The 144,179-nt window shown below is 46.4% G+C and overlaps 2 protein-coding genes across 3 annotated transcripts; one reads left to right on the top strand and one right to left on the bottom strand.

Moving 5' to 3' along the window:
- The first annotated feature begins 8,073 nt into the window (after positions 1–8,073).
- Positions 8,074–37,282, top strand: LOC8036863 (nudC domain-containing protein 3). Its single transcript, XM_002412043.4, has 8 exons — positions 8,074–8,232; positions 8,700–8,781; positions 8,843–8,921; positions 14,086–14,347; positions 15,332–15,434; positions 19,115–19,294; positions 33,750–33,938; positions 36,121–37,282. The coding sequence occupies exons 1-8, from the start codon at positions 8,123–8,125 to the stop codon at positions 36,226–36,228; spliced, it is 1,113 nt and encodes a 370-aa protein (XP_002412088.4). The 5' UTR covers positions 8,074–8,122; the 3' UTR covers positions 36,229–37,282.
- Positions 37,283–39,587: 2,305 nt separating this feature from the next.
- On the bottom strand, positions 39,588–95,584 carry LOC8036862. 2 transcript variants are annotated; one of them, XM_029994611.4, is made up of 7 exons: positions 95,233–95,584; positions 57,952–58,240; positions 54,183–54,256; positions 48,116–48,230; positions 44,193–44,245; positions 42,025–42,075; positions 39,638–40,461 (listed from the first exon to the last, which is right to left on the bottom strand). In XM_029994611.4, exons 1-7 carry the CDS (start codon positions 95,261–95,263, stop codon positions 40,277–40,279), a joined length of 798 nt encoding a protein of 265 aa, XP_029850471.1. In that variant the 5' UTR covers positions 95,264–95,584; the 3' UTR covers positions 39,638–40,276. The 2 variants fall into 2 exon arrangements, with proteins under 2 accessions (XP_040358179.1, XP_029850471.1); XM_040502245.2 differs by lacking the exon at positions 42,025–42,075 and having other exon boundaries at positions 39,588–40,461.
- Positions 95,585–144,179: the final 48,595 nt, after the last annotated feature.

Here is a 144,179-nt window from a genome sequence, read left to right on the forward strand (position 1 = left end):
CTCGATGTTTGAAGAGGCACGGTGATTATATGGCGCGGTGTTGATACGGACGCCCCCGCCGAGAAAGCACCAAGAGGACGGAAAACGACGCTTTTCTCCGAATTCACTTACAGGTTAAGAACGGTTGAATGTCTTTTTCGAAGGTATGGAAGCTCGCGCTGTGAGGGGGACATCTGAAAGACCACTCTCACCCTGCTTTGATCGGCGCGGCTGATCACGAGCGCGCGGGCACTCATATTTCAAAGGCCTTGATTGGTCATCTGCAAGCTTCCACACTGTATACTCTTTACACGCAGCATCGAATTTACCGTTCACAACCGATGATAGATAACCAGGATCGGAACTCTTTGGGCAAATCTCGATCGTGACGTCACGGGTAGGAATTTGCAGTCATATCTCTACGTAAGGTAAATTAAATGACAAAATCCACTACCTGTGTCAATGAATCTTCACCACCGAAATTTCTTGTCGCTGTGCAGACGCATTGTTAGTAAAAGAGTGAGTGAGTGAGTGAGCATGAGACCAACTAAACGTCACCGGTCCCGGACCTTACCAGAAGATTGTGTCAAAGCTAATTCTGTACAAAAACAACAACAAACAAAGAAACATTTCAATTGGCTTCTTTCAGCCCTTAAAGTCACCGTCATCAAAATATCTGACGAGCGGCGAATCGTTGCAGAGCCAAGATGGTGTTCGTTGAAGCTCCTCTTTTCAGGTCAACCACTCCAGGTACGGTTAATGCGAGGAGAAAATGGGGAGAGTGTGTGACGTCATGAAAGGAGTTCTCGCTGTCTCCCCATCTACTCCGAGCCTTTTCTGAGTGTTCAACATCCTGTTTGCCTTTGACTTTTTAGGTTCCGTTGTTGGCTCGTCTGATTGTTGCAGTAGTTCGTATTTGCGTTTGTTTTTTGCGTAGTCCAGTGTCCCCAATCGCCCAAGCGACGTGCTGTGTGAGCTTGAATGTAATTGCCAGGCCGGCCCACATAAGCGCCAAATTCTGTTGGAACTTTATTTATCGGTGACGTCACGGTCCACAACGGCTGACGATTTTTCTCTTCCCGCTTTTGGTGATAATTGGGGGGCAAATTGTAGTCATAATCAGAATCAAGACGCAGTAAGCGGATTTAACTCTAACTCATTGTACGATTAGAACCTCGTAACTACCCTTTGTGACACAAAAATGAATAACGTACTAAAACACACGCCAAGTTTTGCGGTACCCTTTAATTTCTGTGAGCTTCATAAGTTAAAAAAAAAAAAAAAAGGAGGTTCCGGTTTCGAATGAATGAATGAACGAAACTCTTGAGCATTACTTTTTACCCTGCCGCAGTTTTATACGCCACCGCCACCGCCATTTGACGCAACCATTAGCTGTGCTCGCTGCCGAGTATTCCTTTCACTATGAGAGAAAACGCACTTTATTGAACAACACAAATTGAAGATCATATTATTCATTTGGAGCGACTTTTTTTTATTTTTCATATCACACGGATCCTTCGCTATTCCTTTTTTGGGTATGCGCCAACATTTCAAGGACAACAATAACAACGACAACAACACACGTGTGTTTACCAAGTGAGACGGAAAAAGAAAACGATCTAATTCACATCGCTTTTACCGTTTCCGATCTAGGGACCCTGAGGGTCTGTGATGCAGCGATGTTATCGATGTAATGGTGATGTCACAAACCTGCAAACCGCTTCACAAAACGCTTTTGTTTTCGGGGGAGAATCATCATTCACACTGTTGGGTAAAGTACATACAAAAGTAATTGAAATGAAGTACGAAGTGAATGAGAGGTTATGTACTTCAAGTAAAGTAGTAAGCACACCAGGCGCAATGTCAAACACCTTTTAACACGATCTTTCATGACGTCCTTTCATTTCCCTGTGCACTTTTATTTAAAACTGGAATGCACTGCCGGATAATCGGGGGTGTAGAAGTTCTTTTCGGAAATGGCTGCAAAGATTGCAGGAAACAAAGTTGCCAGAGTAAGTTGTTTCAAAAATGACGCCAAATTCAGGGCTTCTGAATTTGGCGCCGTTTGCACTGGCTCGACAGAGCATGACGCCAGCCCCGTGGCTTCCGCTAGCAATCCTCTCGTGGAGGAGTGTCCTCTTCCTTTGCGCTGACCGAGCGAGTAGTAGCGAAAGTTTGAAATACTGCGGGAAAGCCGCCACCATAGAATATCCCTACCAGGATTTCTTCAGAACTGACAAAATATTATTTTGTGAAACAAATTTAACGATACCTGATTTGGGGAGTGTACACTCTAAGAAAAAAGGGAGCGCGACTTAGTCCCTCGGGGGACCAAATGCGCTGCCACAACCATTAGTCCCCTAGGGGAGCAACTGTAACGGGAGCAACTGTTGCGCCCCGTCAGTTAGTCCCTCGCACTAGCACCGTTGGGACTAACTGTTGCACCCTTTCAGTTACACCTCGAGGACCAACTGTTGGGCCCTTGCGCTTGGTCCTTTGGGACCAACTGTTACACCGTTTCAATTGAACCTCAAAGACCAACTGTTAGACTCTTGCGCTTGGACCCCTGGGACTAACTGTTACACCGGTTCAAATGAACCCCGAGGACTCACTGTTAGGCCCTTGCACTTGGACCCCTGGGTCTAAACGTTGCGCCCTTGGATTTAGGCTTCTGGGACTAAAGGTTTATCCTTTTCATTTGGTCCCGTGCCACAAATCTCCGAAACGAAATCGTGGAGTTCAGGTTAAAAGTAGTTTTATTGCCTCGTAGATACACATCGCATTCAAGGATGAATGAAGTCGAAGTTCCAGGGCGGTAGAATCCACGATAAGGCCAAATTCCGAAGAGCGCACTTGCGTCGACGATGGCTTGGACACTGGGACGTCTGCCCAAGTTGGTCGTGGTCCCAGCACCGCTTATTGGGGCTCCGGCAGCTTCTTGCCTGTTTGCGAGGAATTTGGATTATTAGTAACAGGGCAGCATAAATACCCAATCGCTTGACAAATATGAGATATAAGTTATAACACACGCATAATAAATTAACAAATAGGCTGCATAAGTGATACAATGGTTCACATCCAACATGCGGTCTGTTGACAGCATATCAGCGCAATATTAGATTTTAGTAGACCATTCGCTGCGAATTACAGACCCAGCGCGTGCGTGCTCAAACTATGCTTCAAAGTGACGGCACGATCTCCCGCCATCAACGCGAAAGTCTAGTGTACAATCGAATAAATGTCTCCATTAATGCCGGTTCTCACACGCAGCGAAGCGCTGATGTAACGCTGCTCACGTGTCATGAGCTACTTTTCGTCTGCCGTGAGCATGAGTTTTGTCGGTGCAATACAAAGCTTTTGACCGATCCCGTCAGCACGCGCTTAGCGCAAGGTCAGCGTTATGCCTGTAGCGCTCCGCTGCATGTGGACAGGCGTTTATGGTCAAGCGATCCTGCCAGGGTCTGCGAAACACACACACACACAAAAAAATAAGCCATCGGTAGAACTGGCGTTTCGCTCGATACGATAGAATATGAGGTCTCTGTGCTGCATAACAAAATCAGCAACCGTGGTGCCAAAAAGAATAGAGCATGGCGCGCGCTTTGCAAGCTAGAGAACGCGCTCAAAAGAAAACACTTTCTGAAGCCACAGTTAATAAATACACCATAAACAGAAGCACTTCGACATACCTTAATCGAGTTCCCTTGGCTTGTGACGTCAGAACAGATCAAGTGCAGTGCTTCAGCACCGCGAATCCAAACCCGATCCCGGCATGATCGGAGACGACACAAGGCGACCAGCCTCCGACGAAGGCTGTATTTCGACTTTCAACTTACTAAAAACAGGTTCTTTTCAAACAAAGGCACTTCCCGTTTTCCCCACGGACCCCATCTGACCAACGCCCAACCCCCCGCGTGTACAAGGAGCAAAGAATGCGGGGTAGGGGATTGGGGGGAGGGGGCAGTGCGCGCAGAAGATAATCTCTTTTCCCGCTCCCACTACACACGACACAAGGACACCGAAGAGCTCCAAGGACGGGAGACGGTCGCCACTTTCAACACGCCGGTCGAGTGACCTCAAGCAAACACTTTTTTCTTTCTTTCTTTTCTCTCTCTCTCTCTAAAGCATTTTCAACTTTCTCGGGTGGCTTTTTTTTTTTTTTTTTTTTTAGTTTGCGTTTGTTTTGTATTAGTAGGGTGCTGCCAGGTGTGACGTTCCGGGCGTGGTTCGTTCTTCGTTGTTCATCTGGATTGTTCTGGAAACAGCGACGACGATGGCATGAAGGCGTCTGGATACTGCCCCTGAATGTGCTCTTTAAGTGGAACGTGCCGTGCATCAAGTGTGTCGTTGCGGATTTTAGTTCGACATTGGACTACCCAGAAAGGTTTGTCACACAGAGACGGAGGCGCCTTCCCACCGGCGATGCGATCTAGCCGCGCGATAACTTTCATCGCAAAAGCGACCATCGCGGGCAAAAAGCGACGCGATTGGAGCAGTCGCTTCTCGACTCGACTTTTTTGCGATGCGATCTAGTCGCGGAGTGGCTGAGCAAATCAACGGCGTTCGGAGCGAGAGTTTTCGACAAACGACTCGCCAACGAAGGCGTTGGACTCGCTTATCGCACACGCCGGTGTGACCATCTATTTTTTTTTTTTTTTTGCGATGCGATGTAGTGGCATCGCGCGACTGCTTATATCGTTGGTGGGAATGCTCAGTTTTAGCGATTGAAGTGACCATTTATTCTGACTGCCAAACTTCGGTGTTAAAAGCGTGGCTTCTGCAAACTGTTAAGTTTCATTTTTAAAAGAAAAAAGTGTTAGTATTTGGAGGTGTTGCGTTTGGATAAATGCACATTTTTTGCGCGAAGGCAAATTACGTAAATGGGACTTGTGGAATGTCAACAGATCATTTTTGAGGAGGTAGTTGGGTGAAGTCGAGTCAACACATTCGTTCACTCGCTTTCACACAACGCGTGAAGCTCTACCATGTAATGTCTTAACGTTCGTGGCACATTAAACAAATTCGCCAGTTTCGTCCGAGTTTTGTCAACACTTTCAGCCGTGCTGGGCTGAGTCTCGCCGATCCCCAAGACAAGCGAAATAGCATCCGTCCTCCTGGCGAACATTCCGTTTGCATTCGGGGACTAAGTCATACAGATGCACCCTGTCTGAGGGGGACTAATGGATGCTTTTGCTCGCGCAGGCCTATCGGTTGGTCCCAGTCGAGCGCAGTTAGTCCCCAGCTTTTGCGCACGGTACCTAGCTTGAGCGAGATGGTCCTTTCGGGGAGCAACTGGGAGTTCAGAGGACCAAATGCTGCCGTTAGTCCCTTGAGGCCAACTTTTTTCTTAGAGTGTACTTTGAAGTCGGGAGTCGTACCTTCTTCGGAAAGTACAAAAAGATTATTTAAAAGTAGAAGTAGAGGGTGTCCCCCCCCCCCCCCCCCCCAACACACACACACACACTCACACACACACACAAAAGTGTTTTTTTATTGCAAAAGTAAATTCACATCCCTGAACGCTCCTTCTCCGCCCAAAGGTAGCGCTAGAGGTACGAACTAGGTGCCAAAGCTCGAGCCCGTATCCACATCTCATTCAAAATTTAGAAATGATTTTCTGAAAACTTGTATAAGAAAACGGCGGCCGATGGAGCTCTCGAATGCATGGTGGTCTATGTCGCCAGAAACGGAAAACGGGCGAAAATGGGCCCCATTTTCCTATTGAAATTTTCAGAAAATCACTAATAAGTTTTGAAGAAGATGTCGGTACGGGCTCAAACTTTGGCACCTGGTTCGTACCTCTAGCGCTACCTTTGGGCGGAGAATGAGCGTTCGGGAATGTGAAATTATTTTTGCAATAAAAAAAAAAATAAAAAAAAGAAAAGAAAAAAAGCTATTTTTTTAGGGGGGAGCGAGGGGGGGGGGGGGGGGACACTTCTACATACTCGGAGAATGTACTTTAAGTAAGGTACAAGTAAATACCCAGAGAATGTACTTCACGTAAAACACATGTTTTCAACCTACTTGAATATAAGTGTCGCAAACCGTTTCAATTATGTATGAAAGTAGATTTTGGTCAGTATTTTAGATCAGAAAAGAAACAAATGCAGTTTATAAAGTACGGAAACAAGAAATGACCCGTCGACATACCCGCCACCAAGCGGCGGAAAAAACGGCGCGTACTAGAAAGGGCGAGTGGGATGAGGCGCCGACGAACGGCGAGAGTAGAAAGGTCCCGGATGTAGACGGCGGCGCTGCGGTCGTATGCCGGCTCGAGGATGCGACCGGTTCCGAGCGTTCCGAAGGCCTTCGGCGCGGGCTTGGCTGGCGATTTTGCCATTTGGCGGTATGGAAGCGCGAGTGGCTCCCGTTCTGAACTGATATTTACCCCGTGTTTGCTGCCGTTTGTGGCCAATGGAGCGTTATGCCGAATTAGTCTTTAATCGTGTAGCAAATGCAATGCGAGCCGCCCTGGTCGTGCGCTTCATACAGCCTATCCAACACGTGCCTAATCGTGTAGCAAATGCAATGCGAGCCGCCCTGGTCGTGCGCTTCATACAGCCTATCCAACACGTGCCTCTCAAGCCGTCGACAGGGAGTGCGGCAGCTGTGAGCGCTCGATGAGCTCACTACCCCTCCTCTAGTTCATGGCCACTCGAGCCAGGACCTACGACGTCATGAGGGAGGTTATTTTTTGCTTCTTTTTGTAATTCTAATTTGCCTATAACTTTTAAAATAAAGCGAAATTTGAGAAAAGAGAGGTTTCATTAAGTTACTACATTCAGTTCGCTCAGGATCGGTGCAAATTAAAAACCAGTCAAAAAGTTCTTGCAGGGCCCCTTTAAACGAACACTGACGGGGTATTTATGCTCGCCAAGTTTTTAATTTCTACATGACGTATGAGAGTCCAACTACTCAGAACACAACTTGCGGCTCAAAATTCGTTTTCTTTCCACCCGAAAACCGCCGATCGAGAACTGGTCGGTCTGAGTCGCGCACACTCTCTTCTCTGTGGTCACGTGTCGTTTTCTATGGTTTAGACACACACACACACCAAATATAATCAAAGTCGCGGGTCATCAAAACACACACGGAATTAAAAAAAAAGTATGATACCAATTTTTTTTGTGGCTTCTAAATAATTGCAAATACACTGATTGAAAAAAAAAGTTGCACGGAGAACCGGAAGAACTCTTCATTCTCCGCGTAATTTTCAAAATGACATCGTAGCGCGGGCTGGACGGCTAAACGAAACGGACTAAGCAAATAAAAATTTTTTTTTTTTGGCGATCAAAAAAATTGGGATTTATTCTGTACGACGTCGCCGAGTCGTCGTCCCTTCTGGCTGAAGACATCGTTCGCCTTACGAACACGGATATGCGCAATTTTTAAAAGCTTGAAAACGCGCAAACGTCAACACGAAGTTCTCGACTTTTCCTTTTTTTTGTGCGAAATTGCGATTTTCGTCTGCATCGCATGGCCGGAAAAAAAAGAAAAAAAAAAAAAAAAAAAAAACGTAGTTGGGTGTATACACGGGACTTATGCAACTCTCCCATCTTCTACATTTCGTCTTCCTCCCCAGTTCAGTCTCAGTTTCGGTCTGAAGCACTTGCGTTTTTTCACTTTATTAAAAATATACGTGACCCTGTAGCAAAATACTTATTGTGCAGTCTTCTGGGACATACTAAATCGACTGGCAGAAAAGTACCCACCACTTACCTTTACTTAGACAAAACCGTAAAGCGGTACAAACACCATCCACCCTTTCTTTCATAAATGTTTCGCCAAAAATCTGATTTTTAAGAAACAATCAGCTGGTTATCGAGAATGACTTCTCTCTTTACGGGAAAATATCTTTAAAAAAATAAGTATTCTCCAACCTAGGGAATACTAATTAATAATAGTAATCAATAATAAATGTTAATTACTGTCTAGCAAAATTATGAACATTACGCTTTTATTGTGATCTGGCAAGGAGAACCTTTTTAAAAAGTTTAATTCAATATTCAGTTTAAAACGAAACCAGAACTAAACATTCTTGTGCTCGCAGCGCCGCTCCGGAAATGGCGGTGACCGGGACATTCCGAAGAGCGTTCTCTCACTTCCTGTGTAAAATGGCGTTCGATTGAAAAGCTGACGCGCGATGGATCGGTCGCATCGCGGCATTTACGACAGCACTCTGTTTGGAATTTTGTCGAATGAAGGCCAGATCTACCCGTTCCTGGATGCCATCTTCGACTTCCTGTATCGGCGGTGAGTGGTCTAGTAGCCGGGGACGATAACACTACGTGGGCCACACATTCGGGCGGGATTCTCACAGAAACGTATTTGCAACACCCCGGTAGATTGCCGTTTGCAGATCTGTGTTTATTGCTTCGTCTGGCAAAGACTCAATGCGTTTGTGTCGACGCCGTTGCGGCTTGTACGTCTGCTGGAAGACGACATCAGTGCCAATAAGTATCCCTGGAGAAGGGGAACAAAGGGGACAAGGGACAAACACAAATCTCCAAACACAGCTAGGTTTTTGGAGATTTGTCATTCTTGTCCAGCTCTGTGTCCAGCGAATTGTCATTCTTGTCCAGCTCGCTTGCACCCTTGCATTAATTGCATTATAATCAAAGACATCAGTCCGACGGTTTGCGAACGTGCCGTATACTGCAGCTTTCGCGTCAATGCGATTCTGTATGAACGGTAAAATATTCCTCGACTATTGTTTGCAGGACTGACTTCTACCACGTCAAGACCTCTCCTTCGGACAAGCTGGGCTTCCCGCCTGGAATAGCCAAACGTTTAGTGAGAATAGTAAGTTTGCCCAGTCTTTGTTTTGGTTTTACTTTCATAATTTCTTTTTTTCTTCCTCCAGGCTTTTCAGAAATACAACAACCTCGCTAACTCATCGAGTGAAGAAGTTGAAGAGAAGGTTTCGATCGCTCCAACGGAAGGTAACAGATTCCACCACTATGTTGTCACATTGCCGCATGAAATTGTACCTGAGCATAACATTGGAGTCAGTCCTCCACCCATCAATCATTACATATTATGTGTTGGGTGTGCATTTCCAATGTTTATTAATAGAAAAATCGACGGATGTTTTTCGGTGTTTATTTTTTAAACCTCATTGTATTTCGGTTTTGTCGGCTCGTGACAAGGCTGAGAACGGTGATTATCAGTAAAACAACAATTAGTCAACCGCAACAAATGCTGACACAGCAAAAGTAACTGAGGTTCATTATTTTTAAGGAACTCGATAAACACATAAAATGTTGAAGGTTTTCTTTTTTTTTTTTTTTTTGTAGCCGTAGCGGGAACTTTAGTTTCAGGATTGCCAAAAAGATGCACAGCTTCGTTTTGCGTCATAGTTCATTGTTTGTTATTCAAAACTTCAGAAAAGACGCACAGAATCCATGTTTTACGCATTTTCTGAGGTCAGTGGTCCCAGACCACAGAATAGGATATATACTGTAATATCCCAAGTTATTGCCTAATACCCTGTCCCCTGAAATTCATAAAAAGAAAAACGGAGTGGGCCAATGTCTCAGTGGGTAAGCACAAAAAGTTTAGAGAAAGCTGGAAAAATATGCCCATTTATTTGTTTGTATTTAGTGTGACTGAACAGGAAATACATGAAACTGAAAACTCGAATTAGCTTCATTGTTTAATGCAAGAAATGCTCATGAAAGGATGTTTTACTATTGCAAAGTTGGTTGCTTGCATACGCGCGATGACCACTGCCGATTGGCATACAGCACAAACATTCTGTGAAAGCACGTTTCTAGCACCACTCTATTCTCGTGAATACAAAAAATTCATAAAAGTCAACAAGGAAATAGAAAAACCAACCAGCTGCAACAAGCGAGCGAGTGGACGAAAGAAGCGATGAAGAGCGATACTGAAGAAGTGGGAAAGCCGATGATCGCATTGGGAAATACAGTAATCCCTTGTTATAACGAAGTCAACGGGACGGCAAAGAAGTTCAATAAAAGCGATAGAGCCAGAAAACAAGTGCCAACAGCCTTCCAGCTGGACGGAAATGCTAAGGAACACTCCGACCGTATGTTTGATCAAACAAGCCTTGGTTATGAACAACAGGTGGCAGCTTCACCAAATAAAAAAAAATAATTAAGTGGAGTTTGCCGATAATTTTATCCGGACATCAGTTCTCAAACTGCTCCAAGCATCGTAAGAACACTCTGACCGCCGCTGAATTCTACTTTGTTTCAAAGCAGCCGTAAGATGTTCTGTGTCTCCGTTGTCATCGGCGTTTTCCGAAGTGCCTTTCTGACGTCATTTCATGTTTACTCTGGCCGCACACAAGGTTTTTGATCATATCATCCGTGGCAGGAGCAACAGTGGGAACGCTTGCATCGACAGGCGCAAACGAATGAGTTATCCTCGCTTGCTTTGCCGACATATTTTCACACATTTCTGTAGAGACTACTGCCGCTCTGGATGTCGTGCGCCGGCTCAGCTGCTGTAGGGATGCCACAAATCCCCCCCTCGTTTAGACATGACAGCTCGTCAAGTCTACCCGACTTGACCTATCCATGAAGGGCGCCCCAGTGGCTCATCCCTTTCTTTTGGTGGCACCGTCCAGGGGGATTTACGGGAACGGGCTAACATGGCCGCGTGGGAAGCGAGCAGAGTAGCCGTTCCAAGAGTTGGGTTGGAGGCATCTTCGTGGTGGTAGGGTAGTAGTGAGACGTTGGCGAGTCCCCCTGTATGCGTGGAGAGGGTGCTGGCAATGGGGCCAATAGGAGTGTTTAATGTCCCTGATTGGACAGGCCCAGTGTCAGCACACTGGTTTTGAGGTTCAGGTGAGCCGGGACGAGTTGAGTTGAAACGGGTGTGTGGATCGTTCTGTTTGTCTCCCACGGTCCAAGGGCCGCGTAAGTTTGTCGTGTGTGACAAAAGAGTTTGCCCACACCGTGCGCAGTTGGGCACTTGGTGCCGAGGCACATCATTGTTGACGGAGGCTGTAACGAGCGGCAGTATACCGAAGCGCGACGCTTCCTTAATACGTCTTGTAAAATGTTGTTTGTCATCTGTAAATATATTCATATTTATTCAACCACCGAGCCTGAGCGTCAGTGAGGTCACTGGAAACGAGCCACCCTCCAGCCATGGCAGCACCCCACGATCGACTGGTCCAGATCGCGACTCTAAGGGAGGCGCCCATGGACCGGGAAAACAACCACCCTCAGGGGAGGAGGAAACCTTACTGCAGCCATGCTCGCGAGAGAAAATCCGACGTGCGCAAAACAGTTGGCGATCTTTCATCTTTGGGTGTCAAGCACGCTTTCTCTTGCATGAGAAACTTCTCGAACCCATCCAATATGATTTGCTTGTTCCATAAAACGGTGGGCAGTGTCTAATAGCCAATGCCAAAATGTTGAATTCTTTAGCAATTTCAGATTTGGGCTGGCCATTTTTCTCAACCTCGCAGATCTAAGCGACTTTTGGTGGACACTCCCACTTCCATTTGATGCACGTATGCATGTAGTGTGTGGTATGCTGCATGCGTGCCCGTGCAGGCGCACATGTTGGTGGCTTTCGAAGGGATGATCTTCGGGCTCTACCGCTCCCTTGACCCGATTCTGACAAAAGTTGGGCAGCATTGGCTGCGGGCGCCGCGAGTGGCATCGAAACGTGGACGCTGCTCCCGCTGCTACCTGCCTGTGTCGGCGCATCGGCATCGTAAGCGGTGCTCTGCCCTCCATCGCTTCGGTGGAGAAGGGGGAGGGAACGCAAAGGTCTCCATGCGCCTCTGTGTCGGCGCGGATGCTTTCGGCACTTTGGCCTTCGTAATAAGTGTGGTTGGCCGCCAATACACTTTGAATAATCAGGTTAAAAATGCGTGCATTTCGGTCGAACACCGCAATGAGCTTCAATAAACGTGGTAGTTCGAAAAAAGCAATTTCATTATAACGAGGGATTACTCTACTTTGGCGTTGGGCCAAGTCGGGCGCCTTGTCAGTTGCAAGGAAGGAGCAGGCTCTTGTGCAACTTTCTTGTTTAATGCATACATGCGTGCGCCCTTGCGCAGCGTGCTATAAACGCAGGTTAAGGCGGCGTTGCTGTGTGGTGTGGACGGCACTACGAACATGAAGCTCGAAATGGGATGCTCTACAAAACGTCTGTGTGCGGCGGTCCGAGCAAATCTTTATTTACCCGTTGGCGGTCGCGACGTTCCGGGAGAAAGAGCGGGTTTGTGGTGACCTTACGTCGGTGGAGACTGACTTGGACCTTTCACTCCGCAGTTACATTCCAAGATATGGGGGCGTTAGCTGACCTCGCAATCTCTGAATGGGTTACTGCTAGTGTTGCCTTTCCGACTTCGTATTTTTTGCCGAAACGAGCTTTTTTGTAAGCAAAACAATGTTTCATTCTGTTATCTCTATTGTTTTCCTTTTGCACACATGTGCTACGGCTTCGGGGTTGCGGAAATTGGGGAGGAAATGCGTAAACGAAGAGAAGTGCCTTTCTCTCCTTCGTTTTACTTTCTCACGGATGTCTTCCAACTGTGCAGTTTGCGGCTGCGCCATTCGGGTAGGATGAATGTTTGCGGATCATAGAGTCTGCGTCCTTGTATTTGTAGGGGTGGACGATCATTCAGTGTTTTTTTGGAAATCGGTATTCGGCCAAAAAGTGTGCTGGGCGAAGACTCGGGGACAGGCGATGACTCGAGATATTACAGTAGGTGGGAACACGCAACATGGCGAACGTGGTGCACGATCAAGCGAAAGCTCGCGCTGCAGAACCCAGGGATCCTGGGTTCGAGCCCCACCCCTGCCCGTTTCGATCTGGATGAGCATTGTACCGGCGTGCGGTCGTGTATCACTACTGCGTGATGCACGTTAAAGACCCCAGGCTAGCGGTTGTACCGCACTGGCTAAATTTCTCATCTACAGCTGGGAGACTCGTCGCCCCTGTGAGGCAGACCAAGTTCTAGGCTGTATAAACACACACACAACCCAATTTTTTTTGGTGCACGATCAACCAGATAAAGTCTCATTGGTGCGCGCCCCAGTTGCCTCAGTTGTGCGTAGCTCTGGGCTAGCCGCTCGTAATGTGGGAAGAAGCTGCCGACCACCGGGAGACCCAAAACACCAGAGACTTTTATGTCAGTCCAATGGCGACCCACACAAGCAATCAAATGTCCCCGCATGCGCTCCTGGCACGCGAGGCCTTCAGTGACGCATGGCCCATTGTCCCATGTCACGCCGCATGAGCACGTGCGCTCGCTACAACTTCAGCCGACGGTGTCTCAGCCATCCAGACAACACATAAAATAAAACAATAATGTACGCAGAAAAAAGTGTTTTGTGCCTATGGCCCCTGGCCGCACACTCTTTTCTTTGGAGCGTCTCGTCTTGTCTTGAAAGACGCCGGCTTAAACACCAGAGATCTCTTTGCTTTAACGCATTCATAAAACTGTTACTGCCGCCATTGAGGGACGAAACGAGAGGCAGTGTGACAAAGCAGTATCTAAGCAATACGCATAGCGCAAGCATCAAGTTCTACATTGCGTGGGGCACCGAGAAAATTGTGGGGCACCCTGAAAACAATGTTAAAAAGGAGCATGTCTCGTATAGAGAAGCATGGAAAACCGGGCCTGCAAGAGGCTACCACTAGCCGCGTGCCGAAGAGTCATCTGGTGGCGGCGCTTGCAACCGAGGCGAGAAGAGGAGTTTGTTGGCCAGCTGTGCGTGCTATGTCCAGACCTATACATGTCTTGCATCATGCCGTGGACAGCACTGATGTTGGCAGTAACTTCCAGAGACTACGGCGACCTCTGAATGGACACTGGAAGGATGCAGGATCCACGAGATGACACGTTTGACGAACCTCTACGGGGGAGCGGTTTTGAAGAAAATAACCTTCGCTTGGGGGGAAACATTCAACAACCAATGCTTTTCAGTCTTAATCGGGGCAAAAATGTTCAGCCACAGGTGTTTTTCGGCTTTATCAGATTTTATTATTTTCGTCACCGGTGGATGTTTATAGGTGTTTTTCAGTTAGTACCGGAATGAGCAGAGCCTAATTATCTGCATAACAAAAATGGACTCCTGAAATGACTTTTTTACGGTTCCATATTATTCTTTCCAGGTCCAGAGTTGACTGTACCATCTTCTGCTGGAGTGGTGGAAATAGAGACGACCGCGTCGTCCGACGACACCCTTGAGTCCGGCAACAATGACTTCTGCGAACTGCAGGAATCCGACACTGATGCGGAGGCCCAGGACACCAAACCGGACTCTAAAGGAAAAGCAGACGAAACGTTGGCAAACAACGGTACGGTGGGCAAGCTAGATACGGACGTCGGCAAAGCAAACGTCTCCGGAGCAGACGACGACCCTAACTATGATCCGTAAGAAGTGTCCCCTTGGTTTTCTGAAACTCTGACCTAGCTTTTTGTATTGATTTGGTGTACTGTCAGCACTTAAGGCATTAAAGGGGGGAGGAATTACAGTCAGTGTGTAAAAAAGCGGAGTGCAGTCTTAGGTTGTAGTATAATTAAAATGGCTCCTAGTTACAGAATGTCCCCCAGGAAATTCTAAAATTGTTGGCGTCATTCGTCCAATGCCGTCGGTGCAGGAAAGCGATTTCGCCCTCCAGACGCGTGCCGTAGAAACGATTCTGAGCATTACTTCCGCACCCTAGAATTTCAACCTTACAATCTAATTGAGGTGATATACACTGGGGAAGTAAAATAAGTTTGGTGCATACGCAAGACCAATAAAGTAACTTTCGAAAGATGCAGACAATAAAAGGAATTTTGCAAGATTCACACCCCAAACCGAGAAACGGCGGCGAAGAACCAAGGATTTATCCGGACCACCCGGGGACCTGAAGGCCGGCACCTTGCCTCGAAGCCACCAACGCTGCTACAAGCTTTTACTGGGAGGTCGTACGCTAGGAATGGCAAGTCGAGGCTAGATTTCATTGATGTCGTATCGGCAGTTCCGACCGTCTCGTTACATGGGGAGTGTTCACTGACCGTCGTAGCTGTACGTGTTGCCGATGAGTGCGAGCCGAAGGCGAGCTTTCACTGGAGGAGCTTCGGTCGACCCACCACCGGCGCAGCTTCTCGCCTTCGACAACGCTTCGACATCCAGTGCACTTCGAGCGTCCGCGTGGGCTCGAAGTGCAGCGGAAGGCGTGGAGCACATGCTCGAGGCCGCACCTTCGTAAAACGCTCCCCGTCGCTTGCGACTCCGTCAGTGACCGTAGCTAGATATATTAAAACGAGCGGAATTCTTTCAAACAGTTTCTGGCGAGCGTTTCGAGTTTTCTCGCTCGAGATTGCAAACCGCCGCCCGACCAACCTCCTCTCGCTTCCGTTTTCACACAGGGTTCAGGCCAGGTTTCAGAGTCACCCCGAGAGCTACAACGGCGCCATCAGGGACGGCTACTGCTGGAGCCAAAGCATCCACGATTTGGATGTGAGGGTCAAGGTAGGCTTCCTTTAACCCTCCGACGGTTGTCGCCGTACGGCACGGAGGTAGGAAGCTCCTGGAGGCGACACGAGGTTACCGGAGGTGAAGCCAGAAGTGGGGAGGGACACGCCCCCAACATTGACCAAAACCAGTAGGGTCTCTTGTAGCCCCTTCCTCTGGCAAATAGCGAGCGTTCGGCGCGCGCTCGCCGAGTGGATTCTTGTCTCCCTCGCGAGATGAGAGCAGTCTCTCCGTGTGCCGCTTGTAGATCTGGAGCCAGTGGGGCGCTCGCTGAGCGGCTCCAACCGCTCCGTGGAAAAGTGGCGGAGCACGTCGAGCGGTCCAGAGTAGTTCTCCGCGCAGCCTTTTTCGGAGGAGTATGATCTGTAGCCGTCTCTCGCAACGTTTCAGTTTCGTTATCGACATTCCTGCGGGGGAGTGAAGGAGTTTCGCGGCTTTTTTGTTTCGATTGCTGGGTGGGCTCTCTTGGTGTGCTTGTTTTCGTTCCCCTCGTCATGACCGACTCGCCCGAGCATACTGCGGCGATGACATCGTTGCAGTTAATTTCAGGAGGTCTAATAAAACGCAGTGACAGCTACGAAGATACCAGCTTAGCTCCAGCGCGAGTGACGACGAGGCAGCCGTTCTCGGCAAAGTGTTTGCCGAGTCGTTTGGCTAGCCAGCGAAGAGGCCCAAGATACCGCGTTACGTTGAAGGCGTTGTGCGCGCCTATTCGGATGAAGAGCTAGGTATGTCGTTTGTTTGTTTTGTAGTCTCTGTAATGTAATCGGAAGACAACACGCCAAATACTCCGCAGATGGAAGTCGCCTTCGGAGATGACAATCGCTTTACGGCATACGTGTTTGGTATTGAATAGCATCCTACGGCTCGTACAAGTACTTCTAGTTGTCTTCATTGGGCTTATATAACTGTAAGGAAAAATAAATTGTGTCTTAACGTCGGAGTCACCGTTAATCAAGTAGAAAACGATCAATCTTTTGTCAAAGCATAAAGTTACGATCACAACTTCAACTGTTCAAAAGCGAGAGCAGACGCTCTGGAAGCAGTGGCGCTGGGAGCGTTACGCTCGATTTGCTCCGCAGCGCGTGCCACTTGGATGGATCACGTGACCGATCGCTCACGGAGGCAGACCGCTCGACGACCGCTAGCGCGGAGCGCTCAGCATTTGCCAGGGGAAGGGGCTATTGGTTTTGGTCATCGTTGAGGGCGTGTCCTTCCACACTTCTGGCTTCACATCCAGTGAACTTGCGTCACCTCCAGGAGCCTCCTGCCTCTGTGCCGTTCACATACGGTGGTAATTGCGTGTCTGAAAGTGCCCAACTAAGCACGAAACTGCACGCACTGCTATTTGTTATGCATTTGGCGAACTATACACATTGTGTCAGCATGGTGTTTCGCTTTGCCAGGACTTCCCATAGTTTAGAAATTACCGCCCGCTCAAAATCTGAAGATAATTGCGAAAAATAGGGGATGGGCGCATGTGAGGTTGTCAATTTTACATTTATATCTATTGTGCATATTTTTTCAGAAGTTTCAGATTTTGGCGCTTTGTGTGGAATTAGCGGATGCGCGGTATTCTACGGTAGAAGCTCCGCGCACGTGATGCACGCAAGATGGTCGCTTGGCGTGTCTGCTGCTCCGGTGGCAGTAGGAGTCGGAGCGCCCTCTCTTCTGTTTCAGACTTTTTAACGCTTTTTGGAATTGAATTCGTAGAATGAGAGCTCGCCATCCAACTAAGAAGCTCTGTTAAGTACCTCCGGTTCGGAATCTGAAACCGCCACAACGTTGCGGAAGTGGATGCACCAAATAAAACTGAATGGGAGAGGTGACCACTTTTCGCCTTCGGTATTTCCATTCAGTGCTTTTAAACACCGCCTTTCTTTATACGATTCCCTTGCAAACAAAACTCGTTCGCTGGGAGGCGTCTTTTCGGGAAAGAAAACTCGACTGTAAAAGGACTAACGGTTACTTCCCGTACCAGTTCGTGGCGTAAGTTTACCTTATTAAATGTTTATTTACACCTATAAATTTGTCTTCTCATTTTCAATTGTGACAATATGGAGTGCAAGTTCGTATGCGTCTTGCGCAGTGGTTGCGATGATGTCAGAATGCCAAACTTTTATTGAAAAAAATAGTGGGTAGACCTCGAGGCCTCTGGCATTGAGGTCTACCCACTATCCTTCCAATCGAAGCTAGTCAAGCGTCCTTCTGACGTCCCCGCAACTCCTGTGCAAGAAGTAGACCAGCTTGCTCGCCGCATATTCTTGCACTTTGCTCGGAAACACAAACGACTCCAATGACGACGGCCGTTACGGCGAGGTTTCTTAGCGGATCCCCAAGTGGGTCGTCGTGACGGTCCTCCAAATTTAGCGAGGAACATTTTCCCGGTTACTTTAGCGGAGAAATGCTTGAATGTAGTCTGCAGGCTGCACTGTGTTCAATGCCTTGGCTCTTGCCGCAATTCTTTTGCGGGACAGCCACGAGGAATTGGGAATTTCTGGGGTGTGTCGGAGAAATACAAACCACCGGTCAAAAACGAAACCAAAATAAATGATTGGTATCGCTTTGGTGGCTTGAAATATAATCACAGCCGCAATATTACGTCGATGTGAAGCGGCGCACCCCACTTAAACCGATTTTGAAGATGTGACCACCTGCTTTTAGCGGGCGGCAAGTGGAGCTGCGGTTGATTGGTTGTACCATGTACCACGGCACCAGTGTGACGTCACGTCGCAGCCGTACAGCTGATCATAAGTGTTGCCATCCTTCTAACAGATAGTTTCGGTTTTACCGTGGGCACCCGAAACCAAACTTTGAGCCGTGATACTTATAAAAGTACACACAGTATCGAAAGAAAAAAAATTATATACCTCGTAATTCGGGGACAGTGGCTTTGCTGAAAATAGTCATAATCCCAAATTAAAAAAAAAATATTGACTGGAATCGCCCCTTTAATGCTTCTTATCTTTTATTTATCTTTTGCTTTACTTATTTTTTTATCTATTTTTCTTTGCATAACGTTTGTTCATAACGCTTGTTCGTGAATTGTTTCTCATAGAAAACGACTCGCGAAACACGATCCGCGTTAAAAGGAGTTGTGTGTCATGTCACTTGTAGTGGGTCCCCATCCGACCCCAGTTGGCAGGCGCACTGAAGCTCCAGAGGCTACAAGGAGAAGTAACCGATGTGCGCATTTCGTTCTTGCCGTGCTTCATGTGTCTTGTTTGTTGCGAGACGCTGCCATTGTGTCGGGGATGTGAGCTAGGAGGCACTGTGTGGATTCGGGAGTGACAATGTTAGTGGAGGGAAGGTGGCCGTTTTCTAGGTGGTGTAGACATTTTTCCGAATTACCCAAATACCAAGGAGAATGCTGGGAACATAGGTATGGCACGGTGCATGCTCGCGTGTGCAGCGGTAAACGTTCCAAAGCAAACATCCAGAAGAAATGACACTTAGGTTTTGGTTCTTTACTTTGAATCTTTAATACGAATAAAGCGGGCGTGTGCTGCACGCGTACCTAAATTCCCGGTGGTCTCCACGTTGCTCAAGTAATTTAGCGAAAGGTGCGTCATTTGGAGACACTTTGTGCCGAGGAACGACGGTTTGTGACTAGTGCGGTGGGGTCCCTCAAGTTCGGAACTTTAGGGACTTGCAATGCGTGCCGTGGCACCTCGCAGGTAGATGCGGAGGTGACCTCTCGGAATCAGGTGCGCGTGGATTTGAGCCACACCCACCTGAAGGTCCAGGTCCAGGACATCGGGACGGACACGTGGTCAACGCCCGTGGACGGGGACCTCCCCTGGCGGATCAAGCTGGACGACTCCATCTGGACCCTTGTGCCGGGAGACCACATCCTGGCAAGTCGCAACACGTTTCATACCCTTGCGCGTGTGGCCTGCGGCTTCCTTTGATCGGCTCGGTCAGCGAAATTCCGGTAAGAGACAAACTCTCCACCCTTTCTCACTCACTACGATGCCTAAAATGCGTCTCCGGCCAGCGTGCTTACTGCCTCCTCGTTTCTGGTCCCTCGATTTCCGCCTAAAGATGTTGCACTCGTGTCATACTCGCAAAATTACTCGCAAATATTAGAGCGCAGCTCTTAGGTGCCCGTTTCCGGCTTGAGCGGCGCCGCTGTCGGTGTCGCCGTCGCCTTCGGCGTGCGTCGGCATAATTGCGCGGTGCATTATGGGTAAATTTCCCCGCTAGATTTTTACTTGCCGAGGTCGGCGCCCGCCCCGATCTCGGCGATGAGACGAGAGCAAAGATGGGTGCAGGAGCCGCCCGTTCCGTTGCGGGTTTTTGTGCGGTCAGACGATTGACAGGAACTTGGGCACCCGGGATCTGGGACGCATCTTTTTTGCGGGGGCTGCTGTGACCGACCGCCGGGACGACGGCATCTAACGGCGTGGCACGTCGGCTCCGATGACGTCACTTGTTGCCGCTTCGGGAACACTTTCGACATACGGGCGGTGTGGGACGTTAAAAAGACAATGAAGACAATTTTATTTAATTTTTTTAAATGGTGTTTTTATGCTTCTTGGGAACATAGCATGCTGCCCAATTTTTGTAGACATTTGTGACGCGCATTTCTGTGATTACGAAAGAAGTAAAGAAACCAAGACTGAACAATCTCCATTCTTGGTAATGGGCCTCGAAAACGGAGGTGACGTAGGGAGTGACGTCAAGTGTGAAGTAGTCGGTATTGGTAGTATTTAGGAGATTGAGACTGGTTACCGCGGTGGGGTATAGCGGCGCGTTCTCGCGGTCTTTTCGCCAAATCTGTCAACATTGACAGCAATGCCGCTCTTGCGATCAAGTTCGAGCTTCTGTTCAGTGACCCAACACAAACGAAACGGGAGTATGTGTGTGGTAGCCTCCGCCATCACCCAACGGAGACCACCCATAGGAAGCGAGCAAGCCGGCCGTGTCGCGGCGGTCGCCTATTGTTCGCCGCGACCTAGCGGTAGCCGCTGCAGGAGCATTGGGGAGCAATGGCGACGAACAGCACGGCGGGCAGTGTCCCCGTCGGGATTACGAAGGAATTTAAGGCAGTTACGAATTCGGAAAGTTCCTTCGGTAGCCGGTGCCGTCGGCGCAGAATCATTGGGAAGTAATAGCAACAAACACCACAGAGGACAGTGGGCGATTACGAATCCAAAAAGCTTCTTTGGTAACCGATGCAGGATCATGGGGGGGAAGCAATGGCGATGGGCAGCACAGCGGACAGTGTTCCCGGGGTGATTACAACAGGGTTTAAGGCGGTTACGAATCCAGAAAGCTTCTTCCGTGGTGCCAATATGACGAAGGGAAGACTCCTTCGTGAATCTGGCTGCATGTACGACGTAAAGGAGGTCTGTTTCGACGGACTAGTAGATGTCACGGAGCGCCATACTTTGCTAGCAAAATTAGGCGCGCTCGAAAAAAATGTAGTTGGCGCTGAGTGGATTGTGGTAATTATGTATGTTTATTTCTGAATCAGCTTGACAATAACTGGGCGATTTTTTTTTCGCGCTGTTCCGCGATTCCCACTACTATCTTCCTGTAGGCTGATGGAAACATCCAAGGGTAGGCTTAGGTGGGCGACCGCATTCCGCTTCTCGATTCTGGTGAAGTATTTGCTGCATACTTTGGAGTTTGCCGTCGGTGTCGTTGCTGTTCCATCGTCGCTAGAATAGAAAAAAAGATAAAGATAAATTTTATTATTCGTCAGCAGCTTAAACAAAGCGCGAACTGGAAGGTAAGAAACGCCACTGACCTGTATGGTCGCACCCAGAGGGGCTATGTTGCACGTTTTGGACTCCCAGGAGACTAGGGAGAAGGAAGTGAAGTCAACGAAGCTCTTTGGACGTTGATTGGTGGAGTCGCTGATGACGCGTTGCGTGGTGCTGCTGAGATACGTTCATTCACACCTACGTCACTTCCTTCTCCCTAGTCTCCTGGAAGTCCAAAACGTGCAACATAGCCCCCCAGGGCCGCCTCGTAAGGCTTCGAAGAGACGATGTAGTACTTCGTGCCTTGCGCGATCTTCGATGTACTGTTGCAGTCGACCACGCAGCAATTGTTGTGGCTTTCTTGGTGCGGAATAGCCATCTCAGACATTACAGCGCTAACCCACTACAACGCACAACCAACGCAGCGACTGGCAGAAGCTCCCCGATGCAACGGACCCGTTTGCCGCTAGGGGCGCCCTGGTCGAGGCTTGAATTAGATCTGCACAGTTCCTATAATTGCTTGTTGGCCGTTTCGCGTCCAGCGTAGCAAAGAAAAAGAAACAATTATGCTGCTTTATTTACGGTTTAGTAATCATTTCCGGTTCGATTTATACTTTTCATGGTTATTAAAGCGGAAATTAGAACAGTATTTTTAAAAATCTCGAACCAAAACTTGACCGAGGGCACGTCTCTCGTTTCGACCAGTCGCTGACGTGTCTCTTGTGACATCGCGCTTCTTGGCCCCGCACCGGTCACGTGAGCTGCGCTTCTCCTGGCTTCTCCCGCAACTCTCGGGGCGTAGCCCCAGTCAGTCGATTCCGGTACAATTGTTACCGCGACTGTTTAACTGATTTGCGCGGCACACAAGCTCCGGTTTCGGCTGAAATTTGGGCAATGTGGCCTGAGACGTGCCTGGAACCCAGTTCAATCGCCAAAAAGATGTCCGAAATTGCCTTCATTGTCCCTTTAAACGCACCAGTCTGAGCCGCATTTGAGACGTCGTACTGCCGACGTCCATCACCAGCAGACACTCGCACGGAGAGGGTTTGGTAAGTGGGAAATGCCAGGTTGTGGGTATGGCAGAGGTGGCATCGCTGCTAAAGCTGCATTCATCCATGGTATGAACCACACGCAGTTCAAACATGCGATTGCTCGCATCTGCAACCAAGACAGGGAAATGTGCTCGCGTATCAATCTACAGTCGCCGACCAATTTTTCGGACCCTGATAATTTGGACTTGTTCGATATTTTGGACCTAAAGGAGGAACCATGACCTACCCAATAGAAATGGTGCATATTCACAACCAATGTTTCGGGCAGCTTAAAGTCCGAAAGTTAAATTCTTTGTACAAAATTGTCGCGAGCGATCAGCGGGAAACGCCAATGAGAAGTGGCCATTTTGGATTTTATGCTGCTTGCACATGGATTGGCTTGGTTTAACTGCACTACTTAAATACTGGTAAGTCCTACTGCTAGGTGACGCTGTACGGCTTTTTTTTTCTTCTTTAGCTGCACGTCATTATCACCATTATTGTTTCTATTTTGCTTTGTTCATTCGCCATTGCAGTCATGGACTTGCACCTCTCATTTCGATCTTGTCTCAGTGAATTATGTTTTCAGACTACGCTGGCTTAAACGTCATTGCCCCATCTGTTGGCTTTGCTGCTGTGATCTGTTGCTAAGAGGCGCAAAAAGTACTCAACCATAACACTAGAAAAGACGGCAGTGATTCTCAAGCTAACAGAAAGTTGCTGAACGCAAACTGAAGCTTAAGCTCAAACAAGGCGCACAGGCGTAACCTGAAGCAAGGCGCTATTTACGGCTTTTTAAAGTCTTTGTGGACTTAATAATGGCAAGTTTTTTAATCTGCTGATTTTTCAGACTGCTCTATTATTCTTACCTCATCTCGGTCCCTGCGAAGTCCGAAAAATCGGTTGGCGACTGTATTCACAGATGGCGCCAAACGAACAATGGGGTGATTGGCAATACACAGAATAGACGAGGCTTGCGGGGTACACATGCGCGGGAGATCGAACCAGGCGGAATGGTCCAAGATGCTGCTGAGTAAATGCTTGCTTTAACCTTTGGTTTCCTCAATTCCTGACCGGAAACACGACATGGTGGCAGCAGTGGTTTGAGCAGCAATCTGAGGGTCCAGTCTCTTTGGGAGTGACGGGATTTCGACAGCAACTAATTTCTTCAACCTGTTTGCAATTGAGCTTCCCAAGATGTTGGATTTTTGTGACCCAACTGACTGAAAACGTTGGATGTCATGTTGGGAACGCTACCGCTTAGTGTCAGGACTTCAGATCCATGACGCGGAAACAGAGGTGAATATTTTTCTGTACACGATAGGAAAAGGAGCCGAGGACATTTTGGCATCACTACAGTTGACAGATGGCGCGCTCAAAGTCTACGCTCGAACAACACTTCGTCCCCTGCATGAATACAATATTTGAAAGGGCGAAGTTCAGTCGTTGAAAGGAAGAAGTGAATGTGTCAGTCGAAATGTTTATAACAGAACTTCACAAACTCTCGGACACGTGTGAATACGGCCCGCTAAAAAAAGCTCGTTCGCGACCGCCTAGTTGTACTTTTTAGTCCTGGGACTTAGAGAGAAGTTGCAGTTGGATTCCAAGCTCACACTTCAGTGCGCCACAAAGAATGCAAGGAATTCCGAGATCGTCAAGCCACAGCACAAAGAGCTGCACGAGAAAACCGAGCAGAGTGCCACGGCCGACGTGCTTCGACGCCAAAAGGGACGTCAGAGCCATGGAAAAACACTGCGGAAAATGGGCAAGCTGCCGGTTGGACAACCGGCAGGGCACAACGTATGCAAGTGGTTCGACAGCCCACAGCAGCACTCTAAGAGACACTGTCCAGCGTTGGGAAAAGGGGCGATAATTGTGGAAAGACTGGTCATTATGCAACTGTTTATTCGTCTGCACGTTGACAATACACCTCAAAGAAGGAAATGGCAGACACAGAAGAAGTCCTCGGGGAAGTCCGCAAGGGAGACAATCAAGAGCCGTGGTTCATCACAGGAACCGTGGATGGATGCCCCGTCCATTTCATGGTCGACACAGGAGCGGATTTGAGCATCATTCCGGTTTCACTATATGACAGCTACCACATGAAGCGGTCCAGAAAATAAGACAAGAGACTCTTTGCACCTGACAGAACTCCTATCAAGACAAGAGGGATGTTTGACGCAACCATTTCATGGCAAAAGAAGTCTGCTCGCCAGCGGGTTTTTGTTGTGGAAAACTTCCAAACACCCCTGCTGGGACAGCCAGCCCTACATGCTCTTGGTGTACTGGCATACCTGGAGGCAGTGGAGATTCAAACACAAGACCCAGCAATCAAAGGCAAGTCTCCAGAGGCGAGACCAGAGTTTAGCACATTATTCACATGACTCAGGGTCATGAAGACAATCTACAATGTGACGCTTCAGCCAAACGATACATCTTATGCAGTAGGTGCTCCTCGACAAGTACCTGATCCTCTCCTGCCTAAAGTGGAACATGAACTCGAGAAAATGAAGAAGCTAGGAGCCATCAAGCAAGTTGAACATGCAACGCCTTGGTGTGAACCTATGGTCATCGCCAAGAAAAAGGATGACGAGGTCAGAATCTGCATGAACTATATGCAACTAAAGCAGAAGGTAATCTGGGAAAAAGTCATCATGTCAACAGTTGAAGAAAACTTGGCAAGGGTGGGAGACACCAAACTGTTCAGTAAGCTGGATGCCAACGCTGCCTACTGGCAGACACCGCTTGCTGACGAATCCCAAGACCTGACTACATTCATCACGCCATTTGGGAGATTTCAATTCCTACAGCTACCCTTCAGCATCGCACCAGAGGCAGAGTTCTTCCAGAGAGAAATGCTTCGTATCTTGGAGAGTCTGCCTAAACAAACTTGCGACCAAGATGACATAGTCGTGCTTGGAAAGGACAAAGTGGATCACGACGCTAAGCCCGTTCCTGTGTTCCAGTGTCTCAAGGAAGCTCGAAGGACTCTCAATCCACGCAAGTGCGAATTTCGGAAGACAAGTGTCAAGTTTCTTGGACACATCTTGAACAGTGATGGCATTGCTGCCAATCCTGAAAAAACTGAAGCCATCAGGAAGGTGCCACCCCCAGGGAACATGACCGAGTTTAGATCATTCCTGGGTATGGTAAATCAGATGGCAAAGTTTCTTCCGAGGGTGGCTGAAAAGACAAAACCACCTAGAGAGCTGCTTCTCAATGAAACAAGTTGGTGTTGGCACAGACCTCAACAGAGAGCGTTTGAGGACATCAAGGGAGACTTGACGACAACTCCCGTTTTCTGCTGTTAGATCCTCGGAAACCTCTGCCAACAGCAGTGGATGCGTCATCGTATGGCTTAGGTGTCGTCCTCCTCCAGACAGATGATGAAAGGAAGGGCCAGCCAGCTGCATATGCCTGTCGCCTGCAGAGCAAAAGTATGCTCAGGTTGAAAAAGAAGCACTCGCTGCAACATGGGCATGCAAACATTACAGAATGTACATGTTCGGATTAAGTTTCCACATAGAGTATCATAAGCCATTGGTGTCTTTGTTCTCGATGAAGCGGATTGACAAAAAGACACTGAGACTCCAGCGTTTTCGCATGCGAGTACTTGAGTACGATTACACAATTTCGCACTTACCCGGTAAGGACATGCACACTGCTGGCATGCTGTCACGGAAACCACTACAGTGTTCTGGGGAGAACCTTGTTTCATTCATCGAAGAGTATGAATTTTTGACAACCCAGCAGCTGCCAGCCTTGACAGAGATGCTGAACAAGACCAGAGCCAAACTACAAAAAGACACAACGACTTCGCTCGTCGTGCACTACTGAGCAGCAAAATGACCAAAAGCAGAGAGATTAACGCAGGAAATATGCGAGCATGGCCGACAAACTGTCAGCAGTAAAGGGGCTCCCGCTGAGAGGTACGAGACTCGTCTTTCCTCCCCTCCACTACGCCAGGAAGTGCTGAAACATCTTCACACAGGACATCAGGGGAGCGTTGGATGTCGATCAAGGGCGAGAGTGTCTGCATGCTGGCTCGCAATCAGCCAGGAAATTGAGGTATTTGTGAGCAGATACCCTACCTGTGAGAGACACCGCCAAGTACCAACCGAAGGGTTGTTGCAGGTTCCTCTTCCTAGTGGCGTAGCCAGAAGATGTTTTTGGGGGGTGTTTCAAGGTGCTGGTGTAATCACACACACAATAAAAAAAAAAAAAAAAGAATATATATATATATATATATATATATATATATATATATATATATATATATATATATATATATATATCAGGGTGTCGAACCGGAACCAAACCGAACCGAAAACCGGAACCGAACCGGTATTTTTTCCGGAACTGAACCCGAACCCAAACCGTTATATTGGTATCGCGATAAACCCGAACCGGAACTGAACCGGAAAAAAAATAACGGTTACCGGCTCATGTCAAAACGGTTCGGCCACGCGCTGTCGACAATGAATGTGCTATCAATGCCATTTGTTTTTTAAGTGCCGTCAACTGAAACACACCTCGCTTACATATTTTTCTCCTCCACTCAGTCTTAGGAATATAAACGCTGCATCCATGAATCTTGACAAACGCTGCATCCATGAATCTTGACATAGGAACCAGTATTGCGCTGGTCGCGGCTTGCACGGAAAAAAAAGAATTGGAAGGCTGTGAAAAAAAAAAAAAATCTCGTCACGGGATTTCATTTTTTTACAATCTCGTAAATCCTAAATGCTGCTGTGTGCTCATTTCATAACACGTTTCTAGAACGCGCGAGTTCTTGAAGCTTGCTTCCATCGGAATGAGAAAAGAAAAGGCTGTGGAGTTTGATAATAATGCATCCGGGTGTGTATAGGCACTTAGAAGCTAACATATTTGTGAGACAGCGAACTCTTCTATTTTAATATTTATCCTATTACGTCCTTCTGGCGTTGCGTTCGGTGAAGTGTTTTTCATATTCCGTATCTTGTTTAATGAAAACTTCTTTAAGGGTCTAATTTGAGTTACCGAAGGCTAGTTCAAATAAAGAAAGCTGTATTTTCTCCCCACTGTTCCTTCAATTGCTTACACGCCGAGGTGGCGGGATAGTTAGCGAGTTCTACTTGTAAGTGGGTTTGTAAGGAGGGGGCGGATTTTACAGCTACTTCGCCGGACCCAGTTAGATGAAGTCCGAATGCGTAAACGTCGGTGAGGTAACCTTTGAGTGCACATAAAGAAACCATTCCTGGTAGAAATCCCTGAGCCTTACACTACGATGTATCCCGGTTCGTATGTGCTGATTTCAGATGTTTTATTTGTAATTTATTTTGATGTTGCAATTTGTTATTTATAATTTTCGAACCTGTTCGCAAACCGGTTCAGCGCCCCGAACCGGTTTGCGAACCGGTTTGCGGATTGAATTAATCGAACCGGAACTGAACCGGAACAAAATAAATTTACCTGAACCTGAACCGTAACCGAACCCGTATTTTTTTCGGTTTGACACACTGATATATATAGACCTTTTCCACAAGGGCGCCGCCATCTTGAATTGTCGTCACTTCCAGTATGGGCGAAAACATTACTTTGCCGTCGCCACGCCAATAGAACACATTTAGGATATAAGCCTAACCGTCACACATTCTCGTTTTGGCTCCGCTCTATTTTTTTACTGGTTACAGGTTGAAACGTTTTACTATTTTGTCGTCGCCCATACTGGAAGTGACGACAATTCAAGATGGCGGCGCCCCTGTGGAAAAGGTCTATATATATATATGGGTGATTTCATCTCAAATCGGGCAGGCTAAAAGTGTCTAATTTTTAATTTTCACGAAAAAAATTATGTTATGGGGGCATTTCTCAAATGAAGGAGGGCGCAAACCGCATGTTCTCCCGATTTTTTGTTCTCGAGTTACGAGCCGTAGAAGCCGCAGTGGCAGAAACTAGTGTTTTTGCCTGCCGTCGCAGGTCGCGTGTTTGACACCCTCTGCTGACGCTATTGTTTTCTCTACACCCTTTTAAATTTTCCCCCTCATTTAATAGGTACTATAAAAATACCTTGATGTATTCAAATATTTTTAGAAATTTGATTGTTTTCTAGAACATGTCAAACTCGTCACTCCGGTCGCTTTTTGGTCAAATTTGACAGGTCATTACTTTGTCTGTACTTAAGGTAAATTTTCTTTCTTTGGCTCTACAGAAAGCCCAAAGCAAGCCTATTATAGATATAATAATATCATTATGATCTGTCGACTAGCTGCTCCGCTACCTTCACGTAAACGTTGCAAGAAATAACAAATGTTGAAAGTTTGAGGTCGATTTTCTCAAAAACCCCATTTTTGTAAATTTTTATTTTTAAAATTTTTTTAGACATATTAATTGACTACAAGAAAAAACAGTCTAGGAATGTAATATTTCGGTTGTATGTCCTCTGTTTGAGCCGCAATCGCGTGAAATGTGTGAACATTTGTTATTTTTCACAATGTTTACGTGAAGGTAGCGCAGCGGCTACTCGGCAGATAATAATGATATTATTATATCTATAATGGGCTTGCTTTGGGCTTTCTGTAGAGCCAAAAAAAGAAAATTTACCTTAAGTACAGACAAAGTAACGACCTGTCATATTTGACCTAAAAGCGACCGGAGTGACGAGTTTGACATGTTTTTTTAGAAAACAATCAAATACCTAAAACTATATGAATACATCAAGGTATCTTTATAATACCTATTAAATGAGGGGGAAAAGTTAAAAGGGGGTAGAGAAAAAAATAGCGCCAGGAGAGGGTGTCAAACACGCAACCTGCGACGGCAGGCAAAAACACTAGTTTCTGCCACTGCGGCTTCTACGCTTCGTAACTCGAGAACAAAAAATCTGGGGAACTTGCGGTTTGCGCTCTCATTCATTTGAGAAATGCCCCTAAAAGATATATTTTTTTTGTGACAATTAAGAGCTGGACCCTTTCAGCCTGCCCGATATGGGAAATTTCATCTCAAATCGGGCAGAATAAAAAAGTCTGATTTTTAATTTTCACGAAAAAAATATATGTTTTGGGGGCATTTATCAAATAAATGAGGGCGCAAACTGCATGTTCGCCAGATTTTTTGTTCTTCAGTTACGAAGCGTAGAAGCCGCAGTGGCAGAGACTAGAGTTTTTGGCTGCCGTCGGAGGTCGCGTGTTTGACACCCTCTGCTGGCGCTGTTGTTTTCTCTACACTCTTTTAACTTTTCCCCTTCATTTAATAGGTATTATAAAGATACCTTGATGTATTTAAATAGTTTTAGGAATTTGATTGTTTTCTAAAAAAACATGTCAAACTCGTCACTCCGGTCGCTTTAAGTCAAATCTGACAGGTCGTTACTTTGTCTATACTTAAGGTAAATTTTCTTTTTTTTGGCTCTACAGAAAGCCCAAAGCAAGCCCATTATAGATATAATAATATCATTATTATCTGCCGAGTAGCCGCTCCGCTACCTTCACGTAAACATTGTGAAAAATAACAAATGTTCACACATCTCACGCGATTACGGCTCAAACAGAGGACATACAACCGAAATATTACATTCCTAGACTGTTTTTTTCTTGTAGTCGACTAATATGTCTAAAAGAATTTAAAAAATAAAAATTTACAAAAATGGGGTTTTTGAGAAAATCGACCTCAAACTTTCAACATTTGTTATTTCTTACAACGTTTACGTGAAGGTAGCGGAGCGGCTAGTCGACAGATCATAATGATATTATTATATCTATAATAGGCTTGCTTTGGGCTTTCTGTAGAGCAAAGGAAAGAAAATTTACCTTAAGTACAGACAAACTAATGACCTGTCAAATTTGACCGAAAAGCGACCGGAGTGACGAACTTGACATGTGTTTTAGAAAACAATCAAATTTCTAAAAATATTTGAATACATCAAGGTATCTTTATAGTACCTATTAAATGAGAGGGAAAATTTAAAAGGGTGTAGAGAAAACAATAGCGTCAGCAGAGGGTGTCAAACATGCGACCTGCGACGGCAGGCAAAAACACTAGTTTCTGCTCCTGCGGCTTCTACGGCTCGTAACTCGAGAACAAAAAATCGGGAGAACATGCGGTTTGCGCCTTCCTTCATTTGAGAAATACCCCCCAAACATATATTTTTTTAGTGAAAATTTAAAATTAGACACTTTTAGCCTGCCCGATTTGAGATGAAATCACCCATATATATATAATAAAGTAAAAAATTGGGGGGTGTTTTCACACCTGAACACTCCCCCTGGCACGTGCCTGCTTCTCCAGGAACGTCCATGGCAAGCAGCTGGCACTGATCTGTTCCGCCTTGCGGGAAGGAATCACATCATAGCTGTTGACTTTTACTCCAAGTTTTTTGAACTCGAAGAACTTCATGGGACACAAACGAAGCATGTCACCCATTTTCTCGATCACCTGTTCTCTCGTTACGCTGTCCCGGATTTGATTCAGTCGGACAACGGCCCACAGTACAATACACTTGAATTTAAGCGATTTCTGAGTGACTGGGGAGGAGAGCAAATGACATCTAGCCCACATTATGCACAAAGCAAGGGCGAGGCGGAGAGAGCTGTTCAAACTGCCAAAAACATCCTCAGGAAATCCAACAACGTTGCTGAAGGACTTCTGGCACACAGAGCAACGCAGGGTCCCGAGGGTTACTCACCTGCGGAACTTCTCATGGGCTGAAGATTAAAAACGAATGTTCCGACCATACCCGACAACCTTGAACCAAAATGGAGATACAGATCCAGGTACCGACAATGGAACAAAGCTCTCCGAGAAAAAGAAGCAGCCTACAATGTTCGACACCGAGTGAAAGAGAGATCACCTTTGCAGCCAGAGGCAATAGTTTGCATGAGACAAGGGATCCAACAACTAGGGACCGTTGTGGGACCCGCAGATACTCTGAGATCTTATATAGTGCAGACAGCTGAGGAAGTTTGCGTTGCACGAGAGCGCACCTACATATAGAGACTCGGGGAAACTTCCCCAGCAATGCGAAAGTAGGCAGTTCTGGAGAAGCCTGCTTAACCACACGCAGTGGCCGAGCAGCGAGACCACCTCAGCGCCTCAACTTGTAAGCGAACGACTCGTTTCTCAAGGAAGGGAAGTATCGTTCTCTTCACAGATGGTGCCAAGTGAACAATGGGGCGATCGGCAACGCATGGGATACACGAGGCACACGGGGCACACACGCGCGGGAGATCGAACCAGGCGGAACGGTCTGAGATGCTGCTGAGTAAAAGCTTGCTTTAACCTTCGAGCTCCTCAATTTCTGATTGGAAACATGCCAATCAGGAGGGTGAAAACCACGCAGAAAAAGGTTTTGAACTGACTCAGTGAACTGGCTAGTGGGCGCACTCTGCATTAATTCGTTTCTCGATAGAATACATTGGTTTAAAGAAACACTGACACCCCCCAAAAAATTTTTTTATATTTTTTGCCAGGCGATTTATTATACTGTAGGGAGGCAACCCAATCAATATTTTGTTACAGATCCACAAATATTTTTAATAAAGCTAAAACACTCAACGGTTTGAAACCAGAACATGTACACAGAGGATCAGAGGAGGGAGTTGCTGGAAGTTACGTGGCCATCGCTCCCTACCCAGTTTTTTTCCGTTCCTCCCCTTCTCGAGCGTGTGAAGCAGACGACAACGATGAGGACGTTGCGTGAACCGTTTGTCGTGCAATTGTTTCGCGTTTTTGTCCCTTCCCCTCGCTGTTCTGCACTCGAAGATTGATTGATTGGTCGGTTATACAAACTTACGGTTCCGAAGTAGCGGTACCATGTCCGTTGCAACGTGGGTCCATTGTGCGCAGCCATTGCGTCGTCCAGCCCTGGGTACATCGCCATATTGAGAACGACGTGTACGTGTACTTCCGGTGATCTGTGCAGCAATTCTTTTCAATCAACGTATTTGCAGTTTCTTGGAAGTCACAAAAAACGGGATTCGTATTCTTTTCTATTTACAGTATTGAATGTGTGCCTTAGGTGACCCACGACTTTGAATATATTTGGTGCGCATCAGTTTGGACGGCACGTGTCCATGAAAGAGAGTGAATGCGCCTGTAACCAACCAATTCTCTGCCGTTTTTTTGGGCAGAAAGAATACGGATTTCGAGCCGTAAATTGTGCTCTGGGCAGTTAAGCTCTCATCGGTCATGTTCAAATGAAAACATTGGTGTGCATAAATACCCTCTCAGTGTACCTTTAAAGGAACTTTGAACACACAGTACAGTCAAACTTTGTTTATTCGGATCTCATGGGACCGGCAAAAATGTCTGAATTATCTGAAAGTCGAAATATCGAAAAGACAAAGAAAACAGCGCGAAAACTTTTCCCTGCGACATACCTTTATTTTGAGAAGAAATCTGTTATTGCCACCTGCTTTCTGGACGACATTTGGGCGGAGACGGCAACTTTCCTTTGTGCGGTCAAGTGCTCCACTGCACTCGCACTGTCAGAGCTATGCATCCCGTGCGCTGACGATATAGCGCCGCAACGCCTCACCTAGTTTTGGGTAAACCACCTTACACAGCTGCTTTCTTTTCACGTTGAACTTCTCGCTGTCGAAAGCCTGTAGGATCTCGGCCTCAATTTTCACGTACGTGGCCAAAGTGCTTCTCTTGACGTCGTAACTTTCCATCACTTGTTGTCGAGAGACGCCGTCCTTTAAGGCCCCCAGTATTTCCACTTTCGTCGCTAAATTTATGGCCTGGTACAGCTGCAACGGAAAACGAGTTGCACAACTGACCGATGATCGGAGTGGAGAAATCGCGACACCCGGCGCTATTTTTCGCGGGATAGCTGTTAAAATGGCGGGCTTTAGGATGGGCTGCTTTCTGCCGGCCACCCCGCGTTGAGGCATGAACGTGACTGTGACTCTCGCTATCGGTGCACTCGGGAACAATAGCACCGCGTGTCGCGATTTTGCCGCTCCGGTCGTCGGTCACTTGTGCTACTTTTTTTTGCAGCCATGCTTCTGCCATTTCTATGCCAGGAGAGTAGCGCGCTAATGCACGGCAATCCAGAGCCAAACTGGTGCGAAACACGGAGAACCGGAAGAGCGAAGAACCATGGGAAAACCGGAAAAAACACGTATGCACCTCGGATTCATATACCCTTTGGAACGGACGGTAGCTTGCACCACCTGCCGAATTCGTCTGAATTAACCGTAGCGCGCTACGTTCCCTCCGAAATAATGAGCGTATGGTGCCATTGACTAATACACACGTTTGACGGGACCGGATCGTCAGTACAAATTATCAGAATTTCCGAATTAGCGGGTGTTGAATTAACGAGGTTTTACTGTACCAGTGGTTTAAACTACCCAAGTGGCTTGAGAGGCTTCAACTTCACGTTCCTCCGCTCTCGTCCTCCCATTTCGGTTCGACTTCATCTTTCTCAGCAAATAAGTGACTCTGTAGTAAAAAATATTTTGGGTGGTTTCTTGACATCATTACCTAATGCTTTCTTTGAAAGTATGGGCATCAAAGGTGTGGGACTCGAGCATTCCCAGCAGGCGGGCATTACATGACTCCATTGTTCCACGACGTTCATCGTGCAGGTGAACATGGAGAAGGCGGAGGAGCGCTGGTGGGACCAGCTGCTGGTCTCGGAGGCCAAGATCAATGTGCGGGCCATAGACCCCAGCAAGCCCTTTGAGGACCTGGACGAGGAATCCCAGGCCAAGATCCAGGAGCTGACCTACAACAACATCCAACGCCAGATGGGACGCAAGACGCCCAAGCAGGAGGTGGGGCATACTGCCTTTCCTCATTTATTTATTTATTTAGAGATTACTCTATTGCAGATCTTGTGACACATTAGGCTATACATGGCCTGCCCCGACGCCCCATCAGCGGCCATTGTACTGGCCTTTGCTGCCAAGCACATAAATTTATGTTTCACACCACTGAATTTGCTTTATGCAAGAATATCTAGGAAGGGCCATCAGCATGGTGACTTTATGTGCAAGCCATGCGTGGCTGCGACAGTTTGTGCAGGGCTTGTTTCAGGAAGCCGCCTTCCCGAATCGAGCACCGAGTTAATTGTAGTACAGAGATGGGTTGCATGCGCTCACATTCCTTTCCAAGCACCATTTGATGCATTGGCAGTTTGCATCCTCCTCGGCAATCTGTGTCATTGCATGTCCTTGAATTGGGACGTGCAAGTCTGACAGCAAACTTCTCGTTGTCAAGTACTTGGACTAAGGGAGGGCTGCTTCTTTTGAAAGATTGTCGTCCTATATTGCCGTCCTATAGTGCCACTTAAGAGTTGGCCATTTCCGATAGACTCGCTCTGTGGTGACAATGTTAAACTTTGTGATACCCGTGGGAGGAGGCTGATTGTCTTGCATACTTTGTGGCACTGCAGATTTTTAGATAACCGTGCCATTCATGCTTTGCAGAACTTCATGAAGATCAATGAATGTTCAATACTACAGTCGAACCTCATTATAACGAACTAGACTCGGGAGCGGAAATTTGTTCGCTAAATGCGATATTCATTCTCGCAATCGAGCCTGTGCAAGAATGTGCACAGTACTAAGATATAAAAACTCGCTATCGCAGACTAGGAGATCCTTACCTGTCACTAAGCACCATTAAAAAAACAGATCGGAGCACGAGGATATCAATCTGCCACACGAGAAACGACAAAAGCTGGATCTATTATTCCATTTATTTGAAGACGTGATTTTGGGCTGGTGCCTCTTCCATTTTGGGCTGGTGTCTCAACCGCTGCTGGCGCTGAAATCATCATGCCCTAACAGACACGCCAGACTGGTTGCTTTCGTTTGAAGACGCTGACCCGACACCGGCAAATTTCGCACCGTTACGTCCTTAAACCATCAGAGCAGAGCCTCTTCCATTTCCGGGTAGAGGCAAGCCTAAGACTTTTTCGGTCAGTCTTGACGGTGTTGTTTGCATAGCAGACTTCAATCTTCTTCCTTGCACTCATGATGGTAAATATCATGCTTGGTGCAAGCTCGAAGTCCGCAGTGATATCTTTTTTCTTCCGACCACCGGCCACTGCCCTCAAAACCTTAACTTTTGTCTCCAGAGAAACAGCTTTTCATTTCGTCGCCATTTGCAGCTCCCGCTACGAGTGGTTTGGTTGGCAGTTGGCTTTAGTCTGCACTGGTTCTTGATGCCTTGCATAGAGGCCAGATGCGGCGCAACCGCCGTTATTCACTCGGTTCATAGGTGGCGCTACCTCGCGAAACGCGCATTTTTGCACATTGGGCGATCTAAACTTCTGGAATTTTTCGTTTAGAAATTACTTTTTGTATTTTTTCTACTTTTTAATAACCTTCATAGTATTTTGTGGCACAAGGAAAGCAGGAATCGCTTTGCTATAACCGATATCGCATCAGGTTTCACGGTTTCGTTATATAACTAGAACACCCATCCAAATAAAGCATGACCGACCAAACTTTGTGATTAGTTCGATATACGATAATTCGCTACATCAGTGTTCGTTATAAAGAGGTTCAACTGTATTCAGTTGTATGTTAGAATTCTTGTATAAACTTGGCTGTTTACACCTGTTCTAACTGGTAACTAATTAAAGCTTGAGGCTCTTTTTCTTTTTTGTGCAATATGGACTAAGTTCTCGCACGAGTTAACCCTTAGTAGTCATCATAATCAGGGCTCGTTTGATTTCTTGCTGCTTTTCAGCATGGTTGCATGCTTCACTTCAAGTTCTTTTCATTTTGCTGCTAACTGTGCTACTATGAATTTCGCATATCTTGTTATCACATGACTACAACAAAGCTGCATGCAGTCTCGTATGCTAGTCCCGTGCCTTTGTTACAACAGAATTAGTCTGTTGTTACATACCTTGTAGCAACATTTCTCACACATCCCATAACCTTGATGCCACCACTCGGCAATTACGTGACTGCTAACTTGATGCATTACGGCTGCACATTTCAGAAGGTGGAGAATCTTTTGCGAGAGGCCTGGGACAAGGACGGCTCGCCATTCAAGGGCCAACCCTTTGACCCCAGCATCGTTAATGTCAGCAACTACGACGACCTCTGACGTCCGTGCAATGTCTAAACTACGTCGGCTTCGTGAGCGCAAAGAAAACCTGCCATAACCCACCGTCCCCGAAAGAAAGTGCAAGCATTTAGATCTCTTCTTCCACTCATCGCAAACCATCGGGCATTCCTCTTAAAAATAAATTTACGCATTGAGTGACCATTTTAAATTTCCTGCATGTCATTGTCACACGCTTTGGGGCACGAATGCAGGAGGAGGAAGCGAATACCGATGCTCGCACATTCGTGTTTGATCAGCTGTCTGCGTTCGGTTGGCTTTTGCTGTGTAAATATGTTTTTAATATCCAATATGACATTAGTGTCTGCATCACTGGATTACATGCTCAGGTGAAGATTTATAAAGTACACCGAACAACACTGTTAGTGCAAACAAGGGATCGTCGGTTTTGTCTGCTATTTTCTTAGATATGAAAGGCTGTCATCAAAACTCGTACTGTGGTGGAATATGCTCACTTGAGGTGCTATCCTAAACAGGAAAGTTTAGTGTCCACCAGTGCTCCTTTGAAGTCAAGTGTGAAAGGCATCAATGTTGTGTTTACACCAACAGTGCCACACAGTGAACTTGATCTTCACACAGCTAAAAAAAACAAAAATTGCAATCACGATGAGCATTTTGTATTGGTTCAATGGCACTGTTGCACGACATAAAGGAAGCGGAAATCAATTAGAAAAGTTGTTGCACCCATTCCTGGGGCTTTGCCTCTTTTTTATTGCCTTGTTGATCAGCTTTCAAGCCAGGAAAGCATTTGAAGGTTGAAAGCAACTTCCGGGGGCAGTGATAAAATATTTTTTAATGCATTCGACGTCTAGGTCATGATTGACGTTGGCGATGCGGCAACGTCAAGATGATCTCCGTGGCAGTCGTGAAATTGTCCTCAACTCTGTTCCTTTTACAGACACACTATGTACACAAAACATCAGAACAGCCTCTGTACAGTTTTCTGTCAACACCAATCTTATCTGTCAATGCCAATCTTATTTCTTGTATATATTTTAGACTTAAATTTTGTAATAAAGAAAGATTCTTACGTGAAGGTTATTGGCTATTTCTTTTTGCAACAAAGGAAGCAATCTAAGTTCTTTTAACATGCGCCAGTGGGTAATATTTGATACCCTCTAAGGTTGTTAATATTCTTGAGTGGCTTCTGGGCTAAGTTTGCTTGCTTGATGTACAGTCATAGTCACATTTAACTGAAGCATCGAAGTGGTCCTTTGCTGGAGCAAAAGTAATGTGTGATGTTTGCCGAGACATCTATGTGCATTCAAAGGGGTTGGGTGAATGTAGAGGGGTACATAGAAGCCATACATCTGTAGAAAAAGACCAGGTCAGTTATATGAAGAGCTAGCTCGTGTTCCAGCTAAGTGCGATTTGGACTGCACACGCTGTCTCAGCTGAAATTCGCAAAAGATTACATGAAGTAGCTCATGAAGTAGTCTAGCCAAATACTATTCTCACATGAGAAATGATATAATTTAATGGACCAACCTTAGTGTCCCTCAAATTGATGCCAATTCCACATAATTACTTTCACTGTTTCTAAATATAATCCACTTAGCTCTCAGTTTTTTTTTTAAGAAGAGAGAGAGAAAGAATAACATATTTAATAATGTTTTTTTTCTTGAAGAATCGTTAAGGCCCGCTTCAGACGGGGCAACTTTTCCAGCAATTTTGAGGTTGCTGGCGGGTTGTTCCCCAGCTTTCCCTAGATCGACGCGAATTGCTGAGATCGGGTCCGGCTCGAACAAGCGAGCAACTCGGAGCAATTCGAAGACGGTTGAAGCGGCTGCAGCCAATCAAAGACGCGATATTTTCACGTGACAGCCCTGTGGTGGTGATGATGACTGCTAAAGACTTAGTTCTGGTTTGAAATGGTTCGTTTTCGGAAGTAAACAGTTTCAGAAAAATTAGTTAGTATTCTCAACGCCGTTCAAAGATATAAGAACGCGTTTTTAGCGCGTAGCTGGGCGTCTAAATAGTGAAAAAAAAAATCAAATTTAATGATGATGATGGCAAGTCGGAGCAATTCGGTTGCTGCGTGTGAACGCGGGCGGCCCGTGTTGCTGGTGTTGCGACGTCAAGTTGCTGGATGAAATTGCTCCGTCTGAAGCGGGAGAGGAGTCAACTGGAGCAGTGCTGCCAACTTGGGGATGTGTCCCTAGCTCTAGGGACTTCTACATTTTATGTTTTGGTCTAGGTACGGTGGCTGGAAGGGGAGGCGTGCAGAGCGCCATATGCGCGCAATAATGACGGGCGCGAGACGCGGTGACAATTTTTAGAGCCTAGATCGTGGAGGGGGCTCATCTCAAACCACGGGGAACGCTTGCAATTAAATGGCGGACGCCACCGGCGAAGATTGGTCGCAAGTGCGCATGCGCTGCGTTTCTGCGTGGCGAGGAGGAACGTAGGCGGAGATGCTGAGACGCTCGCAGACAAACAACGCGTTCCTCACCACCTCGCAGTTGGTATTGCAAATTTTGTCGCGGAATTTTCATCGCGGAATTTAGACGCACAACCTATTTGACGGGTGAAACGTGCGCAATTCATGTAGCTACAGAAATACGAGTCAAAATATAAAGAAGCTACGTGACCTTAGAACACACGCGCTGAGGGCAGCGCGTGTGTTGCGGTCGCTACCGCGGGCGCAGCAGTCTGCCGACAATCGTTTTCATGGCAACTCTGTGCAGCCCTAAGCTCCCGGCCGGCACACTTCCCCTTCCAGCCACTGTAGTCTAGGAACAAAATTTCATGTTCTGCAGTTTTCTAGGATGTTTTGGGTTGTCAAGGCCGGTTGAAAGGATATATTAACGAGGTAAACTCTCTGCAAAAATAAATCTTTTAAAACAAAACACTGACCTACTCGGTTCATTATGAACTGTCTTAAAGGGGCACGCAAGTGGATTTTCAGATCGTCTATTTACCGTCGTAACTCAATCTATGGGCTCCAAGCACCCTAAAAAACCCGAAGTTACGTCCAAGGGCGGCCAATTTCCCTATTAAATATCCCATCAAAGATCGTGCTTCGCCCCCCTTTCTGTGCCACGGCGCAGAACACCAGGGGGTGCCACCAGACGGAAAGTGCAACAGGGGAGGGCACGCGACAGCCAATCACGGGCGACGGCTTCCCGGCGGACTGATATTTCGAAGGCACGCATATTCGAAAATTTAGTCCGCCCGGGAAGCCGTCACCCGTGATTGGCTGTCGCGTGCCCTCCCCTGTGGCCTTTCCGTCTGGTGAAACCCCCTGGTGTTCTGCGCCGTGGCGCAGAAAGGGGGGCGAAGCACGATCTTTGATTGGAGTTTTAATAGGGAAATCGGCCGCCCTTGAATGTAATTTCGGGTTTTTTTTTTTAGGATGCTTAAAGGCCATAGATTGAGTTATGACGGTAAACAGACAATCTCAGAATCCACTTGAGTGCCGCTCAAGATACCACAGCAACGCGGTAGGTGACGAGCAGGCAAAGTGACAGGCATATGACATTCTGGGCTTGGAGCAGACCTGTCGCCACTCTTGTCATTTCGCTCTCTCTCGAGGTTTGGCAGCACTGAACTGTAGGGTGACTGGTAGCACAATGTGAACAACGTTGCCTAGTGGGAGCCAATGGACACCAAGCAGTGGCATTGACACACAGAAAAGAGGACATTGACTCCTCCGCTGGACTCGTCTTAACGCTCGCTGATAGCACTGTACGCCGGTTTCACAGCTGTTCTTTTCCGCACGCACGGTTTGAAACAAAAACGCATGGCAGTCACGCTCGACCCGAGTTTTTACACCGCACGGGGTCAATGTTCGACGCCTGCGTCGGTTCATTCACACCCACAGTTGCGTTCTTGCTCCCTTTTACGCGCAGGACACGGAACGATGCGCCATCTTTTGTAGTAAGGTTGATGATGCTTGGTGACGGATGAGTCTCTTGTTCTTTCTCTTATGGATGGCGCGGCTCACAGTCTGGAGCAGTCACTTTTTTTTTATATGTCGCGGACGCGGGCCATTGCGTCGTCGTCGTAGTGATGGCCGGTGACGGACGAGTCACTTGTTCTTTCTCTTGGAGGTGACTCGGCTCACGGTCTTGAGCAGTCGCTTCCTGATGTTGCGCAGCGCGGACGACGTCTTGTTCTGCTTCTTGGGCGGCGGGGTGTGCAGCGTCCGCGTCCAGTCTGGAAAAGGTTCGTCAACACCGTTGGCGGTCGTTTGTTCGTCTCCGTTAGAGGGACCTGAATCGTGCGGAGAGACACAGCAGGGAGGGGCAGGGAGGGAGGGGATGGAAAAATGCGTTTTGCCACAAGATTTTTTTGAGCAACTTTTTTTGTTTTGTTACAACGTGGAACGCGTTTCTGGGCTGGGTTAGGCTTAGCCTCAGTTAAACTGCTCATACAGTCGACAGCTTGCAGGCACTTCTGAAGCGTGTTTATGAAAGCGGTCATCTGAAAGGTTAAAGGTCAACAGTCAGTGAAGCAGTCGTGTGATAGATGTTACTGCCCCCTAGGTAGAGGACTCGATGACGTCTATCACGTGACCGCTTTTCATTGACTTTTGACCTTTTAACCTTTGAGATATGACTTTTCACATTTTTTCGCTAAGCCTAACCGTGTTTTGTCGCCTCCTACCTAACCTAATCTAACCCTACGACGGCAACAGCGAGGCACACACAGGACCGCAGATCAAGTACCCATTCTACATACTGCGGGCTTTGTCGATATGACCAAGCTTTGGCTATGGAAATCAACGGATTGTGATTCTTAAAAGTGAGCGTAGCTACACTTTAGTTTTGTCAAGAAACGTCGGCTGCAACTCGAGGCTTTTAGGAGGTTCTCTTCCAAGTTCTTTCCTATCTGCTTTTAACTACTTTAGTTTTTGTTTGAGCGCCTTTCCTTTTGTCGTTCTAATTCTCAAGTAAAATATGGGCATGCTCATGTTCATTGTAGGCACAGAGTGGGTTGCTCACTTTGTTCTGCTCGTGACCTATTGTTCTGTCTTAGGAGTATCAGCAACAATTCTGTAATTTCTGTATATAAAATATATATATGTTGGCAATGTACTTTATGCTTTAATTGAGGCTTCTGCGGAGACAGCTGGTAAGAAGTTACTCAAGCTACTCTCCTCACTCTTTGTTTATTGTTGTGGGGTGCAAAATGTTATATCCGTAGCCAAATAATTGAAACAGAAACAAAAATACATTAGAATTTGAAGTTAGCAATGAATCTCATAAATGCCCTTTTTTGCGCAAGCCAGCGCAGGTAAACAAAAATTGAGCCCTGCTTCATGCTTTATGAGCATCAAGTGGTTATTCTGAATGCTAACAAGCTAAAAAAACAACAAAAGAAAAGAAAAAAAAAAAAGCCTTTCACGATTTTATTTTTTGGGGGTGGCCGTTGGTTCGGGATTTTAAGATTTTTACAATAATTTGCTGCATCTTGTCGATGAGGAATTATATAAAGCCTCAAACAATTGGTGGCATTCAATGGCTGCCATAGCTGAGCCCATTGTCGCTTGGCATATGCTAAGAATAAGGCCCCCCTCCCCCCGGGACTGTGCATCCCAAACCATCAAGATTGCTGGTCTTAGCGGAGTATGAGTGAGGGTTCGTGCGCATTCGCTCAACTAAGCCAGCCAGTGACTGCCATCTATTATGGCTGCTGTTGGCAGCTACCTAATTGCAGCTCCTTTAGGCTTGGTGGATATCTGTTAAATGGTCTGCACCGATCACAGACGTCAGCAGCCGACCCTGAGTTTAGAATGACCCCAAGAAACTTCGTAACAGAAGCGTTTTTAAATACCTTGCTTGTATAGGGCGTCCGTTTTATCTCCAAACGTTTTGTCGGGAAAACCTACGGCACACGGGGTGAAAAGAGTGCACGCAAGTAGATCAGTGCAAAGTTTCGCTTTGGTATATTGAATGTACTAAGTGACGTCATAAGGCTCGCGAGGGTGACCATTTTATTGCTGCCGGCAGCGCGTACAGTCGCCAAAGATATGAATAATATCAACTGGCCGTTGGAGTCAGCCGAGAGCGATTCACCGAAAACGTGCGACCATTATGGTATGCGCTTGCATCTCATTGTCCAGAGCGCAAGCGTCTACGTCTCATTTCAGATGGCGCTGGCTGCCACCCGATCCGAATGGTTCAGCCATATGTATCTATCAAAGTCACTTGCGCATTCACTCAATGTTATTAAAGCCATGCTTGCCATGCCATGCCATGCTTGTGAATTCAACAGATCAGTTATATGTGAATAGTTATTTAAGAAAAGATGAATTCTTGTGGCTTGGTTATAGCGTTAAACCTTGTCACGTGCTGTGCATTTACGCCGAGCAAGTTCAGCTAAATTTAAGATATATATATATATATATATTTTTTTTTTTGTGAGGAAATTAGAAACGACCGGATATGCATGATAAACTTCGACATGAAAGATTTTTTATTTTTTTTTGCAGTAAAGAACATTGATCGCAATTAACGCCTTTCTGTTGTAATATTCGATCACAAAATTTTGAAGAAACTCCTGCCCCAAAAGGGGCAGGACTTTCTTTAATTTACTCGACCGTGAAAAAGTTGCGAACGAATTACGAAAATTGGGCTGTTTTGCGGTACCAGGCAATTGCTGCGACGTATTTGCGTACGAACTCTTTCCACCATGCGCCCTTTAGGTTTTATACGCCAGCATATTCCAGCGTTAAGTGAACTCATTGTTTGTATTTTTGCTCGAGGCATCGTCTGACTGTTCTCATTGCTGCTCCTCGCAGGGCAGTAAACCACTAAGTCACTAGAAAGAGCTTCGCCGGAATACATGTCACATACGGTACGGCATGATTTGTCACACTCAGTGTCAGAGACGACTACCGAACAAGATATGGGCACGTGATGACCCACCTCCCTTCAAGCCAGGTCAAAAAGCTTAAACGGAGATTGTAAGAAAAAAAAAATCTAATATTCTTAGGGGGGTCTGTAGAACTGTTATCAAAACTAAGTCAAGCGTACTACTAGGTACTAAATTGAATTAGGTGCCCCCAAGTAGCACAAAAGAGAGAAGTTCACCTTAGCACCATAATGGAACTTTACAATGGGTTACCTGGGCAAAAAGCAATACCCCAAGATGGAATAATTTTTAAAAATTATTAAACACTTCAGAAAGTATATAATGTTCTCCGTTTACTGTTTTATTAAAATGTATACCTTCAGTGCTAAGAGTAGATTGAAAGTATTCTTCGGTTATTGACAATATATTGTAGTACACTGAAAATACAGGGTGTTTAATTTAAATTCCAACAGATTAATTAAAAAAAAATCTGAAAGCTGCTTGAATTTGGTTTGTGCAGGTAAGTTATGGGGACATAATATAAGATAATATTCCACACAAGAAATTGAATAATTAACCAAAAACTGTTAATTAACTTTTCAATTAGTGAAACAAACATATGGTTCCAGTTAGAAACTGGCTGGGCGTCATCTAAGACCACTATATCAGTCAATTTTAGAAATATTTCAAACATGTGGTAAGTTTGGATGAAAAGGTTATCATCCTCGTTTTCGAAACGCCAAAAACGGACCCCGCTCTTTCCACGTTTCTAAAATCGATCGATTCAGTGTTTTTAGATGACGCTTAGAAAGTGTCTAATCGATGCCATGTATTTACTTGCACTAATTAAGAATGTTAGCTAAGACATTTTAGTTAATTATCCGACTTATCGCGAGGACTATACCCCCTATACTAGGTCATCCTGGACGTACCACTCACCTGCACAGGGTGCATTAGTCCATATATCTTTCGCGGCTTCTTATAATAAATTCTGTTCGAATTGAAGCCGAACACCCTGTATATTTTAAGCGTACCTTTTTGCTTCATAAATGTTATTGCGTTTTGCTGAGGGGTTTACATTGGGGGTTGTACCACAACGGACGCCGCAATTTGAGTGCGAAACTGGGAGATGGATTTCTGCTACTCACCTCTTCGCCACCTTTGGTATTCCCTGTCCATTAGGCGTTGTTCGTCTGCGGCCCTGGAATTGAGATTTTTGTTATATGTTTGTCATAATTAAAATCCAGCAACTTGTGATGAACATCCTCGTGTAACTCTCAAATACAAAAAAAAAAAAAAAAAGACGAATTATTATATTTATTTAACTCTGAGGAAATGTTGAAAAGTCACTAAAACAAGGCATTAAAATATTCAAAACCTTTTCCTAAAAAAAAGTCTCAATCTTTTTTTTTTTGATGGAACTGAAGATTGGAAGAACCGCATCTTCATTCGAAAGTTACAGTAGTTGCAAATTTTCCAATGTAAAATGCAGAGGCGACTGGCGCAAACGTTTCGCGAACTTCGTTAGTAATTAGTGAACGAAATGTAAGGTTGCAAGTGATATCGGACGAATGGGGGACCATCACACGGTGAGAGGTACCCGAAACTTGGGTTAATAATGCGGCTACCACATAGACGTTTCACATCTTGATACGTCCGTGTGTGTTTGTGTTGTTCCCTAAAAGCCGCCATGGTGCCTCGTATACAAGTCTGCAGGCACTAGGGAATTTTAGGGAAACCGTTTCTGCACATCCGATAGGGTACGATACGAAGGCCTTTCTAAAATCTAAATCTGCAGAGCAGGCACCTGTAGAAGTAAAGGATAACATTATAAACAATCATTGAAAATAGATTATACACCTTCGGCTTATCCCTAGAATTTAGAATGGCCTCCGATACGATCCAACATGACATATTAGAGAGTTTTAGTATATCGTTCCCATGACTCCGATAACGATACCCGATACTCCGCCACCGCCTCCCTCGCGCATGCATAGTATCATTATCGGGGCTATCGGAGGTATCGGAACGATCTACTAAAACTCTCTATTACTATTTAAAGGGGCGGTGCAACGATATTCAATTGGAATGTTTTTCACTCTACACGAGCTTACTGGCACTAGTGGGACTCAAGGATACTCGCACGCAACGCCACTGACCAAGAAACTCCTTTGTTGCGGTGTAATTTCAAGGACAAAACCGAGTGTTTCCATTCAATAGAGAGTTTTAGTAGATCGTTCCGATACCTCTGATGGCCCGATAACGATACTATGCATGCGCAAGGGAGGCGGTGGCGGAGTATCGGGTATCGTTATCGGAGTCATTAGAACGATCTACTAAAACTCTCTAATCTCTCCTTCGCAGAACCTGATGACGTAGCTGGGCGGTAGCAGTACCGCCCAGTGACGATATTTGAATGCGGCTCATAGATTGGACCCGAGCATGGCGTAGACACTCGATTTGGGCTCGTGATAATCGACAGCTCGAGAAGCATTCGGGTAGTGTCCTGTGTCCAATCGCTGCAATGACGACAACAGCCGAACCATAACAATGTCTGGAACTCAGCGCGTGTCCTATGCCTTGATAACCCCAGCGCATGGCTATGATCAACATTGGCGGCATATAATCGGCTCCAGATCACGTGGCCGCTTGTTCTGGCTGCGAGTTGAGGGGGTGAACTCTGCTCGTTTTTCTTAATTGTTTTCTGCAACTTCGATTGCGTGTGGTGAAAAACGAACGGGTATTTCACAGGTCATTGACGTCAGGGATCCGTTCTAAGCGGTATTTGCGCAAAATACAAAAATCGTTGCGTGGGGTTGCTTTGACTTTAATAAAAAAAAAAAAAAAATATAACTACCTCTAAAATCAAATGCAGTATGTTTATATTTACAACAATTCTTCTAATACGCTCAAAATAAAGTACGGTGTTCCGCAAGGGTCTATTTCGGGCCCCCTCTTATTTCTTTATGTGAATGATATCACAAATATTTTGGGATATCCTGAGCTTGCCATGTACGCAGACGGCACTAACACGTTTTTAGCTTCAACCTCTAAAGCGGCCTTAGAATCTACGACAAATAATTATCTGGACAATCTATCAGTGGGGCTTCAAACTAAGAAATTACAACTAAACGTAAAAAACAAAATATATAAATTTCACTCCCGTTAAGAGGTGCGACAACACTAAGGTGACAATATATTTCGAAAATGAAATTATAGAGGAGGTTACAGAACAAAAATGTCTTGGTGTGTGGTTGAATCGGGAGTTAAGTTGGAACACGCACATAAATAAGCTGAGCTCTGAGCTATCCCGAGCCATCGGATGTATTTATAAAATAAAAAATCTCATACCTTTGTGGCTAAAAAAGAATACATATTACGCTTTATTTTACTCCAAACTGTGTTATTGCATTTTAGTCTGGGGCACGACATTGGCAACCAATTATAATAGGTTGATCATCTTACAAAAAAAAAAAAAAAAAAAAAAAAAATTCTACGACTATTTGAAAATTATAACGGTAATCCTCAAAATCTCCCAACTGAACCGCTATTCAGAAAATATGGCCTACTTAAAGTGAATCAAATTTGTTATTTTAAATTGTCACAGATAATACATACAAAAAAACTTTTCGCAATTCGGCCAGAAAACACAACCTATCACACACTTAGACATAGAATCAGACGACCTCCAAAAATATGTACCAATTACGGAAAAAAAACAAAAAAAAAACGACAAGCTTCCAAGTCGCCAAAATTTTGAATAATACAAAAGATCTAATAGATTTTAACTGCAATGTACTCCAATTGGGGGGAAAAAAAGACTAAAGACACTTCTGGTGGGCAAAAAAAATTGGGTTGTGTATATGTTTGTTTATACAGCCTAGTACTTGGTCTGCCTCACAGGGGCGACGAGTCTCCCAGCTGTAGATGAGCAATTTAGCCAGTGCAGTACAACCGCTAGCCTGAGGTCTTTAACGTGCATCACGCTGTAGTGATACACGACCGCACGCCGGTACGATGCTCATCCAGATCGAAACGGGCAGCGGTGGGGATTGAAATTCTGGTGGGCAGTGACATTGTGTTCTGATATGTGTGTGCTGTGTATTTATTAAATCATGTCCATATTTTGCTTTTGAATTGATAAAACACGTTTCTGACTAATTTGTGTTTATCATTCTTTGCTGAAAAAATTATCCTGGGATAATTGATTGATCCCGTTTTTTGTTTCCGAGTTGTATAGGATTTTGTAGCTTCTTTATTTTTCGTGTTAAAAAATCTATGCACAATAGACTGCGGTGTTAGAAATGTAAAGGGGACAGAGACCTCGTGAGGCATCACGCCTTTAGTCTCTGCCTACCTCCCGGTCAATCGGAGAAAGAAAAAAAGAAGGAAAGACCCTCCTCTACGAACTGCGTGTATGCGAGTCTTCTGTGGCAGCGCATGCGCAGTTGGTACCGGAGGGCCTACGTATGGGATGGGGAAAAACGGTTCCCTAAAAGTCCCTATAGTGTCGGAGGCGTCTTTCTTCATTATTAACGTTCCTGCCACGTTAATAATAATAATAAAAAAAAATTCCCTGGAGATCATGTTGGAAGCATACGTATACAGCAAACACGCTTAATCGAACATCCGTGAGGTCTGTTCGCGGATGATAACACCGTGTCTCCATTGTATGCGATGTAGGGAAAGTGTGACGGAGGTTTTAAAGACCCCAGGCTAGCGGTGGTATAGTACTATTTTCCTGGCTAATTTTGTCATCTATACACAACGGGAACGCCAGACGCTCTTTCGGGCAGACTAACTTGTTGTCTAAACATACACGCAGTAGAAACAATAAATGACACGCGCTCTTCTGTTTCCGATGACGTCAGAAAAATGGCGCTTTCGCACCGAGTGGCGTATTGACGAAATGTACATATTTTTTTAGAAACTTGGCGGTGGGGATTGGTTCTGCGGTTCTTTACGTTGCGAAATACCGTTTATGAAAGTCTGTTCGTAGTCTGTGAGTACAGCAGATTTTTCCATGGATAGAGAAATAGGTGCGGTGTCCAGCTGAGCCGCTGAAACTCACCTGAGCTGTTCCGTGTGGAGATCGGCCAAAATGGCGTCCCTCTTGTTGACGTTGCGGACTATCCTCACGATGAGGTCGTGCTCTCGCTCCCGCAGCTGCGCTGTCCTCCTCTCGGCTGCGGACAAGAGACAGAACTCCGTGAGACACGCGCATGCGCATTCCGACAGAGCGTATACACGTTTGCAAGTCCGGTCTCAGGGCGCCGCCATCTTCCTCAGTGGGGTGCGCTCTCGGGAGCGGCCATAATCCGATTACGACGCCTTAGCAAGGCTTCGTAATCGGATTATGACTGGTCCAAGCGCACCCCAGACAGGCAAGATGGCAGCGCCCTGAAGCCGGACTTGCAAACGTGTATAGACCTTTTCCACAAGGGCGCCGCCATCTTGAATTGTCGTCACTTCCAGTATGGGCGAAACCATTACTTTGCCGTCGCCACGCCAAAAGAAGACATTTGGGATATAAGCCTAACCGTCACACATTCTTGTTTTGGCTCCCCTCTATTTTTTTTAATGGTTACAGGTTGAAACGTTTTACTATTTTGTCGTCGCCCATACTGGAAGTGACGACAATTCAAGATGGCGGCGCCCCTGTGGAAAATGTCTATACAAGTTTGTTTTCCCCTTCGCCCACCTCTTTTTTTGCCAGCCGCTCTTTTGCGTGCCGATGCTAGGAGGGGCTGGCAAACAAATGTTCGTCAGCCTCTCCTTGCATTCCGACGCGCCGAGGACGTGTTCAGGAACACTTGCTCGCCGCGTATGCAACAACTCGCCCTTCGTAAACGAGCGCCTTCGCCCACGGGTTCTGCAGGTTCGCAGGAACCAACATTTTTCACGAAACAAAGCATCCGTGCGTGCAGAATAATATATAACAAGTTGCAAACATTTACGATAAGAAGAGAGGGACATTGAAGACAAACTGTTTGTCTTCAATGCCCCTCTTTCTTTATCGAGAATTAATAACCAACACTCTCAATTATCTACCTTGCAAACATAAACTGCGCATTGTTTGACGCTCATTCTCCGCCCACATGTAGCGCTAGAGGACAAACCCAGATGCCAAGGTTTCGGCAAGAACCGATATCTTATTCACAAGTTAAGCATACACCGCATGCAAGCTCTTTGGCGAGCGAGGAGAACAAGCGACGGCGGCCCGCTTCGCTGTCTCTGGCCAGTCGCGCGACGAGGTTAACCGCATGAAAGCGATGGGAGGAAGGGGCGAGGGCGATGAGCGACGTTTTCTAGAAATTCCCAAAACCGAGAGACGCGACGAGCGACAGTGAAAAATCTTCGTCGCGCTCATCGCTGACTCTCGTCGATGTCGCCGCCGCTCGTCTCGTCGCTCGCGGAATCGCTTACACGCGGTTCAGCCTCTATAAGTGATTTTCCGAAAATTTCAATGCGAAAATGGGGCCAATTTTTGCCTCCGTCGGTCGTCAGGTTTCCATTGAAATTTTCAGACAGTCACCTATAACTTTTGAATAAAATAACGGTTAGTGCTGACACTTTGGCGTCTGGTTAAGACCTTCAGCACTACATTTAGGGTGGGAAATGAGCGTTCAGAGATGCGTAACTCTTACTTTTTTGGTGCAAAAAGAAAAAAAACACCTTTTAATTTGTTTTTTCTCGGGACGTGCTGTACTCGATTAGGTACCAGTTCGTCTGTAAGCCCAATTTGACCTATTCTCATCCAGTGGAGTGCAAGCTGTGAGGCTGTGCGTACGAAAGCTACGCGAGCTGAAGCCGACATCCTATTCAGCACGGCTGAACATCGTTCGCTTTCTCGTGTTGCGTTCGGCAACAAATAATAAGAACGCCTAAAAAAAAAAAAGAGAGAAGAAAGTAACGGCGAAAGAAAACAACAGTTCTTTTTTCTTTCTTTTTACGGTTTAAACCGTTATCACTTAGAAGACCTCCGATCTTCATCGCTCACGAACCCACGCAGCTTCGCCCACGATCGTCGACAACGCATCTTGCAGCCTCTCCCAAGGAGCGGGCGACGTTGAGGCAAAGACGCCCGTCGAGCTTAGGCGTCTTCGCCGCTTGGGGCGGCTCGGGTGATCCACCAGCAATGACGTCACCCGTAGGCCTTCTCTTCCAGGTGCTATGAGCTAAACTATCTCTCACACACACACACATACAAAAGGAACCGCTTCAACATTTCCAGGCACAAACACTTGTTCCTTCAATGTCAAAATGTTTTTTTTTTCTCTTTATTTCTTTGCAGTCTTTGGTTTAGCTTTGAGCGAACAGTAACTCCGAGCCAACAATCGCCATTGTTGACGGTTATCGTCACGAGAGCGCAGTCAAAGTCAATAGAGCGCACACGCGGCACAAGGGCCTGTAAGGTCACGGCGCGTGCCCCTCGCAGTTGACCTTTAGCCGGGGGAGAACGTTTGCTCTGAGAAACGAGATGCGCCGTGACCGTTCTGTTTTCGGCGCTGCCCGTGACTGGCGAACAGTCGCGCTTCTAGCGAAACGCTTCAGCTGTTCGGGAATTACCGGGTAACACCCGATATCTCCCGATATTTACACCCCGGAAACGTTCCTTGAAGATCGGGTTAAACCCGATTGTTCCCCGAATGCGGAAATTGAATTTCCGCATTTTTCCAGTTACTCTGCTCCGAAAATATTTTCTAGGAAACAAAGAGAGAGAGAGAGAGAGAGTTGGTAGGGGGGACACGTGCGCTGACTCCTGACAACGGAAACAATCCCATAGATTCTTCTGGATTCAGTGAACTGCACTGACATAGATCGAACCCTCAAATGTTTCCTTGCAAGTCCACTGTGACGTATTCCTTGACCTTCTCCTTCCACCGTTTCAACCAGCGCAAAAAAATCAAACCAACAAGAAGGATGAGAGTTTACGTATTTCAAATGAGAGAACGTTCTCTTAGTTCAGCTGAAAGCCACTAAATAAGCTACGCTTTAGAGTAACGCCATTTGCACATCTTGTGGCTTAAGATCATGGTGGCGAGTTATGTGAAGCTTTATCTGAGATCGCAGAAACCGCTTTTCCGTCCTCCCGACATTTCTAAAACTTTTTTGCGACAGAGCAAAACCATATCACATAAGCTCGCCGGCACCGCATCTAAAGCTGTGGGAAGTCGCATTTGTGAGTTGTGGCGATCGACAGTTGGGTCGCTTTGCGCTAAGTACCAAGATGGCGGCGACCACAGCAATACCGGGGAACAGAATAGCGTAGCTCATTAAGCTGGTCTAGTTCAGATGACATGTGTCCGAAAACCGGACACGTCTAGGATGGAGACAGATGCTGCGCATGCAGAATATTACGTAAGCAACGAGAATCTATAAATATTGGTTGAAAGCGCTAAAAACGACACACCACAGGGCGCTCTGTGGTGCGTGTTTCTCCTACTCGTCCGTCGTTTTCAGCGCTTTTAACCCCTAAACTGTGTAACCAACTAGCCCAAATCCAAACCCTTCTGGATCTATGAAAAATTCAATAGCTCACGTGAGCTCTTATCTCGCTTCAATGCCATCTCGTGTACAGTACTTAATAAAAATAATTTTCGCATTCGGACCGATCAATTGCTAATTATACTCGTATATTTCTAAATATATTCCGTGATCGAAGAGAAGATATAATTTTCTCCTTGATTATACCATGGTTTAGATGAAAGCGGCAAAAGTTTAACCCCAATTTAAAAAAAAATACAAGAAAAATGAATTTGGAAACGAAGCACCTTACTTATGCGCCGTTTACAAACAAGCCTACGTAGCGGTGCCCGATTTTCCGGTGGGCGCCGCCATTTTTGGTTCTCGGTGCAGAGGGCGGGCGCCACTGACGATCGTTACGGTTCGAAGAAAACGCCACTTCGTGAGTTTTATAGTCGAGAAACACGGACGATATATGTCGTTTCGCCGTGTCGCGGACCGTTTCAGCGTTTCTGGAGGACGCGAGGAGCGTTTCCCGCGACCTCGCACGAGGCCTCGGAGAACTGCCAACCTTGATTCCAGGTGCCAAAATGGCGGCCGCAGTGTCGTTACTCTGAAGCGTAGCGTGTCTATAGTGGCTCTGTCGTTTCCGGTTAAAGAGAAAGCAGTTCGCACGTACAGCAAAAGTGCCCCCCCCCCCCCCCCCCCTCCCCCCCAGAAAAAAAAGAAGAAGAAGAAAACAAGAAGGGTAACTTTGTATACGCAACGCCGAACGCTCATTCTTCGCTTAAATCTAGCGCTATCGGTCCACACCAGACTCCAAAGTTTCAGAACTATAGCATAACTGTTTTCGCCCTTTTTAGGTAACTGCAGGAGGTCATTCATAATCATCTCTGTGTATTCGAGAGCTCCGTCAATGAAGAGTTTATTTTCGCGGTAAAAAACAAAAACAAAAAACAAAAAGAAAACACATCTGCAAATGTTTTTTGGAACACCCTGTAGTTTTTTTTTATTATTTTAAGTATCACATAGCTTTCTTAACGCCATACACCTTAGAAGACATCTCATTTCTTGTAATGGGTGTCTGCAAGACGTTAACACATATGTATTGGCGACGTGCGCGATCGAAAGCGTCGCTGTGGTCGGCCTCCCACGATTGGCCGAATGCTGACAATGACGTCAGCAAAGGATTTCTCATCGACGAAAATAAGAGGAGTGTAAGAACTTTAATTTTGACAGTGTTGGCAGTGTTGCTTTGATAACGCAATTATTTCAAGCTTCCTCCATCCTAATTTCAAACACCAACGAACTTGTTGTTCGCAAGGTAATGACGTCACGAGAGGGAACCATAAGAGGGCGCCACCAAAACATCTCGCCGCTAGTACCTTTATGATTACACGCTGCGAAGGAAAATGTCAGTGGCACCGAGCTTTCAATTTTTTCCGGAAAGTTCTACTTTTCTATGAAAACATCTGGAGAACAAAACCGACTTTTTTCCCCCTCCATTGAAAGTTTCCGGAAATTTTGCGTCACAAAAACCGAAAAAAGGTGAAGAAAAAAAGAGAGAAGAAATGTCTCCTAACGTTTAAAGGAGCGATGCAACAATTTTTGTACTTTGCGCAAATACAGCTTAAAACGGACCCCTAACGTTAATGACCTATGAAACACGCGTTCCTTCTTCACCCCACGCAATAGAAGTCCCAGAAAAAAAAAGTAAAGAAAAACGAGCAGCGTTTACCCCCTCAACTCGCAGCCAGAACAAGCGGCCACGTGATCTGGAGCCGATTATATGCCGCCAATGTTGATCATAGCCACGCGCTGGGGTTGGCAAAGCGCAGGACACGCGCTGAGTTCCAGACATTGTTATGGCTCGGCTGTTGTCGTCGTTGCAGCGATTGGACACGGGTCACTACCCGAATACTTCTCGAGCTAACAATTATCAGGAGCCTAAGTCGAGTGCCCACGCAATTCTCGGGTCCAATCTATGAACCGCATTCAAATATCGTCACTCACTGGGGTGTACTGCGATCCCCGAGTTACGTCATCAAATTTTGCAAAGGAGAAATTGAGTGAAAATGATCGCTTTTGTCCTTGAAATTACACCGCAACAAAGGAGTTTCTTGGCCAGTGGCGTTGCGTATGAGTATCATTGAGTCCCAAGTGTGCCAGTAAGCTCGTGTCAAGTGAAAAACATTCCAACTGAATATCGTGGCACAGCTCCTTTAAGGAAAGGCGGAAGTTTGCTTTCTGCTTTTCGAAAAGCGCGGGACAGACTTTTAGTTTCCTAGGATCCAGCTACTGCCATGACCTAAAATGACGACGGGATGCAAGTCTCCGATTGGAATTTGCGGGCCATGTCGAGTATTTAAAAGGTTAATAAGTAATTTTTAGATAATCGCCTTGCTAGTTATCACGTCACACCCGTGCCCTCGCTTCCGTCGCAGTTGATACAATTATAACTCATACATGGATGATATTTTTTTTCTCCTTAGATTTCAAGTGTTTCTTTGTAACTTCTTTTCGTACTCGACAAAAACAGCAACCACAACCATGCATATACTTTTAGCCCTTGTAGGCTGAAGCTGACAGCTTGGCTCTCTCGTTGCAGAGCTGTGATAATTATAGGAAAGATTTGAAATATTTTTGTTTTCCGGCGTCGCTTCCAAGCTCACCTGGCAACGTCGAAATTCGCTGCATCTGCTTTCGAAGTCGGCTACACTCCTCTTGCAATAGAACGTCCTGCAACCTAAAAAAAAAAAAGAAAAAAAAAATTAACGTGACGAGTTAAAAAATACGTTAAGACATGTCTGCATTTTTAGCGTTCTTTGCTTGCTCGCTTTCTTCGGTTTACACACTCTCTTTACTTAGCCTATTCGTTCTTTTCGTTCGCTCCCTTTACACACTCTTTCCGCTTACTTCCTTTACTTTCCCTCTTCGCCTACTCCTTTTGTTAAGTATCTTTGTTTACTCTCTTTATTTGCTCTCTTCGCCTAGTCCCTTTATTCGCTCTTTTCGCTTAATCTCTTTACTCACTCTCTCCACTTAATCACTTAACCCCTGTACTCACTCTCTTCCCTTACTCCCTTTACTCTTTGCTTACACAATTTACTCCCACTCTCCGAAAACTCCCTTTACCCTTTCTCTCTCTCTCTCTCTTTCTGCTGAATACCTTTACTCACCCTCTTCGCTCGCTCTCCGGTGAACCGGGGAATAAAGCTAGCCATTCACAGGTAAATAATCTCGTTTATACCGGTCAGGTATTTACGGGACAAAATATTTTCTACGCTACTTCCATATCGAGGAATGTGATCACCTTCGGACATTGCGCCGTTTAGGCGGCGCGGGGGGGACGGCGTCTGCAGGGCATATTCACGTGACGTCAACATTCAATGCGGTCCTACTTCAGCCTCCATTGCTGTGTGCGCACGGAAGAGCGTGCGGAGGCCCGCTTCTACGTGCCGTTCTTTCCCTGTGCTATGTGATGCTCTCGTAACCTGATTTGTGGTTTTTGTGTTCCTGCGTCCGTGTGCCTATGGCCAACAGTCACTCTGCGTGCTCTAACGTCCATGTGCTCGATTGAATCAGCGCGTGCGTGGACAACCCTACAGAGACGTGCACCCACAAGAAACTTTGTATTGGCCCCGGACCAGAGGCGCTTGCACGAAGTGCCCAAGAGTGCCTGTAAACTAAGCTTCAAGCTAAGTGATCCATCATGAGTAAACTCGGAAAGAATGGTTAACTCATAAATGAGACAATTACGATCATTTAGTAATCGCCAGTCGTTCCCCTTGGCGATTATAATATCCAATAAACATACGCTAAGTGTTCATTCCACACGGCGTACCTGGTGCAATATATTTCAATTAAAAGGTTTAAAAAGCGCGAACAAAACAAGGACAAAGAAGCCTAGCCCAAACCCAGGCTTTAATGCAACATATTGCACCATTTAGCCTACCATATGTTTTCCATTTAGGTATGTGCTTTCGACTCCAGTAGCTGTATGTGTTGAAAAAAGAATTTAGTCTCGGAATGTTGTACGGGTTTAAAGCAAACTTCGAACGCACATATGTTGAAAACTTTGGGCGTCGACCTTTTGCTTCTATGAAAGATTTCTCGGTTGTTAACAAAAAATTATAGCCACAGTAATAATGCACGGCCATCTGTCAGAAAGCTATATAATACCTGTGGCTTGGGGACCCTGAGTGCTTCCATCCGTCGATTTCGCTCGGAAGCTTAGCTAATGCCGCTTGGTACGATGGCCGCGGTATATATTTTAACACAGAATGCATTTTGTCAACCGATTTCTATTGAGTTCTGTAACGTTCGGCTGTAAGAGTCGGCTCTGGCCGGTTGTAACAAAAACTGACACCGAAAAGCGTTACGCACATAGGGAACCATATAAAAAGACCCCAGTTCCCCCGCAGGCTTTGAACCCGTTAACTTGAGGTTGTGAACCAAGTGCTTTGCTGACTGAGATATACAGGGTCGGTGGCAGGGACCACGCAAGAGCAAGCTCATTCGCGCGGCGCGTGAACGAGCTCGCGCACTTCGCGGCCTTTCCGGTCATGTAGCGCTATCTGACGTCGTGTGTGAGAAATGAAAGCGAATCTTCGGTAGGCAGTGCCTTTAAGAAGCCCCTCTCCTTTCCTGGAAGGCCTATCGCACATTCTGTTCTTTCCAGTCTGTCTTGTATTTATTAAAAGTTTTCTTCCGGTGATTATGTACAACTTTTGGTACAAAATAAAAATGTATACACGGAAGTAATTATCTCCGTAATTTGCTCGTCTTTGAAACCACAACGGCGCAGCTGACCATACGCAACACTTGCCGCGAATCGCTGTTTTGATCCTACTAATGGACATTCCTTCCCCCATGATGCTTCACTTCCAGCTGAGTGATACGCCCTGTTCGCATCTCCTGGAGAGGAAACGCCACCTAGCGGAAAGACGTGAAGGAGTAAAGCGGGAAATAAATTACCTTCCAAAGTATGCAGTGAAAACTGGCGCAGCCTAGTGGCCGCGCCAGTTTTCATTTGTCAGACGCTTTTGTCAGACGCTTTTTTTTTATACATAAAGCCTAGATTATTTCGTTTTTCATCTTACCATTCCCTCTCTTGAGATACCGTGTACGTTCTAACATTGGCTCACACACGCATCGTTTACAGTTTACAGTTTACAATTCGAGTGGGCAAGATGCCCACCCGATTTATTGCGTACGGCAAGCTTGTGTTCCCGCGCTCTTTTATTAAAACATCGGCCCGTCTGACCGATGTATACTTTGCCGCAACCGAAAGGAATCTCATATACCACCTTAGTCACGCATTCGGTCTATCTTGTTACATGTTTTTTTGAGCACGAAACTAACTTTTGTTTTGACATCACGGAGCATATCTTGGAAAGTTTGCACGGTGCTGAGTACACCACATTAACCCTGTGCCTACCAATCATCGTTTTAAAGTTGTGGGACACCTTGTGCAAATATGGAACCACCTGCACTGGCATCTTGTCTGTCTTTTCTCGACATTTGTCGCCACCCTTTCGTTTAATTTTCTGTAGGAGCCTCTCACACACATTTCACACTAAGCACTTAGGGTAACCGGTACTCTTAAAGTGTGCAACCTGATGATCAAAGCTGCCAGCAGTCTATGCCGGCAGCTTTTTGTAATGGCTGCGTGAAGGCTGCAGGTGTATGCAATCCCACGTTTAACAAGCTTCGAGTTGAAACTGCTAAAAGAAAGAGGCCTTTTTTTTTTTGATTGTGGAATATAGTTTTAGCAAAAATGATCCTTAGTAAAATGAGCTACAAGTCCGTTGGTCAGACGGGCCGATGTTTTAATGAAAGAGCGCGGGAACACAAGCTTGCCGTACGCAATAATTCGGTTGGGTTCGCGCCTTTCAACTTTTTAATCGATATGTAGCAACCAACTCCAACCAAAGTTTTATTGAGAACGTCGAGGTCTCGTAGCCATCAACGCGATCCCCTTTCCTCTTTTCCTTGTTTTTCTTCAGTAATAAACGTGTCCTACTACTACTACTACTACTACTACTACTAATGGTTCCTGGAACGCGTCTCCGACTGGTGTGTTTACCGCGTCACAAAGAGTGGTCCCTCTATTTCCGTCTGATGACGCCACAGAAGTGTCATGCTGCCGCCCGCCGCGATCCTGGTGGTGTTAAGGCAGCGGTGGTGGATGTGGCAGACGTCTGTTCCGCTGCAGGTCGCTCTCAAGCTTGGCAGTCCACGGAAGCTTCGACAGCCAGAAGTTCGTACTCGTTCCCTCGACAGCATGACACCCCAGCTTCTGCGATGTCACTCGTTGCCAGTATGCGGGACCGCATTTTGATGAATGGGCGGGTATATATGAAGCTAAACACACCAATCGGAGACGGTTCCAGGCACTGCAGTCAAACGCACGACATCCGAGTTGCGAAGAGTTCTCACCTGTAGACCAGGCTGGTGGTCTTCGCCATGACATGGCTGTGCATCCGCTGCACCTGGAACAGGCCCTCTTCGATGTCCTCGACGGTCTTCCGGGAAGGGGGCGACAGCTGCTTGACGAAGGAGTTGTCGGCGACGGCGACCCTCCGCACGTTGCGCACCTGGCGACCGAAGTTGAGTCCGGCTTCGCACAGCAGCTCCATCTCTCGGAAGCGGCTCTGGTCCTGTGCCTGGGCCGACCCGGGCCCGCTGTCCGAGCGTCGGTGGCGGGCCGGGACCTCGGGTGCCTCGGCTGCTGGCATTTGAGGGGAAAGAGGAAACAGATTGATACCATTGGCTGGTTTCTCCTGGCGATGAGGGACGCGTTTCAAAGTATTCAGCAACCACGGTGCTCTAATGTACCATACCGTACTATAGCTCTATACATACTATATTGTATCATTATGTGCCATGGTAGTATACATGCTGCGCTATACCATAATGTGCTATGGCAATATAGAGTACATAAACGAAACTTTACCGCACTACTATTCGCGACTCCAGCAAAACGGACGGCACCAAGCGGGAAAACCGGAACCAGCCGGAACAGGTCACTTTGCGCCTCTCCGCGTCTCTGGCGGCTTTCGCGGATACGTGTTGTCGGCGCGGTGGCGAATCATGTAATTTGACGAAGCTCCGAATATTTCTTAAGTTTGCCTGAGTGTTCATTAGTGTGGTGAAGCCTCAGTAGATTGTGTCCTTCCATCACGTGTTTGAAAGGTTGTTTACTCCACAACACACGGTCGCCTGCTTTCGATTTCTTGGATGAGGAGGAATCACGGAGAAACGTTTTGATTTCTTGCCTGTCTCGAATCGCATTCAAAGTGACGACTGCTTTCGATTTCTTGGATGAGGAGGAATCACGGAGAAACGTTTTGATTTCTTGCCTGTCTCGAATCGCATTCAAAGTGACGACTACTTGGTAACTGATAAATGGTTTATTTATAGTGATGTAGAACAGGGGACTGAGGACGACAGACGAGGTGTTTCACTGAGGGAACACCAATGTTGCAGTCAAGTGATTGGGAGGGTTCGATAGCTGCTTTTCTTGAGTTTGGTTGTGTTCGATTAGCTTCAAGATTGAGCCACCCACGCGAGTCGGTGCGTTGGCTACTCATCTTGGCTGCTTTTTGCCGAAAAAGCCTCTGGACCGCACCGAAGGAGTTGGGCTGATGTCGCAATTACTTGATTCCGGAAAACCTGCTTGCTGCATACGATTAATGAGGGAAATTGTCTGCTTCCAAAAGGTTGGGGACGCGTCTCGCAAAGTTAGAAGCTGTCACGACATTATGATCTATCGCGCCTCCAATATTTATATTATACCCCCGTCAAAGCCAGCAGCAATATACGTCTACATTGTTCAGGTTGCCCGGCCACAAAGTATGCTCAATTTTTCCGTTCAGGATTCGAAGTCAAGTTCAATGCAGAGAGGTTCTGCGTGAATCTCCGATGAAGACTCTCTTCAGTTTGTCCTCACTCGTCTCCGTGCTGCCGGCTCGAACCATTTGGCTAAGATTAAGTAGTATCTCTCTGTCTGTCAAATATACTTTTATTCAGCAGTTCACTTAATAGCTAGTCAACTAAGCTCATATTTCAACCCGAAAAATATACTAAAAATCGCTTTAGTGGGACCATAGTACGTAATATAATACATAACCCGCATATTCGTCAAAATGACTTCTCGATTGCTACTAAAACCTGAATTGAAATACGAGTATCAGCTGCTTAGTGGGGCGCCAGTGGGTTAATATGCTCCTTGGCTCAATAAGCGCTTGCTTAATTTTCGTAATTTTCCTGCAGCCTGTGTTGTTGACCGAGCAGACGACTGGAACTGTTTCTTAAACGCGGATACGTACAAAAGCTCGATTTCGCGGACAGATAGGTCGCATGGTCGAGGCATGCGAGTTAGTTGAAAATTACTCTCGGTGAGCCAATTCTGTAGTCATCGCCGCTTTCCTTGGCTGATCAAAACTGAGTAGAGTCTATTACCATCTCTCCGGAGCCAAAAGTTTCGGTTTCAAACGAAATCTCCGAAACAAAAGTTTGACCTAAAAAGTACAAAAAGCACCTGGAAAAGAAAACTATGCTCTGCAAGTTTATGTACACCGGCTACACTTAACCGTCGCAGTTCAAATACCTATAAAATAGGGCATTAAACAAAAAGAAAAATCTGTTAAATTGAATGCGCCACCCGTTCAGGCGGCCCGGCTGAGCCGATGCGACCTGTTCCCAGCCGTTTATTTGGTAATGGCGCCGCCTATAGGTCGCTGGAGTCGCGAATAGCAGTATACCCACTGCAATGCACCACTATAGTAGCATACCTACTCTTCTGTACCATACTTACTATAGTAGTTTAGCTATATAAAACTGTACCATACTGTATTATAGCGATTTACCGACCATACTGTACCTTGTTGAACTACTATAGCAGTTTACTTAGTATATTGTACCATACTGTGCTAAAGCAGTATACCTACACTCTAAAAAAAGCCCGTGCGTCTGCTTCCCCGCACAACACTTGCAGAGCCAGTCACCGCAACTTACGGAGGCAGCTCAGCGAATGACGATACCGAAACATATGTTTAGACCAAAAAACGCAGTCTGAGTTGTGACATTAAGCATGCAAGCGTGACGTTTTGCATTGCTTAATGCAAAACGTTATGCTAACTAGCACACCGCTAGTTCGCACATTATATCATGCACGTCTACAGCACCATATCCTTCCCTGGCATTAGGGAGTTCTCGGCGTCAGGGACTATACATGTGTTGCAATTTCTTTCCACTTGCCGAGACACGGTTATAACGCCCGTAAGGCCAAGCGTGACAACCACTTTTTTTTTTTTTCAGCTTCGTGAAATGCCCCGCAAGATGTTTTCGGTGCCATTGTAAAGTAGTCGAGCACTTCACAATAGACGGCACAAGCCCCTCCTCCTTATACGGAGCGTAAGTTCGTCTGCTTCTTTTGCTGGGGTTGTAATGACGTCAGAACGAGGCCGAGCTCTGATTGGTTCCGATTGAGGGATAGTGGGTAGACCTCAACGCAAGGTGCCTTGAGGTCTGCCCAACATTCTCCAAGCAGAGCCCGGCGTTTGACGTCGCCACAACCCCTGCCAAACAAGCAGACGAACTTACGCTCTGCGTTCGATGGGGAAAACCTGAGCTGCGGAGCGTCCGACCGTTCACACTACGCAAACACATCGAGGTCTTTGTATTCCAGGTGTATTCCACTTAGCCAGTGTTTGAATTCGAAGCTGCAAGAAAGAGAGTTTGGCCATCCATCGCGACCGTCGGCACGCAAATCAGGAAACTCCATTCGCCGAACGCGCGGTTGGGAGCGTTCGCAAGCATGCATCTTGTGGCCAGTCATAAGCAGTAAGTAATCCCCTAGCGGTAGCTGCGAGCGAAACAGCCATATAGGCCCCAACTGATTACTTTTAACTTCACTGAGTTTGAGGCCGACTGCCAAAGCAGCGCACTTGATGCTGTGGCAACGAGACTATTATAAACGTTAAACTTGAGGAAGAAAACGAGAAAGGACGGACAAACACAAACTTGTGTTTGTCCGTCCTTTCTCGTTTTCTTCCTCAAGTTTAACTATCCATACCAACCCGCTCGTTCTGTCCCCATTATGAACGATTTCAAATTCCCTAGCGGAAGTAGTGATGGAAACACGTAAGCACTAACCGACTACTTCGTTTGAACGTCACTCGGTCTATCAGGTGATACGTGGTGTGTTTTACGGCGAAATAAACGAATGCAGGCTGCGTGCGCCTAACCGGCCTCCTCGTCGAGTATGTTCGAAGCATATTTGTCATGCATGCTCTCAGCCTTCGAACGTCCCATTCTTTTGTCTGGTCCCAGACACAGACTATGGAATGTTTGGATTACGTCTAGTTCCCATTATAACCGCTGGAGTATATGCGGCTCTGGTGGCCGCACTGCTGTTGCTGCTTTCTGAGGATCAAATATTTTTTCTTTATCTTTTTTCTTGGTCACCCAGAAATATTTACGCTTTTTTAAATTTTTTTTTAGACATACTGTGTCAAGGGTTGAGTTTCAAGAAATCCCAACAAAGAAAAACGCAATAGTGTAGCACGTAAATACCCCGCTAAATTTAGCGCGAAAACACTCTTTCCGCTATACATCTATCGGGGAGGGTATACAGCGGGGCGAAAGTCCCACGACTTTATTCTTAGGATTAAGATATACTTATATTTTCTATTTCTGTCAATCACCAGTAGGAGACAACGTTGCCAAGGAACATGCGATCCGCAGAAAAGCGTGCTTTAGATTAATTGTACTTACATTCGTCACTTAAGTTTTCTTCTACATCAGAGCTGCTCTGCTTTCTTAGTTTTCGGGCTTCCTCTTGATGCTTAGGTTTTTTGTCTACTGTAGGGTACATAAGGCGTGTAAGCACGTTTTAGCAAAAGTTATAATTTTTGTTTTTAGTAAAAGAAGAGGTTAAACAATCCGTTGTTTGTATTCGAAACGAAACATATTAAACAGAACTCAGAAGTTTGATTTACGCGTCGAGCCCACGGTTGCTCGTGCCATGACTCATCACTTGCAAATGCTATTATATTAGTTCTTCATTTACATACCCTAGGACCCGGGGAAATATTGCGAAGGGTACGCGGAGAGCAAGTCGTCTGCTTCTCGCCCAGCAGTTCCAGTGACGTCAGAGCGACGCCGAGCTCTTAATGGCTGTTCGAAAAAAGTAGTGGGTAGACCTCAAGGCATCGAGCACTGAGGTCCACCCACTATTGGCAACCCCTACGCAAGAAACAGACCACTTTCTCTGCGCATATATACCACAAGTGCAATCGTTATAACATTAGTAACATAAATATCTGCGAGATTAAAAAAAAAAAAAACGCATATAAAGAGGAAAAAATAATTTAAGAATAAGACGACGTCGAGTATTTGTTGTGTTCTTTGAAAGCATCACCACCGAGACCGAAAATGGCGGCCCTCATGCATCGCTGTTTCGAGCAGCGTGTGCTTTGATGAAGCGTGACGCCATCTTGCTTTTGCCCGGAACCGGTGTGCATGATTCACTTTTCAACTGCATCAAGAGCCTAAGTGTTGTTCAGTATCGGCAAACTATTACCTTCTGTACTTAAAGGGGCCCTCCGGAGCTTTCTGCAATCGTCTGTTTATGTTGTTATATTGCGTAGTAGGTGCAAGTTAATATGTTACAAAGTTTTAGATTACAAAACTATTTATTAAGCAGATGGCAGAAGAAATATATCGGGACTATTTTCTTTTGGAAGACAATCCCCCATTCCCTGCCCATCGCTAAAACTTGACCAATGGAAATGCTGCATCTCGCGGTGAATGCGAACGTTATTATTGCAACACTTTTTAAGCTTGTTGTAAATTAGAGTTTGAGAAAAACGTAAACTGATTCTGGTGCGGGAAACATAGTCCGCAATTATCGCTCCAAAACCAGCGAACTATGTTTTCTCCCCGCAAGCTTGTTGCTAGGGGGTGATGCGTCGGCGCGTCGGCTCGTCTGCTTCCCGGGGCGTCTGCAGGCGTGCGTTTGCGGGACACGTGTTCCTTCTTCCCGTGGATCCCGACTCCGAAGACAGCTTTGCGATCCTTCCACGCCAACGAGTCAAACTTTTCCTTGTCATCTGTGGGATGCGACTGCGTATTGCAGTAGCAGCGCGACGGTGCGGTGCGACGAACGACGACTGCCGAGCACAAAGTCCGGGTCCCTTGGCGACGGTCCGCGCGTTTTCGAGAGATTCCTCCGCGGGTCGGCGGTCGGCCGCGTTGGTGACGCGCAGTGACGCCGGAATCCTTCGCTTGCTATTGGCTGACGCGTAAAGAGATGCCCCTCCCGTTTTTCGGGGTCATCTTAGAAAGGGGGGCGTGCCGGGGACTTTGATAGCAATTTTAGTAGGGAAATCCGCCGCGCATGACCGTAATATTATGATTTTTAGGATCCTTAGGGCCTGCAGATTGAGTTACCGCCATAAATAGACCATCGCAGAACGCTCCGGAGGGCCCCTTTAAATGCTCTACCTCTCATTGGTTCGTTTTTTTTTTTAGCTTCTGGATCTGTTTTTTTTTATATACAAAACATAGCTACTGATCCATTAATAGATGACGCGTGTTTGAGCTATATCATCCCCCGTAAGTCATATGTCACCTGCGAGCGTGTGCCAGTCAGCGTTCGCTAACACTGGACTGGAGTACAGTACCTGGTTAATTCCGTCCTGATTGTTTTTCTACCGTATAATTGTTTTCTGAGCGTCATCGTGCAACCTTCTGACAGTCGTTTTGTCTTTCTGCCTAGACTATATAAATTGCACACGTACGAGAGGGCAAGAGCACCGCGACCTGCCGGATGTTTTGGACACGAAGAGGAAATTTCAACGACTAGAAAAGAAAAAAAAAGGAGAAAAGGAAAAACAATTCTTTGTGACGTATTAGCCACCCCAACTGCTGCTCTGACGTTATGTTTTATAAACGTTCCTGGTTACAGTGCGGCACGGTTCATGTCTCTGAATTCGTTAGGCAGAAATTAAAATGCGGACCAAGCCCTCAAAGTGCATTGTATCAGACTCCATAACAACGAGATTATTCTTATCCACACCTTCCTTTTATTATGAAGGATCACCGGTTTTGAAATGCAGGTTTAAAACCTCTTCCCGCAGTGCTATTTAAACGGATGCGCAACGTCGCAACACCACCATTATCCCCACCACCACCATCATCATCATCAGCATGCATATGCACTCTAAGGAAAAATGGAGGAAAAAGGTACAGCAACGGCGCGTCTCCCTCCCTTCTATTGACGCGCCCCCATGCGGTCACGAGAAGAGGAGGAACGAGACGTTTTTCTCATTCTCCTGGCAGACGGGAGAAAGCTTTCGCCCTCCCGACTCATCTTCTTTCGGTTTCGTTTTTCGAGCAGCTCGCGCACGTTGTTTAATAGATGTTGTTGAGTTGATTGAGCTTCAGCGGGCAGCGAAGGCCGCCTGTAATTCCGTCTTCTAGTCCAAACGTGCAGAACATTTCGGTTGCACCGACGTTTTTACCACTAATTTTATCAAACGAGCAAACGAAGCCGCTACAAACAGCGAAGTTCTGGAGCAGTGCCAGCAGCGCTACGTACACTGCGCAAGATGGCCGTTTCCAGATTGAGGGAACCACGCGGAACCACGCGGAACTGTGTCGGCGTTTTTGACGTTTTGAAATCGCAGAAACTGCGTCCAAGACAGGCAGCTTTTGCCGCCGGGTGCCTGGGTGCCTTCTGTGCTGAGTTCGGTTCTGTTTTCCGATGCCGAGTGCCAGGCGCAAGATGGCGGGACGAAGGGACCGGGACATCACCGCCTGCTGCGATTGGTCCGCGCCACGCCGCTGACAAAGTGGGACATTGCCATTTGGGGATCATACACTTTGGATGCACGGGCGGTATTGGACGCTCGACACACCGGTCAGAGACGCGTTCCATGCCGAGTAGTCACACATCATCCACAATTCTGACGCGGTCGAAGGTATACCTGCGATGCCTGCGCCACCTTGAAAACAAGGCTTGGACCTTTCCTCACACGCCATTGTCCCTTTGAGAAGGAGAAATAAAATATTTGCGTACGGTTCATGCGTTGGCCGAAGTATAGTTCCTACATGATTACGGTTGTCAGATATAAAACAAAACGACAAGATCTTTTTTTTTTGTTTTTGTGGTTGAAATATTTTTACTTTGCGACAGCGTTAGCGATGACTCGTTCGAGTCATCGCCGTTTTTTTTTTTTAAATATTTTCTCTAAGTATTGAAAGGTGGTCATAGAAACTACCGCAATGGTAGAAAGTGCGCAGTTGGGGTACTGACCAAAGGGGAAAAATTCGATGCCCACCACTTCGAAGTAAAATGCGGAAAAGTGCTGTTATCGCGTTCGCGCTAACAGTGTCCCTCGTTGTGTATACGCTATGATAAAATTGCGAGTATAGCTTTTATTAAGTCGACATGCAAATATTTTAATTCGTCACATAAAGGTGAAAATTCAACAAAAACGCCCCGCAAAAAATAAAACTTTTTTGTTACGAATTTTGATGTGCAGCAGCTTATGATCTTGCGTTGATTTGAAGGTGGCTTAAAGGAGACATTCCTCCATTGTCTTGTGGCCGCGATTCGACGACGCGACAGAGATCTGATATTTTTGTTCAAATGCTTTCACGGAATCACTTTTGCCCTGACCTAACTTCAGCGATAAATATTCATGTTCCGAGAAGATTTCTACGAATTTCTCTTCCATTTAATGTCAATCAATTCTTTCAAACCTGCCCCATGACACGGATTCAGACCTTGCATAATACTTTCGACGCTTCCTGCATTGACGTTTTTAACCCATCGTTTGCAGCGTTCAAGTGTTCTCTAACAAATCTACAAATTTTAACCCATCTTTTGTAGCGTTCAAGTTCTTTCTTGTCAATCTGTAGAATTATTCTTCCCTTTTGCTGTATGTTAATTGTACATCATTACAAAGGCGCAAGCTGTTCATGAGCACAAAAAAAAATAAACAAATGACTGAATGAATGAATGAATGACTGAGCGAATGAATGAATGAATGAAAATCAGACTTCCTACTGAGCTTTAGAATCTTGGGCGCAATATTTTTCGCTCTGTCGCGGACAGTGCTAACGTTTTTGTTGGAAGACAGAAAAGCGTTTTCTGCGATAACGGATCAAGCTTCGGATTCCTGACAAAAAGGTAGGGGAAAAAAAAAAAGATTTGTTTTGTTGTAAAAGGAAATAAATCCAATTTGTTTTTATTTAAATCGAACTTATTTTAGTTAAATCGGATTAATACGATTGAAATGAGACTTATTTCATTTAAATAAGTTTAATTTCATTGCAGATCACGGTACTGCCGAGACCGGTTATAACGAAGTCAGCGGGAATCGGAAAATCACTTCGCTCTATCCGCTATTTCGTTATAACTGACTTCGGTTATAACGAATTGCAGAAGGGAATGGGAAATCGTGATCGCTTCGATGTAGACGCTATTTCGTTATAACCGACTTCGTTATAACCGGTCTCGAGAGTAGCTCTAAAATAGTTCGCAAAATGTATTTTTAAAGATGGCGGATCAATTGACCGCCGATAAATATTGCAGAAGAAAGAAATACAGTAAATTTCAAGCAGTTTAGTTCAAGTAGTCTTGGGTAAGTTACTTTTAAAAAGTAATTCGTTACAGTTACAGTTAGTTTCAGAAAAAAAGTAGCCAAGTTACGTTACAGTTACCGCAACAAAAGAGCAACTCGTTACAGTTACAGTTTTTTTATTGTCTAAAACGATGCAAGTTGCAGTCATAGACTCGCAAAAAAAAAACCGCATTAAATGCTACAGAGATGTCGCCTACAAAGCTTCTAAATTTCATGATTCTTGACGTCACGAACCAAAAGAAGCGAGGAGGCGAGAGGCGGGAGAATCAAACGCCAAAAATAAAAAGGCGCGCGCTCGCGCGGGAGATTTTTTTTTTCGCGATGCGGTTTTTTTTGCGAGTCTATGACTGCAACTTGCATCGTTTTAGACAATAAAAAAAATACGACCTCTGGAGTGTCAGTGCCCCTTTAACGCGTACGAGAACGTTTTCACTATTACCATTTTGTTACACGCTTCTATGGAGTGGTGGCGGAAAGAGACAGTCAACAATAGAGTGACTTCATACACACGCGCGCTTTTGCTTGAGTGGTGACACGTCAGCCATTTTCCCGCCCAATCGTTTTTTTTTAAATGCATTTTGAAGCGCGCGCAATCCGGTGTCACTCAGCTCGAGCGCGTAGCTTTGGCTAATGCGTAGAAGCCAATTTACCGCCCAAGTCACGCACCGAGTGCGCGAGAGCGTCACGCGCTGGCACATTCAGGGCAACAATGATGTCTTCACCCTGAGACAGACAGACACATGTAGGCACCCTAGTCAACAAGATCCCGCGTGAGTGCTTTCCTACTAACCCCTGAAGGGTTCTCGCGTGAAAATCGTGCGATTAGAAAGCGCACGGAGTCAACGACCTCTTTCAGAAAACCTACAACTTTCGTTCCGCCATGACTATATGAAGTAACCAATAACAAAGGGATACGATGCCCCAGTATCGTTTGAACAAGACAGCTCATAAGCGGATGATCCGGATCGCGCAAGAACATAAAACGTGACACAAGCTGCCTAACAAAGAGGTGCCCAAGCCCACCTTGAGAAACATGACGAAACAGACTATCTCGGCGCATATACGCTACCAGCCGGAACACCACATATACGTTGCAAACACGTGGTGAAATTTTTGTATACTCATGCTATCGCTTGTAACACATACCAGAACATTGCCGTAAAAAAAAAAATAATAAAAAAAGAAAATTACAGACTGTTGCTCGGCCGAAGATGTACAGATCGTGGTGCTTCCATTTCGAAGCATGCCTGCCCAGGTCGGCAGCGGCCTCCGATCAGTACACCCTGCTGTTACGGAACGCGCCTATAGTGGCGTGCCAAGGTACCTGGCTGGCACGCAGGTTCATCTGATGCCCTCAAAAATCGAGGGCGTCGTGGCCCAGAAGCCGTGCCAGGAACCGCAGCATTTGTCCCAGCTAACTGCTGCACCAATCGCATCACAAACGTCTCTGGTCAATTCCACCGCCTTAACTACACTTTCTTATCGCGGCAAAAAAAAACAACAAGAAAACAGCTGCATCATCCGCGTACGCCATTTCCAAATATACATACCCGCACAAGCATTGCACTTGTTCACGCTCAAACAAAAGGGCTCTCTATATAGAGCGAATAATAAAGGTCAGAATGGGCATCTTTGCCTCGCGGAGGAGCGAAGAGACATGCTACGTGACAATGTTTCGTTTACAATTAGCTTAGTGTGGCAGTTGGCGTAGGCCATTCCAAAACCGTCTATTATGATCTGCCCCAAAGTTGACCCAGGACAAGATTTGTAGTAATATATCATTCCGCACCCGATCAAAACCTTTTTCTAAATTGTAAGATGGCCACTTGGCCGTTTTCATCCGCACAACATTCAAGTATGCTCCTAGTCCTCGCCACATGAATGTTAGTCTGAATCGACCTTCCTTGATCGTCGCACGTCTGGCGGGGTCCGACTAATTCACTACTAACAAACTGAATACTCGGTGTTAGTATATTTCAGCAAATATTTTGTAATCAACTTTACACAAAGTTATCAGACGGTCACCGTTTACCGGGCGCAAGTTGGCCTTGTCCTCTGATTTAGGAATAAGCACCGTGTGCGTCCTTAGGACAGTTAGAGGGAGTGCGTTGGTAACATACGCTTCCAACACTGAGCAAAATACATAAAGAACAGCCAAAAAAAAACTTATAAAATTCCGATCTAATCTTATCGGGTCCTGGCGTTTTACACATCGGCAAATCGTCTACCTCTTGCTTTATTTCATACAAAGAAATAGGCTTTCCCAGAATTGTTTTCTTGTCTTCTGATATCTGGGGCATCTCAGATACTAAGCTGCCGACAGTGTGGAAACTCTTCGGTTGTACTTTGTAGCTACAAGGATCGCTCTAATATTCAACAAAATTTTCTTCGATTTTTTTTTTCTATATATGTCTGTGGTAATGTCGTTCAAGCGCTCGATCTCGGTTATTTGCTGCAACGCAGCATGTCTCTTTTCATCGGCAAAAACGTGCTTCGTGGGTTGTTCATCCCCTAGATAACTCTGCGACCGTAATCTTACGACGGCACCTTGATAGCGTCTATTGTTAATCTCTTCAAGTCGGGCTTTTAAAAAGTTAATATCGTCTATGCCGTTTCGGAGATTTTCGCATTCGGCGATATGATGAACCTGCAACTGAGGCTGCAAAATGTCTTCTGCTCACACATCGAACATTATTTCACTTAACCTTCAATGACTATTATTTTTACTTCTTCCTTGAAGAATTCTAATTCTTCAAAAGCGCTGCGATGTTTCCCTCAGTTTTCGATAGTAGCTATTCTATACTTTTCACGAACTTTTCATCCTTTAGTAGTCTATACTCTATAGTGTTAAACTTCTAATGGTTCCATTTAAAACTGCTTTTTCTTCTCGTTTTGCCCGCAAGCGTGGCGGCTACCAAGCAATGATCGCTGAAGGAAACAGACTCAACACCGTAAAACGAACACTTTTTTGTCATAACGTCGGACAAGTAAATCCGATCAAATCCTGCACGTGACAATGACTGAAAGTGCGTGTAGCGCATGTCGTTAGGCCTACCACATTTCTTTCCTAAGTCAATTAGGTTATACTCTCAGAAAAAAGGGTGTGTTCTTACACCATTTGTCCCATATAATACACCCCAAAACTTGAGTTCGACGTATAGCGCAATGACGTCGATCTGACGGTACAAACTATCACGAGAGGCTTGATAGCCGTGTGGAACAACTTATTAAAATAGCTAATGTTAATGTTTTCTTTCTGTGGTCTTTGATACGTATTTGGAGCCGTCTGTTCGACTATAGTGCGCTCTGCGTCAAACGGAAGTTTTGGGGTGCATTATAAGGAACGAAAGGGTGTAAGGTCCCACCCTTTTTTAGAGTGTATTCGTCAATGAAAGCTACGCTACCGCTTCGGAAACTCGTTGTAACCGCTGCCTATGTGGACGTCGGCAGCGTCTATCTCCACGAGCCAGCCAATCCGGCGTGAGCGCCGTTGCTAGGGTGTCTCCTCCTCCTCTCATATAAAAGTACTCCTATGTTCCCCCCTCTCTCCCTCCACTTTTGTCCTCATAACCCCCAACCCCCGAGAGCCAGTGACCAAAGCGCCCAGTGCGCATACACTATTGCCCCCCCCCTCCCCCCCCCCCCCCCCCCCCCCCAATCTTCATTCACAACGGTTTCTCTCTCTCTCTGTCTCTAGGGCGTCCTCCTCTCCCTCTTTTTTTCCCTCGCAGCGCTGGGGGTTCAGGGTGTTGGTTCAGGCGATCGGATACACGCGACCGGGGCCGGCTTGCTAGAAACAGCGCCTGCAGCTGAGACTGAGGGAATTAAAGCACTGCCAAAGCGAGCGCACGAGCTGAGCGGGAATCAGACCGCGTCTCGAGACGCTCGCGCACCCTAGCCTATGCAGTGCTTTCTTTCACGCAGTCTCAGCTGAGATTCTAGCAAGCCGGCCCTGATCTACTTGTGCCAGGGACAAGAGGGGGTTTAGGAATGTTCACCCCACGGAAAAGCGCTGAGAGGTTGCATTCACCATGCTTTGTTATATTCAACCGCTGCGCGAAATGCTCAGGCATTTCTTGAAGAATCAGCGTGCCGGCTACAGCGATTTTTCGGTACAGTGTCAATAAATGTTTCCATAGAAATATCAGACGCACGAACAATAAAAACTTGGACACGTGATCTTTTATTAAAGAAAATAAATAAGCTAACAAAGCTCAGTCTCTCGTCGCTATGACGCAGCTGCGCATCGGACAAAATACTGACTCAGGTGGTTCCGAGTCACTGAAATGATTTCAAATTTCCCGTTACCCTGCGTCACAGCTGATGCTGGGATGCGTCTGCGATGATACAGACCCGGAACCTACTGTGCGTCATGTGCGTGGGTGAATACACCGTTTGGCCCGGGGTCCCTTTTTATCAGGACGGAGCACGAGGCATGTAGCCTTGAGCCCCGACAAGTACCGGTCAAGCGGTGGCCGGTCTTCAGAAGACGGGAGTTTCAATCCAGACTCAGCCAAGGCATCTGTTTTAATGTGTCTAGATCTAAGAGTGTGTGCAACCAAATACTTTTACTAGGGAATCCATCTTCCTCCGCTACAATACAATGGCCTTGGAGTCGACAGCTTTTGCTTTGTTAAAACGGCTGGACGCGCGAGGCCTCAAAGTTTTCCCCTTTGAGTCGGGAGAGTTGGCTGCCGCCATCCATCGCCGTTAATAGCCGTCTCTGCTGTGTCGGCGATTCCGGTGTCTCGGTGAGTCGGCGGCAGCCCTCCGAGGCTACCTCCGCAAGAAGACAACGCCTGCTCAGTGTCGTCTTCTTCATCTTTGTTTTTCGCAAATTTCTATATGCCTTGCACGTTTTCCTGGTGGTTCTAGTTACTGGTCATACAAAAAAAAAAAGTGTTTTCTTTTCGGTTATTCTCCTCCTTACGATGTTTTTTTTTTATCTTGTTGAACTTGGAATATTTATGCTTCTGAATTACATATTCATATTGTTCCAGTTTCTGTATTACGTTTAATTTTTTTTACAGTAACGAGTAATGAAAGTATTTTTTTTACAAATATTTGTACCAGAAATTACATTACAAATTACTGCCGCAAAAATAACGGGGTAATTACAAAATTACTTCAAAAAGTAGCGGATTACGAGTAATCCGTTAATTGTAAGTGATCACTTCCCAAGTCCGGCTTAATGTATATCCACTAATCATTCCAATCAAGGCTCGGCGTTCTCACGTCACCGCAACCCCTGCTTCTTCAGAAGCAGATGAACTTGCGCTCCGACACGGATGCTGCAGCGAACGAGAGAACCTCAGCAAAAGCCTTCCCTCTAATCAACAAAGGACCGCGGGCATACCATATCGACGATGACACGCCGAAAAGAACAAAAGCAGAATGGTCGATCCTTTCAAGAAAGTTTGTACGATACCTCCAGTAGGTCCCGCCTTTATGCCGAAAACGTTGACTAGGTGGCGCAAACCGCCGTCCGATTCAAAGGGCGCATCCGTATGCATCCTCCCATCCAGCCATCCGCAGTTCATTCGCTGCAGCTTGGACGAAGCTCGACAGAAGTTCTACTATTATGTGCATGGGCGTACACTAATAACGAGCTGTCTGCTCCTGACAGAGGAGAGGCGCAGTGTATCAACGAACCAACTGAATTAAGAAAGTTCATACGTTTGCTTTTTTATAGAGTGTAGAGAGACTATTTATTTAATAACTTTATCAAAATATTTGAATCTTATTTTGTATGAGTTGGGCAACACATATTTAAGCAGTCGAACTTTGTTGATTGTTCCGAAAAGTTCGAAGGTTCGCCTAACTTTCGTAACATTTAAGTAAAGAAAAAGAAATGTTCGCGGCACCCTGAGTGACAAGGCTCGCCCCTCAAAAATCTGATTCCTGGACACGCGCAGCGTCCATGTAAACCCTGTGAACAAACGTGTTTTTTTTTTTTTTTTTTTTTTTACAAACACTAAGTTGGAGCGTAGCTTTTCTACAGACGTTTGCGAGCAGTCAGGTTTCAAAAGCTAGTCTGGCCAGTGAAGATAAGATATGCTTTGCTTGGGCGCGAATCTGGCCACAGTGGGCGCACCTTAGCAAGATACCCACTGCTGTTAGGTGCAAAACGCAAAACTGATAAAGTGTAGTTAAAAACGAAGGCAGAAGGGACTAGAAAATTGGCTCAGAATGACAGGAAGAGGAATCCTTTGTTTGGGTTTCTTGGCTAGGTGGCGCAAGCTACCGCCCATTATGAAGGTTACGTCATTCATCCATCCAGGTTTGGCTATCAGATTTGCAAACAAACGTCTATGCGGCCGAGTTTTTCGGCAGAGATTCCAAGCTGCATGTGCGTTCCAATCCAACCTCCCCACAACTGGCTGTGTGCGAGCGCTGTTGCGATACAGCTACACCGAACCGATCGCAGCGCAGATGTTTACAGGAAACGGCTGCTCGTGGTAACAGCCCTGTAACAAGAACAACACAAAAACTAGAAAAAAAGTCAGCGCTATCGTTTGGTAATTCTCAATGTGGGTATGCGGTTAGCGTCGTCTTTATTCGCTAACGGCACGACGACACAACGTGTCGAAGTACCTCGTTTTTTTTTAGTTTTTTTTTTTTTAGTTTTGTTTTTGGCGGAATTAACAAGTGACGTCAAGGACTGTGTTTACGTTCGTGCGTTTCTGTCGGGTGACTGGTGACGTGAGCAAGCGTGGCGAGCGATTGATGCACGCCGGTGCAAAGATGCAGCGTCGACAAGCCACGAGAAAGAGAGATTAACTGGCAGTGGGGGTGAAGTCGAGGTTACGCCTCTCGCAGATCACACAAAAGACGGTTCGCGGTCGCTGTCTGTGGCGAACTTCCCGCAGACAGATTCGAAGCATGCAAATGTACAAAGGAAACATGCTCGTGTCTGACGTAAACACCGCCTGTCCCTGGTATGATGCCCCTGCTGTGTGACTTCCGGCTTGAGAGTGTGAGAGATTAATTGGGACAGGCGAAGAGACGGGGCTGTACTGTCTGTAAAATACCTGCACTCTAAGAAAAAAAGGAAGAAAGAACCTGACCGTTCATTTTTTTCTGACCACGCGTAGGTAGCCAATCACGGAAAAAGTGGGAGGGTCTCAGCGTACATACACGACGAAACTCAGAATACGATTAGTTCCTTGGAAAAGACAACGAGTGAGATAATTTAAATCTCCAGCGCCCATCGTATGTTTTTCGGGTTTATACTATTCAGAGAGCAAGTGTTCCGAAAACGAGTGTCTCTGGCGCATCGAAACTCAAGGATAGAGGGACTCGCCAACCAATAAGGGCGTCGTTAGAGTCACTAACACAGTGCTCATACATACCTCAAGCAGATTCGAAGCACCTCTGCTTCATACTCGAGTATGCTTCTAACATTTCTGCAGGCAGTTGTTGTATGACCAATGTGTGACAGGACCGTCATATAAGCAAGAAACGCGCTTTAATGTCTGCAAACAGATTATTTCTTTTTAAAGTGTACGATGCATTTTCTATTATGCATTGTCACCGCGGATTTAGCTACACTTCAATGAACCAACTTTTACGACGTGAGAGAAAAATAAAAAGAGAGGTCGAGGGTGATTTTGAGTGAGGATGAGCAAGTGAGTGAGTGAGTGAGTGAGGATGAGCAAGTGAGTGAATGAGTGAGTGAGTGAGTGTGTGAGTGAGTGAGGGAGGGTGGTCGCAGCGAGTAGGGGTTGAGTGAGAATGAGCGAGTGAGTGGGTGAGTGACTGAGTGAGTGAGTGAGTGAAGGAGAATGGTCGGAGCGAGTGAGGGACCCTGGAAAAGGTTCCTACGAGGTGTTTCTAATCACATCTATACTCGCATGAATTAAGCGCGTGCGCGGGAATCCTTCGCAAAAATTTTGAAGGCCTTCGGAATGTATAGTTCAAGTTTTTTTTTCCTTTTTTAACAATACTTTCAGTATGGGTATCCTTAGTTGCCAAACTGGGCTGACGCGCGTAACTTACCGCTAAGGCAGAAAATATACTAACACATATTAATGGTATACGTCAGATATTGATAGTATTATTTCGGTATACGAGAAATAAATCTTAGATGTACATTCTTATTCCCCAAAAGTAATAATATACGTATAGTGTTTTTTTGTGTGTGTGTGTGTGTGTGCCAAAGAATTGCTGCAAAGAGGTTAACATTTTTATTACTACGTTCGAGCTATTTTTATGGCGTTACGCGTGAAATCAATTTCGATTGCCAAGGCACATTTATTCCACGTACACGGGGCATCTGTCTTCCACCATAAAATACTCGAAACGAGGAAGGTGTTTGTAGTCACTGCGACTAAGAAATTTCCATCCACTCATGAAGTCGTACTTTCACTTTCCTAACCAGCCCCGTCTCTAGATACCGATGACATCACTTTTCCTCGCTGCTTGATTATGTCATCATTATGTCATCGGGGCATCATGATTAGTCATCACAATGTGCTATAGACCCTTTTACTCTTTACAAACACAAGCGGTCTCTTGGCTCCCAAGAGACTTCCGGTCGCGCCGTGTTTCGGCAGGCCTTCGAGCCTGTTGACGTCGAAAATCCCTGGGACGATGAAGTGCTATGGAAATCAGGAAGGTGGAGATTTAGCGAGGTTCTTATGTTGGGCTATTAAACCGTAGTGGCGATTTTCATCGCGTGTTATCGAAACCTACTTTCACGGCTTTGTCTTTAGACAGCTAGGTGCTTTGAATATCCGATTTGCTTGAGGAGGCCGATGAGCGAACCCGCCGCCAGAGCTTTCTGTTTTAGCCGCTATTAGCCCCGAGAAGTTCGCGTGGCGCCCCCTTACGGCAAAGCGGGGTGACGTCACGGCGAGGAGAAAATTTTTCCCCGGCTCGCCCCGCTCGCCTTGTGGAGGCTGTGACGACGCCAGCTATGGGCGCGCTCGTTTCTATTTAATTTTTTCTTGGCGTGCTTTTCGTAGGAAGTGTAAGTTTTTTTATGTGCCTTTATTGAGGTATGGCCTGTAGCGACAGGCGAAACTTCAACCAACATTTTAAGCATGGTTGACAGGGCAGGCAACGCATGAATCACAGCTGGTATATGAAAATAAAGAAATATGGCCACAATTGCAGGAGCATCACTAGAGATTTGCATCTCGCACAATAAATGCTGCTGATGGTCTGAAAGAATTGGCAGGTTATGTATACGATTTATTGTTTTGTATTTCTGTTTTTAAACAAGATCGCCGTAGCAGAAAAGCTGCATGCTGCTCGGGCAACATGCTAAATACAGTCTGGGCCATGGGGAGAGAATCACAAGTAAGACAGCCTAAGTGCAGGGGCAAAGTAAAAAAAAACAAGGAACATTTATTATATACATTGCTCGCATTTGACCTTTGCTGGTTTCGGATAGTACTTCAATGGACTACACGGGTGATATCTGTGGACTTGTTTATATCAACCCTCAAGTAATGTATAACAAACGTAAGCGAAGGTGTCTAGCTCGTTATTAGTCCGTTAAGCCCTAAAATTAAGATTTTACTTAAATCGAATTGTCCTGAAGCTAAAATACCAGAACCTTTTCTCACACAGACTGTCGCCCTTCACGGGTTTCACATTTTGTGCTATAGTGCTGCAACTACCACTGGACAGACGTTCGACTGCTTGCTTTTACTCCTGCTTTCCTCTGTTGTCAGAGAGTCCAGCTGTAGGGAGTTTGGAGGCTGAGGAAGCTTTTGGAGACTTGCAGCAGTGTCTCTTTTAATTGGAAATGACAATTCAGACTAAACGGTGTATTTTCCGAATACCCAAGGCTGGAATAAAAATGTCAGGAAGAAGTATAAACATTGCAAATTACGGTACTATTGACGTGCATATTTTGGACAGTTCAATACATATCGTACAGGCAACTGCGGGCAATTCGGCCGTTTTTGCTTCTACCATACAAACTGATTTCCAGTGATTGTGCATCTTCTAAGAAATATGCCTGCATAAGTGTATAAACTATATAATTAATTTGCGAAGAAGCTACATTTATGTAAAACAACCCTGTTCCAAGAGTACTTCAAAGATAATCAGACACAGGGCCTTTAAAACATCTGCGAACCAGAGTATGCAGAGCGGCAGCGCAAAGTCGGAGTCCCGAGCTAATTTGCCGACCACCCAAAGGCCCATGAAATAAATGCCACTTCAGATGCCTTGAAAGCGGGATGTAATATTGTCTTAAATCATGAACATGCAAGGGACAGAATCTCAGCGTCTGAAACACTTGCGCCACCGCTCCACCGATCCCTCGCAAAATTGCCTTGTGTCGTGTGGACGGGCGGGGAGGTTCATCGGCGGAATTGCCTCCGCCGATAGCTTTCGGGATTCGTAACCCAATTTCAAAGGTAAAGGGGACAAGCAGGCTTATAAAATGTACGGAAGCACGTCAATATCGGCCTAACTCAACGTCTTGTACACCAGGTAAACGAAGTTCAGGTCCTCGAAAAGCTTGCGGCACACAATGCCAAACCAGGAAACCGGTGCTGGGAAGCGAGCCGATGCGAGATCGCGGAGCGGAGTCATCGCCCTGACGTCACGCTACGCCTCACCCAATCAGGGCGCGGCGACCGCAGCGACGCTTGTGTTCGCTCTCGGGGCTAATAGGTACCGTCGACTTCGTCGAAGTTGCCAGTACGAGAGAAAAACTTCAACAAATATTTTGCCAACCGGTTTTTTAGCTAACCACCCGGAGAACTGATCACAAAATATTTCACGAACGTATCAAGAAGAGATGCTATGGTGGGGGTTCTTTGTCCTCTCAATTGACCGGAAGTTCGCGGGAACGTAAATTGCCAACAACGCCTCCTTCCGGCGCTTAAACAAAAAAAAGGCAAATTGCTGGGGAAATGTGTTGTATACGCGAAACGTTCTAGCGTCACAAACGTTCAGCGATACTCCGAATTTCCAGACACGAGACACGTATACGTTCACGGCACTCTTCATCGGATAGTTTAACGTGATCAACAAATGCCAACTTAGCCCAACTCTCGACATTAAATCATCGGATAGTTTAACGCGTACCATGCGTACGCTCCATAGTTGTTCCTACACTCTAAAAATTGTTCACGCAGAGAGAGAGAGAGAGAGAGAGAGAGAGAGAGAGAAAGTAACGCAAAGCGATTTATTTTCCACGCTTGTTATAAGTGTCGTGTTTTTCAACGCTTAGAATTCACACTCCCTATCCGTGAACTGTGCTATGGTTTAAGGCTTGACAGCCGTGAGGGGGCCCTTGCATTTACACGCTTATTACTAGGTCTGGGCGTTTGATCGATTAACCTACCGATTAATCGATTAATGCTTTAATCACGATTAATTTTTTAAACCCGTTCATTGGTAAAATTTTGACGAAAAAAAAGAAAGAAAGTCAATATTCAACGCTTTCACCACGCAGATGTGAATGAGTATACCTGTATGAAGGCAAACACTAGTTGAAATTTTGATCTATAGTAAACTGTAGGGGCAGGGTTTGTAACTCTTAACAAGCTTATACGTGTCATGGCCACCTGAACGCGGTGCGAGTGCCTGTTTAGCGCAGCAAAGACTATTGTGAACAATCAAAGGAGTTCGCTCTTGCCGGAGAATATCGACGAGCCTCTTTGCCTCTGCGACTGAAGCACTGATTTGTAAGTATGGCTGTCTTTGGACTGCTCTCAACTACGCACCAAGGTTGATTTAAAATCTCAAATTGTACGTTGCACCGTTTATCAGACATTTATCAGATGCACAAATTTCAGTTTTTACTTTTTTAACTATTATGCATGAAAATGAACGAAACCGATTAATCGATTAATTCATCGATTAAAGGGTGTCGATTAGTCGGGTTGAAATCTTTAATCGACGCCCAGCCCTACTTATTACGGCGTGCGTTTTCTCCACTCTTAGATAATGACGCATTCTATGCGTGTGGACTGCTCGGGCCTCTTCTCACTAAGCCCTAAACCCGTATAAACACAAGGGCCACGATGCATCATATCGTTATCGGATATCGTTATCGGAGCTCGAAAACGATCTGCTAAATCTCTGTAGTGAATTCACCAGGCGAATTTTAGTAGTGCAAGGAAGCCCAACGTGCTGCTTCGTGTATAATTACGCGCATATACGAATGGCAGTTGTGAATCAAAAGAAATTGCCCCGGTGCGTCGCGTAGATAATGCATGCTACCCCTGGTACATTGCACTAATTAGCTGCGAGCTGTTCATAACTGTGCAACCTCTGTGAAGATTTGAGGAAATTTATCCTTGGTGTCTAAAAACCAAAAGAGAGAGATCTCGTTAGGCTCCAGTTACAAAAAGGAACAGTCCAAAAAGGAACGAAATAGAAAAAGGCAAACACATTTCAACGGGGGCGGGGGGGGGGGGGGGGGGGGCTAAAATTTGAATAAAGAGAACTATTTTTGTTTTTACAAATACACCGTTAAGAAGTATAAGGTCCACTAACTGCTGAAAACTCTACTAACTATGAGTATCATGAAACAATAATGAACGAATCTCAATATTTTGAAATTTTAAGGGGTCTGAATCAGGATATATTTTTTCAGTAAATATTAGTAACAATATCAATACATAATTAATTACTAAATGTTTTTCAGCTACGCAGTGATATTCGTGTTGTGTCATACTTCTTTGCGGTCCATTGTTTTTACAATAATCTGTATATAAGAAAAATTGTGCTTGGTGGCAAGCCTGAGGTTTTGTAAAAGAAAGTAACCACAAAATAAAAAAGAAGATATTTTCTTCTAAAAATGGTTCGTAACAGTCCCCCGCTATGTCACAAAACACAACCAGTTTAAACGAGATCTACACTTTGCTAGCAAAGATCAAATTGGCATAAAAATAATTGAGTTCAATTGAGCAAAGTGTCGACTTTGTTAGGAAAGTCAACATTTTGCTAAGAAAAATAAAATTTGCGTAAAGACTAAATGAAGTTTTGCGCATTCTACCACGTCGCATTTGCAATTTTTTTTCTATTTACCTTAGATTTTTTATTATTAAGGTCACTTTTGTTCACTTGACTAGAGCTATTGATCCTTTTCTTTTAACGCCACTCTTCTCCAACTATTCATCAAAAACAAACTTCGAAAAAAAAAAAAAAGACCTGCGCGAGAAGAGTTTACTTTTGCCTTTAAATAATGTTCAACTTTGAGAGAAGATCACGTGAACCTTTCTGGGCCCACGCCACCTCAGTCCTGCTTGCTAGTTTCACTACTGTCTGTGCAAAAACAAGCAGCTGCCCAAATACTGCTGGGTATGTTACGTTCTTTAAGTAGGAAACACAGAGGCATAACACAAGCGCACATTCTCGAGGAACGTGTGTGATTGCAGGTCGATTTCGTTTAGCATAGAGACCTCGTGCTCCTTGCGTTTGTAAACTCGGTTTTGCCGGTGACGCATTTAGATTTGTTTTGTTTATATAACAATTTAAAATAAAATAAAAATATAAAAACCTGATGTGATAACAATATTTAAAATGACAACTCCCTCCCAACGTGCTAGCATTTTTAATAGAACAACGAAAGACGTGTGTGTGTGTGTATATTTATACAGCCTAGAACTTAGCCTGCCTCAACGGGCGACTTGTCTCCGAGTTATAGATGAGAAATTTAGCCAGTGCAGTGCAAACCGCTAACCAGGGGTCTTTAACGGTTCGACAAAAAACAGGAAACATTCGTCGTTATATCAGCAAAACGTGCGCACGCGACTTGATGTACCTCGAAAGCAAGCTGCTATTCACCAAAGGAATCTTCCAGAAGTGACTGGGTCCCCGGCCTCTGCCAACAAGCCCATGTGAACTAGATGTGAGAGTATCAAAGTTACCTTGGTACGACGTCATATTTTCGAGGGCAGATTCGCACTATACAATGCAGAATAGAAATCGAACGGTACTTGCCGAGGTTATTGCACTCTCCAATGTTCAATAAAGGGTTTACTTGAGCACTCTTCTAATCACCCGGAATCGTTCCACGAGAAATAAACCCGTGCATTTGACATATGGAGGAGCCTATGGTTGCTGGGGATAAAATCTCTACTCAAGCCTTCTACACCGATGCCATCTATGTCAGGAGCCTTGTTTGATTGAAAGCCGAGGAAACATCTGAATCTAGAGACGCCGTCAAATATAGAGCATCGTCACGGGCTACTCCGAGGATGTATTCAGCGAGGAACTAATTAAAATCCTCAACTATACTCCGTTTCACCTTATGTTGTACCGCAGCGAAGGCTAGAAGCGCGAGCTCATAGCGTTGGCAAGCTGCCCTTGGTGCACGAGAGCTTGTGCCGCCGAGATGTTCCCTAGAGCAAGGAGCCCGCGCAAGTAGCCTTTTTTTTGCGGTACAACACAAGGTGAAACAGAGTATAGTTTTGGTGTATTGAAAGTTTTCTCAAGTTTGTCATCAATATTTTAGTGCTCTTGACTCGTAGTTTATTAACCATGCAAACACCATATCTTTGACATATTTGATTGTGCTTTTAAAAGACCTGTCCTGGAGGTATTTTCTGTTTGCTGAACGTATAAGCGCGTTTACAGAATAGAGCGTACTGCGGAATTTTATGTTCAACTGGGCATTTTTAGGAAAAAAAAATAATGCTAATGCTGCTGATGGTGATGCTGCTACTGCTGCTGATGGTGATGGTGCTGCTGCTGATCATAATGGTGTGCCGGTCTATCTTATGGCGAATTCGCGTGGTCATTTCCCGGCAAAATATTTTGCCATATCTCCGCCAAGGGCGTTCGCGTGGTCAAAGGCTGGCGAGTGCGCGCCGTTCGGGTGGCAGTTCTCAGGCGTGTGCTGGCAATTTACCGGCACAATTTTTGCCCGAGCTCCAAGAGGTCGGGCAGCTTGTCTGCCAGACTGTATCCGGTATCGTCATATCTGAATCGGGAAAGGGAACCAAACGAAACAATGGTCGCCGAGCGCGTGTTCTAGTAGAAAACGAAGCCACTGAGACAGACACCCCTCTGTCATAGCCTCCTCTATACGGAGAAAGCCTGGCACATCGACGACGGAGCCATAGAGCGCGCGGCCGCAGGAAAAGGGAGAGGAGGAGCGCGCCGAACGGTGACCAATATGGTAGCGCAGAGCAGAAAGGGCAGACCTAGACAGCGAGCGCTTGGGTCATGAGCGGCCGCTCCCCGAACCACGCTTGTTTTTGTGTTTTCGTCACCGTCGTTTTCGTAGTCCGTGAGAAACGGGCGCGGCGATTCGAAAGGGCGCAGGGAGAAACGGGAAAGGGTGGACGTTGAGTTTCTCCTCTCCACGATAGCGACAAGAAAAGAGAAAAAAAAAAAGATTGTTTCTGCGTTTGGCCGCTCGCTCTTTTGTGGCGCTAGTGGGCAAGGTTCTCTCCGCTCCCGTTTCTCCGCCCGTCCTTTCCCATTTACGGCGGCCGTCTTTTCACGCGATGCGCCAGGCTTTCTCCGTATAGAGGAGGCTATGCCTCTGTGGTCCGAGAAAGACAGAAAAAACAATGGAGATAAAGATAAAATATTTTAAAGGAAGCTTCCGCAAGATTAGTTTCCTATGGGACACAGCGTGTTAATACACCGCTGTAAAAAATGTATTGATAGTGCTGCAGCTCGACACTTGAACGCGCATTACTATTTTAGAGGGCTGGGTCAAATCAAAATGCTGAGGATTCCAGCAAAAAGGTAATAACAAGAAAATGGAATATAAAATGGCAACGCTGGTGAGCCTTCTAAGATCCTTGTAAGATGGCAACAGTTCCTCGAGAATCTAAACAAAATATATGACAATTTGTTTACCCAGATCTCAGAGTCCGAATATATGTTGCTGATGCCTAGAGCGTGCCTATTGTATCATAAAATAATCGTGGAAGAAGTTAACGAAGTTCACGAGCGACCCAGTCAGACGAAAACGCCAGTAACAGGCGCTTTGTGTTCGGGTGGAGAGGGTCACGTGGTGCGCCGCTGGCGCGGTTTTCGTTGCCTGTGCCGCCGGCGTGAGCTCGCCGGCGATTGACCACCCGAATTCGCCATTAGGTTGGGAATAAACGATTGGAAGTAGGGCATCGGCCGCCGCCATATCTCTGCTCGTGCGGGCAAGTGGGTGCAATTACAAGCTTGCCAAAACTACGTTCACACGCACACTGCACATGCTTGCACGCGTGGGGTACCAGTGAGACGCCAGTCGCGACGATGTCAGAACGCCGAACTCTCATTGGCTGATTGAAAACAAACAGTGGGTAGACCTCGAGGCATCTGGCATTGAGGTCTACCAAATATTTTTTCAATCAAAACCAATGAGAGTTCGGCGTCGTTCTTAAGTCGCCACAACTCCCACGCAACAAGCAGACGACTCCCTCTCCGGATAGCCACGGTTCGCGCCACCGAGTTGTATGGACGAAGGCGTACGGAGGTTTACGACTGGTGTTTTATTGTACATATACGGAGCGCAAGGTCGTGTGCTTGTTTTGCAGGGGTTTAGTGACCTCACAGCGCCAAGCTCTGATTGGTTCTGAATCAAGGATAGTGAGTATGCCTCAAGGCAGCTTCCTCTGAGGTGTGAGCCGCTATCCTTCAATCAGAGCCGTTCAGAGTCACCGTAACTCGTGCACAGGAAGCAGACGACTCGCTCTCCGCATTGTCTATAAAAACAGAATACGCCATTTGCAAAAAGTCCCTAGCTTGGAGCTTGGGATCTTTTCAAATGGTCTATTTTGTTTTGAGGAAAAAGTGAACCATTCGACGAGGGATACACGTACAAAGTGCCGTTTGTTTTAAATTCTTGCTTAAAACAATAACTGCTTCAGCGTGCGTAACTACAAACGCTACACGTCCCCGGTGCATGGCAATTTATGCAACATGTCTATTCGTATGAATATATAGATCATTTATGCCCTCAGAAACACCAAAAAATATGATATTATTTTTCAGCATTCCCGATGTAGACGTCGATTTAAGAAATTGCAATTGTGTTTTAGTGGGCATGGTGTATTGCGTTTGTCAACACACCCAGAAAGGAGTTGAAGAAGGGTTCAGAGCGATTTTAACGTCTACAGTATGAGGCCTTCCTTGCTTTTACAGTGATAGTTGTTACGTGGGCGCTTTCCGCCACGGGAAATTCCGTCCGTTGTAGTTGTAGTTGTCGATGTTGAAAATGCCGATGTTGTAGTCATAGTAGGGTGTATAGAGCGTTCGTCGTGGATGTTCCTGTTCCCAAATTCCCAAATCTTGGGAAAAGATCGCCCGCCTCACGCGGAAATCGATCCTAGGTCCGCTGGGTGTAAAGCGGGTGCGTCACCACTAATTTATTCCACAGCTTTGACTGGGCTGCCTAAATGTCCTCCTGTTAGGGTGGTGCATTCTTTTGTAGTACCCGATGCCGACAGCACGCGCTCTCGAGAAAAATACAAAGCAACAGCCGATAACAAAATGCCGCCGTAGCACTGTCAATGCCAAGAGCTCGATGTCGGGAGACGATCTTTCACGCGCTCCAAAACAAAAACAAGGAAGGAAGAAGAAACAAAACCGTTTAGTTCAAACTGGTCAGATATAATCACCCCAAGCAAAGCGCACATGAAGGATATAGCTTTGACAATTTTCTTCATACACAATATTTGTGGACCAAATATGTGCGTATGAGTCTCGTGCGATGCCCGCTAGACGGCCAATTCTGCTGCGACTTGGCGATAAAACATTTTTCCTCATTCTTAATTAATTATACATTTATTCAAAATTAATTTCTGAAAAAAAAAAAAAAAAAGCTTTGACTGGGTGACGCAAGTTGCCGCCCGATTAACAGAGTTCAAACGCCTGCGCATTACGCTCGCTAGTGGATTTCTGAACCGCCAGAAGCCAGTGATATTCCATGCAGGGAATTTTCCCTTTTTTAGAAAATTTTTAGTCTCAATTTTGGTGAAATGAAAAATGGGAATTTTAACGCGATTGCAGGTAATTTTAAAGATTCACGAGGGAATTCGGGAAAAGAAGGAAACTTTCGACATAAATATTTAAAATAGAAATCGTCTTGTGGTCCAAAAGTTTCAAGAAGAGAAAGTAAGAAAGTCACGGTGTATAGGAAGGAGAGTTGTCTGAACGACTCCTAGGCGCAGCGATAAGGTCATGAGAAGTAACATTTGCTTCTCTTTAAACATGCTATATAGTTCACGCGGCTTTTGTGGAAAACGGCCGCAAAGTGGCCTGCGTGAGCACATAAATCAGCTGCTGCGAAAATAAAGGAACAAAAGACTGTAGGGAAGCATGCAGGGGTATTTCAAACTTTTGTAGGGAAGAAGTACTTCAAATAGGGACTTTTTCTAGCCAAGAAAGGGAATTCTTGGACGTAGTATGGAATTAACATCATTGCACCAAGCGGCAAACCCGCTGAAGCTTGACTAGAGTACGGCGCAAAGTGACAGACGCTTGCGTCTAGAAAGCGCATCGCACACTTGCGCCGAGCCCGACCGCGTGCGAGGGTTGCTATGGCAACAGGTGAGTCGGCTCCAACAAAACCGGTTGTTGCCATGGCAACAGCCGACGCGGCTGTTGCCATAGCAACCCCTAAAAGGATTATCGTCGCAAGCCGCTGCAGTCGCACTCGGTCGGGACTCACGCCAGTGTGTGAACCGTCCTTAAAGGGATTGTCCGGTCAAATTTTGTATTCGAGAAAACAATTGAATATCATTGTTATTGCCTCGAGACGCATCGTACGTGTAATATCTGAATTTTATATGCACCTCTGTGTGAGTAATTGAATTTATACTCCTCCAATCGCATTCTAGCGTAAACGCTGCTTTCGTTGGCAACATTGAAGCTCTGACGTCACAAAACACAAAGCGAGCATTTTTCTCTCCTCGTTTGCCTGCGAGTGAACGCCTCAGCGTGCTTTGTTTTCGTTGTTGTGCTCGACTTGTTTCGTGGTTGGGTGAGATTTTTGTTGCGCGGTTGGGTGCCACAACCACCGGGCAGCACATGCGAGCCAAGACATGACGTTCCGCACTTTTCCGCGAGACGTGCAGTGACGAGCAAAGTGGATCGTCGTCGTGCGTAGGGACTGGGTTCCCGTCAAGATCGAGATCCCGCTTCTGCAGCAATCGTCTCACAGAAGAAAGCTACGAGCTGAGCTCTAAGCGGACAGAAGGCTTGTAAGCTAAGGTATGATGCTATGCCAACGATATTAAAGTACGTCCACCCCCCCCCCCCCCCCCCCCCCCCCCCCCCCCAAATCGGATCAATCAATTTAGGTCTGTTCGATTCGCCTGAACTGGCTCAACTAGTTCAGCAGTGCAGGAACTGGTGCATTCGATTCAACCGGAAGTTGCACGACCGTTGCACTGGCGCGTTCGATTCATCCCAGTTTCTGAACGAGTTCAGACCCAGTTCCTCAACAATCTTGCATCGGCTCCGTGCAGAAACAGACGACAAGAGCAGAAGGCGATAGCAGACGACACTCCTCGTCCGTCTCTGCTTGCGGTGCCATTTTTCGCAGCTCTTGCTCAAATGTCTGCAATGTTTAACAATAACGCTGATACGGAGGTTGCATTTCCTCTCATTTATGGTAATAACGTACCCGCGGACGCGGTGGACGCGGAATTGAGATCGTAACCGAGGGTAGGAATTTGCTTGATTATGATATTCTGAAAGCGTTTTAGGCACCTCCTCGCGTAGGTTTGGCTCCCTGCGGTGAGTATTGAAATATTTGCTCACGTAAATTGTTTCTTTTTGATGCTATCTGGGGATCCACAGTGTTGATATTCTTACTTACAAACACGGGAAAGTTATTGCCCTCTTGATAGTCCCCGCCTTCAGTTGCTCTTGGATGCATACTGACGACTCCGATACATTGCAGAGGTTTGGGATTTAGTGCGTTGGCACTCGCATGTCCCCGTAGCTGAGCATAATACTGCATGCTTTGTCCGCTGGTATCCGTGGACGACCACTAACGGGCCCGGTGAAAACGCCGAGAATCGTCATTTTTGCCGATTCTCGCTTCAACGTGACGCCAAAGTTACGGTCGATAACTGTCTTGGCCAAGACGCTATCGTCAGGCCTTCGTCTTAGGAGGTGACCGGTATACCGATCCCGCGCTGCCGCCAGTGACTCCCGACGCAAAATCATCCTGATGCCGCGAACCTATCGTCGAAGTGCAAAGATTCCCTTTGAGGGGCATTTGCCGCTACCTTCTAGACTTGTAATCGACTATAGTTCAGAACTCCCCGGCCGAATCGAACAGACCTTGATTATGCAGCGAAACCGAAACCAACGGCTAGGCCATCTCGAAATGATACCAGAAGTTGTATTTAGCACGCGTGCAGCCCGATATGTGTGACCCGCGTGTGAAAATGGAGCGTGACTACGATTCACCAAACTCGTCCAAGTCAAGTGGCGACATGCATTTCAACAGTTCGCCGTTTCGTTTGCCTTCGACCCGCGGACATCACCTCTGAGGCAATGACCCGCAGCCTCATCACCGATCCAGTGGATCCGCCGAAATGTGTACCCAGATGCTGCTTCGTGTACCGCTTCAGAGGCGAAATCTGCACCTTTTGCTTTGCAAGCGCCCCTAGTTCGATCGGCGTTCGTCTCAGTTGTGTTTGCGCGAAACGGCATACGTTTGCTCGAAGCTCATGGCTGTGTGCGAGTAATATCCTGCTAAAAAGCGTGACTTCTTTTGCACGTGCTTGGGAACTGCATTAAAAGAACCGTATTCCAGTAGGGTACTGCCTAGGAGGCTATATAATTCGAAACAAAATACAAGACATCCATCGACCAACGCTTGTTATCCCGACCATCCGACAAACCTTTGCGTTTTGTGACGTCACGCAGCACCTACGGATGTCAGCCATTGACACTGGCGAAATTCGGGGTGCAGTTTCGCACATATCCTCATGAAAGGTTTAATTAATAACGGGAGATCATATATCAAAATAAAAATGACGTTTGTCTATATGAACGCTCCCTCGACGTAACGAGCGCAAGAACTTAAGTACTTCCGGTTTCGACCGGACAATCCCTTTAAATCGCTCCTTTAGCGTCGCCACGTGCTTGCGTCACACTTGTTGTGAGACGCTGGAAGACGCGCTGGCAGCGACGCTGACGCGTCTCGCCGTTCGTCGCAGGCAGTCGCAGGCAGAACGGTGCTTGCACGGGAGAACGAAGCCAATTGGGACTTCGCCGTCAAGATCCCATTGTGCGTGAACGCGATGCCCATGTATGTCCAACGACTTCGCCGTGACTTGTCGAAGCTATCGCTGTGACTGTACTGTGAATTTATTTATTTGTTTATTTGAAAATACTGCGGGCCTTTCTCAGGCCCGGTCAGGTTACAGGCAACAATACACAATAGCACCATATACAACGCTAAAAGAAGAAAGAAACGACAGTACATAAATGCATAACGACGGAGAACATAGTACATTAAAAATTCAATCAAGCAATGACACAGAAATTAAACACTTACAGTTTTCATCTCATTCAGCAAAGGGTACTTACAGAAATACATGCTTTCATCAGATTACATTCAGTGAATGCTGATACGAAAAAGGTGAATTTTTAGGACATCCTACATGTTAAAATCAATGACATTTTGGCTATAAGATTTCCTAAAAGTGCTTAGTCAAGCCATCTACGAACGAGTGCGTTCCGAAAATTTTGATTAATTCCTCCGGCAACAAATTCCAATCTTCAATGCTATGAACAAAGAACGAATAGTTGAACGTGTCATTATGGCTGATGTACGGTTTTATCATTTCACTGTGGTTAGTTCGATTCGAGTGACTATGCGGTTTCCTCAAATAATTATCTGCTTTCATTTTAAGGTGACCATGATGAAGTTGATGTATGAATTTTAAGCGAGCGATGATCCGTCTAACATTAAGACTTTGCATTTTCGATTGCTCAAGCAAATTTGGACCATGCACTCCGCGCGCCTATATTTTGAAAAAAAAAAAAAAAAAAAAATCTTAAACCCCAGTTTTGAATTTTTTCTAAACCGCACGAAAGATATAGTTGGTGAGCGTCCCAAATGATGCTTGCGTATTCTAACGTAGGCCGAATTAATGTCTTATAGGCGGTTAATTTGCATTCTAGTGTTGTATTTTTGAACTGCCTCCTCAGAAAGATCATTTTTCGGCGAGCAATATCGCACATGCGCGTCCCTTTTTAACATGCGCGTCCCTTTTTAAGTCCTGTGTTATCTCAACTCCTAGGTATTTAACTTTGTTTTAATTAGGGGGGTGGAACAAATCTCACACTGAAATTCAAGAATTTCTTTTTTGTGGGTTATTGTCATTGCTACCGATTTCTGGTAATTAATATTCAGTCCCCATTCCAGACACCATTTTGATAAAGCATGTAATGACGAATTGAAATTTTCTTGATCGTTCTGCTCAGTTACATTAGAGCATAAGACGCAGTCGTACGCGAAAAGTCTGACCTTTGTTGATGGGTGAACATTATTGCCTATGTCGTTCACATAGGCGGTGGCATGTGTACCACAGGACTGCTTAATATATTTTTTATAAAGGACATTGACCTCACTATGTGCTGACTAGTGGAACAACTAACTATCTTGTTTTTATTCTCATTTTGCTTTTAGAGCTCCCTTTAGCTAAGAAGTCAAGACTGATCTTTTTTTAATACTTCCGACTAGAATCATGAAATCTTCAGATAGTCTTCATCCAAGGACCTCAATTGTTGATTGTACGTGTTAGGGCTTTGTCTACACTAGCCAAACAAATTGTTAGGTAACTTAAAAGGCGCTTTCTCCCGGCGACAACGAACAACCCTTGACATTGCCGTTTGTTTGGAAACTTTGTGTTTCGAGGTGTCGATGCTCACGGGGTATAAACAAAGTTGCTGAAAGAGGTTATATGTTCCCAGGCAGGTGTTTGTTGTGCGGTGGCATGTGTGTAGCTTAGAGCGATCGTGCTGTAGGTTCTGACATAATCAGTTTGAATGTTGTCCTTATCTGTCCCGATGTGAACGGGCGCTGGACCAGTGAAGGAAAAGTAACCAACACAAAAGAACCCTCCCCCCCCCCCCCCCCCACACACACACACACACAAACCGGACTGACGGTCTAACAAACGTAGAGAGCGCGTTTTGTGCCGCCGGTCCTGCTTCCACGTGGCCGAGGCGCGAAGCTACCGACTCGATTCCCTCGAAAGAAGGAGGGTATGGCGCATGCGCCTCGCGCGCCTCAGCCACTAGGAGGCAGAACCGCTAACGCAAACTTGCGCCCTAAAAAAAAAAAAAAAAAAAAGTTTAGTAAAATTCAGTTACTTTTTTTTTTTTTCTTTTTTCAAACGCCGTACAATGCTGCATCTGCCTTATATCTGTCTAAAACAAGTTGATATAGTACAGGTTTTGATGATGCTCAGCAGGTTTTTATTCGGAACCACATATTTATCTTCACTGACTAAAGCGTTTATTGGTAAATTTTATCTATTTGTTTATTTAGCTAATTGTTTTTGAAATGCCTGACGTCTGCGGTGGCTGTCAGTTTGTTCACGGAAAGAGTTAATTTTTTTTAAACACTATTTTTTAGTGATTTCTGAATATCTTCTTTGAAACATCCGGTATACACGCCAACGCGCGGAGCTAACGTAGCGCCTTTGCGGTGGCGCTGCTATCGGCAGTGCGCATGTGCAGTCGCTTTACTTCACTGGAATCTGGCTTCTGCGCCACGCGCTATGCCCGCTCCTCGTGTAAGCATTTTTCTTTTTGGAAGCAGCGCGTTGTTATGTAGTGCACACAAATGTAGCACATTCTTCGGTGCTTTTGCAATTCACGTAAATGGTCTGTTCATCTGAATATCTGGATTATGTATGCCCTCAGAAACACACACACACAAACACACACACACACACACACACACACACACACACACACACACACACACACACACACACAAACACACACACACACACACACACACACACACACACACACACAAAAACATGTTGTTTAAAATTAAAAGAAACAAAATATTTCGATGTAGAGGTCGCTTTGAGGAATTGAAATTGTTCGATGATCATTTTGTATGATGTTTCGTCGGCAAACCCAGAAAGAAGTTGACAACCAGTCAGAAAACGTTTAATGCCATAAAAGAAGAAAAGTAAAACAAAAAAAAAAAAGGAAGAAAAGAGGGAAGGGGGTTTGAGGGAGTGCGCCGGTGATATTAAGATCTGGACGCTGGCACTAAGGAAAGGTTACTAAATCTAAATGAATATGACCAGCTTGGCCTCAAAGATAAAATCCAGGAGTCCTTTCAAGACTCTTCGTCTGTCACTCTCGGAGTCTGGTGGATGTGTCAACGCCTTCATAGACGCGATGTCTGTTGGTCGACGTTTTGCCCCCGTGTCTTTGCACTTTGGACACTCCCACACCAAGCGAAAAATGTCTGCCTTGACGCCGATGTTGCACTTAAAGCAAGTTCCGGATCTTTTTCTTTGGCTCCAAGATGGGAGCTGGGAGCATTGCATCTTTCTTTCTTTTTTTTTTATTCGTTGCTAAAAAGAACAGTGATCTCAACACACACTCAACACTTTTTTTTTCTGTTTGTACGGTGTAAGGTCGGTTGCCTTTGAGGTGCGGCGACACTGGTTCGCGCTTTAAATGAGAAATGTAGCCAGTGCAGTGCCGCAGCTAGCCTGAGGTCTTTGACGCGCATCACAGAATAGTGCTACCTAACCGCACGCCGGTATACCATGCTCGTCCAGATCCAAGCGGGCAGGGGTGGGGCGTCGAGTGGCCGTAGGTGAGGACTGAATTCAGGATCCCTGGGTTCTGCTTCTGAAGATGCGAACTTTTTCTCCCCCCCCCCCCCCTCCCCCCTTCTTTTAAGGGAGTTCTACAATGATCTCATGCTGCGCTGACTATAATGTCGCCGCCCGGCCTTACAGCTCAGAATTCAAGACTGTCACTTTTACATCTCGCGACGGGAATTTGAAGTCTTCAAATGGTCGTCATTCGAGAACCTCGGCTGTCGACTGTAAGCGTGTTGGGGCGTTGTTCGCACCAGCCGAACAAATTGCTCGGCAACTTAACAAAAGCCGCTTTTTCCCGGCGACAACGAACGATCCTCGACAGTGCCGTTTGTCCGAGAATTTGCTCTTTTCAGATGTCGACGTTCGTGGGTGTAAACAGAGTTAGCGAACGAGGTGATAGGTTCGCCGGCAGCGTATGTTGTGTGGTGGTACGTGCAATGACGCCAGACTTGTATCGCACTCATTACGAGTAATCGAATCACTGCCGAGACCGGTTATAACGAAGTCAACGAAAATCAGAAATCACTTCGATATATTCGCTATTTCGTTATAACCGACTTCGGTTATAACCAAGTGCAAGAGAGAATGGGAAATCGTGATCGCTTCGCTGTAGCCGCCATTTCGTTATAACCGATCTCGACGGTACTTGTACCGTCGAGATCGGTTGTACCGTCGAGACTTATAGAGTAATTTTGTAAACATTTGAACATATTTATTGGGGAATATTGTCAAAAGTGATCCGATTACTTTTGGAAGTACTAAAATTTCACGTAACCGTCACCATTTTCCCCCCTCCTTTCTGACAGCGCCCTTTGTGCAAGTTTCCTAGGAAGGAATCGTCAAACCAAGTTTACTACAGGAGGCTGGGCTGCCAAAGGTTTTGGACTAAGAAAGATGAGTAGGTGGTTTATAGTCCTGGTGATTCTAGTCCAATAACGGAAAGCAATAGAGACCCGTCTTCAAACCAACAGAAAAATTTGTCGATTTGAAAATCCGGAGAAATTGGAAAAGTAACGGTCACCTTTTCAAGTAACGGTCGAGTACTTTTGCTTCTCAAGGAGTCGAGGAATTTTTAATGAATATTTTTTAACCGGGGGAATTGTAATCGTAATCGATTTCTTTTTTTTTGGAACGTGTACAAGAGTGCTTACAGCTAAGGCGATTGTGCTGTAGATTCCGACATAACATCAGTCCAAATCTTGTTTTTTTCTGTCCCGATGTGAATAGGTGCTAAACCGACGCGCACTCATGTGTGCAATCAAGCCTAAGAAACACAGGATGGCGATTCTTCTTCTTCTCCCGCTTCTTCTGCTTTTTATTAGTTCTCAGCCGTTGGGATTGCGGAATTGCACCATGGAGACCGCCAAAGAGGAATTACCAAGCAAGAAGCGTCGACGTAGATAAAACAACAACAACAACCCGAGTATACCAAATAAAAAGAAACATGGTTCTTCGAAATAGCGCCTCGCGTATAAAGTTCGTCAAAATTCCCATACACGGGGGAAGAAACAAGCAAACAAAAAAACATGCCGATCATTTTCGGGGTATATGTATTGATCTCTTATTGTAGCATTAGAATTCAATAGACGTTTTCTGAACCCGGACCTGAATAGATTGATCATCGTGAAGATTTATATTGTTCAAATGATCGTTGCGGAAATTTTCGGTCGCAGATTTCTCGAAAAGAGGAGCGGCAGGTTAGAGACCTTCCGTCGATCGGAATGCGAAAGGTCTATGCTCCGTTTCAATTCAATCCAATTCAACGTTTATTTGATAAAATGAGTGAGTGAAATGTGAGTGCCACATGACCTTCGGAGAGGTGGGAAGTGACACGTGAAGCGAGTAGTCACGTGGCACTATTAGCAGCGCTGGGTTTGCTGGGATGCAGAGTGCAGTAGCAATACACACATTGTCACATCAAGCCATAGGCAGGCGATCCTTTTCATAAATAAACACACGCGCCCTATCAATCAGGGACCACAGTTCAGTCACGTCCTACTGCTTTTTTTATGTCACACAATAAACAAAGCAAATATGGAAGCTTACACGCACCAGAAACAAGCCTTGCGCACAATCGAAGAAGTACCTGACCGAAATTACGTTTAAAAAACACAAAGCATAAACTATTTAAAATGTAAAAAAAAAAAAGTTCAATCCCTAGAATGAAACGAAGTCTTAAGCAACTGAATTATATTTAGATAGAGCACCAATACAATGTTGGAGCACACACGCACGCGCACACACAGACACACATAAACGCCCACCGCACACGCGCGCACTCACAGATACGCAAGTGTGCAATACACAAACACACACGTAAACACAATCTACCCACGACATGTAAGTCGAAGATCGAAAAAAAAAATTTTGTTAATACAAATCTAAAAAAAAAAAGAAAAAAAAAAAAAAGCCTGAAGGTATATATATATATTTGCAGCATAAAGAATGACTGTTTTTGTTTTCGATGCGCCGACATCGCCCTTCCTTTTGTGGAGTGCGGTTCTTTATGAACACTTTGATGCCATATTTATGTCAACCTCGTAACATATTCGTTGCGTACTTGAACATTTGCCTTCGCCGAGTGCGCGAGGTGGTGGAGAAGGGATGAAACGCTCGCCGAAGCTGACACTTCCGTGAGCGTTTCATCGCCTATTCGTGACAGCCCCCAGACAACTTGTTGACTGAATCACTAGTTTTGAACTTTAAACTGCCTGTCAAATCTCTGGACAAAAAAAGGGCGAAACAGACGAGTGGACATAGTGTCATGTGTAGCCACTTCTTAGACTTCTTCGTATTTGTTTCTCGTTGCCTCAAGTGAAGACATTTACACTGTCTTGCCTCATCTGAAAACATTTACGTGATGTGCGTGCGCGCGCATAACATGTTTGTGCGCGTGGAGATTCAAATGAAAAATTCACGCATTAATTTACTTTATTATACGTATATCTGTGGCACCACATCGAGCTTGGCCAGCCTCTATAGCTAAATCCGGCAGGTTAGGTTCAATTAGGCTTTTTAGGTCGGGTTGTATTAACGTAGGCCAGGTTAAGTTGGATTTGGTTGGTTAAGTTATTTTGGGTTAGGTTAAGTTAGTTTAGATCAGGTTAGGTTAGGTTAGATTAGGTTATATTAGTTGGGTTTGGTTAGGATAGCTTATGTTAGGTTAGATTAGCTTAGGTAGGCTCGGTTAAGCTAGCTGGGTTAGGTTAGGTTAGTCAGAACACTCATAGAAATGGTGAAGTAACCGTTATGGGCGAACCTATAATCCTCAATAAAGCGCCCCAAGCAAGAAACAAAAAAAAGGAACTTACCCGCCATCTTACGAGGGGAATCGCCTGGCATATCCAACGGTACTCCTCTGGATGAATTCCACTGGGTCACGTGGTGCTTTTTTGATGCTGCATTCTTCGGACGGCGGTGAGATCGCAGAATACTCTTCCACAAATCGAGACACACAATCAAATAAGAAATATATGCCCGGAATCGGCACCGTTGTGTTGTCCTAGGTTTGTAGCAACACCTCCGGATTCCGTGGACCTAGTTTCGTTTGCGGAGATCTTGCACGAAACGAAAAGAACGTCGGTTATTTCTTTATCGTCTGCTAAACAACAACAAAAAAAAGTGTGGAGCTCCGTGCCGTACCGTCTGCAACGCGATGCAGCACTGGCGTCGTCTGCTGAGCACACTCGCTCGCTACGTTTGCAGACGAACTGTGAAACAATCCCGGAAAAAAAAAAAGAAAAAAAGAAAAAAGAATACAATTCCCGTCATCTGCTGAACAAACTGCGAGCTTTGTGACGGCCGTTGCAGCTTGGAAAAAACGTTTTCGGTGTTTCCCGATTGGTTTCTGCTCGCCACGTGACTTCCTATTCCGTCGAGCCAGCTGCGGAGGGGTGCATCCGTTTTGCGTCATCGGAAAGGAGTTACGTCACCAAAAGCGGTGCGCCGCTTTTGCTGCCGCGAAGGTTGGGGCTGCGCGGCGGCGAAGGCTGCCGCGTTGAGGAAAGTCGCCGGACAGCTTCGACAGCTTGCAACACCAACGCGAACCTTGCCCGCACTCTATCGATACGAGAGTCGACGACAGACTTATCGTAGTAAGCACGCACGCACACACATATTCACGAACAAACAAAGAAGCCCCAATAGTTGTCATGACGTCACGCAAACTGAAGCACTTCCGCCGATAGTGAGATGCTGCTTCGATGGGCCATTGTCGGGCTCCTTGTGTGTGTGTTTTTTTCGCTGTTGTTTTTTGTAGAATGTGTCGTGGTTCCACTCACGGGAGCGTTGACTTCGTTTTAACGTGGGTACAGACAGGTGTTTTCCGTGAGAAACGCACGTCGGTCGTGCAACGACCACGCACACACAGACGCAGGCAGTCGCGTTTGAAAACGAGGAACACCGTTGAACTTTTTTCCCGGACGAGGAGACAAACATGTTTATGTGCCGCGTGAGCTGCGGTGAGGTCACTTCTTACGCGAGCTACGCCCATCCGTGCTTCCGGTGACTGTTTTTTTCTGCGTGACGTCGGTTGTTCCGGTGCGGCTTCAATGAAACGCGCCGCGTGCATGTGCGCGTAACAAAAAAATCGTAAAAAAACCCTAAAAAAAAAAGACTTGGAGGTTACAAGTTAAACGTGTTTCGTTTGATCTTAAATATATTCTGTTGATTGGCATTACTCAGCATTGAATGCAACGTTGAGCCAACACCAACTATACTCGTTGATCCATAGAAGAGGAAGTTTTGCGCATTATTCATGTGCCACGCGAAGTATTTGGCCGTTGAAGGATCAAACAAAATCAGAAAACGATGCTCTTGTCGTTTAAAATGTGTACGTCTCGATAATAATAAAAAAAAAAATAACTTAAAGCTAGTCCAAGGTGTATCTACATATATCTTAATTCAACGTACGAAAGCGGAAATCAGTATAACGTTCTGCGTAAAGCCAAACATTTTTCTTTTTCTTTTTTGAGGACGTTTCTTGAGTTGAATACGAGTTTAGAATAATCAAAGCCACGTGAGCAGCCCTCCTGCACAGATGACGTCATCCCACGAAGACGGCGTCAGCTCAGCGATTGGTCCCCCGAGTCCTACTCCGGGGGTCTTTTTGGATGTGCTGATTGGCCGCGAGGCTCAACCGAACGCCGACTCGCCGCACAATCGTGGCCAGCCTGTTCCTTCGCTCGCTGTGACAACGTCGAAAATTCTATAGTGCACAGGCCCCCGATTATTCTACATTCTAAAAAAATTTTGTGCGTCTACTTTCCCGCACAACACTCGGAGAGCCAATCACCGGAACTTCCGGAGGCAGCTCAGCGAATGGCGATGCCGAAACATATGTTTAGACCAAAAAACGCAGTCTGAGTTCTGACATTAAGCAATGCAAGCGTGACGTTTTGCATTGCTTAATGTCACAACTCAGACTGCGTATTTTGGTCTAGACATATGTTTCGGCATCGCCATTCGCTGAGCTGCCTCCGGAAGTTGCGGTGATTGGCTCTCCGAGTGTTGTGCGGGGAAGCAGACTCGAGGCTTTTTTAGAGTGTATATCGAGCGCCGCCGAGACGTCGCAAATAAATCCAATATGGCGCCTCCGCCCCCTTAATAAGCGGCAGGCACACTGTTCCTTATATACAAAACACGTGGTGTTCGCTACATATACACGCTGACACCTTTGTCTGCGGACGCGCCTCAGGAATGTTGCAAGCGTGTTATGCTTGCAACATTCCTGACACGCGTATATACTTCGAACGTGTTTGCAGACGGTTTTTTGTTTGAACAATGGAGAGTTTTAGGCAACCGTTTTTGCACATCCGATGCGGTACGATGGGCCCTCCGGTGCGAACTGCGCATGGGCTAGCGCAGAATACTCGCCCATGCGCGTTTCGTACCTGAGGGCCCGGATGTGCCAAAACTGTCCTAATGCCTAATCTAGCGGGAGCGTCGTACAAGGAAGACACACGACTCAGGCAATGTCCCCAAGCTTCCTTCTGTACGATGCATAAGCAGTGTGAGTACCCCGGCTTTAAAAGAACGGTGCAACAATTTTTTTTTTATTTTCAATAAATACAGCTCACAATCGATCCTCGACGTTTTCGTGGCTCACGAAACACGCGTTAGTCTTTTTATCCTGGTGCACTTGCAGTCTCAAAGAAATAAAATAGAGAAAAAGAAATGCAGAGCCACCAAATAAGCTACGCTTCAGAATAACGACACGCTAGTCATCTTAAGCGCCGTTCACACTCTTGCGACCGAGTACGACCGAAAGAGACCAGACCGGTTTTTAGGACCGGATGCGCTACAGCGGAGCTGGTCCTAAGAGATCGCAAGAGGCTTAAAAACCGGTCTGGTCTCTCTCGGTCGTACTGGGTCGCACTCGGTCGCAAGAGTGTGAACGGGCCTTTAGAGCTTATAAAATCACGGTGTCTATACTTCGTTTCAGCTTCGGTCCAGACGCAGCCAAAGCTACAAGCGCGAGCTCCGGGCCTTCAGCATCCCTGCCAAGCACGCGCGCTCGTGCAGTGCAAGCACTGTTCTGGGCCACATGCTCGCGCTTGTAGCATCGGCCGCGTCTGGACCGAAGCTGAAACGAAGTATAGTTATCCGAAGCTTGATATCTGAAATCGCAGGAAACGTTTTTTTCGTCCTCCAGAAATGTGTGAGAACAGTTCGCGACAGGGCAAAACGATATCACCCGAGCTTCCCACCACCGTGTCTAAAGCCGAGGATGTCGCATTTTTGAATTGCGACGGTCGGCAGTTGCGTCTGCTCTGTCCAAAGCACCAAGATGGCGGCGGCCACTAGCAGATCGGAGAACGGAGTGCCGATACCCTAAGCGCAGCTCATTAAAGTGGCTCCAGCCAGAACTAGCGGCAACGTGATCCGGTGCCGATTATGAAACTTGGCTACATTTTATGGATGCAATTCAGCGCTACTGTGCCCCCGTGAAATCTGTCCCGAGCTGCAGTAAGTCTCCGTGGGTCACTAAGGAAATTATTCGGCTCTCGCATCGTAAGAAGTGTCTGTGTCCGAAGGCTAAGGTGTAGCGTAGCCCTGAGCTTTTTGCTCTCGCCGAACAAGCTCAGAGAGAGCCGAGCAACCTGACTCACCAATGTCACCAACGTTATGCACAGGCAATCGCCGAGAAGGCCGCCCGCTCTCCCAAACTGCTCTGGGCTTACATTAATAGCCAGAGAAAAATCGTCTGCTATGCCGGAATTCACTGTCGATGGCAGTGCCGTGCGACACCCTGAAGACCTTGTTGAACTTTTTAACAGCTAGTTCTCTTCAGCATGGACAACGTCGGAAGTCTGTTCAGCGTCCGATAGGGTTATTCCCGAACCCCTTTCTTTTCCCACACTGACCATAACGGTAGACGACACTATGAAGGCATTGCACCGAACCAAGCCGACAGAGAGTGCCGGACTTGATAGATTTTACCCGGCACTCATAAGTGAGTGCTCCATGCGAATTTGTGCTGTCCTTACAAGTCTGTTGGGAAGCCTTATTTCCTCTGGCTCGGTCCCATGACAATGAAGGATAGCACACGTCTCTCCCATCCAGAAGGGCAATGGTGCATCACCGTCTACAGTTTCATCGTACAAACCTATATCCTTTACATCGAATATCTGTCGCACAATGAAACGCATCATCAACACCAATATTATTGATAATTTAGAGTCTGAGGAGTTACTTTCTCCCCATCAAATTTGACTTTCGCAAAAACCGCAGTTGTGAGCTAGCCCTCACAACTGCTGTCCATACACTGAGCGACAATTTGGATGCTCGATCGATTACTATGTGAGGTTGTTCTGGTGGATCATGGCCTACTTTTTCGGGGGGTCCGCCTTTTGGGGATTACAGGAAGCGGTTTCGACTGAATAGCCGCCTTTTTGACCGGCCGCGCCAACGAGTTATGAACCCCGGGGCTAGCTCCATCTGGTCGGATGTTCTGTCGGGCATACCACAAGGCAGCCTGTTAGGACTAACCTTATTTAACATGTTTATCACCGACATAACCGCCAACCTTGTATCGAGGCCTTTGCTATACGCCGATGACTTGGTCCTGATTAGAACAGTCGCCTGTCCCAGCGTCGACTACTCGCAGCTGCAGGAGGACGTACCTCAACCATGTCCTCATGTGATCGCACTCAAACCGCCTGCCTCTTAATAAAGCCAATTGGTGCACCTCAACGCTTGTTCACCACGCTCGGCAGCCACCTTCTCCACTTCCTCTCGTCCTTGCATGAACTCCTCTTCGCCGGGTTGCAGTAAGAAAACTGCTTGGTGTGGTCCTGGACAGTCAGCTGCGCTTCACAGCCCACAACAGCAAAGTTTTTCCCCAATACCAAAAGACGCTCCGATCACTACTCCGGTTGTCCAGGGGAATAGACCCTTTCCGAAATTCAGTCTGGTCACTTTGATCACCATCATCATCGGAAAAATGGCATATGTGCCGTACTAATGGCGGCCTCCTGTTTACTGATGAACGAAGAAGTTGAAGATGCTCCTTAGCAGATAATTCGAGATTTATACATTCGTGACGTTAGCACGATAAGAAGCAGGAATTGGAAGCAAGATGTGCGTAAGCGTTCATTTCTAGCTCGGGCCCAGCCAATCTTTTGGTAGCATCAAGGTGCTCCAAAGCCCCTTGATTTGTAAAACTTTATCAAGACGTGTATGTGGGTTGACGCCTCGTTCTGACTGGTTGCATCTTTGTTTCTGTCGTCACTCAAAGAGATTGAGAAGGAAATGTACTGTGAAGCGCACACTGTCGTTTGCCGTTTAATTGCCAAAATGACGGTGCCCGATAAAATACGGCAGACTCCATTTTCATTGCCGCCATTAGTACGGCAAGAGTTAAACTGCCTTTATAGCCACCAGATGTCACTGAATTTCGGGAAGGGTCTATTTGCCGACAAACTCTGCAGCACCTTTTCACTGCGCTAGTGCTTCCTCACCTGGAGTATTCGCAACTTTAAGCGATGGTGGTACCGCGGTGTGAGAATCGCGCTCCCTAGCTCCTGGATGACTGGGCTCATAATAAATGGGCTTTCCCACACCTTTCTGACGTGAAAAAAGTAACGTAAGGCTCCAATACTGTTCGTATAAAGAAAAACTGGAATTATTTACGCGCCGCGGACCCAGCGACGTACCGCTGTTCTAGCATGATCATCCAGATGACAGCCATTTTGATAGGCACCAGTGCGCCACTAATTTACAAATAGCGCTAGGACGAGGACATACGAAGAGGTCGTCCTAGCGCTATTTATAATTTAGTATGTATAACCAACTAGCCCGCCAGAATATTTTGAACGAGTGTGCCGGTATAGGTCGTGAAAGTTGCGAATTGTAGTTCCATTTGGAATCCGGCTCAAGTACAGTCATCAACTTCTCTCGAGAGTGTTCAGCGACGAGCAGCATGCGCTATCCTCCGCCAGTGCTCGTCGTCGTCGCCGACCCCTCCTTAGCGGGAGGTTGACACCGCTCAACTGCTCTGTGCTGTCAACTGGAGCCCGCCCTCCATCCGTCGCGAGGTAGCTTTCTGCGTCTGCTGGCCATCATCTTCCAGTTTAAGCATAACTCGCTGCCTCTTTCGCGGGCAGTGCGAAAAACCCGTACAGAAGCCCTAGAGCCCCTCCTGGCACGCACGTTACGGCACAGAGGCTCTTTTCTGGTGCTGGCAGTTGAACTATGGCGCACCTTGCCCTCTGAATCGTCGGCCAGTTCACCCACTGATCATCCCAACTGTAAACGTTTTTGCCGCGCCATTGGGCAACACTTCCGCTCTGTGTAAACCCAACATCCCCGCAAATTCAAGAACATCACCCGCAACATCATGCCGCACCCTTGCTCACAAGCTCCATGCATTTTGTATATTACGTCAGCCCATGATTACCCTTACTACATCTGTTTATACATTTTTTTTTTGTGCTGCAGGTCTCAAGTATGAACCTTCAGGGTCTCTGCGACCACCAGCATCTGTCTAAGTGCAGATAAATATTACCATTATCATTATGATATGTCGCCAATGTTCATCACTGACAGGCGCAGGGGTGTGCAAAACTGTACAAGACACAGGACACGCACTCAGTTCCAAAACTCGTCAGGGCTCGGCTATTGTCATCGTCGCAGCGATTGGATATGAGTCACTACCCCAATGCTCGCCGAGCCCATTGCATGTGACGAGCTCAAATTGAGCCCCGTAGACGCTTTGCACTCGCGCCAGATTACAGCCGCCATTGCTCACCTTCTTTTTCTCTTACCGAGATACCGAGTGACTAAAACGGGTATTGACGGGCCTCCACAAAGGCCATTGTGCTGGGGAGAAGGAGACGGCAGAATCTAACATGGCAGTAACCTGGCCTCCTATGGCAACATTGAAGTGAACGGAATAAGAGGAAACAAAAACTGAAGGTCGGCTATGGCGGCGCCCATGCACAGCTGCTGCAAAGCATCTGTATGAGCCGCATTTCACTATCGCCAACATAATCCTCACGACTACGTCAACCTCTTTTATTATACGTCATCGAGTTTTGCGAAAGCTGCGCCAGGAGTTTTCCGCTCAGGTAATGTCATTCTATGGAAATGACATTAAATTTGACCACATGGCAAGTGTCCCCAGAACTCAGCTTGTTGCGGATGCTATTTCCAACTAATGCCGTTAAGTGTTTCCCGTGTGGCAGCGAATAACTGATATCCGGGACGAATGCCATTCGCTGGAAAGAACATCGAATTCTGCCACAGGGCGGGGAGATAATACCCCTGAAAAATGGCAAAATTTATTCTAATTTTCATTGAATTGCATGAAATGATTGGCAAATCAGCTCGCGATCAAGGCTACGGGCGTCGCGCGAGCACCGCGCTCTGCCCGTAGTGGTGCGCGACGATTGACCAGAGCACCAGAGATAGGGTGCTTTCATGTGCGCTTTGCTCTAGGGTGGAGATATCTGACCATTTTGTCCCACACTTTTATTTTTCTTTTTTGTTCAGAAGCGCGTGAAAGAGCGTGTCCTTGCACGCGTTTGTGGCGCTGACTGCGCTAGTAGTAGTAGTAAAAACGTTTATTGGGTGATGCCGCCTTCTGGCCTGAAGGCCTCAAATTAGGCGGGGGGGAAAGGGTGAACGGAAGTGAAAATGATGATGATTAGATGAACCTACCGATCCCGGAGGATCGGAGGAAGTTGATGAGAGATGTGTAGATGAGGTTTTGTTCATTCCGAATGGCGGTTGTTGGTTTGGTCCCTTCTGTGTAGGAGCCAGGTCGTATGTGGTAGGGGAGGTTGCGGATTGCGGCCTCGCGCTCCGGCGCGGATTCTGCGCAGTCCCACAGGAGATGGGGTGGCAGGAACGCCGCAGTGTTCGCAGTTCGGATCGGGGCCGACGTCGTCTGGATCCGTCGGATGGTGAATTCTTGACAGCCAGTCTGGCGTCAGCACCGTCTTCGTTTGGAGTCGGTTGAGCGCCACCCGCTGCCATCGCGGAAAGATGCTCGGAATGCGGTGAGGGTTGGGCGGCAGGAGAGTAGTGAGGCGCGCCGTGCGTGCTGCTCGTTCTTCGCGTTTGACCTCGGAAAGGTCAAAGTCGGCAGTGTCTTCAGGCACCTTCCGAGGACTGAGCGGAGGAACCAGGCCTTGTGAGGGCTGTGTTGCTTGTAGCTGTGCCCTCGTGGCCCCATTCGCCCTCTCGTTCCCAGGGATGCCTTCGTGGCCTGGCAGCCACGCGACAGTGATCGTTTGGTCGTCCTTCGCTTTGCGCACCAGTGTTCGGATCTGTGCGACCACGGCGTTACATGTGTCCGTGCGACGCAATTCGCGGAGTGCCTCTTGAGAATCTGTATATATGCGTGTTTCTGTGGTGTTGGCTCTCTTCAGAATGGCTGCCTGTGTCGCCATCAAGATCGCTCGCAGTTCTGCGGAGCACGTGGTCTTCGTGTTTACAGTGATTTCTTGCTGCGTGTCCTGTTTTGTAGGGGAGTACCAGGCTATAGCCGTGCGGCCGGTCTCAGAGCGCGACGCGTCTGTGTAAAACACTTCGACGTGCTCTCCGCTATGGTGACATTTTGTTTTCGTCGATTTCTTTATATTTTACCCGTGAGCGCGTGCTGTCGGCATCGGGTACTATACAAAGGGTGGCACCACCCTAAAAAGAAGGACATTGAGGCACCCTAGACCAGAGGTGCGCCGACTTGTTTCCTCACAATGAAAGCTGAGTTTTAAGGACAAAAAGAAATAACAAACAAGTAGTGTTTGTTATTTCCCTTAATTCCCCTTAATGAAACACCAATCTGTACTGACTGCAAGAAATGAGAAATGCACTGACTTCCTTTTTTTCAATGGAGCATCATTTGCAAGGACATGTAGACGATTAGAGGTGCGCTGACTTTTTATTTATTCGCAATGAAACAGCAATTGCAAGTGCAATAAGAAGGGACAAACAGCAGGTGCGTTCCCTTTCCTCAATATGATACGACCATTCGCAAGCAGAAGCGGAAGGAACAGAAATGATGCGCCTTGACTTCGCCTCATAGCAATGAGACATCAGATGAACATTACAAGTAAGAGGAGCAGAAAATAGGTACACTTAATTTCTTTGCAATTAAACATCGGTTGGAAGGACAAAAAGAAGAAAAAACAAGAGATGCAACTTCCTTCTTCGGAATGAAAAACAAGTTGCAAGTGAGCAGCACAGGAGATGTTCTATAGCTTGTTTTCCTATGTTTATGACCCTCTCCTTGTATAAGCAATTTGAATATTGACCCTGTCTCTGGGCGCATGCGGCAACAATCTTGAGAACTATATTTACTCGTAAACAACTTTCTGTGGCATTTCAGGAGAAGTGAAGAGCGCTCGTCAATGGCGTGTGGCTATGGAGGAAAAGCCATAGCTTTGACTCCATAGACACATAATGTTGTCCACGAGCATCGGGACTATTCACTGGCGGCCATAGCTGAGTCCACGGCTGCTGAACGCGTGCTGATGGCGAGCTTCTACAGTCCTTTCGCAACGTGTATTCCACACCATCAAGACTGCCGGTCTTCGCAGTCTATAAATGCGAGCTAGTTCTTAAAATGCGCAGTGAAGAGCACACTCAAATATGGCGTCCAGCCATCAGTATCAGCTGCTATCATCATTGCCATCGGCTGGCACCAAGTGGCCATCCGAACGTTTTTTTTTTGTTTTTTTTTAAGCTTACTCAGATAGGGGATTGATGTTTTTGAAGGCGAAGAAGATGAGGACCCGGGAGCCAGCCAGCGGCCCTGGGGACGCTGTGTGGACGGGTATATCTTGCTGAGCGCCGCTGAAAGGCACCCCTCCTAGTGCGCATGCTGTCCTGGCTTCCGAACATCATGTCCAGCGACAAGGGCAAGAAGTCCGCCTCGGGTCCGAACCTCAGCCCCAAGGCACCGAATAGCGGAGGGAAGAAAAGCCCGCAAAAGTGAGGCGGAAGCGGTATTTGTTTTGTTTAAGAGAAACCTCGCGTCTATACTCCGTCTCATCCTACGATGGACTAAAGCCCAATGCTACAGGCCGCCGGGTCCAATCACGAGCCTCTTAGAAATGATGTGGTATATTTGCCCCGTCGTACGCATCAGTGCGCCAAGACGCGTCATGCAGAGACGAGTTTTTCGTCTGCTTATCGAGCCCTCGCGGCGGCTCCGTCTGCTTGCTACTACTGAAGACTACTGAAAGGATTAAATACCGTCTGGAAGCGTTCGGGCGAAGAGAACCCGGGATCAGAATTACTCGACATTAAGAAGTGAAGTTAAGTCGGATAGAGTGTTCGACACGGGAGCGTATGTACTAAGGGCTTAACCGAGAAAGGGGGCAGGGCTTTGCCCCCCCCCCCCCCCCCCCCCTTTTTTTTTTGCACCCAGTTATGGAGATTCCAGCCGCCACAGCCCCCACGAAAAAAATTCCTGCTATGTACGGACCGCGTGGGGTAGGAAAATGCTGGTCCAGGCGCGTTTTACGTCCACAAAGGTTGGATTGGATTGAATTGTTACGGCTAAGTCGAAACGACCTGTTGCCTGCGCGCCGTACAACTTCTCGAAACAGTTGACATGTTTATGAAATATGGCAAGAATGTTTATGAAGCTAAATACCATGCACCTCTACTTCATCAATATAAAACAGCGCGCTATGATAACAGACAAGATATGCGTTAGATTAGTGGTCCTCGTAGTCTGCGTATCGGAATTTCTCTCGCGCACTCTTTCGCAATGCGGATGCAAGCTTTTCGGAGGCAGTGCTCCGTCCGCAAGCCTTCGGGCCCTAGTCCATCGTAGGGTGAGACGGAGTACAGTTCTTTGGGCAGTGTCAAACTAACTGAATCGACAGAAGCATCAACTTTTAGACCCTATAGGAGGTACTGGACGCCATATTTGTGAGTGGTGTTTCGAGCGCATGCTCAGAACGAGCTCACATTAATAGCCTGCTAAGACCGGCAACCTTGATGGTGCTAAATGCACGCTCCAAAAGAACTGTGGAAGCTCGCCGTCAGCAAGCGCTCAGCAGCAGCGCACACGGATATGGCCGCCAGTGAATACTCCCTATAGCCCACATTGGAAGAATTCCAATAACCAACAATGATCTTATTCTGGCCTTTAGGAACTTCTCCGACTAAAAAAGAAATTAACGAATGGAAGTCGCAGGCGCAAGTACGAGGTGTGATAAAAAAAAGTTCCGGGATTGATTTTGTAGCGTAGAAAGAGATAGCAGCACAGTGAGGTGCGCAGCAGTCAAAGAAGGGGCCTTCGTGTCCCCTTATACCAAAGGTCGTCGCTCTGTGAACATTTGGAGCTGCGCTACAGGAGCTTGTATGACCACATGCACGAGCGTAACAACGATTTCTCGATATAGTGCAAACCAAAGTGAAAGCGAACATTAATTTTACGTCGAACTCGGCAAATCTAAAGCAGAGACCTCTGAAATTATTTAGAAGACTCACGTTAAAAAGCAGTAAGGTGTGCGAGGTGTTTTGAGTGACACTTGCGCCTCAAGAATGGCAGAACGTCACTGAAGTCAAGGAGAGGTCGAATAAGGTCGCTCTTCCGCTCTTCGTCTTCCAGCAAGGTTCTGCCATCCCTGAAGTGCGAGTGCCACCTAAAACACTTCGCAAAATTTACCGCTTTTTGAGCACGCCGGTTGAATCATTTCAAAAGTCTCTGTTTTATATTTGCCGAGTTTGGTGCAGAATTAATGTTCGCTCTCGCTCTGGTTTGCAGTTCATGTTGAAATCGGCATTGTGCCCGTGCTCGCGGGCACAAAAACTCGTGTAGCGCAACCCCAAGTGCTCACATAGCGACGCCCTATGGTATAACGAAACACAAAGGTCCCATCCTACGACTGCTGCGCGCGCATCAATGTGCTGTCCTCTCTGCCCCGGAACTTTGTGATCACACCTCGTACACTAGGCTAGCTACCTCTCTTTACGCCGGGGGCCGCCATATTTCCTTCAAAATGTCTTTGATAACTAATGCAGAGCCCAGCGTACAGTCTACACAACCCAGCATGCGTGTGTTGATCGCATCAAAAAAGCTCGCACAGTTTAAGCCATACGCACGGAAGCTGAAAATGGCACATGCCCGAAGAGGCTCCGCCCCCCAAAAAAGCACAGCTTCGCCCGCACAAAAGACGCTGCCAGAGGCCCTCTTGTGATAACTGATAAGCTATGGCAAACAACCACCGAGCTCGCAACTCCGTTGAGTATACAGCGCGTTCCTGTTTAAGCTTAACATATTTGTTAAGAAATAAAGCCGTGAAAGCTACACTAATACACTAATGCAATGTTAATTAACTTTTTAATTAGTGAAAACAGACATATGGTTCCAGGTACAACTTGCTAATCCTCACCGAAAACCATTACATAAGTCATTTTTAGAAAGTCTTTAGGCGCGTTCGAAGCGCAGTTGTGCGCTAAAGTTACCACTCGCGCAACAGGCACAGGACTGGAGTGAGAAAATGCGAATGGTAAGAGACGGATAAACTGCGCGGGCCCGTTATCGCCCCGGTAGCCTTGCGCCTGCTTCACGAATGGTGACTTAAGCGCTACACCGTGCTTCGCAAGGAGCTTCAAGTCTGCTTAATATTGACTGAGTGAGGGGTTTTCGATGACGCTGAGCAAGTTTCTAATAAGCACCATATGTTTATTTCCAATAATTAGAAAATAATAAATATTTCATTTAATTAGTCGACTGATCATTACGATTACCCCCTGAAGTACGTCCCCCTGGCCGTATAACTGACCAGCTCAAACCGCATTATTGTAACTTTCACGTTTCGTTTCTTTTTTTTTTTTTTTTTTATTTGTTAATTTTGAAAGGAAACACTTTGTATAATGTTAATTTTTAAGCAACAGTACGTGGTTGGAGAACAGCATTGCTTGTGTTGTCTCATCTTGCGGCTCCAGGAAAGAGGTGGGTTTTCATCGAGTACAGAAAAAAAATTTTCCGGAAAAATTGGGGGCGGAGTTTTTCCTGCAGAATGCGAGTGGGTCGTTCACAGCGCATGCTCAGGGTCAGAACAAGTTCTCAATCATTGTCTGCTAAGAACGACAATTTCGATGGTGTGGAATGCGCAAGCTCCGCCATGAGAGCACGCCGCCTCATTTAAAGCAGTTTTCACTCGAGCGTTGCAACCATGACTGAAACCTGGATGACCGTTTTTTCGTAGAAACCCGAGCCCAGGCCAGGCCGCCCAAGAAGTGTCGTTGGTGGACAAGGTTCAAAACTCCGACTCGGCCGTCGTGGTCGTCCTTGGAGGCATCGACTTGCACCAGCCGGATGACTTCAGCGTCGGTGGGTCCAGATGTATCCAGACGGTTCCTTGAAGGCGTGCAAAAACTAGTCCTCAAGTGACCAGCGCCAGCTTCTGTTACAGTCATAAAACACGTTTTCCGTCAGCGCCCTCATGCCTCAATGGCACTATGGTGCCTATGACGCGTCTGCAAGGAGCGCTTACGCGCTTACCTTGCACGACACAGAGTCGCTTCGCGCCATGCAGTCTCCAGACGTGTACACCATTTCTCCACACTATAGCACATTACATACTGTGTTTTTACCACTGACTTTGCCACGCTAGTACAGCAAAGGGGCGACATTTTAGATGAATTTTCGAACAACAATAGCAAAACCAAACGTCCATAAAATTGTGTTTTTATTTTTAATTATGTTTAAAATATACAAAACAAATTCCCCCCTTACGATAAATTACCTGGTTTGGATGATGACAACTTTGGTTGCGTTCAACGTTATGGCATATATTTTATGTACATAAAACGAAAGCTACAATCGAATATATTTAGATGAATGAACCGTTCTTGATCGGATGATTCAAAAGTTTACGAAGCCGCCGAAAGACAAAACCTTTGGCGGAGCCGGTATTTGTACCCTGGGCCTCCCAATATCCGGTTGGGTGGGCTTAAACATACGACCATTCAACAAGTAACAACATCTTTGATGTATGTTGAAAGTATGACGTCGATATTCTTAGAAAGACCATTTTTATTTGCGTTCGTTGCTTTCGTACGAATGATTCGAACTCCTGTATTGAAGTACATTAGAGCGAACAAATCCATATCTCCCCCAATATTACTTCTATAGTAATATTACTTGGATAGTAATAATAGCAGAACGAAAATTAAAAAGCGCAAAGACAAGGACAAGAGAGAGACAACACAGGACAAGCGCTTACTTGCAACTGACGTATTAATTCGGAAGATGAGGAAAAGCGCTTGTCCTGTGTTGTCTCCCTCTTGTCCTTGTCTTTTGCGCTTTTTAATTTTCGTAATGTTTAACCAACTAGGCCAACAAATCATTTTGCTATAATAGCAGAAGTTGTTTATTGTAAAAGTCGTTGGCACTCTATGAAACTTTCTCCGAGTTATTCCTGCCAGACTTAATTATTTTCGTAATTTGTGTGTAGTATGGCCGAACAGACTAAACTACCCCGAAGGTACTCGGCGCCCGTCGACTGCACTGATGAACATCAGTGAGGTACATAGACTAACATGCTGTCTACAAACAAACAAGCGTTTGCCCACACCCTTCTGGGCAAACATTCTGCGCGTGCGCAGAAAACAGATTCGCGTGAGAACAAGCGTCGACGGCAGCGCCGCCCCAGCGGCGTGACGTCATAGACCCGCGTTGCTGTAAATACGCACACACATTCTTTTTGTCGCCACCAGTGGTTGGCGAGCATGTATAGAGAACTGTCCTTCGGTTCAATTAGTTTTGTCCACTTCTTACCGACACCAACTGCTTTTTTCCGGTACTCTTCCCGACCCACAGGGAAGTCGGCGTTGGTGTTCAAGCCCCAGCTGAACCAGTGGCTCAGCTTCGAGCCTCTGCCCGAGCCTCGGAACTACCATGCCGTTGTGTTCTACGGGGGATGCATCTACGTCCTGGGTCTGTTGGACAACTCTGCTTTGCCTCTATCCAACGTTATTAGATCAACTCAGCATTTGCGGAACTGCCCATAGACGCTGCTTCCACGAGTAGTAATATCCTACCTCGCTGAGGTTCGCCTCCCGTCGTTCGAAGTGCCACCGTTTCTTGAGAGGACGGCTGCATGCTTCGCTGTCGTACACGAGTTCGTCGAAAACAGAAACGTTCCTTCTCAATTTTAGAACGAGTTTTCATTAGAAGTTCCAGTGGCTTGACAGGAGGGCGTTCCCGTCACTTTTCTAAGATTGACAAGTGTCGTTATGTTAACGTCATTTTGAACTTTTTAACCAAGTATCTCGTTGGATACTTTGTAGATAAAAGAAAGCGAGCCAGTGAAACTATCCCCATCGAACGAAGTGTCGAGTCGCCACGATTCCGTTTGTTCCAGTTCTTTGTTTCCGACTATCTCTCGGACGCTTTCCCATTCCTTGAAGTCGGAGGATGAAATAACCAATGTTAAAAAACTTAAATGACTTCTTAATTCGGATAAAATTGCAAATAAATAAAAAAAAAAAAGAAAGGAACGCCATTCTTCCTGCTGTTTTCTTTGAGAATGTAACGAGTTCCCTTTCCAGTTCCACCGGTGCAAGAGGGGACATTGGCGTGCTTCCGTTCCTCCTGAGACATAAGAGGAACGTGCTACAGGAACTATGTTCCTTGGAACGCCGTTTCGTACAACACTGAACGCTATAGGTAACTACAGTTACACTAGTTTTGAATCACAGCGTCCAGATGGCGCTTCACCGTGGCCTGCCCGTCGAATCGAGTTTTGAAATGCAGCCTCTCGATGGCGCTTCGCGGATGGCGGGTTTGGAGTCCGCGGTAGTTCCACGAATGAGCTCGTAACTGAGTTGATCTAAGAACGATGCTTCCATCGTATGGGTCGATTTTCGGGGCCGGCGCTTATAAAACAACGGTTCCACCATTGCTTTAATTTGAAACCCTGTCTCAAAAAACACACCGCTATCTGCTAATAAGAAACACTGACCAGAAAGGTGATATATAGCGAGAGTCCCCGAGAAAAGAGAAGCGTGTTTTTCGGCCTTGCCAAAGGCGCGCCCGTGGATGCCACACTGGGGTCTCAACAACAAAGCGGTTTCCAGCCACGGTGGCCAGACTATATCTTCCGAGGAATGGTCGCTTGCAAAACGGATATGTACACGTGTGCCGACGTATAGTGAGGATATCTCGGCCACTTTTATGTGTGCATCTGCTCCCGCTTTTCACAGCACGCGAGTACGCGAAGCTTTGGCGACTACTTCTGTCCCAATTGAAGCCCCTCCACGCAAAGAATTAACGACATCCTTCGAAGAGTGCCGCTTGCAATTCCGGGTAATCACGATGGCGGGCGGTTACGAAAGAGTCAAAAATATATAAAAGAGTCTTTTTCCGAACAAGTCCGCGTTTGCGCACACAAAGCGTGGGCTCTGCGCGTGCGCAGAAACGAGATTCGCCCCAAGTAATGCATTTGCGCATGCGCCGACAGCAGCCTCACCTAGTGCTTGAAGTCTCCCTCAAGTTGAGGGGGGTGCCTAAAAGAAGGGAGGAGAGCGGGAAGGGAAGGGGTGGTTCTGACGAAATGTATTAGATGCACATAAAATAAAACCGACTGCTGACTCTGTCCCCACCGTACCTGCAACCCTCAAATTGCTAATCCCCAATGTCACATCCCTGAAAACAAGCTATTTTATTGCAAGATATGATTTTACTTTCACTAATGCTGGGGCTGTGGAGGAGGGTTGAGACCATACCTTAAAATCAGTGGGGGGTCCGAGACCCCCTGAGACCCCCCTGACTTTAAGCCCTGGCTTCACCGCAGTGGCGTGACGTCAGAGTGCAGCCGAGGCTAGCCAATGGCGCCACTCAAGATCGCCAGAAGCATGACGTCACGCCTTTCAACATCTTTCCTTTGGTGCATTCTTCGCGGCCAAACACGCAGACGAAATAAGTGCACCATGATGACGTACCTGTAGTCTGTATGGATGCGTTTGCGTGCCTTTTATCCTTCGATTGCACTCTGACTGCACCCTGACTTACAATCAAACCAAGTGTATGCGGAGTGCAAGTTCGTCTGCTCCTTTTGCACGGGTTGTGGTGACGTCAGAACGCTGAGCTCTGATTGGTTCCGATTGAAGGATAGTGGGTAGACCTCGAGGCAGCTTGCTTTGAGCTATACCCACTATCCTTCGATCAGAGCCAATCAGAGCTCGGCGTTCTGACGTCACCACAACCCCCTAGAAGCAGACGAACTTGCGCTCCGTATAGAAATGCCGCCGCCTACTACCCTGGAACAATCATGAGGGCGGAGAGTGGAAGTACGCGGGAAATAAATAAAACGTGTGCGCGCTTGATAAGAAATGTCGCTACCTTTTCTTTATAGCGGCGACCTTAATTTGATCGCATAAAGTGCAAGTTAGATGTTTACTTCGGCATGTGCTGGCGGCACCTGATGCAAGAGATGTCTCGCATGTGGAATTCTCGCCGCTTCGTCGTGTTTCTCGGATATCCTAAAAAGAATTGCGCCACCGTTATAATCACTGAACCGTTTCCTGAAACATACGCGGAGGCACAAAAACAAAACAAAAACACTCCAAAATATGCTCTACAAAAAAACAAAAAAAAAACCATTATTGCAACAGCGTACGACACCTACCTAAACTACGTAAATATCTAAAGAACTGGAACGACTGATGCGACTTTCCAAGGGACACTTTGGCCAGCTGTGAGAACAACTTGGCTCTGCTCAATGAGTGCATAGGAAATGTTCTGTTCTGATCCGTGCATTTCGCTCTTACAGCATCTGGATTTCGCTTGCTCATTTTTTTCCCCCTTCCGCTTTCCATGAAAGAACCACATTTCGAAAGAATAGGTTTTCGGAGAGCAGCTGTTTATATGACAGTCGATGTCGTAAACGGAATATCCTAAAATATAGTTCTAAACCGTTTCCGCGATTCCGAATTGCTTGGCTATGCTGTCTTATGTCGGTATGTACAGGGTGCAGCCGTCAAAACTAGCACATTTTGAACGCCAGGCAAAAATCAAATTTCAAACGTGCATACCTGAAATTGGACACGCGAACGTTCGCAGCAAGTTTTTCGCCCATTCTTTTTAGAGCTCAACACAAAGGTGATGATATGCTAAAAGTAAACCAAAAAACGGCTACCGTTCATTTTCTGCTTCTTATACCAGACTGTTCATCGTCTGTTCACTGGTTTTCCAGCTCATTCCGGGGTGGCTTGTAGTTGTTTGTAGTAAATCGCGGTTTATTTACATATTTATACAGGCTAGGCTGTGCTAGACGATGCTTGCCCGATGGTGGCCGGTTCCTGATTGCTCGAGCTCGCCCGTTCGCCCGTGCACGTTCTCTTCCTCCATTGCCCGAGTTACCACATTCCTCCAGGTTTAGTTGTTAAGTTCCAGGGGCACTCCAGCAGCCGCAGGTCAGGCAGCGCTCCAAGTCTGTCTGGGGGACGCCGAACGCGTTGCGGGTACCGAGTTGAAGGTTCAGCCGGCGTTGAGGAGGTGTCGCCGGCCGACCCTCTCTGCACCACTGGAGGTGGGGCGGTTGCTGCTGGACGAGGCAAATCTCCATCTGCTAACGTAGACGCTCCAGAACTAGCAGTTGGATCCAAGAGCATCCAACTGCTCTTGGGTGTGGGCCTGATATTTCACGACTTGGTGGTTGTGCATCTAGTCGTAAAATATGGTCCAAGTGAACGGAGATTGTGCGTCCTCGAACGTCCACCAGATACCACAGTGGTCCTCGTCGGGAAACAATAATGCCTGGTGACCACGAGTGCTGGGGTGCTATGTTGCGCTTTTTGCACTCCCAGGAGACTTGGAAGAGGGAAGTGACGTCAACGACACAGCAAATGCAGATTGGATGTTGACAGAAGAAAACGAAATCAGCCCCCAATCTGCGTTTGCTGTGTCGTTGACGTCACTTCCCTCTCCCTAGTCTCCTGGGAGTGCAAAAAGCGCAACATAGCCCCCCTGGTGGCCTCTCACGTCTCGCACGAGGACCCGGTCACCCGCATCAAAGCTACGAAGTGGTCTTCGCGATTTGTCGTGCGCCAACTGCTGCTGGCGTTGATGCTTGACGACGGTCCGCTCCGCACTTGGCTTTATCAAGTCAAGACGGGTTCGAAGTGGCCGCTTGAGGAATAGCTCAGCCGGTGTCCTCTCTGTTATAGTATGCGGAGTACTGCGGTAGCTCAGGAGAAATCTTGCCAGCCTTTGGTTTTCTGTTTCTCCTTGTGCGTTTCCTATGGACGAGTCTTTCATCCAAGCTCGCTTGAATGTCTGAACTGCTCGCTCAGCAGCTCCATTCGATGCTGGGTGATATGGCGGTGTGCGAATGTGCTTCACCCCGTTCATTCGCAAGAATTTGTCGAAATCCCCTGAGACGAACTGTGGTCCATTATCCGACACAATCTCAGATGGAACTCCATAGGACGCGAAGAGGTTCCTCAGCAGGTCAATGGTGCGAGCTGCTGTTGTCGTCCTCGTCGGTAGGACTTCTATCCACTTCGAGAAGCTGTCCATGACTACAAGATAGTGCTGCTTGCTCAGTTCAGCATAGTCGACATGAATTCTTTCCCACGGGGTTCTTGCCCACTACCATGGGTGTAGCGGTGCTGCCGCCGGATAGTTTTGCATGGATGCGCAAGCGTAGCATTTTTTGATGAACTCTTCTATATCTTTATCCAACGCTGGCCACCCAAGATGGTTCCGAGCCTTGGCCTTCATGCGACTTGTGCCTGGGTGGACCTCGTAGAGTTCATGCAGCAGTCGCGTTCTGATTGATGGTGGTATGATGACTCGGCACCCCCACAGAAGACATCCTTGGTCTGTGGATAGCTGGTCCCTCTTGTCAAAGTAAGGCCGGAGCACCTTGTCTTGGACGGAGTTGGGCCAACCGTTCAAGGTAAAGTCCAGCACCCTGGATAACGTTGGGTCCCTCCGAGTTTCCACTGCGATGTGGTCGCTTGTGACAGGGAGCAGCTCCACGTTGCAGACTTGCAGTGCGGAGGTGTCTTCATCGGGGTGATACGAACCAGAATCACAAGGCAACCGCGAAAGCGCATCCGCATTGCCGTGGTCCTGGGACTTCCTGTAGACGATATCATAGTTATAGGAGAGGAGTGTAAGTGCCCAACGCTGCATTCGAAGAGCAGCTAAGCTTGGGATTGCCGTGATAGCGTTGAAGATCGCGGTCAGAGGCTTGTGGTCTGTACTAAGTGTGAATTTCCGGCCGTACAAGTACTTATGAAACTTTTTCACTCCAATACAATACCAAGCGCTTCCCGCTCGATCTGTGCGTAGTTACGCTCGCTTGGTGAGAGTGTTTTAGAGGCACAGGCAATTGGCACTTCCTCCCCGTTTGGCATGATGTGTGAGATGACTGCTCCCACTCCGCTTGGAGATGCGTCGCAGGCGAGGCAGAGCGGCTTGCTTGGGTCGTAATGAGTAAGCCAGTTGCTCCGCAGCAAGCTCTCTTTCGCTTCTTTGAAGGCGTCTTGGCACCCTGCTGTCCACTTCCAGCGTCTATTTTTCTCTAGTAGCTCGTGGAGTGGTTTTAAGGTCGTGGAAAGACCTGCCAAGAATCGCCCATAGTAGTTCAATAGGCCTAAAAACGAGCGCAACTCCATCACATTGGAGGGTGGCGGAGCGTTTTGGATGGCTTGAACCTTACTCTCCGTTGGATGTAATCCTTGGGCGTCAATTCTGTAGCCGAGGTATTCCAAGCTACTCTTGAGGAACTCGCATTTTTGAAGGTTGGCCCGAATTCTCTTTTCTGCTAGTCGAGTAAGAACCTTGTCCAACAACCGAAGGTGGTCCTTTAGAGTACCTAAAGTAATCAAGATGTCGTCGAGATAGCATACTACGTGCTCCAATTCTTTCAGGATTTGGTCCATGGTCCGTTGAAAAATTGACGGAGCTGTGGAGATTCCATACGGTAGTCGATTATACTGGTACAGACCCTTGTGTGTAGTGATGGTGGTGTAAACCTTCGAGCTGTGCTCCAGCTCCAACTGTTGGTAGGCACTGGTCAAGTCCACTTTACTGAAGTACTTGCCCCCGGCAAGGGTCGCAAACAAGTCTTCTGCAGTCGGTAGTGGATAGGTTTCCGGTCGAATGCAGCGGTTCACGGTGACCTCGTAGTCTCCACAAAGACGAACGGACTTGTCCTTCTTTGGAACTACCACGATCGGTGCTGCCCACTCGCTTCTGTCAACGTTGGTGATGGTGCCTCTGTTCTCGAGGCCTTCTAACTCTTTCTCAACAACCTCTCGTAGCGCATATGGAAGCGGCCGAGGCTTGAAAAAGATAGGAGCAGATTCCGGCTGGACGTGAATCGCTACCTTTATTCCCTTCGCCGTTCCCATTTCTTCGCTGAAAAGCATCTTGTGCTTGTCTAGCAGACTGGCTAGCCCGTTCCGAGCTGCAGTCTCGGTGATTGAGAAAATGTTTGACCAGTTGATGCGGATGTGCCGCAACCAGTTCCTTCCCAGCAGCGCTGGTCGATCTCCTTGGATGACCACCAGTGATAGTGTCATCTCCTGGTCTTGGTAAGTTACCAGAACTTGTGCCTCTCCGAGAACAGGGATGGCATCGCCCGTGTACGAGCGGAGGCACAGGGTCGTGGGTTTTAGTGGCAAACCGCGCGGCGACTCGTTGTATTGTCTCTCCGAGATGATAGTCAGAGTCGCACCAGTGTCGAGCAGCATTTTCACCGGGTTTCCTGCCAGCTTCAGCAGGACCTCAATGCCGTCGCCGACACTGCACGTGCCCCCATCAACAGGATATAGAGTGACGCCATCATCATGAGGACCTACTTCGCTCGAGATTTGCTGGGTGTATTGCGCACGTGCCTTGCTTCTGCAAACTCAAGCAATGTGACCTTTTTTTCCGCATTTATGGCAGAATCCATTCTTGAACGTTGGATCTCATCCTCGTCGCCAAATGTAGTAAATCGCGGTTTATTTACATATTTATACAGGCTAGGCTGTGCTAGACGATGCTTGCCCGATGGTGGCCGGTTCCTGATTGCTCGAGCTCGCCCGTCCGCTCGTGCACGTTCTCTTCCTCCATTGCCCGAGTTACCACATTGTTGAACTCAAAAACATTGAAAACGCCGTAGTATATGCTGGCGACGAGCAGAATAACCGCGATAATTAAACAGTTTAAAAAAATATATAAACGATGACCACCAGGGAGCAAGCTCTCAAACCAGAGTCCAGACGACAAACATCCGATATGCAGGAAATGTCTGACCGCTGTTATTGTTTTAATTTTTAATATTTCACCACCTCCGAGTTGAACTCTTAAAAAAATCAAGCATAAAACTTCCTGCAAAACGACATTCGCGTTTTCAGTTATGTACTTTTTGGAATTCCAATTTCACAAGGCTTTCCAAACGTGCCTGTTTCTTACGGCCGCACCCTGTATGTATAAGTAAATTTTTAATTTTTCGACTCGTTGCAGTGATTGTTGTAGTCACACCAACACCACGTGCGGCCACTGACGATATTGGGTTGGAATGGTTATCACTCTACACAAGCTTGCTGGCACGAATGACACCCAAGTATACTCGAACGCAACGCCACCGACAAAGGAGCTTTTTTTGTTACCGTGTAATTTCGAGGATGAAAGCGGACGATTTTTTTTCAGTCTCTGCCTTCCCAAAACATGACGACGAAGATGTGGGGATCGCATTGTTGGCGTTGTCAACAATCCGATCCTTGCGAATTGGTCGTCGAGCCTTCGTGATTCCCGCGGCCACAATATTTAAATGTGGCTTATGCAGTGGATGCGACTACTGCGTACGCATTCAATTTGGACTTGTGACAGGCAATACCTTCGGGTTCGCAGGGGTGGAAGCAAACTTCAGCCTTTTGTAGCAAGTCTAGGACAAGCAAAGATGCACTTTCGAGCACTTTTGGAGCAGTAAAAGTACTGCTTTGGAGCAGCTCAGGAACCACAAAGGTCGAGTTTCGATCGTAGCGGCGTATGTAAATCTTGGAGCTGGTCATTTACGTCAAAATTGGGGCTGTAAGTGCGGAGGTGTTTTTCTAAATACAAAAATATCACAACGAAAAAGCATCTCCATGTAACGTTCCAGAGCCCATTTCCACGGATACCCTTACCTTAATTATAATCCAGCCCATAGCATAAAAAGACAAACAGCGTGATTGTAACTTCTCTAAATGTCAGCTATTGAGAACTGTCCTGGTAGCGGAGTAATTCCTCTTCTGGATTTTCAATAAAATGCCTAGTCAAAAAAAAAAAGCACCACTTTAGCCTCATGAAAACAAAACGTTGTGCCTATTTATTACAAGTTCCATTAGTTGAAAACAAATCCATTTTAAGATGCAATAGTATGGTATGAAAAAAAGCCTAATACTTGCTGACTACAGTTTTTGTTATTAGGAAAGTACAAATGTTTCAAATACCTGTTTAGCAAACATCAATGTATTCCAATACTCAAGTTAACAAACTTTATCTGATAAAGGTACATATGCAAAATATTGTAAATTTTGTGATATCATCCCTGCTTATAGATATTACGAGAGCAAGAATGCCTAAATAGAATAAGGAAAAAAAAAGTTTAGGAATTTGATAAAAAAAAAAAAAAAAGCGACTGACAAAACTAGGAAGTAAGACCATAAAATGGAAGGTTTTCTTCTCGAGTCAATTGCCTGGATGCGTTCTAGCACAGCAGTTTAGGGTTTGTGCCGCTCTGGAGTACACTCCCACTCTTCATGTCCTCCCGCCGGTTTTCCATTTGTGTGCCAGCGTATGCATTCGCCAAGTACGTGTTTACAGATGTTTAGATTTGTTTACAGAAGGTTTAGAGATGAGGCTATCAATTATCGCAGTTATTACGTATACGACACGAATGAGGAGCGCGGAAACGGTTTCAGTAAAAACAAACACCATAAAACGCGCAAAACATATTATGCCAAATGTTTGCTCAGTTTTGTGGAGTAGTTATCGCTTTCCCCAGAGATTAGATTAGGTGAACACACGCCGGGAGGCTCCTAGGTACGCTTTTACACTGTAAAGTCCTAAAAGAATGCCTGCCATAAATGAAAAGGTAACTGGTGAAAAATATGACGCAATGTTCGAAAATGCGACAACAAAATTTTATTAAAAAATTGGTAATAAGCACGGGTGTGATAAGTACGCGGGAACTCGTTATGAACTCCTCTGTCACGGGTACGGCAGGAGAACGCGGAGGACACGCGCTTCACAGTACGATGTACAGAACCCGCTACAAACTCGGGTGTCACGGGAACCGATATCGCGCGCAAACGGCGGAAAGAAAAACACACACACACAAAATAAATGCGGAAACGAGTTCGGAATTTGCATGCGACGGGAACGGGCGCCGCAGATTGCGAACACTGCTGATTTGCGTGTCATGTCAACTAGCTTTGAAAAAAGCTTCGGTGGCTGCACGAGCGTTCGCGCAAAGACATGATCCAGTCAAAGCATTCAAGGCTAGCCGCTCGCGCTTGCACAGCCCTCGCAGTTCGTCCATGCTAAAGTGCGGGTAGCCGCTTGTTCTGGCGGAGAGTCAAAAAGTTAAGGCTCCTAGTTTTTTTTGTTTGTTTTCGTTTTGTTTTTATGCGGTTGATTTTGCGTGGAGAAAAAACAAACAACAAAAGCTAACGTTTGTTTTATAGTTTATGAGTGTCAAGGGAAATAATTCTGAGCCTGAAAGGGGCAAAAACTGGTGCATCGCCCCCTTTAACAAAGAAGGACACGGCAAGCATCTTATTTGGCTCCCCGGCCAATCAGGTTGTGGCACCACCCGCCAAAAACACCGAAGGACCAATCACGAAGGGAAGCGTCACGCAGGGGGACGCCGAGAAGATAATCTCCTGCCGCGGAGAGAGATGGGATGGGAGAAGCCAATGGCCACCTGCACTTATCGTTTCACCCCAAGTCCAGACAGCAGCCGTCGCTACGAGCTGATGGCGCCGATCGAAACAGCGTCAAAAGCACACCATCACGCTGTTCGACGTGTTTCCGTCGGTGCCCATTCTATCGACGCCGAACACATCATAAACAAAAAATGCCCGATGACTGGCGTATTTATACGCTGCTTGATTGGTGCCACTAGCTCGTAACAGAGGCTCATAGCGTTGGGTGCGTCTGGAACGAAGTGTAGAACACAAGGCAGGCGCACATGACGTCAGCGTCGGCGCATCCCCGACCCGCCCCAAGCGGCAAACACGCCAAGCTCGACGGCAGTCGCCGCAAAAGTGGCAGAAGCGTTCGTCTCGGCGGCGCCGCGAGGTAGCGTCGCGATCGTTATGAGACGCTGTCGGTGGCGGCGCTGACGCAAGCTGTGGCGCTGTGTTCCAAATCTCACCCAAAAAGATCCGAGTTACTCCGGCGAGTCATGTCACGTGATAAGATACGGATAGAGGCTATGTTCCAAATCTTACCCAAGTAACATGTCTCCTACGACACAGGGTAATACCACGCGACATCACGAGTAAACGATCCGCGACTCGATTTTGGAACGGCCGGGATAATCACTTAGATAGTGCGCGGATTGGCCTCGTCTTGGGCTACGGCAAAAAGAAAACAAAAAGCGATGGCAGAAAATAGCAGGCATTTCTTTTGATCATAGAGAAAGTACTCGAAGAGACGATAATATTAATGACGACGCGGTGTTTTCTGAGGTGAAGCCACCAGCTTCTTTTACTCAACTTCCTTTTTTGAGATTGAGATCAAAGTTACTTACTCCTTACAGTTAGACACCAAAAATGTGTTTTTATGAATCAGCGCGATCGCTGCAATTCTAGTCCAGGTGATATTCCACGCACTGTAATTTACACCGATTACGTTTTGCAGAAATTGCTTCCACACATTGTAGTGGTACAGCGCAGGGTACTTTCTCGAGAGTGATATGTAAATTACGTTCGCTTTGACGCGAATATGATTACAATGAAATCTCCGATGCCTTCACTACTTCACAAGTTTTACCCTCTCATTAAACACACTCTGGGGGAAACGAAAATACTAACTCATCATTTACTTCGTTAGACCATTTTCAGTCTTGAACGTGAGAATACGGCGTTCCTTCCAACGCCGAGGACGAGGATGCGAAGAAGCTCCTGTTTACGCTTGCACTCTAATTGTAACAACACGTATATACCTTCCCGGGAAAAGTGCGCGGTCTGGATGTAATGCAGTCAATTCCTGCGTTGAAACCATCGAATCGCAATAACCACGCATAAATGGCTCCACCTCATTCTTTGTCATTTCGAACGTCCGCCACCAAAGTAGCCATGGGAGCAAACAAGCTTTGACGGCTGTCGGCGCAGGAAGGAGACGACGAACAGATCACGTGACGTATTTACTCGATTTGATCCGACGTTACCCCCGACCGAGGAGGGTAGCGTGAGTAATTACTCCGGAGTAAACAACCCGCTTCTGGAATGCGAGTTCTCACGTCATCGAGTAAGAGCGAGTAAGTTTTGGAACGCCACGGTACGAAACCTTTACTTCGGAGTCGGATCCAGTAAATTCTGGAACACAACCAGAGTGACGCTGGACGCGGGTAGGCTTTCGAACGCAAAGGTATACTAAACACTTACCCTGGAGCCCGTTTCAAGAGCTAGTCTGGCCACCGTGAACGTACGCTTTGTTCAACTCTATGGTTCAACTAATGTTTCTTTTTTTCTTTTTTTGCGCGATCGTTTAATGGTTATTTTGACACTATCCCACACCACCTGGCGATAGTTACAAAAAGACAGAAGGGAAGGAAATTGGTGGGGAGGAAGTTTATCATACTTTTAGTTTCTAGGCTAGGTGGCGCAAGCTACCGCCAGTTATAAAAGGTAAAGCCGTTACCATACACCATCCACGTGGACCAGATTTGCGACCATAGGTGCGCAAAAAAAAAAAACTTTTGAGTTTTGTATTTTTTTTTTTTTTTAGCTGCACAAATTAAACGTGTTTTTGGAATAACCAGACTACTCTTCGCGGCCTGCTATGCGTTATCTCTAAATTTAAAAGCAAATAAAGTTTATTCCAAAACCCAACACTCCAATTTTCGCGTGGTCTTTAGTGGGTGACATCACATGTTGCACCATCCTGCAAGTCGAGCGGAAAGTCTAGAAAAACACAGTATTTTGCACATTCTTGTTTTTTGTTTTGCTGGCGTGAGCTTGACGTATTCATTTCGCACAACCAAACTTGTAAACCGTTGGGAACAAGCTGTAACGCCCTCATAGTACGACTTCTGACGTTGCGTTTTTAACGCTGCTGGTATAGCCTTTCAGCCTGTCAGACCAAGTTTTAAACTTCAATAACTTCGTAAACAAATTTTTTGCGACTTGTAATTTCGGTTGCTAGTTCTAATGTGACTAATAATGTGTTGAATATATTTCGAGGCAAATCAGTGACCATAAATATCCTGCCTCTAACGAAGTTTGACCATCAGATGACTTCGTATGCACACACATCTGCAGCAAGATCACCATGATGATATTCACCCGAGACTGGAGCAGAATTAACTTTTTTTCAGTTGAAGAGTTCTCTTCAGCTTAAAAAAAAAAAAAATCTTCTTCTGCCCCAGTCTCAGGTTAGTATCATCATGGCAAACGTCCACCAGCTCGCATGCACACTGACCGTAATTCTATTGCAGTTAGATAGCGGCATGCAAGAGGCCATACTTGCAAATGTGTGTACCGGACGACAGAAGACATCTACAGCTTTCCTGACACTTCTCAGTCCTCCGTGTAGTGTATACCTTGGCGTTCTTAAGCGGAAATAAAGAAAGAAACGAAGGGATTCGATTTCCGGCCTGCAGGGGGCTACAACCCGCAGGACGTCATCAAGGAGGAACCCCGGTCCCAGAGGTCCGTCTTCAGGTTCATCGTGAAAAGCAGACAATGGGACAGGGTTGCCGACATGCGGCACGCACGAGCCTGTCTTGGAGCCACCGTGGTCCACGAGAAGATCATGGCCGTCGGCGGGAAAGATGACCACGCGGAGTACGTAACCCGTCGTAAACGAGCGTGCCGCCCTTTTTCAGCGTGAACGTGTTTCCACGAAAATGGAAGTGAGGTCCTTCAGCTACTTCCGGCCACGGACCCGTCACGCGGCTAAAATTGTTTCCTTCGCGTTTCTTTGCAACACCTTGAACCCTAAGAAGCGTTCAGTGGCCGGAAGTTGCTGAACGACGTCATATGCGCCACGCAAAAAGGTAGGATGAGGGAAAGGAAGGTGGAGAGGAGAAAATGGACGCAACGCTGGTGAGGGGAGGAGGAAACCCCCTCTCTTCGGCAGCGTTGCGTCCGCTTCCTCCTCTCCCACCTTCCTTTCCCTCGCCCAACCTTTTTAATCTGCAACAAACTATACACTCCGTGCGTCGCGACTGGCGCGCCGCCGCGCGGCCGGTACCGAAGGTAGGCAGTGAGCACCCCAGAGAAAACGAAACCGAAACCACGCCGCGTACGTTGCTACGCGTTGAAGTCGGAGTGGTGCTATTGCGCTGGGTTCACAGCGCTGAGTTTACAGCTTAATGACGCAGCCTCTGCTGCGTCAATAAGTGCTTCAATAGTTATGCGTCGTATCTCGTGGAGACAAAGTTTCACTGTTTTTCACCTCGCCGATGTTTTGTGGGACAGCGACAACGATGAAGCCGTGCCATACGACGCGAGAAATTTGGTGTCCCGATCATGTCTGCCACTGTGTCGACACGGCTGACATATTCTACACTGCCGCTTTGCGCTCTGCGTTTGTTTTCGTACCAGTAACGCCTACATGTGTCAGCGCCGATGGGACGAACTGAAATGCCATCCCACACTCGCGGGTATGCAGTGCCAATTTCGTTGGAGGAATGCCCTCCAAAGAAGTTTCGTCCCCATCGTACGAGTCGATGATAATTCCGGACAAATATGGCACGCAATCTGTACTTCATGAAGAAAGATTCGAACGGTAAAAAAAGTGACAAATATAAATCTAAAGAAAACAACCATGAAACTCGGAATCACTGGAGAATCGGCGTTTGACTATGGAAGTTTACGTGGTGTGCTTTCTTTCTTGATCAGCCTCCTTTTGGATGTGAAAACACAGACACCCCGAGTTCTGTAGACAACAATTTTTTTTCTCGGCTTTAGAGCCACCTATCGCAAAATGGTTCGAACTGGAAGTACCGTCCACTGGTCCCTTCCTACCTGTAAAGTGTGCACCTCCCACGATGAGTGGTATTTTCTGAGAGCCTTTGACGGTCAAAGCCAGTTCCCATTTAGTTACGCCGCCCAAACTAAATTTCCACCTGGTTTCGCTATGCCAACTATTTTTGTTATAATAAGTGTTGTGCCAAGTGACGGTCATGTCAAAGTACCTGTGGGCCGAAAGTCAGCACCTTGCGCAACAGGTTATTACACAACAGCTGACCGCAAAAGTCCTTGGCGGCCAAACCGTGTGTTGGCCAACAACTTCGTTTTCTCGGCTTTGGAACCACCTTTCGAAAAGTTGTTTCAATTGGAAGTACAGTCCACTAGTCCCTTCCTAACTCTAAAGTCTCCACCTCCCCCGACCAGTGGTATTCTCTTGACAGCCTTTTCATGGTCAAAACCGGTTTCCGTTGAGTTACGCCGCCCAAACCAAATTTTCACCTAATTTCCCTATGCCACCTTTTTTTTTTTTGTGTGTATAATAAGCGCTGTGTCATGTTACTGTCAAGTCCAAGCACCTGTGTGCCCAAATCTGCTTTTTGCACAGCACGCTATAACACAACATTTTGGGTCCAATATTGGATATACCGTACAGCTTTATTTCTTTATTCGTTAGAAACAACTTTCACACCTGCCGTCTTAATGAAACTTGGCACACTTCATGCAGAAACTTAGTGTACATCTCACTCGCCTCCAATATCATCGTTCCAGCTGCCCTACGTTTACAGCGACGAGCGAAATAAATTTCCCACTGAAAGCAATTATGGTGGCGGCCGTCTTGCTTTTCAGAAAATTGCTCCAACACCTTTTTTGACCGCAACTAGAGAAATTACCCCTAATAACGAATATATAAGAAGTGGAGAACAGCTAAATGCCTTTCTTAGGTCTGCCCCAACACTCATGCGACGTCATTCTCAACGTATCGGCTCAAAAAGCAAAAGTTTCGTCCGTGCGCGCTTCTGCCGCCACAGCTTGGCATGCGAAAAGGCGCCGCAGGCTGCTGAACGCGCCTCACGGTCGAACGCCAGCTCCTCCGCTAGCGGCGCTGCGCGCGTTTTCCAAAGCGCCCCCTATAGTTCCCGCACGGAGTGTATAGTGTTGTGTATATCCGCAGACTGTGTATTGTTCTCTATCTTTTGATTGTGGGCGAAGCGTGCGTAATATGTTTTTAAGCTTATCAAGATGTCTCTCGAGAAGCAACACGGTGTCAATCCAACGATTCTGGAATATTCTGTGGTGAGGTCCAAAAAAGAGCGGCCGGCCGATCACCGTTTTTTTCACGCCGACTGTTTAAGGCCACCCGTCTTGCTGTCGCCGAGTTCCATTATTTTTAGGCCACAAGCTCACTCAAATGAAACTCCAAGCCCACGTTACTGGCGTTCTTGGTCACCTATATTTTTTTTTGCCACGTGACAATATATATATATATATATTTCTTTTTTTTTTTTGCGTAAAGATTTGTTTAAGTGAAAAACCGGAGGCACGTCTGTCAGTGAAGACAAGCCTCAATCAAACATCGGGTCGAGTCGTCCTCAGAATTAACCACACCACCACGAAGAAATTGATATACCGCTACGTGTTAAACAAAATAAATTACGCTCGTTTTTTTTTTTTTTTTACACAAAATCTTTGTTTATTAGCAAACGCGTTTTCCCACAGGAGCGGGACCACTCCTAAAGCGCAGAAGCCGTTTTTCCGAACTGCGAATCTTCTGCGTTTGCTTTCTACATAGAGCACCACCACTCGACGTCAGAAACATGCGTTGTTGTTGTTGCGCGATGCATTTTCAAGCCCTAGGTTTCGACCATCGAACGAAGTTATTAGATTGCTCCTATTTTCACCGATGGAAGAAGATACGTCAGAGTGAGCTGTCTAATTGTGAAAGACAGACCATAGCGCCCTTTTTAGCGTTCGCCGACTTCCGGTTTTTAAAAACATCTTGGTTCGCGCGCAAAGACGACAATGCCGAGGTGCAAGTTCCAGCACACAAGCCTAAAGCACCTCTGAAGCATCATTTCGCATGCCCAACCACAAGACAGTTTTCAGGCAGAGGCATTTAGAATTAAAATCCATGAACCGGAAGGTCAGGCAAGTGGCGAGTCAGTGGCGAAAGAGCAACCAGTAACATTTAATAGTTAGTTGAACGAATCTAGACCTCGAAAAGAAAGAGAGAGATAGATAGCCCAAGAAAGACACCGCGTTTTGCTTTCTTTACTCGTCCTTGTCTTGTCCGCGTTCTCGGTTTAATTAGGGTTTATCGTCTAGCTCGCTTTTCCGTACTGTCGCCATATATGACTTCTTCGGAGAAGCTTGGACTGCTTAGCTTAGAATAAACGTTGGTGTTGATAATTCATCTGATTCTCTGACGTCCAGGCGATATTGCTCTTCCTGGCTGGAAGTGTCTCACATACGGAACATATTTTGCGCTCCCCTTGGAGACATCATTATAAGTACAGTCACATGGTTTGGACTCGCAGCGCTTTCAGTTGCTGCCATAACGAGCAGACTCCCTCCGAACTCTCTCTTTCTCTTTCAATCTTTACACTGACTTTCACTCCACCCCCGACCCAGACGACATCAGCCAAGAGGGCTCGTCGAATCTTGCTCAAAATATTTGTTCAGTCAGTCAGGCTTTATGTCCAACTCTTCGACGTTTAACGAGATTGACTGCAATGGGGGCGTGAGCAATGATGGGAGGTTTGACGCGCTCGCAGGATCCTCCAGTCGGTCGAGGTGTACAACCCGGCCTCGGACACGTGGGTGATGTACAAGAACTTGCCGATCCCGATCATGGGCTGCGGCGTGGCCTTCTTGTCCGGCATGGTGTACGTGGTCGGAGGGGTGACCACCAAGAGACAAGTCTTCACCGGGATGGTGCCCGCCGAAGTCCTGTCCACCGTCTACGCCACGGACCCCGACGAGCGGGCGTTAGTAGGCCTCGGTCTCACTGAAGCGATAAACACTGTTGCAGATACGAAAAATATAGCTTGTTAGTAACTTTGTTTTACATCTCCGTGAAGTCTTCAAGTGGCAGCTACCCGCGTTTCGCTAAATGTTTTAGCTAAGTGTTTCAGCAAACCTTGCGATATCTATTTCCAGGAGTCTTTTTTTATGTTTCTTTTAGCCTTGGTGGTTATCACTTGGTGTCTTCAAAGGCAGCAACATGACTTGAACCTTAAAACGAGAAAAAGAAATTACATCGACTGCTACTCGCATTTGATCCTTCTAAACACGGGAAAGCTTTAGAACACCACTTTTGTGGCCACGGCTCACATTGACCATATTTGGCAATTAGTGCACGAGCTATCCGACTGTATTATCGCGTCTGCAAAGACGATTCATGAACCTTCTAATAACAACACGCACGAACACATGACAAAAATATAACGGTCTTTGAAACGAGTCAGCTCGAAATCCTAAAGTGGCAACAGACGTTTCGATAAAAGGTTTACCAGGTGCCTTTTTTCGAACTGTTCGAAGCCACTGCGGGCTTTGAAGTAATGGAGAGTTTTAGTAATACGTATAAGGAGCACACACAAGCGCTCTGCGTTTGCGTTAGCGTTGAGTGCTCCACGCTGCGCATGCGCGCCGTCGCCATTCGACAATCTAAGACGCAGTTTGGGGCTCCACGCAAGCTCAACGTGGAATGCGCAACGTTATTGCAAACGCACGAGTACTTGCGTTTGCTCGTATACGCAATACTAAAACTCTCTCTACTCTACCAGCCTTCATGTTTTCTTTTTTTTTAGTTAACGGAGAATAACATGGCAGCCTAATTCGCGCGAGAACCACGCAAAACCGACAACCATCTAGAATATCGAGGTCTTTCACAGTTGGGTCCGCAGGCCGAGCCTTCCCGAGCCCCGGGCCTACACGACGGCCCTGACGATCCACCACGAGCTCTGGATTGTCGGAGGCCTCAAGACCGCCGGCCGAGACCCCGCGGTCTTCAGCAACGTCACCGAGGTCCTGGCCTTCGACTCCCTCCGGGGTCGCTGGGAGTTTCGCTTCAAGATGTTGCGGCCGAGACACGGCGTGGCGGCCGCGAGCGCCGACGACCGAGTCTACGTCATGGGCGGGATGACCTGCCTGGACGGGTCCTCCGTGGACGACGTGGACGTGTTCCACAGGCAGAGGCTCACCTTCCTCGACTGCCAGTGCCTGCCCAGGACGATCACCGGTCAGACACGTTGCTCCTATTACGAGTGCACGCTCTTCAGTCACACAACTCGCACGCCATACGGAAGACACGCGTCTGCAGGCATGACGACAAAACTATCTGCAGACAGGCCTAAAACATGTTCTAAGCTCGCTTGCTTCATACAACTGTGTACGTTTCTAACATAGGAGAGTTTTATAGTGGTACTCTTCCCACCACTGGAAATGACGTCCGCTGTTGTAGTTGGCAATGTAGGGCCTCCGTCTTCGATGTTGCAAAATCCTTTGAAAAAGATGCCCCCCCCCCCCCCCCCCCCCTTCCCCCCCGGGGGAAAGGGGCCGCTGCGTGCGAAGCGGAGACGTTACCACTGAGCTATGCCACAGCTTTTTTTTATTGCTTTATTTTGACTGAACAAAGAACCACAATGCGCGATACATTTCGCTTGAGCACGTAAAATAATATATTGAGCAAAGACGACGTTAGTGAAGATGACGATAAAACGCCGCCTGCAAGGTTTTTGACAGGCGGTGAAATTCGTTAGAATTCTCTGATCATAGACAGCTTCACAAAGGCCGGCAACCACTTCAGTTGCGCTCAATCTCCGACCACATCCCCAATCACCGGTTGTACTCTTCTCGCAAGAATTTTCGTTAGAACCTTATAGTCAGTATTTGCTAGTGTAATCGGCTGGTAATTTGCTACATTACGAAGCCTGATCGGGTCTTTACTTTTGGGGATAAGGACTGTGTGGGTAAACAAAAACGAAGGCAGGAAAACTTTGTTTTTATAACACTCGAGGTACACTTGTAGCAAAATACCAGCTAAATATTTTTCAACTCCAGCAACAGGACATCTACCACTTACGACATCTTTTGGCAGATGTGTGTTAACAGCTAACTAGCAATAAAATCTACCCGATAAAAATCAAATAACGGAAAGTTCTCCGAGATATATTAAAATAAGTTACAGATATAATTCCAAGAAAGTTTTCATTAACCTATGAATGTTTTTGTAGCTTCCTGGGGAAAAACTTTTTTTCCTCCCATTGACTCCCATAACAATCTTCGTTCCGTTTTCAGTTCTATCGAATTTATGAAACAACCATTAAGTATTTCGCAAAGTTCCCGGAGTGGTGTATAGTAGGGACTGCATGCTATCAAGTTTCGCGTGCATCTAACCTATAACTGAATTCTCCTAGGTTCCTTGAGAGATAATGAATTAAATCTTCATCTCTTGCCCTGCAAATGCATCTTCCCCGTAGCACCGCAAATACTGCAGAAACGAGCACTTTCCATTTCAGAAATTACATTTATGTAAGCGACGTTGCCGCGATTTTATTCGTTTTTTTTTTATTAATTAATACTACAATCCCTTGCTGGGATTTTAGCAGGTAGGTGCAGTGCTGCAAGTAAAACAGCCTGGCGAAACCCAAACAATGCAAAACAGTTTCAGAACAATGAAAAAAAATCACATATTTACACGTGATGGAACTGATTTAGATGGGAGGCGTATAATGACAACGATGACTGCGTGACAACGGAGACTTTTAGCAAACCTTTACCATGTTCAGCGTACGCACAACAGGAGCCTTTGAAGCCTGCTTTTAATCACGCGGCCCAAGGTCATGGTATCAGGGCTACGGTAATGCGGTACGCGGAACACGGTAACGGTTTGCTAAAAGTCCCTACTGTGTTCCACGTGCCGAACTACCGGAGCCTTTGAATCACTCAATGACCCCTGCACGCGCCCTGTGAAAAAAGTAAAAAAGAAAAGATAACAAAATGTTGTTGCAGCACTGTCAATGCCAAGAGGTCGTACCGGGAGACGCGCGTTCACGCGCGCTCCGGAACACAGAAAGAAACAAAGCGTTCGGAACAAAATGGTCAGATGTCTATTTGGTTCCGAACGCTTTCGGACACACACCTCACGATTTGTGAACGCGACGCCGATGCTTAAAGACTTCGCCGTAACATGTCGCCGCTATCGCTCGGGCTGTATACTGTCAATTAACGCAGGACAGCTCAAGTTTTTCTTCGCCTCACCAATGTGACAGTACTCTCATACAAGGAACAAACACGCATGAGACAGTGTCTTGGTATGTCTGATCAGCAGGATGACCGCGGCGGCAACAGGCAGGTTCCCGCGAGCGGTCATAGGCAAGTTACTGCTAAAATGTAACAGTGGTAAGGTTACGGCAGACTTCTGCTCGTTACTTGAAAAATGTAATGGATTGCAATTACAAATTACCGAGCATCATATATAATGGATTACCGTTACAAATTACTTTCAATGAAAAGTAACGAATTACTTTCACGTTACTTTTCCGCACACTTATCCAGAAAACAGTGGAATCAATTTTCATAATTTTCAAAAATGTTCTGCAACGCTACTTTTCATTTCTCATACGCCCGTATTATAATAGTCCTAGTAAAAATAAAATATTGTATTTAAGAGAAAGAGTGTAGGTGCACTCCGTTTACCTGTAAACTGACAGGGCACCGAAAGCTGCAACCAGACCCTCCATCCCGCTAGCTACGGCCTCCGAAATTGATGCTTGGAATAGACCCTTTCCGAAATTCAGTGCCATCTGGTGGCTGAAACGGCGGTTTAATTTTTGCCATACGAATGGCGGCAATGAACCCGTAGCCTGCAGTATTTTATCGGGCACCGTCACTTTTGCATGTCAACGGCAGACGAGAATAAACTCTTCGCTATGCAGGTATTTCTGGATCATCTCTTCAAGTGTCGATTCCCACAAAGATGCAACCAGTCAGAAGGAAGCGCCAGCCCAGACAGACGCTTTGATAAAGTTCTATAAGTCAAGAGGTTTTGAAGTCGATTTTGTCCCACTAACAGGTCACTGGGCCCGAATTAGAGAGATGAACGCTTCCCCAGCGCTTGCATTCAATTCCGGCTTCGCAACGTGCTAACGTCTAGAATGTATAGGATTCGAATCCTCAGCTTAGGAGTATCTTCAACATGTTCCTTGATCAGTAAATAGAAAGACGCCATTGGTATGGCACATATGCCATTTTTCAGATGATGATGATAGTGATCAAGGTGGCCAGACTGAATTTCGGAAAGGGTCGATTGTGCAGACAAAGCTAGAGGTGCTCATGCTCAGTAGCAGCGTCTACCTCCACTACGAGATTTGGAGCTAAATAAGCGATCTACGAAAGCTCTCTTTTGACTCGGCTGTTTCGCCTGTTATTCACAAGAAAAGAAAAAAAAAAACTTGGTTATAACGTTACAATGTATAGTCAAAGCAGAATACGGGTGTTCCAGCTAATCTTGATGTATTTCCGTAGATTAGAGTTTGTTGCTCTTGCTAATGACAGTGTGTGTTTTTTGGCAATCAAAGTATGCTTTGAAACTCTAGGTTTCCGTTCTCCTTAACGGCCTTAATTTTGAACATCTCATTAAGAGATGGCCATGGAGACGACGAGCACTCCATGACCGAAAACTCGACCAGTCAGAGAAAAATTAGCGGTTAGGGGTTATCGATTGTTCATCGGTTCTCACTTCCATACCAATATTTGTGGAGACCAGGGGAGGAGAGGGCATAGAGAGCGAGACAAGCACTGGCCATCGGTCTCACAGAACAATAGAGGATCACACCACTTTTACGTGTTCTCTCTCTCTCTCTCTTTCTGTCAGCACTCCTTAAACGGCCTACCCCCCCCCCCCCCCCCCATTTTATGTTGACAGTTGACTATAAATTGATGAGGGGACTTGACCACCATGCCCGGACAAGTAAACCAAGAGAAGTATCGTCCGCACGCTCGAAGACGACGCCCTTAACCTCGCGCCGGGCGCTTTTCAGCCGTACCTCAAGAGCGTGCTAGAATACAAGAGCGCACATCAAAGACAAAAAGAATTCGACCCCATCGTTCGAGGCTACATCGTCTGTTACGCGAGTTGTTGACCCGCGAATCGAGAGGGTACGGGCCCGCGTTTGATGTCTGTGCAGATGGCGGGAGACGTCGAAGAAGTTGAAAAGGGTGAAACGGTGTAAAAGAGAAAAACAAATAAACACGAAAAGGTTTTTGCTGCCCGGGAGAAGAAGGAAAACACGATGGAAGGCGACGAAGAGCCTACTCGGCGTTGTCTTACTTTATCTTTGTCTTTCGTATATTTCTATATGCCAATTGTCTGTGTCTCTAGTGTTTCTAATGTCCGGTCATACAAAACAGCGTGTTTTCTTTTCGGCTATTCTCCCCTTTCTGATTTTTCTTTTTTTGTTGAACTTGCTTTCTTTACGCTGCTGAATGTTCCACTCGTATTGCTCCAGTCTATTATGCTCGTATTTTTTAAAATTGTAACGAGTAATTAAAGTAATCCGTTAGCAATATTTTGTAATAAAATTACATTACAAATTACTTTAAAAAAAGTAACGTGGCAATTACAAAATTACCTCAAAAGTAACGAATTACTTCCCAAGTCTGGGGTTCAGTTACTTAGGAGGAAAAAGTAATCCTGCTACGGTTACAGTTACAAAATTGAAAAAGTAACTTGTTGCAGTTATTTCGCTAAAGTAACGCCGTTACTTTGTCGTTACTTTACAAAGAAAATCTTAGAAAGCACCCGAAAGGAAAACCGTCCTTAATATGCGTTTAAATTAGCGTAGACTTTTAGTAAGACATTGTGTTGTTCACGTAGTGAATCCGATTTTTTTAGAAACTAAGATTTTCCCAATGATGAGTATTAACGTGTTTGGTTCTTCCTAATTCAATTTTTACCACAAATAAGTCCCTGAACAATATCATATTTTAAAACAGTATTGGGGTAAACCCACTATATGACAAAGCATTTATATAGTTTATTTTTCTGAAAAATTACTGGTGACTAGTTCTTCAAATTTTTAAGCTAGCAGATACCTGCTGATGATTAATGAAGAACTTTTAAATAAGTGTGACAACCATGTGGTATACGCGAATACAACACACCCGTCTAGATCTGGGGTATAGCTAATCATGGTGTGAGTATATAATCGCTGAATTCTAATTTCGGATTTCTTTGTTGAGGCGAAATGGGATGGAAGCAATAAAAATCTGCAAATGCCAAGTCACTAATATAATATAAGTCATACCTTGCAATCACCTTCGTACACGTTTTCTTATGCCACTCCAATCCGCTCGTCGGTCAAATCGTTTTCTACTGCGTGTGCCCAATCTTTGATGAAACACGAAGCTTCTCTTGAACACTTGGAGAGCAATGTTCCGGCAACATTCCCCCGTCGAACCCGCTGAACACGGCCAGCACTGCTTAAGAAACACTGATCGAAATACAAACGACTACTTTGTGTAGAATTCCAAACGGCTGTTGCGATCTTTTCTCCGCCACTTCCTAACCAGATCCGACACGTTTGCGCTCTTCCATGTCACCACCCCAACTAGAAGAGACCACCCGGAAAGCCCCCGACGTTAATACCTGTTGATCAACTGATGCCCAGTGCCTCTGGTCTCGGCTAAGGGCGGTCTTTCAATTTCAAGAAAACACACAAACAAGCAGAACGACACAGACGTTTCGAGCGAACACTCTTTCGCAATAGTGACGGTACCCGAGAAGCCACGAGAAGTAGACCAATGGGGGACAACAAGTGGGTGACGGGAGGCAAGGCTGGTGTTGGGATGCAAAAGAAGGGAAGGGAGAGCAAATGGGCCCAACGTAGAGACCCCACAGTAGTGCATCTGAAGATTAGGCGATTCAAATTAGACGGGAAAGAACCGTATGCCTGGCGGCAAAAAGACGAGGTTCGGAAAATCGGTTGTGACGTAAGCCTGCGGGCGTTTGGGGCGACAATGACAAGGAACTGTCCTCTGCAAAAAAACGCTCGCTTTCTCCGCCGGACGGAGAAAAGAAAAACGCCTTGTTACATTTGCGTGCGCTGTAGGCGACGTACCATACACAGCGGGTACGGACACAAGTGTGCCATGCATCCTGCCAGTTGGCGGGACCAGCTTGGCCAAACAAAGTCAGCCAAAATTTAGTTTTTTTGTGTGTGTGTTTGAGACGGTTTTTGCGGAAGTTTTTGCTGTGCCTTTTTCGCATCAGGACCTCGGTCTCTCTGACCAGTTTCAAGACGATTTGGTGGTCGTGTTTGCGATATGTTTGTACATAAATTTGAGAAGTAACTGTAACGACGTTACTCTTTACAGCTACCCCCCCAGGTCGCCCCTTTAAAGATCGCCCCACAGTCGAGCATTCCTGAGGGCGAGGGTACGCCTCAGCAATGCTTGACTATTAGACGCTCTACCCACACCAGCAGTAAGATGTCATCGCCCGGAGTTCGCACTTGCAAACATCCGTACTAAAGACACGAGGACTAGCGGAACGCTGATACAGCACTCGTGTTCGGTTTGTGTCCGCGCTCCATCTCACAGTGATGACGTCAAGATTCTGGCGCGCGGGCTTTGATCATGCTAGTCGGCTTACATTCTGGCGCATGGGCTTTGATCAAGCTAGGTAGTCGGCTTACATTCTGGCGCACGGGCTTTGATTATGCTAGGTAGTCGGCTTACATTCTGGCGCACGAGCTTTGATCATGCCCTAGTCGGCTTACATTTTGATGTAGACCCACGTTGTTGTTTCCCTAAATAACTGAATGTACCCTTGTCGAATAAAAATGAATAAATAAAGAAGCTGTTTCGGTGGCTCACATCCAGAAAGTCGATGTTACCGGGTGCAGGTGATAGCGAATCGATCGGTTGCGTGTAAGCTCTGGTCTGTGGTGTGTGTTTCTTCCCCGTTGTCCTTGTTTCTTGTGCGCTTTAATCTTCACCATGATAGCTAAACTTTTGGGAGTCATGTGACATTTTACGGGACGATTTTTAAAAGAAGGGCCATACAGTCAAACCTAGAAAGTTGAAAACTTGTAACGATCTCAAGCGGAAACCGTCGATTCCATGGAAGCCACGCTGATGGCTTGTCTGTGGATGCTGATTCAATCATTGTGTCGGAGTGAAAGCAAGTATGCGGGAGGGAGCGTGCACGCCAGGACACCGAGCTTTGCTTGGAGTGATTAGAGGGTCGACGGAAAGCTAGCTGTCATTGTCTCTATTCACTCTTCGAACGCGTTATAAGGGCGAACGCCGGCGTCTGGCGTTCAGAGTTGACGTTCGAACGCACCCGAAGAGGGAGTTGAGACATAAGCAGCTGGCTTCTCGCCTACCCCCTAATCGCTTCAACCAGAGCTCAGTGTTCCGAAGTCTCTGCGGGCTCTCGTCTCCGCCTCCCCCTCAGCTACTACCCGTATAGTTTTCCGCACACAACGAAAAATTTAACTGAACTTATGCATTGGACGAAATAAGCACGCGGAATACGTGTGTATATTTATTTTAAGTAGGATTTTAAACGGTCTGAAAATGATCTGTGAAGGCTTTGAACTCTCACCGAAGGACGACGAGATAGACCGGCTGACTAGATCCGAGTCCGGTGCGCTGTGATTGGAAAAGACATATGACCGCCACATTAGTAACTAAAACAAAATTTTTCAAAAAACAGGGCTTGCCGCTGTGACGCTACCTCCGGAATCCGTAGACTCAACGCCGACGCCCAAGGTTTGTCTCAGCAACTTTTCATCGTTTGCGCAGGATTTGTTTTGTTTTGTTTAGGAATCTTTACCTAACACGATGATAGGTTACCGCCGAGGAAGCTCTCGGCAATCTTGTATAAAACGTAAAAAAAGGATCACGACAGCGGGACATATTAATTTTGACTTAAACTTCCACGCAGGCGTCTGCAAGTGTCGCCATATTTGCTCTCAAGACGACTTTCGTCAGTTACGATCTGTTCCAGTCTAACTAGGCAATAAGAAAAACACGCAAAAAACTAGGTGTCTGGTGGCATTTTAGAAAAATCGTGTAGAGTAAGTCAACGGGCCGATTTCGGCATTTTGCCTGGCGCGCTTTCATATACAGGGTGTTGCCGAAAACAATGTGCAGGGTTTTTTTCACCGCAAAAATAAACTATACGCATCGCCGAGCGCTCACTCAGCGTGCAAAGGTAGTGCTTGAGGTCCGAACCTTATGCTAAAGTTTCAGCACGAACCGATATTTTATTCAAAAGTTCGAAGTGATGTTTTGAAAATTTTAAGGGGAAAACGGTGGCCGACGGAGCTCTCGAATACATGAAGCTCTATGGCGCCAGAAACCGAAAACGGGCGAAAATGGGCCCCGTTTTCTCATTGAAAATTTCAGGAAATCACTTATAACTTTTAAATAAGATGTCCGTTTAGGCTGAAACTTTGAAATCTGGTTCAGACTTCTAGCGCTAGCTTTGGGAGGAACATGAGCATTCGGCGATGCGCAGCTTTTTTTTTTTTTTTTTGCGGTGAAAGAAACACTATATATTTTTGCTACACCTTGTACGTCACATTGCCTGGTGTCCGGGGGGAACGAAAGATAAGCGGGGGGGGGGGGGGGGGGGGAGGTGGTCGAGGCTTTTGTAAACACGCCTCAGTGATTCACGCGCTGGCCTTTAGCCGCCTTCAGATTTACTTATACGGTAAGCGTTATAAACGAGCTTTTCTCATAGAGATTATGCACATTTGACCGCGGAAATTCCGGAATACCTTCGCTCTTATGAAATGCAGTTCCAGGGCCACCACATAGATGGCGCCAGCGTGCTAGTCTGTTCTTTCGTCCTAAGGAATTTTAAGGTCGTGCCTCTCTCAGTCGTACTCGGTTGCAAGCGTGTGAACGGGCCTTTACCCAGTTTTGTTGGCGCCGACGCCGCTGTTGCCATAGCAACCCGTCGTCGCGAGCCGGCGCAGTTGCACTCGGTTAGTTAGTGACTCTAGGTTAGACTTGAGGCAAGTGTGTAACAGAGGACAGCGCGTCAATCACTGAGGCGTGTTCATCGAGGCCTCCCCCCTTCCCTTATCATTTGTTCCCCCCGTAAACCAGGCAATGCGCATTGCTTGCTGGAACTGCGGCTTTCGGCGTTTACCAAGTTTTACCGAGACAGAGTACATTGGTTACAACTGAGGCTAAAGCTGGCGCGTCAGATAAAACTACAAAAAAAAAAAAAGAAAACAGTTTAATAATTGGTTTTGTCACTGGCAGAGTGAGAACGGCCGGGCGTGTCGTCCGATCGTCGGGCCTCTAATACGCGCTGCATGCCTTCTGCCGTGCTTCCGCTGTGCGCGCGCGCTCAAGGTGCACGAGACGGCAAAGCATTGTCGAAGGTGGGACAACTGAAGATTCTTCCTGCCGTCCTCACCTTTTCGGTGACTGTGGGGAGATCGGAATATTGACTCGGTGAGGGCGACGAACCATCATCAGTTTATTTCTTACTTCGTTCCTAGTATCAATGGTTCGTAGTAACCTTAATTCGTTGTAGCAATAAAAATACAAATAAGTGCATGGTCTTGATTACCATGGATGAGTGTTTCTTCCAACGTCCCGCTGCGCACCGCGGGAAAGCTGCGTTTGCCAAACGGTCTTCGAGGGCGTTACTTCGCCGCAGCACACACGAGCTGCGGGTGAAGCTCATTCGACGGAGCTAACATGAGCGCGTCCTAATACAATATCTCTATATAAACAAAAGTACGCGTAGGGAATTGCTCCATGTCTAACAGCGCCTCCTCATTGTTGTGAAGCTCAATTCAAGGTATGAAAACAACCTATATTTTTAAGACTACCATTGCATTCGAACGCCGTATCAGATTATGAAAATATTCGAACATATATTCGAAAGGTTCGAATATTCTCCGGTGTTTACTTTTTTCGTGCATATTGTGTCCTTCGTTTAATATTGTATACTCTTCGACTTGTGCAGAATAAAATATATTTAATATTATGCAATACGTTGATAACTGAGGGAGAGGAGGGGGCGGAGATCGCGCGAGGACGCCAGAACGCCGAACTCCGGTTGGAATGATTAGTGGACCTAAAGCTAGCTTAGCTGCCTTTGTCCCTACTGCGCTCGTCGAACGCGGTAGAACACGGAAAGCCGGCGTCCAGCGTTTGACTCTCGCATTCGAACTCGTTTGACCAAGTGCAGTGGAGACAAAGGCAGCTTGCTTTAGGTCTGCTTACTAATCATTCCAATCAGAGCTTGACGTTCTGTCGTCCCCACGCGCGCTTTTGCCTTCTCCTCTCCCCCTTTTCTCAATGCAAACAGCCTTTGCTAAGCACCGACTGCTCCAAAGCGAAATAATCGCCACTTTTAATCCGCTGCATGCGCGGAAACACGTTCCGCCAACTGGAAGCTTAGCAATTACTAGGTACGCGCTCTTAACTATACTGCACAATTTGGTGTGGCCGGCATATGTTAATTTTTCTAGGTTTTCAGTACCTCTATGAGGATGAGGCAAGGCACCCTTGTTTAGACAACACCACCTAGAAGACAAGGCCTGCAAGCCTGTACCCCTCCCCCCAACCGTCGTCACTGGTGTATCCACGCAGCGCCACCTATACGGAGCGCAAGTTTGCCTGCTTCTTTTGCAGGGATTGTGGTGACGTCAGAACGGCGAGCTCTGATTGGTTCTTATTGGAAGGATAGTGGGCAGACCTCAAAGCAAGCTGCCTTGAGATCTACCCACTATCCTTCAGTCAGAGCCAATCAGAGTCCGGCGTACGTTCTGACGTCGTCACAAACCCTGGAAAAAAAAAAAAAAAAAAGCAGACGAGCTTGCGCTTTGCACAGCTCGCGTCAGCCTTGCCGACAACGCGTCTAGCTGCGTTTCAAAACGAGCGCGACGCTAGGAGACAGCTACGCCAAGATGGACGCGCCTGCCGCCTTGTGGCGTCTCTCGCCGAGTTTCGGCATGTTTGCCGCTTGGGGCGGGTCGGTAATTCCCTAACAATGATGTCATGGGCAGGCCGCTTGTCTTCTAGATGGTCTTGGTTTAGTCCACTGGTGCTACTACAGCGGGCGCGTGTACGCGTTGCTTCTGTAGAGCGTAGTCTGAAGCCGGTTCCGGTGGTCCAGGGTGACGGCGGTAAACCGTCGGCCGTGCCAGCCTCGCCAAAGCTGGATCAGGGGGACCAGAACCGGAAGAGAAAGCCACCCGCCAACCCCCGAAAGAATTTGGTGAGTCGACGTCTGTACAATGCTGGATGGATGGATGCATGGAGGACGACACGACTGAATTCTTTGAATTTGGCGGTAATTGGCGCCACCTAACCGGAGGGAACAGTTGCTACGTTCGATTTAGCTTGACCTCCTTCACCACCCGCATCGGCTGCACACCGATTCGATTTACGAGTGCAGCCTATCTTAGAACACATCCCCGAAGTACCCTGCCTTGTACTTTTGTGCGTCGCGCCACACTTTTGTGAACCGGTGTAGGCTGGTGCGGGTAAACTTTGAGGAAAACCGGATGAGATCCTCCCGCCAAACCTTCCAGAACACTCCATACCTGATACGTTTTTAAAGCACTGAGTTGTATAAGAGCAACCAGCGACTCTGTAATGGGCATAACTTGGTTTAAGCGCGCACCTGTGATATCATTACGCGATGTTTACAGCGCATTTGTAGCTTTGGTTAGTTGTACCATGTTTAAATTTAAGTAAAACAGTTACGTTCTTTTACGCTGCTTCTCTTTACAGGTCTCCGACAAGGACAGATCCCTGGAAGAGGTTGAAGTGCCGGCAGACACTCGCCGAGTGCCGAGGGACGCCGGGGACCTTGATGACGGAGAGCAGGTGACCACGTACATGGCTCTCAGTTCAGTTCACATTAATATTCCTCAAATACACTTTAATGAAGCGCATTACACGAGGGGGGATCTATATTTTGTCTCATCCTACGATGGACTAAAGGCCAAAGCCGCGGGCCGCCAGGTCCAATCACGTTTCACGCTATACTATAGACACGCTTAACATTGATTAGGGGTGGACGAATAATGCTCGAATCCAAAAGCGCCGCATTATTGCTATAGCTTCGACCCTGCAAAGAGCCTATATGTCGTTGCTTTCTTTGCAATGTAAAATTGTTCAGTCACTTAGGGCTCTTCGATTCAAACCACCGTGCACCCGTCCCCTCATCAGTGATCCGAGACGCGGGCACCGATACGTGCATCGAAGCGAAATACCGCACAATTTCTAAGTGGCTCGTGATTGGATCTGGCGGTTCGTAGCTTTTGCCTTTAGTCCATCGTAGGGCGAGACGAAGTATAGTACAGAATGCCGAATAACATCTTCTATTAATGATGAACATATCATTGAAACCATTAAACGAAAAACCACGAGTAACAAAAAAAAAAAAGTAAGTAACATCAAATAAACATTTCGACTGATGAAAAAAACTTTGCAGCGCCCTTTATCTCCAAAGTCATATAATCCATAGAATGTAATATTTAAGGTGCGATCTTTTAAAATTATTTAGAAGACATTAAACCGTCGTTTCGGGGAGTGAAGAACCCAAGTTTTCATCAAATTCTCCGATCCATTAAGCGGGGAACCTCAATTGGTGTACAAGTCACGTGATGTCAGGTGACGTGACGGTCAATTTTCCCGCAAAAATTTATCTGGGAAACTGAATTGGTGCATCGGTCACATGGCGTCAGGACACAATTGACGCCAGTTTCCAGACCGACTTTAGCGACACCCAATTGGTGTACGTCAGATCACGTGACATCAGTTATTGTCGCGAAACCTAAACACGAATTCAGTTTCCCCGTGAATTTAGCGGGAAATGCACGGTGAAATAAGTAAATATAAAAATGTTGTATTTCTTTTTTTTTTTTTTAAAGAAGCATGTCATGTTTTAGATCACCCGTTGGTGTGCCTTTCCAATATCACTAAATCGTGACGTCACCGCATGTGATGTGATCGCACCACGCTGCTGGCCATTTCCTCTTCTCGTCGAGAAAAACAAATTAAGCGGTGCGACGTGTATGCTGCGGGCGTACGCCCTCAGTGGCAAGACCAACACAATGGCGACTGATTCAACAGTAGTGCAAGCCATGTGTACGTTAGACGTCAGTTCCTGCCATTAACAGATTTACCAGGTTGCACGCTGTCGAACCTGCGTGCGAATAATCATCTACAAGAGCCCCGGTAATTTTAGATCACATTCGTATATGCATACCGACTGTCGGGCAGCTTCAAAGGGACCGTGCAATGATATTGAGTTGAAACGAAACGACGCATGACTGAAGGAAACTAAACGTTTAATGGGGCAAACTCGTGCCCACAACAAAATAGAAGAAGGCTAGCGTCGCAGGCGTCGATGTCGGCGAAGCAGCAGGATCGAGCGCTGGTGCGAGAATGACTCCGTACCGGCACGCCGGGCACGGCGCGGCTTCTTTTCAGCATTCCCTGGAAGCCTAGAACATTCTACCTCGCTCGAGACTTGCGTACACATTCTGAGCGCGAACAAGCTACACGGCTTTCCAACGTTCTAGATTCTTCTACTTACACAAAGAACGAAAAAACGACAAGGGGGGGGGGGGGGGGGTTGTCACAGTGTTGTCACAGTTCCGACAGTGTTGTCAGTTCCGGCGATTTCCCCATGATGGCGATATTCGAATGCGGCTCATATGTTGGATATGAGAACGGCGTGAGCACACTATTAGGGCACGTGGTAATCCATATGCCTCGACGCAGGCCCGTAGCCAGGATTTTTTTTTTTTTTTTTGGTGGGGGGGGGGGGGGGGGGGGCGCCTATAACAAAATGCTTTATTAGGCAAAGGGGGCGAGGAGGTCACAGCAAAATGGCAGATATCGGGGAGGGAGGGGGGGGGGGGCGGCCCCATGGACCCTTCCCTGGCTACCTGCCCACCTCGACGAGTACCTGTTTTGTAGCTCTTGTTCACTCGCTGTAATGACACGAATAGCTGACCCCTAAAAATGCCTGGAACTCAGCACGTCTCCTGCGCTTTGCCAATCCGAGCGCGTGGTTTATGAACAATGGAGGCATATAGTCGGCACCGGATCAAATGGATGCTTGTTCATGGTTGCCAATCGAGGGGGGAAAATATCTTCCTTTTCTCGATTTTTTTTTCTGCAACGATGAGGGGAAAACTAGCGCGTGTTTCGTAGGCTATGAACATCAGTGATTAATTCCAAGCAATATTCACTGAAAAAAAAAAAAAAACACACGTTGCACTGCAAATGTGTGAGAGAAGATCAGTACGAGTGTGGGGCATATTTCATGAGACATTGCTTGCAATATCTATCACGTGCGTGGGGGGTATCGAGGAAAAAAGCTGCTTTTATGGCAGTTTGACAAGCCCTCAGTACCCTTCGAGAGAAGCCACGTGAGATTTGATAGATAAATAAAAAAAGATAAAACAAATATATACAAACGATGTAACGGTAATTCCCGAGAAGAGAGACCCGTGTTTTTGGGCCGAGGAAATAAATTAGCATCGTAGGAAGCTCAAACTCCGTGAGAACGTGGGAACAGGACTCGAAAGTTTGAGAACACGACGTTACTCGAATCATAAGATAATTGTGAAAAAAACTGAATTCCTTTATGAGTCCACGTCCACTTAAAATACCTTCAAAACAAGAACTGACATTGTGGGCGCCTGTACACCTATTCGAGCAAAAAAAGGGGAAAAAAATGTTAACAAGAAAGAAAACAGTATTATCTATCTTGCCGAGATGTGTTCTTTAAATTGCATACATTTTAAAAGCGTCCAAAATGTCATTTCCTGTCTTGACGGTATTAAGCTTACGTGGACTACGTAAAGAAGTCCACCTAAGCTCATGAAGAAATTACGTCTTTCTCAATTATCTTTTATCCAGGTAGCGTCGTTACCTCAAACTGTTGCGTTCTATCCCAATTGTCAATGTCACAATCTCACGGAGTTTGAGATTTCTGCGATGCACAGCTTATTTATCCGGGCCAAAAAACAGGGGTTCTCTTTTCTGGGAAACTCCCTTTGCATTTTTATACAATGTTAATTATGGAAATTGCGTATAGAAGATGACATCAACATCTATGGGTACACAATATGATTGAGAAGTTCATGCAGGATCTTGGCGCTATCTGGCCCACGTGTTGCCCTTGCGCCATAAAACAACAAAACATCATTATCAAGTTCAGCCAACCACGACCAGAGTTATTGCGTGATTGTGGAATGTGCCATGGATGTATTGACCTTCTTAATGGCCAACGAGTAGCCGGAAAGGAGGAAATTCTTTCTCAAATCCTCCTTTCGAAGCGAAAAAAAACCGATACCCTCCTCCTTCCTGTGGGGAGTAGGTCAGAGACACGCGGATCCGCTCCTATGGGGAGAGGAGGAGAGAAGAGTGCCAGAGGAAATGGAGACAAGCAAACTTCAGGAATAGGTTTTCTTCCCGAAAAAAATATGAAAGATGTCCTGTTCCCGTCCTCTCTGTTTTATGCTTTCAAGTTTTGTTTTCCGACAGAAGACGATTCTGTGGGTCTGCTTTTAAGTTAAATGTAATGAACGTTCTTTGCTTTAGCTTTACTTGTCGCAACACATGGTTTGCATTGACGTCAGATCGGCGGCCATTGTGGTGTCCT

Source organism: Ixodes scapularis, unplaced genomic scaffold, assembly GCF_016920785.2.
Source record: "Ixodes scapularis isolate PalLabHiFi unplaced genomic scaffold, ASM1692078v2 PGA_scaffold6__148_contigs__length_123643588, whole genome shotgun sequence".
Classification (NCBI taxonomy): domain Eukaryota; kingdom Metazoa; phylum Arthropoda; class Arachnida; order Ixodida; family Ixodidae; genus Ixodes; species Ixodes scapularis.

What these genes read in the sequence shown, in the direction of transcription:
- LOC8036863 (XM_002412043.4), top strand. Translation starts at nt 8,123, where the DNA reads ATGGATCGGTCGCATCGCGGCATTTACGACAGCACTCTGTTTGGAATT. An exon ending in CCAAACGTTTAGTGAGAATA is followed by an intron (nt 8,782 to 8,842) that starts GTAAGTTTGCCC and finishes TTCTTCCTCCAG; the next exon opens with GCTTTTCAGAAATACAACAA. An exon ending in TTCGATCGCTCCAACGGAAG is followed by an intron (nt 8,922 to 14,085) that starts GTAACAGATTCC and finishes TATTCTTTCCAG; the next exon opens with GTCCAGAGTTGACTGTACCA.
- LOC8036862 (XM_029994611.4), bottom strand. Translation starts at nt 95,263, where the DNA reads ATGCCAGGCGATTCCCCTCGTAAGATGGCGG. An exon ending in CTCCACACGGAACAGCTCAG is followed by an intron (nt 44,246 to 48,115) that starts GTGAGTTTCAGC and finishes TCTCAATTCCAG; the next exon opens with GGCCGCAGACGAACAACGCC. An exon ending in GGACGCCCTATACAAGCAAG is followed by an intron (nt 40,462 to 42,024) that starts GTATTTAAAAAC and finishes CGCACGATTCAG; the next exon opens with GTCCCTCTAACGGAGACGAA.